The 118,834-nt window shown below is 47.2% G+C and overlaps 4 protein-coding genes across 7 annotated transcripts; 1 reads left to right on the forward strand and 3 right to left on the reverse strand.

Moving 5' to 3' along the window:
* Positions 1 to 33,591: 33,591 nt before the first annotated feature.
* On the reverse strand, positions 33,592 to 56,923 carry PDIA4 (protein disulfide isomerase family A member 4). Its single transcript, XM_030308688.1, has 10 exons — positions 56,615 to 56,923; positions 49,747 to 49,927; positions 47,537 to 47,742; positions 44,867 to 45,005; positions 42,222 to 42,427; positions 41,933 to 42,091; positions 39,755 to 39,906; positions 36,271 to 36,427; positions 35,571 to 35,804; positions 33,592 to 34,812 (listed from the first exon to the last, which is right to left on the reverse strand). The coding sequence occupies exons 1-10, from the start codon at positions 56,700 to 56,702 to the stop codon at positions 34,397 to 34,399; spliced, it is 1,938 nt and encodes a 645-aa protein (XP_030164548.1). The 5' UTR covers positions 56,703 to 56,923; the 3' UTR covers positions 33,592 to 34,396.
* Positions 53,436 to 53,923, forward strand: LOC115509335 (60S ribosomal protein L17-like). Its single transcript, XM_032592474.1, has one exon. It carries the CDS (start codon positions 53,448 to 53,450, stop codon positions 53,886 to 53,888), a length of 441 nt encoding a protein of 146 aa, XP_032448365.1. The 5' UTR covers positions 53,436 to 53,447; the 3' UTR covers positions 53,889 to 53,923.
* Positions 56,924 to 57,458: 535 nt separating the features above from the next.
* Positions 57,459 to 92,908, reverse strand: ZNF786 (zinc finger protein 786). 3 transcript variants are annotated; one of them, XR_003967304.1, is made up of 6 exons: positions 92,823 to 92,908; positions 84,839 to 84,965; positions 81,130 to 81,282; positions 77,364 to 79,679; positions 74,734 to 74,815; positions 57,459 to 57,703 (listed from the first exon to the last, which is right to left on the reverse strand). XR_003967304.1 is itself a non-coding variant. In XM_030308685.1 (4 exons), the coding sequence occupies exons 1-4, from the start codon at positions 92,838 to 92,840 to the stop codon at positions 77,614 to 77,616; spliced, it is 2,364 nt and encodes a 787-aa protein (XP_030164545.1). In that variant the 5' UTR covers positions 92,841 to 92,908; the 3' UTR covers positions 76,905 to 77,613. The 3 variants fall into 3 exon arrangements, 1 of the variants encoding a protein (XP_030164545.1); XR_003967303.1 differs by lacking the exon at positions 57,459 to 57,703 and adding an exon at positions 73,971 to 74,361; XM_030308685.1 differs by lacking the exons at positions 57,459 to 57,703; positions 74,734 to 74,815 and having other exon boundaries at positions 76,905 to 79,679.
* Positions 92,909 to 102,779: 9,871 nt separating this feature from the next.
* Positions 102,780 to 115,164, reverse strand: ZNF425 (zinc finger protein 425). 2 transcript variants are annotated; one of them, XM_030308690.2, is made up of 4 exons: positions 115,067 to 115,164; positions 113,571 to 113,697; positions 110,000 to 110,155; positions 102,780 to 107,365 (listed from the first exon to the last, which is right to left on the reverse strand). In XM_030308690.2, the coding sequence occupies exons 1-4, from the start codon at positions 115,082 to 115,084 to the stop codon at positions 105,411 to 105,413; spliced, it is 2,256 nt and encodes a 751-aa protein (XP_030164550.1). In that variant the 5' UTR covers positions 115,085 to 115,164; the 3' UTR covers positions 102,780 to 105,410. The 2 variants fall into 2 exon arrangements, with proteins under 2 accessions (XP_030164550.1, XP_030164552.1); XM_030308692.2 differs by lacking the exon at positions 113,571 to 113,697 and having other exon boundaries at positions 115,067 to 115,121.
* Between the last annotated feature and the right edge of the window lie 3,670 nt (positions 115,165 to 118,834).

The raw sequence follows: 118,834 nt of genomic DNA on the forward strand, positions 1-118,834 counted from the left end.
AAACAGACACCACGAGGAAATAAAACTGCTACCATCAATTATGAATATAGACCCCCAAATCCTCAACAAAATAATGGCTAACTAAATCCAACAGCGCATCAAAAGGATTACATCCATGGCCAAGAGGCATTTGTCTTAGGAATGCAAGGTGGTTCAACCCAAGAAAATGAGTCAATGAAATAAACCACATTCATAGAACAAAGAGGAAAAATCCACAACGATCATCTCAAGATGCAAAAAAGGAAACCATGGGACAAAACGCAAGACACCCTTTCATGATAAAAACACTCAGCAAACTAGGACTGAAGAGGAACTTCTTTAACCCGATTAAAGGACATTTATGGGGCGCCTGGGTGGCTCAGTCGGTTAAGCATCTGACTTCGGCTCAGGTCATGATCTCGAGGTTCCCGAGATGGAGCCCCGCATCGGGCTCTGCGCTGACAGCTCAGAGCCTGGAACCTGCTTCAGATTCTGTGTCTCCCTCTCTCTCTGCCCCTCCCCTGCTCATGCTCTGTCTCTCTCTCTCTCCATCAAAAATAAATACACATTTAAAAAAAATTGTTTTAAAGACATTTATGAAAAATCCACAACTAACATCGTGATCATTGGTGAAAAACCGAAAGCTTTTCTCTTAAGATCAGGAACAAGGATATCTATATTCACTACAGCTATTTAACACTGTACTAGAAGTCCTAGTTAGAGCAATGAGTCAAGAAAATTTCCCTGTCTTGGCTACTGTGAATAGAAGCGTATGTTTTCCCCAAACAAGGCAGAAGGCAGAGGCCTAGGATTCCACTGGGTTCATTACCAACCACAGCCTAGTTCAGTGGCCCTAAGTTGTCCCTCTGATTTTTCTATCAAATTATAAGACAGTTCCATAGTTTATGCTAATTGAGGGGTTAATTCCAAAGCGGAGAACTTTCTTCCTACTGCCCTCCTTCCAGGAGTTTAGAAGATCCCTCACTGTTACCCTTATGTACCTCTGACGTCCTTAACTCAAGAACTCAAGGTGAAAGTTGGAAGATATTAGCGTCGATGTCCCCGGCACGGTGAATTTCTGGCTTGATGAGGATACCTGTTCCCAGCCAGGACCCCACAGTGTGCGTTACACTCTGTGCCTCTGGTTGAAACTCTGACTCAATCCCTTCCTTGAGGTATCTTGGTCTCTCAATCGCAAGGGATAAATCGCTTTACAAGGAAGTAGCTAAATGTTGGTCAACTTTGAGTGGACCTGTTTGGTTTTTTTAACTAAACAAATTTTTTTAATGTTTATGCATTTCTGAGAGAGAGAGAGAAAGCAGGGGGAGGGGCCGAGAGAGGGAGACAGAGACTCTGAAGTGAGCTTCCTACTGACAGCAGAGCCCGACGCGGGGCTCGAACTCACGAACCGTGAGATCATGACCTGAGCCAAGGTCAGGTGGTTAATGGACTGAGCCACCCAGGTGCCCCTGTTTGTGTTTAATAAAAAGATGAGCTTTTTACTTTGGACTTACAGAATTATTGAGAAGATAATACAGAGAGTTTCCAGATACCCTGCACCCAGGTTTCTCTTATCATTAGCAGCTTGCAGAAGTAAGGTACCTTGGTCACAATTAGTAAGCCAATGTTGGTACTTTATTTTTGGGGGGCACTTTATTATTAAGTAGGGCGATACTGGATTCACATTTCCTGCTTTCCCCTAGTGTCCATTTGCTGTCCCGGGATCTCCCCCAGGATACCACATTGCATTTAGTAGTCAGGTCTAGACTTCTCTTGGCTGTAACAGTTTCTCCGGGTTTTCATGTTTTTGATGACTTTGACAGTTGTGAGGATTGCTGTTCAGGAAGTTCGTAGAATGTCCCTTAGTTGGGATTTCTCTGATGTTTTCCCTCATGATTAGATCCGGGTTATGGGTTTTAGGGAGGAAGGCCTCAGACATGAAGTACTGTTGTCATCACTTTGCATCAAGGTTACCTACTATCACTATGCCTTATCACTGCTGATACAACCTTGATCACGTGGTTGAGGGTTTGCAAGGTTTCTCCACTGGAAAATTGCTCTTTTTTTCTCTCCCTTGCCATACTATCCTCCGTGGTGGAAAGTTGACTGAGCCAGTGTTTTAATGTCATCAACATTTCGTCTTTACATTCTCCTGGTGGCCTGACTTCCCTTGATCGTAACAACACCCACGTCTGTGTGTGCGCGTGCACACACACACACACACACACACTTCGTACGTTAGCCGCCACAGACACCTTTTCCAGACGGCTCTTTCCCTTCCTTGTGCATAGTTCGTTTTCGAGTCTTGCCAGTGAGTCTGAACTGTACTTTGTAGGGTTTTGTTTTTAATTTTTTTTAATTTAAATCTAAGTTAGTTAACATACGGTGTAACAATGAGTTCAGGAATAGAATTCAGTGGTTCATCACTTACATATAACACCCAGTCCTCATCCCCAAAAGTGGCCTCCTTCACGCCCATCACCCAACACTCCTCCGGCAACTCTCAGTTGGTTGTCCGTACTTAAGAGTCTCTTATGGTTTGTCTCCCTCTCTTTTTATCTTATTTTTCCTTCCCTTCCCTTACATTAATCTGTTTTGTTTCTCAAATTCCACATAGGAGTGAAATCATGTGTTTGTCTTTCCCTGACTTATTTTGCTTAGCAGAACACATTCTAGTTCCATCCGTGTTGTTGCAAATGGCGAGATTTCATTCTTTTTGATCCTTAATATTCCACTGTATATATATACCACATCTTCTTTATCCATTCATCAATCAGTGGACATTTCGGCTCTTTCCGTACTTTGGTTATGGTTGATAGCGCTGCTATAAACATTGGGGTTCATGTGCCCTTTTGAGTCAGCATTTTTACATCCTTTGCATAAATGCCTAGCAGTGCAATTGCTGGCTCGTAGGGTAGTTCTATCTTTCGTTCTCTGAGGAACCTCCATCCTGTTTTCCAGAGCGGCTGCACCAGTTTGCATTCCCACCAGCAGTGCAGAAGGGTTCCTCTTTCTCCGCATCCTCGCCAACATCTGTTGTTGCCTGAGTTGATTTTAGCTATTCTGACAGGTGTGAGGTGGTATCCCATTGTGGTTTTGATTTGAATTTTCCTGATAATGAGTGATATTGAGCATTTTTTCATGTGTCTGTTAGCCATCTGGATGTCTTCTTTGGAAAAGTGTCTGTTCGTGTCATTGCCTTTTTCTTCACTGGATTATTTGATTTTTGGGTATCGAGCTTGATAAGTTCTTTATAGATTTTGGATACTAACCCTTTTCTGATATGTCATTTGCAAATAACTTTCCTCATGGCGTCAGTTTCCTTTTAGTTTTGCTGATTGCTTCCTTTGCTGTGCAGAAGCTTTTCATCTTGAGGAGGTCCCAATAGTTCATTTTCGCTTTTCTTTCCCTTGCCTCTGGAGACATGTCAGGTAAGAGGTTGCTGCGACCAAGGACAAAGACGTCGTTGCCTGTTTTCTCCCCTAGGATTTTGATGGCTTCCTGTCTTACGTTTAGGTCTTTTAATCCATTTTGAGTTTATGTTTGTGTCTGGTGTGAGAAAGTGGTCCAGGTTCGTTCTTCTGCATGTCGCTGTCCAGTTTTCCCAGCACCACTTGCTGAAGAGACTGTCTTTTTTCCATTGGATACTCTTTCCTGCTTTGTCAAAGATTAGTTGGCCATACATTTGTGGTTCCATTTCTGGGTTCTCTGTTCTGTTCCTTTGATCTATGTGTTTGTTTTTGTGCCGGTACCATACTGTCTTGATGATTACAGCTTTGTAATACAGCTCAAGGTCCAGAATTGTGATACCTCCAGCTTTGGTTTTCTTTTTCAAGATTGCTCTGTCTATTTGGGGTCTTTTCTGGTTCCATACAAATTTTTAGGGTTGTTTGTTCAAGCTCTGCGAAGAATGCTGGTGTTATTCTGATAGGGATTGCATTGATTATGTAGATTGCTTTGGGTAGTATTGGCATTTTAACAATATTTGTTCTTCCTATCCATGAGCATGGAATGTTTTTCCATTTTCTGGTGCCTTGTCCAATTTCTTTCACAAGCTTTCTATAGTTTTCAGTGTATAGATTTTTCACCTCTTTGGTTGGGTTTATGCCTAGGTATTTAATGGCTTTTGGTGCAGTTATAAAGATCAATTCCTTGATTTCTCTTTCTGCTGCTTCATTATTGCTGTATAGAAATGCAACCAATTTCTGTACATTGAGTTTATATCCTGTGACTTTGCTCAATTCGTGTATCAGTTCTAGCAGTTTTTTGGTGGAGTCTTTTGGGTTTTCCACATAGTATCGTGTCATCTGCAAAGAGCAGAAGTTTGAGTTCCTTCTTGCCAATTTGGATGCCTTTTGTTTCTTTGTGTTGTCTGCTGAGGCTAGGACTTCCAACACTGTGTTGAATAACAGTGGCGAGAGTGGACATCCCTGTCGTGTTCCTGACTGTAGGGGGAAAGCTCTCAGTTTTTCCCCATTGAGGATGATATTAGCAGTGGGTCTTTCGTATGTGGCCTTTATGATATCGAGGTATGATCCTTCTATCCTTACTTTCTTGAGGGTTTTCATCAAGAAAGGATGCTGTATTTTGTCAAATGTTTTTTCTGCATCTGTTGAGAGGATCATATGGGTCTTATCCTTTCTACTATTAATGTGATATATCATGTTGATTGATTTGCAGATATTGAACCAACCCTGCATCCCAGGTATAAATCCCACTTGAACGTGGTGAATAATTCTTTCAGTGTATTGTTGGATCCGGTTGGCTAGTATCTTATTGAGAATTTTTGCATCCATGTTCATCAGGGAAATTGGTCTGTAGTTCTCCTTTTTAGTGGGATCTTTGTCTGGTTTTGGAATCAAGGTAATGCTAGGCTCATAGAATGAGTTTGAAAATTTTCCTTCCATTTCTATTTTTTGGAACAGCCTCAAGAAAATAGGTGTTCACTCTTCCTTAAATGTTTGGTAGAATTCCCCTGGAAAGCCATCAGGCCCTGGACTCTTGTTTTTTGGGAGATTTTTGATTACTGGTTCAATTTCTTTACTGGGTATGGCTCTGTTCAAATTTTCTATTTCTTCCTGTTTCAGTCTTGGTGGTTTATATGTTTCTAGGAATTTGCCCATTTCTTCCAGATGGCCTCATTTGTTGGCATAGAATTGTTCCTAATATTCTCTTATTATTGTTCGCATTTCTGCAGTGTTGGTTGTGATCTCTCCTCTTTCACTCTTGATTTGATTTATTTGGGTCCTTTCCTTCTTCCTTCTGATCAATCTAGCTAGGGGGTTATCAATTTTGTTCATTCTTTCAAAGAACCAGCTCCTGGTTTCATTGATCTATCCTACTGGGTTTCTCTTTTTTATTTCAATATCATTGACTTCGGCTCTGATCTTTATTACTTCCCTTCTTCTGCTGGTTTTGGGCTGAACTGTACTTTGGATATTCTCACGAAGCAAGAGCTTGGCAAGCGGGTGTCATTAGAGCAAGGAGACAGTTTCTGTGACCTGCAGTGATGAGGCTGTTGGTTGTGGAGAAGCCTTGTTTGTTTGTTTAATGCTGTCAGCTGTGACACGTGTGACAGCTAATCACCACATCACTCATCTGCCATGTAATTAGCATCTCCGTTAAAACATCAGCGCCCGCTAGCAAGTATCATTAAGTTTAAATTGGATCCCTGGGCAATGTTCTAATTACAATATTGGAATTTTTAGAATGAACTCATAGCAAGATTAATTTCCTACAGTAATTAGTGATTTTCTCCAATCGGACAGAAACATGCACCGTGTATTTTTTTACAGTGGATTTAAAAATTTTTTTTTAATGTTTATTTATTTTTGAGAGACAGACAGACAGACAGACAGAGTGCAAGTACGGGAGGGGCAGAGAGAGAGGGAGACACAGAATCGGAAGCAGGTTCCAGGCTCTGAGGGGTCAGCACAGAACCGGATGTGGGGCTTGAACTCAAGAACTGTGAGATCATGACCTGAGCTGAAGTCGGACGGTTAACCGACTGAGCCACCCAGGCGCCCCTACAATGTATTTTTTGAAGTAAATGTTGATTTCATCCTTGTAACACTAAGGTGGGTTTATGTGTCTGATTCATTCAAGTAATTACATTTCACTTCTTATTAAAATACATTATGTATATAATATATATTATATATGTAACATTACCTCATATGTAAATATTATATGTTTATATATGTAGAAGTATGTTTGAATGTTTACATATGTATAGACAGATATACTATAGAGAATATGGAATGTATTAGTCTGTGTCACATCATATATATTCTATATTCTATTGTATGTTATATTATATACAATCTATTGTTATATCCTATATTCTGTATTCTGTTGTTATTGTTGCTGTTTTTAGTGAGCTCTTCGCCCAACGTGGGGCTCAAACTCGTGACCCCATGATCAAGAGTCACATGCTCTACTGACTGAGCCAGCCAGGCACCCTCTATATTCTTATGAGAATATATATGCATGTTTATAAAATATTGTGGTTGAAAATGGGGAATGTGGTGAAAGTGGGGGATGGCAAGATGCCATTTCAGAGCGAGGTTAATTACACCATGCAAAGTAACAAAGGCACATAGAGGACAAAAGCAGTTGGGATACAGGGACGTTGTGTTTTAACTAAATAGAAAATAGGGGCGCCTGGGTGGTTCAGTCAGTTAAGCGACCGACCCTTGACTTTGGCTCGGAGCACGATCTCACAGCTTGTAAGGCCGAGCCCCACATCCGGCTCCGCGCTGACAGCATGGAGCCTGCTTGGGAGTCTCTGTCTCCCTCCCCCTCTCTCTTCCTCTCTCTCAAAAATAAATAAACAAACATTAAAAAGAAAAAGAAAGAAAATATCCTCCCCGGTATTGACCCTATGATTTTTCAGGCTCCTGCCGAGCAGCCACAGGACGCGCTAGCCCTGGCAAACAGGGACGGCCAAGTGACAATGTGAACTTTCAGCCCCTACCCCAAGGCACCTTGCCCACTGCCACTGTGTTTCCCCAGGCTGCACACTGCACAACTCCAGAGAGCACCATTCATTCAGGGTCTGTAGCATGGCCATCCTGAGAGGCTCCTGGAGCTCTACCACGTGACTCTGGGTCTCCCACAAATTATGTATGCGGCAGAGAGGTTTCCTGAACACTTGTCCCACTTTTCTCTTTCTTTTTTTAAAACCCATAGTGCTCCTCGGATGCTAGTCTTTAATGATTCACTCATCTTGTATCTAATCCATTTGGATCCACCATCAACACCTGGGAAGGGCAGTCTGACCCTTTTTCACGTTTTGATTCTTTCGCACCATGTCTGTTTTCAGTCGCTCGACAGATAGGTATCAGTATTTCAGTCTGTGCCTCCCGGCGGGCTTTCCTTCTCTTATTTTGAAGAGCAGGCACGGAGAATCTTTTATTTCTTGCAATCCCACGCCCCACCGTGGTAAAAAGCGTATCAAAACCGGCTGAAATAGAGAACCGCTTAAACTCGTATTGGAAACGTGTATGTAGATGTTCACGGCAGACTTAGTCGTAATATTCCAACTCACATGTCCATCAGCTGCTGGGTGCACAATCAAAATGGGGTATATCCATACAGCAACACCTTATCCTGCCATGAAAAGAATGGATTACTGCTACACCACGGCAGAACCTTGAACACATCATGCTAAGTGTAAGAAGGCAGACACAAAAGGCCACATGTTGTATGATTCCATGCGTACAAATGTTCAGAACAGGCAAGTCTATAGGGACGGGGGGTCAGTGGTTGCCAGGGATGGGGGTAGGAGGTTGGGAGTGACTGTCAGGGGATATGGGGTTTCTTTTCGGGGTAAAGAAAATGTTCTAAAATTGGATAGGAGTGATGCTTGTGAGTATACTAAAAACCACCGAAGTATACACTTTAAAAGGATGGGTTTTACGGTGTATATGTCAACAAAGCTATAAAAAGTTTTTTTAGGGGCGCCTGGGTGGCGCAGTCGGTTAAGCGTCCGACTTCAGCCAGGTCACGATCTCGCGGTCCGTGAGTTCGAGCCCCGCGTCGGGCTCTGGGCTGATGGCTCGGAGCCTGGAGCCTGCTTCGGATTCTGTGTCTCCCTCTCTCTCTGCCCCTCCCCCGTTCATGCTCTGTCTCTCTCTGTCCCCAAAAAATAAATAAAAACGTTGAAAAAAAAATTTAAAAAAAAATTTTTTTTAAATCGTATCAGAATCACAGAACTTTAGAGATGCATTTTAGCGGTCTTCAGACATATTCCTCCTTTTACATAGGAGGAAAAGAAGGCTCAAAGCAGTTGCTTGCTTGTCTGCAGTCACAATAGTCTGTTAATGGCACCACTATGATTCAATTGTGAGGGGGAAGGTGTTTTTGTGGGGGTACACATCCCATGTATGGAGTTGTTGATGTACCGGGGGGATGGTTCTTATACCTGGCTCCTTTCTGATCTTCTCTCCAGTGAGGAGCCCATCTCCCTGGTTAGGGATGAATGTAATGCCTTCAGCTCACGCATTTTATAATGAATAAACAATGGGGCGCCTGGGTGGCTCAGTCGGTTCAGCCTCCGACTTCGGCTCAGGTCATGATCAAGCGGTTCGTGAGTTCGAGCCCCGCGTCGGGCTCTGTGCTGACAGCTCTGAGCCTGGAACCTGCTTCGGATTCTGTTGTCTCCCTCTCCTGCTGCCCCTCCCCTGCTCACGCTCTGACTCTCTCTGTCTTTCAATAATAAATAAACATTAAAAAAATTATAAACAATCAGAAGCACAAAACTGCATTGAATTAATCAATACAATGAACATTGTAAGGATACTTTCAGGGGCACCTGAGTGACTGGCTCAGTCAGTTAAGCGTCCAACTTCATCTCAGGTCATGATCTCATGGTTCATGGATTTCAACGTCCAACTTCATCTCAGGTCATGATCTCATGGTTCATGGATTTCAACGTCCAACTTCATCTCAGGTCATGATCTCATGGTTCATGAGTTCAAGCCCCATGGCTCAGAGCCTTCTTGGGACTCTTTCTCTCCCTCCCTCTGCCTCTCCCCTGCTCACTCTCTCTCTTTCTCTCAAAATAAATAAACATTAAAAATTTTTTTTTTAATGAAGAATACTTTTATCCCATTCTTAGGCCAGAAAGGACAAAATTACAGAAAAAGGGGAGACTGAAGAAGAGAAATGACACAAGAAAGAACCCCAGAGACAAGGGCCGAGACCCGGGTCTCCTCCTCTCTACTCCACCTTCCCCTTCTCCTGGCGCTGAAGGAACAATGGCTCAGAATCCCCTACGCAGACCCTCCAGTCTCCCCAGCACCCCGGGAGGCCTGGCCCAAGACCACCTTGACCAAACGCCACTCCCAGGCCCCAGCGCCAGGACCTATACCTTTGGTGATTTCTCTCCTGCTGCTGGGAACAGACACTGCTCAGCTGGAACACCAGGGAAGTCACTGGGCCATTAACGCTGGAAAGTGAGATTTATTGAGGGGATTCTCTTCCAGACAAAATGGCACTGACTTTGTTAACCTTGGACGAGACATTCCCCAAGGTCTCCCCAGCTCTAAAATTCCTTTCATCCAGGATCTTAAGACTAGAAAGAAGGAGTAGATCAACACCTCAGGGCAGAGCACTTGCTGTGGGTCAGATAAAACTTGGAGGCTCCCTCAGGGCTGCTGGAGCCACACGGGAGACAGAACAGCCTCGTGCATGCGCCACTGTTGGTCCCGCTCAGGAATGCAAACCACTGTCTCCTCAGAATTGCAACTTATGGGCAACCGGACGGCTTAATTGCTTAAGCTGCTGACTCTCGGTCCCAGCTCCGGCCCTGATCTCATGGTTTGGGAGTTTGAGCCCCCTGTGGGGCTTTGCGCTGGCAGCATGGGGCCTACTTGGGATTCTCTCCCTCTCTCTCTCTCTCTCTCTCTCTCTCTGTCCCTCCCCGCTTACTCTCTCTCTCCAAAAAATAAATAAACTTTAAAAATTATTAAAAGGGATTGCAACTTACTATGACAAAGTTATTAGGCAACCATTGTGGGGCCTTTCGAGGGAGTGGATTTTATTTTTTTTATTATTTTTTAATTTTTTTTAAAGTTTGTTTATTTTTGAGACAGAGAGAGACAGAGCATGAACGGGGTAGGGGCAGAGAGAGAGGGAGACACAGAATCGGAAACAGGCTCCAGGCTCTGAGCCATCAGCCCAGAGCCCGACGCGGGGCTCGAACTCACGGACCGCGAGATCGTGACCTGAGCTGAAGTCAGACGCTTGACGGACTGAGCCACCCAGGCGCCCCTTGTTGTATTTTTTGAAATTGTGTATAATATATATTACTTAAAATTGACCATCTTAACCATTTTTAAGCGTACAGCTGGGTCGCCTCAAGTATTCTCATCCTGTCGTGCTAGCCACCTTTGGAACTCTTCATCTGGCGAAGCGGCAACTCTGCTCCCATTATACAGCGCCTTCCCGATTCCCTCCCCCAGCCCTTTGCAGTCAACATTCTACTGTCTGTCTTTCTGTCTGTCTGACCAGTCTAGGTGCCTCACATCAGCGGGATCATACAGTATTTGTCCTTTTGTGACTGGCTCATTTCACTCAGCATAATGTCCTCGGAGTTCAACCACGTTGTAACAGGCATCAGAACGCCCTTCCTTTTTAAGGCTGAAGAAGATTCCATTGTATATAGATGTGCCCCATTTTGTTGACCCGTGCATCTGTTGATGGACACATGGGCGTTTCCACCCTGGCTGCTGGGATTAATATCTATGTTCAGAGCAGCGTTATTCACAACAGCCAAAAGTGGAAATCCCCGAGCGCCACCAACCGATGAATGGATAAACAAAATGTGGTCTGTGGGAACAACGGAGTAGTATTCAGCCTCAAAAACAAGAGGCGCCTGGGTGGCTCAGTCGACTGGTTGAGCGACTGACTCTCGGTTTCAGCTCAGGTCATGATCTCGAGGTTCGTGAGTTCGAGCCCCGCGCTGACAGTGCAGAGCCTGCTTGGGATTCTCCCTCTCCCTCTCTCTCTCTCTGCCCCTCCCCTGTGTGCACGTGCGCGCTCTCTCTCTCAAAGTAAATACATAAACTTAAAGAAAAATAAATGTTAGGAAGAGAAGAGAAATTCTGACCCATGCAAGAACATGGATGGACCTGGAGGATGTTAAGTTAAGCCAGGCACAAAAAGGACAGAGAGTGAAGGATTCCATTTACGTGAGATCCTTACCAATAGATTCACAGAGACAGAGAGAAGAGAGTTGCTAGGGGCGGGTAAGTGGGGAGTTGTTCAACGGATACAGAGTTCCAGGTTTACCGGATGAAAAACGTTCTGGAGATAAATGGTGGTGATGGTCACACAACACTGTGCACGTATTTAATGCTACTGAGCTGCACAAAGATGGTTAAATGGTGGATGTTATATCACGTGTATTTTCCTGCAATAGAAAAGAAGGTGAAGGTGGGGAGCAAATGGTGAGGTTGCGCGTGCCTGTGGGAACTGCCCCGAAAGACAATGATCCACTCGTGCAACAGGTTACAATTGCTGGGCCCATGGGCCCAGCAGCAATTAGAAAGACAAGGGACAGGGGCTCCTGGGTGGCTCAGTCGGTTGAGCGTCCGACTTCGGCCCAGGTCATGATCTCGCGGTCCTTGGGTTCGAGCCCCGCGTCGGGCTCTGTGCTGATGGCTCAGAGCCTGGAGCCTGTTTTGGATTCTGTGTCTCCCTCTCTCTCTGACCCTCCCCTGTTCATGCTCTGTCTCTCTCTGTCTCAAAAATAAATAAACATGAAAGAAAGAAAGAAAGAAAGAAAGAAAGAAAGAAAGAAAGAAAGAAAGAAAGAAAGAAAGACAAGGGACCTGGGTGGAGTAGACTATTCCTTGCAAGCCACACTATTCCTACCATCGGCTTGGCTTGGAGTTGTAACAGTGTGCGTTGTAAAACACCTGTGCCTATCAGAGAAAAGTTAAAACACTCCTTTGAAACAGTATATTCATTTCAACATCCAATGAGAATGTTACCTGTTCTCTAAGGAGAATAAAATATCCCACATTAGAATACCAATGTAAGTACCACTGTGGAAGTGTCGGCTTAGCCCTGGTCTCCAGACACAGATTAGTTATTTATGCACATTTCCCTCATCTCACTAGAGGGGCAGGCCCTGTTGGAATGTGTGTGCGTACCTACAAGGAAGGAGCCTGAAAGATTACCAATGCTTCAAGGCCTGGGCTCCATGTACAGTTGTTCAGGGTGTACCCTGAGCAAGCGTACCACATATACATGGAAAGCACTCCCACTGCATATATCTTCACTGTTTTGCAGTATATTAATTTTTTTAAGAGAGAGAGTGATCAGGGAAGAGGGGCAGAGAGAGAGAGGGAGACAGAGAAAGAGAGAATCTCAAGCAGGCTCAGTGCTCAGCACAGAGCCCGATGCAGGGCTCTGAGATCATGACCCAAGTCAAAATCAAGTGTCAGATGCTTAACCGACCGAGCCACCCAGGCACCCCAAAATATTAAAATTTTTATTATAATTGCATTGACTCCAATGATGGGTAATATATATATATATATATATATATATATATATATTTTTTTTTTTTTTTTTTTTTTTTTACAATGTTGCAGCAATAATATTAAAGTGGGTTTTTTTGGTTTTTTTTTTTCAACGTTTATTTATTTTTTGGGACAGAGAGAGACAGAGCATGAACGGGGGAGGGGCAGAGAGAGAGGGAGACACAGAATCGGAAACATGCTCCAGGCTCTGAGCCATCAGCCCAGAGCCTGACGCGGGGCTCGAACTCCCGGACCGCGAGATCGTGACCTGGTTGAAGTCGGACGCTTAACCGACTGCGCCACCCAGGCGCCCCAAAGTGGGTTTTTTTTTAACAAAATTATTGTATCACATTTACTAAAAGATGGAAGAAGTCTTGTTCTAACAGGATTGATATCGATCATTCCACTTGGAATTCCACAGGAAAAAGCTCGACGAGAGAAAAATCTTGTTCATGTCTCCCTGAAGTAGTCTATGCTTCCAAAAAAGGAGCTCTTTTTCTGCCCTGATTGGCGATTGCTTTCAAATTAAACAAATCCTCTCTTGGCCCTAGCTAGTACGTGCCTGATTTGACACTTTGCATTGTGGTTCTTCTCTTCAGCTCTTTCTTTCCCGTGTCAGACCTGTATTGCTGAATTCCCAAATAATACCTACAAGTGCTTCCATTGCGTGATAACATGTATATATTTACCTCCATTATCCAAAGTCAAATATCATCTAGGCAGAAATTAGAAATTACTTCGTACCGGTTTACTATTTTATATTATAAGCATTGTTTATTTGTTGTTGAGGGATTTCATCAGTACAAAAACTCAGTGCTCAAACGTAATGCAAGTAAGCGTAAAAACTGCCATTTCCTTCTTACAAAAGTAGGGCCTGTATACAAGACTCCTGTGTAGCAAATTATTGTATCCTGGTGATTTTCAGCTTTTATAGTGATTTCAAATTGATATTTCTATTAGTTTGTCTTTACTATTTTGACATTTTTTTAATGTTGATTTATTTTAAAATTTTTTTGTTTTTTTTTTTAACGTTTATTTATTTTTGAGACAGAGAGAGACAGAGCATGAACGGGGGAGGGGCAGAGAGAGAGGGAGACACAGAATCTGAAACAGGCTCCAGGCTCCGAGCTGTCAGCACAGAGCCCGACGCAGGGCTCGAACTCACAGACCGTGAGATCATGACCTGAGCCGAAGTCGGACGCTTAACCGACCAAGCCACCCAGGCGCCCCAATGTTGATTTATTTTAGAGAGAGAGAGACAGAGTGTGAGTTGGGGAAGAGCATGGAGAGAGGGGGACACAGAATCCGAAGCAGGCTCCAGGCTCTGTCCGAGATGTCAGCACAGAGCCCGACGCAAGGCTCGAACTCACAAACTGTGAGATCATGACCTGAGCCGAAGTCGGACGTTTAACCGACTGTGCCACCCAGGTGCCCCAATATTTTGACATTTATACATGGTTTATACATTACATGGAAAGATTTTTTAAATTAATTTCTTAATTTATTTATTTATTTTGAGAGAGAGAGAGAGAGAGTGCAAGTGAGGGAGGGGCAGAGAGCGAGGCTGAGAGAGAATCCCAAGCAGGTTCCGTGCCATCGGCACAGAGGCCAAGTTGGGGTTCAGTCCCAAGAACTCCGAGAACGTGACCTGAGCTGAAATCAGGAGTCCAACATCCAATGGACCCAGCCACCCAGGTGCTCCCACATGGAATGATTTTATATTTTTGCTGGTGTTATCATTGGCATATACATGACATTGATTAAAATTCACCTTTTACCACTTACATCGCTAGCCTTGCTAATGGCAAATCCACCTTCGCTCCTGGAAGGGGTGAGGAGGGCACATAAAACACAGGTTATTGACGATGAGTGTGGAAAGAAACGCCCAACCTTCTCCCCCACCCCCCACCCACGTGAGCTCTGGCCGATTCAGGAGCCAACTCCGTGCAGCCAGCCCAGAGGAGGGAAATAAGTCCCCCAACGTGAGGAACGAGGATGTGGGCGTCTCTCTGGGAGATATGGAGGAAAGTCAGGGGACCAGCATTCTGGGAAGAGGTAGAGATGTGAAGAGCTTTGTGGCTTTCAGGGAAATGCTGGGGCCTGACAGCAGAAAGGGAACAAGATAAAGTGTCCCACGAGCAGCCACCTACAGACGGGAGTCAGCCTGTCAGGGCCCGGGAGGCTGTGAACAGAATCCTCTAGACCCAATGCCCAGATTGAAAAACAACAGAAGCAGCAGCTTGTCCTTGGGTCTGAGGATCTAAGGAGAGCATGCACCGGGAGGGGGATGCGCCGGGGTGGGGGGCACACTGCAGACAGGCACGGGCAGCCACACACTGTCCGAGGGGACCGAGAAACTAGAAGGTGGCCTGCTTTTATTTATTGATTGATTGATTGATTGATTTAGAGAGGGGCGGGGAGAGACAGAGAAAGAGGGAGAGAGAGAATCCCAAGCAGGCTCACAGCTGCCAGCACAGAGCCAGATGTGGGGCTCGATTCCATGCACCCCGAGATCCTGCCCTGGGTGGAAATCAGGAGTTGGATGCTTAACCGACTGAGTCACCCAGGTGCCCCCGGCCTGCTTTTTATTATCACCACGTGCTGGTAATTTTAAACAATGCCAGAGACAAAGTGCTCCTTGCCCCAAATCTATCGCTCATCCAAGTTCTAAAACATTGTTGCAGTTACTTTTGAATTTAGTATCTATAAGATTGGAATTAGCACATGTTTAAATGTTTTTATTTATTTATTTATTTTTTCAACGTTTTTATTTATTTTTGGGACAGAGACAGAGCATGAACGGGGGAGGGGCAGAGAGAGAGGGAGACACAGAATCGGAAATAGGCTCCAGGCTCCGAGCCATCAGCCCAGAGCCTGACGCGGGGCTCGAACTCACAGACCGTGAGATCGTGACCTGGCTGAAGTAGGACGCTTAACCGACTGCGCCACCCAGGCGCCCCTGTTTTTATTTATTTTTGAGAGAAAGAGAGAGACTGAGCCCAAGCAGGGGAGGGGCAGAGAGAGAAGGGGAGGCAGAATTTGAAGCAGGCTCCAGACTCTGAGCTGTCAGTACAGAGCCCCACGCAGGGCTCGAACTCACAAACTGGGAGATCATGACCTCAGCTGAAATCGGAAGCTTAGTTGATTGAGCCACCCAGGCACCCCTCGAATGAGAACATTTTTAAATGTTTCCTTTAATACACATCATATTCCAGGGCACCTGGGTGGCTCATTCGGTTAAGCATCTGATTTCGGCTCAGGTCATGATCTCACAGTTTGTAAGTTCGAACCCCACTTTGGGTGAGCTTGAGCCCTCTTCGGGTGAGCAGGAGCCCTGCTTCAAGTAAAAACACAAACACAAGCCCTGCTTTGGGTGAGCCCCACTTCTCTTTCTCTCTCTGCCACTCGCTCACCTGTGCCCTGTCAATCTCTAAAAACAAAACAAAACAAAAACAAAAAACCACACTATGTTCTACATGGGAGTTAATTTGGAGACGTCTCAGGCATAGAGGCAACCAACACACATGGACTGAGCTCAAGCATTTGTTTGAGGAAGGAGTTCCTCTGGTTCCCCACACTATTTAAGGTAAATCACTAGCTCACATCTATGAACCACTTCATTCAACAGCAAGGATTCACATTCTTCTCAAGCTCACATGGGACATTCACCAAGATAGACCACATTCTGGGTCATAAAATACACCCTAACAAATTTAAAAGACTAGAAATCATAAACCGTTTGCTCCAGACCACAATAGAATTAAATTACAAACCAGAAACAGAAAGATAGCTGGGAAATCCTAAAATGCTTAGTAATTGGCACACTTATAAGTAACCCATGAGTCAAAGAAGAAAGCTCAAGAAAAATTTTTAAATATTTGAACTAAATGAGGATGAAAATACAATTTGTCAAAATTTTTGAGATGCAGTGAAAGTAGAGAGATATTTATAGCATTGAATGAATGTATATTGCAAAGAAGAAAGATATAAAATCAATTATCTAAGCTTCCACCTTAAGAAACTAAAAAAAAAAAAAAAAAGAGCAAATTAAATCCAAAGTCAGCAGAAGAAAAGAAATAATAAAAATTAAAGCAGAAATCAATGAAATTGTACATAAGAAATCAATAGAGAAAGAACAAAAACAAAAACAAAAGCTGGTTCTTTGAAAAGATCATTAAAATCACTAAACTTCAGCCAGGCTAAGAAAAAAGAATATCTAAGTTACTAACATCAGAAATAAAATAGGGACATCACTACAGATCCTATAGACATTCAAAGGATGAGAAGCAAATATTGTGAACAACTCTATTCCCACAAATTTGATAACCTAGATGAAACAGACCAATTCCTTCAAAGCCACATACATCTGCTAAAACTCATACAAGAAGAAGTAGACAGTCTGGGTAAGCCTATGAAAAGACATGGAGAAAACTTAAAGGCATATTACAAAGTGAAAAAAGTCGATCTGAAAAGCTACATATTATATGATTCCAACGGTATGACATTCTGGAAAAGGCAAAACTATGGAGACAGTAAAGGGATCAGTGGTTGCCAAGAGTTGGGGCAAGAGAAGGATGAGAAGGCAGAGCACAGAGGATTTTTGTAAACCTACTCTGTATGATACTGTGATGGTAGATACCCATGCACACTTAGTGCACAACACTAAGAGTGAATCCTATTGTAAACTGTGCACTTTGGGTGATCAGGATATATCAGTTTGTCCATTGTAACAAACATACCAACCAGGCTGGTTCAGGATATAGATAATGTGGGAGGCAGTGGGTGTGTTGGGGCAGGGAGTACATGGGAAATCTCTGTATAGTCTACTGGATTTTGTTGTAATCCTAAAACTGCCCTAAAAATGAACCCTATTACCAACAACAACATCAAAAAAATTGTAGGACAACGATTGTTCGGACAAGAAACCGAACTTGAGTTACTTGATTTCTATCACTGTCTGTCATCACTTGGGATTTTTATTTGTTAAAGTTTAATTTAAAATTAAATTAATTTAGAGGAATTTTAAAGTTTAATTTTAAAATAAGTAGATTTAAGTTGGTTTTTAAATTAAAATTAATTTTTTTTATTTAAAATTTAAAACACTGTTTTCAACAAGGAAGCTCAGAGGGAATTGCAAGATGTGATTTTTTTTTTTTTTGGTAGTAAGAGCAAATTTTAATTCATACATGAAATAATTTACTGAATGTAAAGAAAATCTTTAAACTGTAAATTTCTTCCTTTTCAAATTGTTGGTGGCTTGTTTTAAAACGAACATAGGAAACAGAGATTACTCCTAATGATTGCGGGGAGTATGACTGAAAATAACTGGGGTACAGACGAAAGTTCCAAATGGCCCCGTCCGGGGTCAGGCAGTGGTCCCAGCGGCTCCACCTAAGGACGAAAACTGCCGCCGAGCAGCGCGGTGCCCCTGTCCGGCTGCGCGCCCGGGTTGGGCGGAAGGTGCTGCGTCCCCGCAGGACCCGGGACGGGGGACGCGCGCGCTTGGGCAGGACCGCGCAGCCCGGGCGGGGTGGGGCAGGACGCTGGGGCAGGTCCTGAGGGAAACCCGGGAAGGTGCCCCCCTCCCCGACTTCGGCCTGCGGTTACCGTGAGCCTCGTTTCTGCATCGCTGCTTCCTAAAACTGACTTCTACTGATACGTTGTCTCAGCCTCCTTGCGTGTCCCCTTCTGTTTCCACAGGGGACCCCCAGAGGGCTGACAACACCCAGTTCTCCTAGAAACAAAACCTCTCGAGAGCACTGCCACGGAGACCGGCGGGTAGAGAGCAGGCGAGGCCCCCAGGACCGATGGTGGAGATCAGGTCCCGGCGTTTGGGCTCCTGGCTGGGGGCACACGGCCGCCGAGCATCCATGCACCTGTGTCCGTCCTGGCAGGGGCCGTCCCCAAAGGTGGAAGCGACCCGCGCTCAGGTGCTGTCTCAACAGGCGTCCTGCCTAGGAAGACGCCCTGATGAGACAGATTCAGGTTTAAAGAAAATTGGGTGATTTCAGCGCACTGAACAGAACCGCCAGGACGCACCTTTTGGATTCTGGTGGATGTGGCTGCCGCTCGTTTGCATGCACATCACCCACAATGCTCTGAGCAGCGTTGCCTGGAACTCCTTTAATTCCATTGAAAAGGCAAAGGCTTTTTCCATGACAAAGTTGCTTAATGTTTTTGTCTTTAAAATATATGGTTTATATTCGAAGTGTATAGTTATGCGTTTAAAAGCAAACCTTACTACAATCACCGTAACTGTAGAGAAGATGGAACTCTGGAGACTTATATAAGGGGCAGTGCAACGCCGTGTCCTGGCTGGTCCGAGTGCAGTGGTGTTTACAATTAATTGATCACAGCCAGTTACAGATTTCTTTGTTCCTTCTCCACTCCCACTGCTTCACTTGACTAGCCTTTTGCTGCAGGGGCGGGGAGAAAAGGAAAGATATAAATTTTTTTCCCCTGTAGGCCAGCCGGGTACTAGGTCCTGCTTGATGGTTTATTAAACACACCAGAAAACGCATCGTGCATGCCAAGGACCTGCCAGCAGAGATGACTACTGGACAGCAGCATATTGAGCGATTATCGTCTGCCTGGATCATGCTGGAAAGGAAGGTCCTCTTGTCTCCTGATTGTTTCTTGAGAACAGGGAGAACCAAAGGTTTAGGTGACCTGGGGAATAAACTGTGCCTCATGCACCTCCTTATCCCCAGTGTCAGGTGTGCAGGAGAGAGGGCAGGAAAGCAAGGGGCAGCATCGTGCCCTGGAAAGAACACAAGCAAGTTGCAAAGTAATGTGCATAGAATGCTTCTATGTCACTCTATAAAGCAAAACAATGAACATATCTGTGCGCGAGTTTGTCTGTGTTCACAGAAAACACGGAGAAAGAAGACAAAGGAAATCCGAAGGCTGTTATGCCATGGCAGAAATGAGGCTTTACTCTGTGCTGAGTCCTGGATAAACTGTTTATGCACCCTTATGCATTCCTCAGTCTCTGTGGTTCACGGTATTAGCTCTAAGCCTTGGGTCCACCAAGCTTTGCTTTTCTAGTAAAACAGAGAGGTTTTGGTATTGAAAAAAAAATCCCCTTTCTCTTCAAATGCCAGGTTTTTGCAAATCAAGATGATTTTGGCTTCAAACTACAGTGTATGCAATAATAGCAGGATATACCTTGCAATATTTGGGATATACTTACACTAAAAAATGATTTGTTATCTAAGTATCTTGTATTTTATCTGGCAACCCTATCTTAGTCACATGAGTCTTAGGAAAGAAGTAACCCCAAACTCTTTTCTTTCTAGGGTTATTACTCTGGGCTGGCCCCATTGCTGCATTGGCCATTCATTATTGCTTTGCAGGTATTATTATCTGGTTAGGAACCCTCTAGAGATGAGATACATATATCATCAAGACTGATGGGGGGGGGGTGCCTGGGTGACCCAGTCAGTTGAGACTCTGACTCTTGGATTGCGCTCATGATGTCACTGTCATGATCCTACAGTTCATGAGTTTGAGCCCCGCGTGGGACTCTGCGAAGGTAGTGAGGATTCTCTGTCTCCCTCTCTCTCTGCCCCTTCCCTGCTCACACTCTCTCTGTGTCTCAAAAATAAATAAACAAAAAAAAAAAAAAAAAAAAAAAAAAAAGACTGATGGGATTGTGCAGTCCCCTAACCTGTGGAACGAGATTTTCCTAGGGTCAGAGAAATTGACTCTGTTCTCGAGTTTCTTAGTTTCCATGTTCACACTTATTCCACCACCAATTACTTAACATCCCCTGAACTCGGTCTTATTTTATTATCTAACTATCTTTGAATTTTTTTTTTTTAACGTTTATTCATCTTTGAGAGAGGATGATCTGGCAAGGGGCAGAGAGAGGGAGACACAGAATCTGAAGCACGCTCCAGGCTCTGAGCTGTCAGCAGAGCCCGATGCGGGGCTCGAAGCCACGAACCACAAGATCATGACCTGAGCCCCTGAGCTAACCAGGGGCACCTACCTATCTTTGTATTCTAATGCAATGTTTCCATTGATTGGGACACCACAGCAATTGGTTTCATGGTGTTGTTGCCATCGTTTCTTTGTCAGTTTTTCATTGTGGGGTAGCAGAGAGATTTCTTGGAAAAGAAAGGTAATTCTGGCCCCTGCAAGTGGTGAGCTCTGTGGTTGGCCTTGAGCTACTCACATGTTCTCTCAGAACCTCAGTTGCTTCATTTGTGAAATGGTAATGTCTGCCATACTAACCTAACTGGGTTGTAAAGAATATTGTGAAATAACGATACGAAATAAACGATACGAAATATTTTGCACCTTATAAAATACAATGCAAACATAGGGGTTTTCTTTAGCAAATACAGACCATTGGCTGTGGCCAATAGACTGTTGTTCTCTTGTAGTACCACTTATTATCATTATTCTTCAGATATGACAGTCCTGTGTTCATTGCTGGTGTATGATCAGAGCATCATCAATTGGCTTGAACGATCCATTGTAAGTAAGGTGGTTCTCCTAAGTGTATATCCATTACCGAGGAAGCAATGAGGTGTACAGGGAAGGGTGTGGGATCTAGATTGAGAACACCCACTGGGAGCCCTTGGTCTCTCTAAGCCCTAGGGTGCTGCTCTTAACCTGGCCTTACCTCCCAGTGGAGTCACCTTGAGACTACACAAGACCGTACTCACGGAAGCGCTAGGGAAATCCAATGTCCTCTCAAGATACCTTGGATTGCCTCTACCTATGAGGACAAACCAAATCGTTTCCTTTATAGGATACACATTTGTGGCCGTCACACAGTACTATGCCTGGTTTCTGTTGCTGTTAGGAATTACACTACCATCCGGTAAAGGTGAAAGGCGGATCAGTGTTATGACTCCTACAGTCAGATGAGGGGGCAGCTGAATGGCTTTCTGAAGGTCACACAAGAACGCAGGGGCAGAACCACGATGAGAAAGTGGCTCTGAGGCCCCACCTGGATGTCCCACAGTATACCCTTCTCCACCTTCTTCTGTTTTCAGACTCTTGGGCTTGGTTTTCCTTCTTCCAAAATGTTTTCTCCTTGAAAATGTTCACATCTTTGTCTTCAAAACTTTGCAGGATTGTCAACTCTGAAATGTCTCCAATTCTCCAATGTTGTCTATTAAGTGTTGTATCATCAAATATTAGTCTCACATTCTATTGATATTCAAAACATTTTATAATCCTTACATATCTTCAAAGATGTTTCCTTTGGGTTGGTTTTGTGGGGTTTTGTTTTTGTTTTTCTTTTTTTTTGCAAATGACATAAAGAATATAGAAATTAAATACATAAGGGGCACCTGGGTGGCTCAGCTGGTTAAGTGTCTGCCTTTGACTCAGGTCATGGTTCATGAGTTCAAGCCCCACCTCAGTCTTCTCAGCACAGAGGCCACTTGAGATCCTCCCTCCGTCTCTTTCTCCCCCTCCCCTGTTCTCTCTCTTCCAAAATCAATAATTAAACTTAAAAAAAAAAAGAAATTATATAAATTAAACAAAACTCCATTCCATTAAAAGGTCGGGGAGGGTCGCCTGGGTGGCTCAGCGGGTCAAGCCTCAGACTCTTGATTTTGGCTCCGGTCATGATCTCAAGGTTCCTGGGATCGAGCGCCATATTCCACTCTGCACTGACAGCACAGAGCCTGCTTGGGATTCTCTCTCTCCCACCCTCTCCCCCCACCTCTAAATAAATAAACATTTTTTTTTTTAAGTGGGAAAAATAAAAGCCTTATTCACCCCACCCCCATTTCCTTTCCTTGATCCCTTAGCATACATACTATATTTATCATCTCTATTTTATTTTGGGGGGTAGGCAGGTGGTCCGTGTTGGCTTCCCTAAGTTCATCATTAGCTCCTGAAGGTTGAGGTAATGGATTATATTTTAAAACGCGTGTGTTGCTGTTGTTATTTGGTTTTTTCTTTTGTTTTGTTCGTTTTTTTTTTTTGTTTGTTTGTTTGTTTTTGTATTCCCAGCTCTTATCTCAATGATACAAACATGGTAGGACTACTTGGTAGTGTTGATTTGAAAATTTTTTAAGTAGAAACAAAGACACCTTTAAAAAAAAAAAAAAAAAAGACTAGTCAAGTGCAGTAGTGAGAAGGGGGGAAAGAGTAGAACAAGGAGTTCGATCTGTAACTGACTGTGAACAATCAATTGAGATAACTCACTACCTTCGGACCAGCCAACAGGCCTGGTTTCCGCTTCCAGTATTTAAAGCCCAAGTATGTATTCATTTTTAGCTTGTGGTGACACTTCAGTTACTGTTTATAAACAACTATATTCACAGGACACAACTGTACGCATCCTCTAAGAACTCCTCAGTGCATCCATTTGCCAGGAGATACCGCAAATGTATTTAACAACCGGAATCAGAAGCACTGCTGAGCATCCTGGGAAAGAGAATGCAAAATTAGCATCTCGCCACTAGGGCGTCTCTTTTCAAGTCCTGTTTGTCTGGAGTGGATCCAGGCGCAGCGTCTGGGCGAGCTGCCCAATCAGCGCTGACCTCCTTTGTTTACCGCGTGTGACCAGGGGGACCTGTGAGGTCCGGAGGCGACTCCGAGGCGGAGCACACGAAGTCCTGTGCTTCCCTGCCTCTGTGACCCCAGCAGAGCTCCGCACCCTGGAAGAGGCCGCCCTTCCATCTTGGCAGAGTCTGCTCCCTTCGGAAGGGCAGAGATGCCTCCCCCGTCTGCCCAAGATCGCCGTCCTCCTCCTTAAACCCCGACTGATGGAAAACAGAAACCACTACAGGAACGGGAGGAGGAGGCATCTGAAACACCCCCAAACCTTGGATGCTGCTTAGGACTTCAGAATTCAAAAGGCAGAAGCCAAGATGACCAGGGGAAGCAAGCGGAACAGATTTCGGTAAAAGTGGCAGAGAGGCAAACCTCAGAAAGACCCAGAGTTCGCCCTCAGGGCAAAGAACAGCGAGAGGACAGTAGGGATGAACCTGGAGAAACAAGGATGGGAATATTCTGGAACAGGACGTAGAGGCCCCCAGAGCTCACAGCTCCGTTTTGCTCCCTAGGAAGGGCCGACCCAACTACAAGAGAGCAGACCGGAGGGGGTGGGGGGTGGGGGGAACAGGGCGGGCAGGAAGCTGCCCCTCCCCCCCTTGGCCAGAGAAAACGTGCCCCTGGGTACCCCAAGCTGATGCGAAAGGAGAGTCGCTATCTGATTCCTTTTGGTGCCAAGCACAATGCCTGGCAGGTAGTAGGCGCTCAGTAAACGTGTTGAGTGAATACGTGAGATTAAGGAAAATGAACAACCCCGGAAAACTAGACATAGGGAAATGTCTCCGTTTTCGGGAGGAGAAAAGTGAGAGTAAGAGTTTCATAAATTACCTTCTCTAAACTGCTGTCGCTTTCTAGCAACATTCTGGTATGGATTATGAAGGAGGTGGATATGACAGCGGGAGCCAGCTTGAAATTAACAAGGGAAAAAAAACCAAACACCAAACAGAACAGTTACTTTCTGTTTTTTCAGTGTCACTGGTGTTTGCCTCGGTTGATTACATCCCTTCTTCTGCCTGTGTGTGGGTTGGGTCCAGTGGGCTGGAAGTGATTCAACAACCTCGATCAGAGGCTGCTGAGGGGGACTGATGCCATCCTGGGAGAGGGGCCATGGTGTTTGTTGTTCGTTGGCCAGACCCGGTCTGAGCTGAAGATGGCCCTAGGTTGATGGCACGATAGGTGATATGTTGTGAGAATCCAGAAGGCACTAGAGATTTACAGCTTGGGCTCATCTCACCTCACCTGGGTCCTAGATTTCACTATCCACTAGCTGTGCGTCTTGGGACAAGTTGTTTCCCCAGCTTGAGCCTCAGTTTCTCACCTAAAGTGGGCATGATCAGAGTATCCATTTTGTAGCAGGTTGGGGGGACTAAATGTGAGGCCATGTAGAGAGTTGTTCAGCCTGGCTCATTAAAGAGCCCTATAAGGAAGTTAGCTCTTGGGGCACCTGGGTGGCTCAGTCTATCAAGTGCCCGGCTCTTGACTTCAGCTCAGTTCATGTTCCCATCCCTCACTGGACTCTGTGCTGACAGTGCCGAGCCTGCTCGGGATTCTCCCTCTCCTCTTTCTCTGCCCTTGCCCCACTTGCTGCCCCAGGGGTGGCAGGCTGGGTCTAGAGCAGTAAGTGTAATACGATTCCAAGCCCAGCCTGGTCCCCAACACCCACCAACCTCCCTGCTCGCCCTCTCTCAAAATAAATAAATAAACTTAAAAAAAATATTTTTTTTTCTTTAAAGTTAGCCCTCAAGGTTCAGAAACTTTTTCCCTGGCTCAACAGACACAGACTAACAAGAAACTAACAGATACAAACTAACAATATAATTGATACAAATCAACAAGGGGAGCTGAAGTTCCCCTTTTCAGTTAAGAATTTTTTTTTTAATCTGAGCAGATGCCACATAAGAGACTCTCACAGAGTAAAAATACAAATACCAGCTTAGTTACACAGAAGTTGGCTGTCGTCGTCCCTCTGAGATGCACTCCGGTCAGGTGGCGCCCAGAGCCCAGGGGACAGTTTTTAAAAAGACAGCGGGCAAACCAGAGTGTCCTCAGGGGAAGGTGACTGACGTAATGGTAATTTCCACTTCCTCCCACTCTGACTTCACAAAAATGCTTTCAACTTAACGGCTCAAGGAGCCCCACGTGAGTTACCACACCACCCAGCAATTCCGCGCTTAGGTAGGGACCCCAAAGGCTTGCGAGCAGGCGCTCAAACAAATCCACGCACACGCGTGTTCACAGCAGCATTTCTCACCGTAGCCCAAACCCGGAAATGCTCTGGAGTGTCCCGCAAAGCGTGAACGGGTCACCCAAAGGTGCTCTGTGCCTACAATGGAAAATCATTCGGCCGTGAGAAGGGATGAAATACTGCTACGTGCAGCCACATGGATGAACCTTGAACATGCCATTGCTACGTGGAAGGAGCCACGCGCACAAGGTCACCCTAGTGGATGATTCCAGCTGGGAGCTGTCCAGCATCAGTGACTCCACAGAGACAGAGGGCAGACCGGTGGTTGGTAGGGGTGATTGCCTAAAGGGCACCGGGTTCCCTTTGCAGGTGATTAACACCCATTAGAACTAGATGGAGGTGGGCTGCACAGCGCTGGGACTGGACCAAATGCCACTGATATGTACAATTAAGATGGTGAATTTTATGTTCTGCGAATTCTTTTTAATATAATTTATTGTCCAGTTGGCCTTCCATGCAACCCCCAGTGCTCATCCCAACAAGTGCCCTCCCCAATGCCCATCACCCATTTTCCCTCTCCCCACCCCCTGAAGTCTTTTTTTGTTTGTTTTTCTTTTTTTTCAATATATGAAATTTATTGTCAAATTGGTTTCCATGCAACACACAGTGCTCATCCCAACAAGTGCCCTCCTCAATGCCCATCACCCATTTTCACTCTCCCCACCCCCTGAAGTCTTTTTTTGTTTGTTTGTTTTTTCTTTTTTTTCAATATATGAAATTTATTGTCAAATTGGTTTCCATACAACACCCAGTGCTCATCCCAAAAGGTGCCCTCCTCAATACCCATCACCCACCCTCCCCTCCCTCCCACCCCCCATCAACCCTCAGTTTGTTCTCAGTTGCTTGGTTGTTTTGAGCGTGAGCAAGACGGGGAGGGGCAGAGAGAGAGGGAGAGAGACAGAATCCCCGAGCAGGCTCTGTGCTCACAGCGCAGAGCCTGACTCGGGGCTCGATCTCACCATGAGATCATGACCTGAGCCGAAACCAAGAGCCAGACGGACCACCCAGGAACCCTTGTCCTGTGAGTTCTACCTCAAGTTCTAAAAATATTTTCAACTAATCACACCCATTACATTTGGTCCTCATGACAATCCGTGAAGGCGTAGGATTGGTGGTGTTTTTTCTAGTCGTATGGCTGAGACAAATGAGGCTGGGAGTAGTCTGGGGGTTCCCCATTAGTAACCAGCTGGGTGGTGGCAGGCTGGGTCCGGAGCAGTGAGTGTAATACAATTCCAGGCCCAGCCTGGTCCCCAGCACCCACCAACCTCCCTGCTTCTCTGTCGACAGGTGCCTGCCTCCCACCCTGCCTGCTGGCCCAGAGCCCTCCCCTGGAGGGCCACACATCCTGTGGCCAGACAGCCCCGCAGAAGGGGACTGTGGGGCCGTCTGTCAGGTCTGTCCTCCCTTGACCCTTCACCTTGTGGCCTGGTCAGCCCCACAGGATGAGAAACACTGTACAGTCAGGGCAGGCCCCTCCTTCCTTCGCAGGAGGCCCCATCCGTGGGCTGGACCAGGGAGGGCCCCCGCCTGTAGGGGCAGGTCCGTGTGGGTGACACAGAGATGCATCTCAATGTTATCTTACTTTTTTAGATGGCCAGCTGCCCTTGGCTGCCTCCTATGTTACTTTCCTGGACTGCAAGGGAGTGAGGGAACAACAACAAAACTGGAAGGAATGACAGTTAAAATACTCTATGAGAAACTGGTGTAGACAGAAGTCTTTTTCTTACGACCCACCGGCATCCACCGGGAGTGCTGGCTGGAAATCAAACGTCTCTCCTCTTAAGCCCCGTCCTGCCTTGGAAACGTGAAGATAAAGCCAACAGCAACAACAAAATGAGATAAAGAGACACCCCCCGCGGGGCTTCCCTGGCCCCATGGGGGTCCGTCTGACTTTGGCACCCAGTTGACAGACCCTTTCGGGCCCAGTGGAGTGGCCCCCTGGGACAGGGCCCTGCATAGTCACACCAGGGATACTGGCTGTTTCCCTGGCTTGGGGGTTATAACAAAGCACCACAGGCTGGGGGAGGCTTAGACAACAAGGCACATACTTCTCACCGTTCTGGAAGCCAGAAGTCCAAGATCAAGGTGCCCATGGGTTCCGTTCTCTGAGAGGACTCTCTTCCTGGCTTGTCAACGGGCCACCTTCCCCCTGGGTCCCCACACGAGGGAGACAGAAGGCTGTCTTTTCCTCTTCTTGTGAGGACACCGATCCCATCATGGGGGCCCCCACCCCCGTGACCTCATCTCAACCTACATGCCTTCCAGAGTCCCAACTGCCCAAATGCCATCCCACTGGGGACTAGGGCTTCAACGTACAGATGTCAGGGGGACACAAATGTTGGGTCCACGGCCCCGGTTCCTGCTGGGCTTTGCTTTTTCTCAACGCATCACTGCATGGGCTGCAGTGGTCCCAGCAGTGAGGATGGACCCAACTGGCCACTCCCCACCGAGGCTCCCGGGGTGCAGTTCACAGTAGGTCCTGGAGCCCCGTGTCCCGGCAGTCGTGGCGTCATGGACGCAAACCTGGGGGCCCCTGTTCCCCAAGAATCTGTGTCCATGGCTTAGCAGGTTTCCTCTTAATCCTTCAAAGATAAAGGGCCCGCCTCCACCCCTCTCCCCACAGTCCCACACAGGTGCTGCCGCCTGCCAATGCGGGGACACTGGTGGGCGTGGGGACAGGAACCTTCAGTAGCTCTGGGGGGCTTTCTGGTGTCCCCCAGGCCCCCATATACCCATTCCATCCGAGGTATCATTTCCTAACTCACAGGGGAGTTAAAAGCCTAAAAAAAAAAAAAAATCCCTCCTGACTCCTCTGGAATTTCAATGGACCGCCTCCTCCCTACGGCCCCCACTCCAGAATTTTCTCCTCAGGTTTCATCCTGAGGCCCTCTCCTTGGTCCCCACATCCGTCTTCCTTAGAAACAGAGCCTCAAAGGGCCGGAGAGAAGGGCCCCCTCGCAGGTGCCAGTCTACATGACTGGATCCCTCCCTCCCCCAGTGGAGAGGCTCAGGGGACGCTGCCCTCACCCCAGCCCAGCCCAGCCTGTGCCACGTTGCCCTTCCTTGGGAACATTTTCTCAAAGCACTTCTAGGGGCGCCTTGGTGGCTCAGTCAGTTATGATCTCACAGTTGATGAGTTCAAGCCCCACACTGGGCCCTGTGCTGACAGCTCAGAGAGCCTGGAGGCTACTTTGGATTCCGTCTCCCTCTCTCTCTACCCCTCCCTGCATCAAAAATAAATACACATTAAAACAAAACATCTAGGCGCTTCTGAAGAGCCAGGTCACCTCCCTCCGCCCCCCTCGGTGACCACTGTGTATTGTAAACAGACCCCTTCTAAAAACAACATGGCTCCCTCTCCACTCCTTTGGTTTAAAACACAGAAGAGGGGAGCTGGGAAGAAAGGGCCAAGGGACACTTCAGTCTGTGACCTAAGTGACAAGGGCAGGGCCGTGTGAAGAGGCTGGGCGTCTGGCCGCCACAAGGTCATCGCCTCAGGAGCCTGGGCTGGTGGCAGCACAGGGGACAACAGAGTCTGCGCCCCGTGCCAATTCAGCAATGAGGGAGAGTCTTGGAACCCCAGGACGTTGAAACAGAAAATACGGACGGTAGCTTCGTAGTTTGTAGTCTGGGGTATTTGGAAGGGCCCTGGGCCACCTCCGTGACTCGAGCAAGCCTATTTCTTCTCCGGGCCTCAGTTTCCTAAACAGGAGGGAACTTCTAGGCATCAAGCCTTCGCCAGAAACAGCAGATGCTGGTGGGCTTGGAGCCCGGCTGGCTCAGCCCCCAGGGAACTGCTGCTGCTTCCGAGGCCCAAACTAGCTTTGGGGTGAGCAAAGGGCAGTGGTAAGAAACATGGCTTAGTGGGTGTCCCTGTCGGGGGTGCTCCCATGGGGTCAGAGAAATAATGGGAAGAGGCTGACCACGCGCTGCACCCAGGTGACCCTGGAAATGGGGCGCGTCTGCCTGGCCAGGCGGCCGTCCCGTGTTCCAGTGTCGTTCAAGCACAGGCCACGGCCGGTGCCATGTAGCCAGCAATCCACCAGAACAACCCAAACCCAGCCCAAATTCCAGCACCAGACTGCAATCTCCAGCTTTTCCGAAGGAAACCGATTCTTAAAGCCTTTTTGCACTCCGTGCATCCTCTGTGATTGTAAAAGTCAGGAAGAACAAAGAGGGGTTTTGGTGAGGTCTGCGGTTTCTAACAGAATCCAGCTCTCAGAAGCCTTTTCTTTGGCCCACATAGTACCGTTACGACAGTGAATTAGATCCAACATTTTAAAACTGGGCGATTTCACATTAAAATCCTGGCTTTTCTTTTTAAAGCACCTGAACAGCCACAGCAGGCCCGGATTCCCCCAGGCCACGAGTACCCCCTCCAAGTGGGACACAATCTCAAGTGTGCCCTGGTCCCCACCACTCCCTAGTGCCCACCCGCCCCTTTGTGCAGTTGACCTGCCTGTCCCGCCCCTTGAACACTGGTTTTCGACCTCTGACCTTGAAGGTCCCTCAAGTCTCCAGCCAACGTGTTACCTGTGATTTCCAGGTAGGGTACTCTCGTAGCAGGCAGGGAGAGGGAGAGTTCAGGATTCCTACATACTCGTGACTGAGGCTTCAGTTTTTAATCCAACCTGAGCTGAGCTCACAGAAGAAAAGCCAGAAAGAATACAGAGCGTTCCCTTCCCACAAGATTCCTTCTGCAGGCAACAGCCATCACTTTCGAAAAGGCCCCCGTCTCCATTTTTACTAACAAGTGGTCCTTTGTCCTCCTCTCTGCCACAGGATCCCCATAATCTAAGGTGCGTTGGGACACACTGAACTGGACAACTCTGGGGCTGGGCCAAGTGCACAGGGAGCCGTGGTAGCCAAGGGGGAGGAGGGGACAGTGGGGCCCTGCCCGGCCCTCGAGCCTGGTCAACCCAGGGATCTGGTTCTCCAGTAATTCATTCCAACAGCGTTCGTTACCGTGTGCTTGGCCCTGCCCCCCCCTCCCCCGCAGCTCACGTTAGCTTTCCCAAGCCCCGTGCTAGGCCCAGCGAGCCCCCCGTCACGTGGGAACTGGATGGCTTTAAAGGAAAGCCACCTTTCCTTTCCGAGGTGCCAGAGGATGCACTTTAAATACCTGGGGTTCGGGGAGCCTAGGTGAGCGTCTGACTTCGGCTCAGGTCACCATCTCACGGTCTGTGAGTTCGAGCCCCGCGTCGGGCTCTGTGCTGACGGCTCGGAGCCTGGAGCCTGCTTCGGATTCTGGGTCTCCCTCTCTCTCTGCCCCTCCTCCCGGCTCACGTTCTGTCTCTCTCTCGCTCTCTCAAAAATAAACATTAGAAAAGCAATAATAAATAAATACCTGAGATTCACGGTCCTAGGAATCAAGGAACTACAGTAATGTGCCCTCTCGGGTGAAATCTCCCTTGGCTTCGGCCGATAGGTCTTGGGAACACCTGAGTGAGAACACCTGTATGTAACTAGCTGTTGTGTGTGCTGTGATGGGCTCAGGGGTGGGCTTGTCCCGGCCCACACCCTTCACCCCAGGGCCCGTCCACGGTGACACAGGAAGAGGGGAGGGAGGGAGAGACATCGGTGCTTCCTCAGGGCCAGGGACACTGACACGGGGTGGGGGGGGGTCACCGCGCAGCTCTGGGGACCTGTGTGGTTTGTGCTATAGAAGCCAGGTGAAGCCCATTCTTCTCTCGGAGTCCCTGGAACGCTCAGGCCTTACAGGCTCTGTGAGTTTCTTCAACAAGATCTCCATTTAAGCTTTTTATTTTTTTGTAAGTTCTGATATTGTCAAATTACTAACAGAATTCAACTTTGTTAATTTTTTTTTTAACATTTATTTTTGAGAGACAGAGCGTGAGCGGGGGAGGGACAGCGAGAGAGGGAGACACAGAATCCGAAGCAGGTTCCGGACTCAGAGCTGTCGGCACAGAGCCCAACGCGGGGCTCGAAGTCGCGGACCGCGAGATCATGACCTGAGCTGAAGTCGGACGCTCAACCGACTGAGCCACCCAGGCACCCCTAACAGAATTCAACTTTCATGGAGCATTTATTAATCTTCTTTAGAAATGTTCTTTCAACACATGTGGGGAAATGCTGGGGCCTTAACTAGTTCTGAGTTCTAGTTCCAACTGGCCAATTTACTGACCCTATGGCTTTGGGCAAATTACATTTTTTTTAAGTGTTTATTTTTGAGATAGAGCACGCATACACGCACGCACAAACAGGGGGAGAGGCAGAGAGAGGGAGACAAGAGAATTGGAAGCAGGCTCCGGGCTGTCAGCATAGAGCCTGACACGGGCCCGACTCTGGGCTCAATCCCACGAAGCAGGAGATCACGACCTGAGCCGAAATCAAGAGTTGGATGTTTAACTGACTTGAGCCACCCCAGCGCCCCTGGGCAAATTATTTAATCTCTCTGACCTCCACTTCCTTCAGTATGTGATGGAGGTCATAACACCTGTCCTGTCTTCATTTCAGGGGTGAAATGCGATTGTATTTCGCAACTTCTGAAAACTGATACTAGGCCCCAATCCTGCTGGATCTGATTCAGTAGGCCAGCACTGGGGTCCACAAAGAATCTGCATTTTATACATACAAACAGACCCAAACCCTCCATTTGTGGTCTATCTTATCCGCACAACGCACGGTCAGGGGCCCCTTCCTGGCCCATCACAACGGGCTGGAGAGACAAAAAGACAAGCACTTCCCACATAGATGGGAAAGGCCTCAGATTTAGCATTTCAGAGCTCTGCAGAGCTTTGCTCTGGTGTCTGATGTTCTGTTCACCAACTTCCTCTTTTATGTACCGGGAATCCCATCGTTCGGTTGGCACACGCTGGGTTAGAGACAATCACTGACAAGAGGGGTGTGCCTTTGTCAACGAGAACTCCAAGCCTGGGACTCAGCGATGGACCTACCCGCGACGAACCCCTGCCAGGGACGAGCTGAGCCAGCACACGTCCTGCACGGGGTCCCTACAGGCACGCTGCAGAGGCTGGGGCTTCCTGTTACGCAAGGAGTTAGGTAACTTGCCCACAGTCACACGGCTAAGGAGCAGTCAGCTTGGATTAAGGCTTTGGGAACAGCACACGCCGGACCCCGGATCCTAGCAGGCACACGGCCAACGGCTCGAATCTTCAGCCTTCCGGAAGTGGTGCTGTTTTCTACACTCAGCTCCCTCCAGGTTTCCACGTACCTCCTGGAGAGGCCGAGACCGCGAACATCGAACATTCCTCAAACTTGTACACGCGACACAAACAACAGGTTCAACTGATCCCTTGTCCCGTTTCCGCCGAGTGGAGGCTGCAGGGAAAAGCCAGCGGGTGACGGGCACAAGAGACAAGCCCAGAGCAGGCACCGTGCGGAGTCAAACAGACCAAACGTCAAGAGCCATTTTTGAGACACGCGGGCACACGAGACCGTGCGCTGGGTACGGGATGAAATCATTCACTTTGGTGGCTGTGGCGGCGACAGAGAAAAGAAGGGGGACGGACAGATGAAGATGCGGCAAAACCCTGGTGACCTGTTCCACGTGGGTGATGAGCAAATACACACGGCCTGTGTGTACCGACCACACCGAAGCCCCAGGAAAAGAACCACTCAGTTCTCCCGGCGGTGCCGGAGGGGTTTGCCTCTTCAAGCCCCACACCCACCTCCGCTCCGGAATCTTCTGGCATCCAGCCCAAGGGGAGGCCCGCTCCTTGTCCCAGTGGGAGAGGACACACAGGTGGGCCTAGACCTACTGCACTGGCCACTCGGAGAACTTGCCACAGCAGCACCACCCTCCGGTGCCTGGGCCACTTGGCTGGAAAGAGGTCGTCTGGAAAGGCCCGCCCAGGCGGCCCCGCCCCAAGACCTAAGACCTGCTTCCTGGCCCCCAGCCGGCTCCCGCCACAATCACACGTCACTGCTGAAAGCTGCCGCTGGCTCCAGAACTGTCCTCCTCCTCGCTTCCGTGTTAGTCACGTCAGGAGCAGGGGAGTGTCAGGGGAGGGGAGGTGGAGGCGAATGGAACCGCTGCAACGAGGCTCCCATCACGCACGAATCCCCCAGACCCCCATGTCGGGGCCGCACCACGCCCTCCTCCCGGGCCCCTGAAGTGCTAGGGACAGTCTCCTCAGCCTCCACCCCTGCCGTCCACACAACCGGGAGCTAGATCGCCGATGCCCCCCCCACCTCCGCCAGGACACCCCACTCCCCGAATGCTCGGGGGGTCTGTGGCAACAGGCACCTGCAGGACGGCCAGCCCTCCCCATCCTCAGCTCAACCCAGGCTCCAGGACGAGCGGACATTCTCTGACACGGTGACGGGTAATTTTCAGTAATTGCTTTATTCCATCATGACTGCCTACCCTATCTTTTCCATCACCCGTGCTCTAGGCCACCTCTCCTCCGGCAGTACTGACGCCGAGAGGTGGGGCCGGCCTAACCAGGTGGGCGGGCGGCCTCCGTCCCCCCGACCCCGAGGCGGAGCCCTGGAAGCTGACTCCCAGGGTCTAGGGGACCCGGAGACCTCCTCGCCCCACAGTCCTGGGCGTGAAAGCAGAAGGCACGATGACGCCCAGTCCCGCAGAGACGGGGGCGGCTGACATCTCGGCACGGGGCTTGGTGACAGTTGTTGGTGCCGTACGGGAAGAAATGAAAACGAAAGCACACGGACTGTCAGATCTTCAACTAGTAATTCCTCAGACAAGGGTAAAATAAAAGGCAAAAAAAAACAAAAAACAAAACAAAAAAAAATTGTGATTTGGCAAACTGTTTTCTTAAATTTTAAATTAAAAGAAAAAAACATTCACACAGAAGAGATTCAACTTATCTGCTTTGAAGAAATATATTAAAGAAAATGGAAGGTTAAAAAAAAAAATCAAACCCCAAATAATGGTAAAAATAGACGTATCCTCTGTAAAAATCTGGGCTAATCTACTGAGTCATTCATATCTATTCAGTATTCAGAGCATGAGGTGAAACACCAGAGTATAAAAAAATTAAAAACCAAAAAGAGATACTGCCCTCGCACTAACCCGCCAGCCGCACGGCTCGCTGGGGCTCTGGCCACCGGCCGCTGGTGGCTACAGTGTGTGGTCCCTCCCGCCCGCCACAGACCTCACTCGAGGCCTTCAAAGCTCCTCCCTGGTCCTGCTCAGTTTTGTGGCGTGTTCTTCTACAAACTTGCTCAAATGTTCCAGATCTCGGTTTCCATCCTCAAACTTTATCGGGTTCTTTTTGTCCCCGCTGGGGGCAAAGTAGATGGTCGGGAACCCCTCGACTTTGTAGCGGTTGTTGGGGATGTCGTTGGCGGTGGCGTCCATCTTGGCGATGACCAGATTCTTGTGGCCCTTGTACTTCTTGCCGAGGGCGGTATACTCGGGCTCCAGCTGCTTGCAGTGCCCGCACCAGGGCGCGTAGAATTCGATGAGGACGTCCTTCTTGGGGTCCATCACGATGGAGTCAAACGTCTTCCCCACCACGACCTTGACAGGTCCCTTGTTGTTCTTGGGCACCGGCTGGGACTTGACAACCGGCTTTAGTTTTCCTGCCCGGGAAAGCAAGCAGGGGAGCGCGTGAGTGCTGCAAAGGCCCTGGGCTCTGGCGGCCCTCACAGGACCAGGTGGCGAGGCCAGCCCGAGTGCAGGACGGGCGAATCCAATGTGCCAGGCCAGGTGGAGCCCGCCTCCGCTAGCGGGCCCCTTAGCTCCCTAGCCTCCTCACCCCTTCTACTCTCCCAGTTCCTGTAAGGGCCAGAGAGCCTGTCGATGGTCACACCCCAGGCCCGATGGGACGCTGGGCCCCGTCCGGCGAGGAGGTCACAGGAGGGGGGCCACCTGGTACGAAGGGGCTCCGGGAAGAGCTGGCAGCCGGGGCGGGGAAGGCCTGCAGGTACCAGCACAGGGAACGTTGGCAGAGGGCGGAACGAGGTCCACAGAGGACTCCGCCCCACGCCAGAAAACTGGGCCGAGGTGCTCACCCAGATCAACAGAGATACCCTGATGCCTCAGAGCAAGTTTTCCACGTGTACAAAACTTACTTCTAGGTCCAAAAGCCTGCTTTACACATTAAACGTTTTTAAAATAGGGCTTCTCAAAATTTCCCAGATACCAGCCTTTTGTTACAAAAAAGAAAAGCAAGCGAGCATGGGGCCTGTCTGTGTCCGTTCTCCCACCCCCCAGGTACAGGAGAGCACACGCAGGGCCAGGCTCACCAGAAGGGAGTCGGGGGATGCAGTGTTGGAGCACCAGGTAACCACCCCTCCCGCCCCCAGGCTCCATGGGGAAGCTCGAGGCCAAGGCTCACCTTTTTTGAAAGCTCTGACGAACTCACGGAGGGTGTCAGAGTCAAACTCGTCGGGCTCCATGGCGAACTTCCGCCCGCCCTCGTCCAGGATGGCTGCGTTGACGTCCTCGCCGCTCTCGCTGAGCCCCAGGTCCTTCACCTCCGTGGCAAAGTCATCCTCATCAGCCACGGCGAAGGTGTACTCGGGGAAGTCCTTGGCCACCTCCAGGACCTTGTTCCGCCAAAACTGAGTGGCTGAAATGGGACGGAGCACTGTGAGCTGAGCCGTAGAGATCAAGTTTAAGATTCTGTGGCTCAGACTCTCTGACCAGGCTCAAGCCTCACTTGGAGAGATAAGCATTTCTGAAAAGCGTCCTCCCTGAGCAGGTGGACCTTGCTCAAAAGCCCAATGAGCCCAAGTGGCCTGTGTCCAGTGACATAAACCAACCCCTGCCTGCCTGAGGATCAGGGGCTGGTCTAGTCCCAGCTCTGCCGCCCCATCTCTAAGAGATCTCTGGACTCCATACTAAGCTCCCCTCGTACTAAAAAAGGAAGGAAGAAGGACAGCTCTATGTAGCAAGGAAGGAAAATTGCCTTGGAACCACAAATACAAAATACACCCTTGCGAACCCGCAAGGTCTTAGGCGCAGGATTCCTAAGTGCGAGAGCCAAGAGCCCCCACCAAGAGCCTCCCTCCGCTGGACAGGCCCTGGGGTCTCACCAGCTCTGTAATCAAAGCTGAAGTCCACGCTGTAGTAGACGACCACCAGGGGGCGCCGCGTGTACCGCTTGGCGTCATTGGAGGTCTTGCGATGGCCCACCAGGGGCAAGGTGTGCTTCAACACGTGGTCCCTGATGGCTGACCCCTCGGTGGTGCTCTGCAAAAAAAAAAAAAAAAAAGGGGGGGGGCAGGTGAGGAGCAGTTTCACGGAGGCGGGCTCATCTCACCCCACCTTCCGCTGCCACTGTTAGGGAATAACAGCTCCTAAGGGACGAAGGGACGGGCATGGGAGAGGAGTCACCTGAAGGGGAGCTGCTGGGGGAGCACACCCAATAAGACCCTGGTGTCTTTCAGGGCCCCTTTCCTCCACTGACCCCTAAGTGAGCTTCTCAGGCTACGGCAGACACCATGTCACCTTTCCTCTGGGTCTGGGCTCGCCATCGGTGTCAATTAGAAACAGCTGCAGGGGGCACCTGGGTGGCTCAGCCGGTGAAGCATCTGACTGCGGCTCAGGTCATGATCTCAGGGTTCGTGGGTGTGAGCCCTGCGTCAGGCTCAATGCTGATCGCGCGAATCTGCTAGGAATTCTCTCCCTCTCTCTCTGCCCCTCCCCAACTCACGCTTTCTCTCTCTCTCTCTCTCTCTCTCTCTCTCTCTCTCTCAAAATAAACAAATAAAACTTATTAAAAATTTTTTTTTTAAAGAAAGGAAAAGAAACTGCTGCGGGAAGGCGGGCTTCCAGACAACGGCTGTTCCCACGGTTGAACAGAGTGGAACGATCTACCTTCCCCTCATGTGACCTTCACTACAGCCCCACCGGGGGCATTTTACAGAGGTGAAGGGAGGGAGGCCCAGGGGCACACACCTGCCGAGCAGCTATGCTGGGCTTCGAATCCTACCTTGAGAAACAACACCCATGACTACCGGTTACACCAGAGCCCGGCCAAGCTCTCAGGGAAACGCGGAGCCAGACAGAGCTGCGCGGCCGGAGGCTGCTGCACCTGAGGCCACCCCTCCTGAGACAGGGCCAGGAGGCGGGGTGTGCGGGGCTCAGCTGTCTGGTACCAGGCACCTGTCCTTGGACAGGCTCAACAACAGTGGCTCTTAAAGCTGGTTCACGAGGCTTCCCCAGTGTTTTCCAGATGAGATGGACCCGACTGACAATTTATGCAGCACCTGTGACCAGCTGGGCACAGCGGCAGTGGCTTGGGGACATGGAACTCAGGCGACTGCCCCAAGGGACGCACAGGGCCCCCTGACTCATGGTAAGACAGTCTCTGAGTCAGAACCTCCAGACACCAGCCTCACAAACACATTACAGAGGAAGGAACTGAGGCACGGCCAGGCTGAGTTGCTCACCCAGGTCACACAGGTGGAAGTGGTTGGGGAACACCACACTCTTGGCTCTGGGCCCCAGTCCTGTCAGGATGGGACAGTCAGGGAGGTGGCCCTGTGTAGCACTAAAGGATGGCAGGAATTGCCAGGTGGGAGGGGGAAGGCGCTCCAGGGGAGGAAACAGCAGGAACCCAGCAGGGTACAAAGTCCCAGGGGAGGGGAGGGAGCAGGGGGAAAGTGCTGGAAAAGCGCGCAAAGAGGATGGCAGGTCAGGACAGCCGCTGGACTGAACATCACCTGGAAGGTGACCTCAAGAGTAAAGCAGAGTGGCCCCAGGGTACACGTGCTCTACAGCTGGGCATGTGCCACCCACAGGCCTGAGCCCGAACTCAAGGGCAGAGCCGGCCTCACATCCTGCAAACAAACAGCTACTTTCTTCTGGCAATGCATCTTGTGCTGACTTTACCCTGGCTTCACCGTACCTGTCCTGCCTTGGTCTTTCCTTTGCCCAGATTTCCAAATCCACCTTTTACAAAATCGCATTTCACTGTGTCGTGTAAATTTTTACAAAGCAGTCTTAAATAATTCTGGCAACAAAGGTGGCATGTAAGCAATGCCAATCTATTTATTTGTTTTAAAGTTTATTCATTTGTTCTGAGAGCAAGCAAGCAGGGGAGGAGCTAAAAGAGAAGGAGAGAGAGAATCCCAAGCAGGCTCCGCGCTGTCAGCACGGAGCCCGATGCGGGGCTCGAACTCACGAACCGTGAGATCATGACCTGAGCCGAAATCAAGAATCGGGACACTTAACCGACTGAGCCACCTAAGTGCCCCATCACCGATCCATTTAAGGTAAAGAGTAAAAGGCAGCGATGCGTATAACAAACTAGACCAAGTGGCCCTTAACCTTTTGGGGGTTAAGGACCCCTTCAAGCTGTCTATGGAAAGCTGCAGACCCCTTTCCCGGGAACATGCACACCACCTGGAACGGTGCCTGATTGCTGGGGTCGCCTGAAGAGGAGGAGGAAGGGACAGGAGAGGGAGCAGCCCCCATACGCCCAGGGGAAGAGAGGGGCCCTGAGCCTGAGCAGATGAGCAGATGTGGCCACGAGTGAGACTCTAAGGAGGAGCCATGGTGTTCACGACCCAGGGAATCAGAAAGATTCAAGGTGGCCTCTCCAAGGCCCCACATGCTCCCTGTTCACAAAAATGGATCAGAAGGTACGAGGCTGCTCCCTGCGGTGCTCACCCTGCCTGGGCCGCCACATCCTCCAGGCCCCAGGAGAGCCCTGGCGGGGGAATGGGGGCACTTGCAGCTTTCCCTCAGCCTGTTCCTAACCGGTGGTGGCAGTCTGGGCCATAGCTCACTGCTCTGCAGCCCAGTCTATCCAAGGAGAGCTCTGGGAGCCTTGGCGTCGACGGTTCTTCCGAATCTGAAGATCCGCTCACATAAGCGCCGGGCACCCGTGAAGCATTCCGGACACGGCGCTGGATCCAGGCTCACCCCGGGCCAGGAACCCCTCACGCCCTTCTCAAGGGAGTGTGTCACACGGTTTCGGAAGAGGGGGGCTGGGTAGGCCAGCGGAAAGAAAAGCAAGGCCAACCCCATGTGCCGCACTCCATGGCTCCATCCGGTGGAGAGAGGCCTGCATCGCTGTGTACCCTCAGGGCCTCGCCTGCCCTTCGGCTAAGGGGGCCTAGGTCAGAGACAGGAGCACGTCCTGGCCCAGAGCAACGCTGGACATGCAGGCCAGGCCCGCAGTGGCTGGGCGCCCAGGGAAGCTGGCGCTGGGCTGCAGGAGCATGAAGAGAGGGAGCAATGCTGGCAGGGGTGTGAGGCCCCCAGGCCCCCCAATAAACCACCGACCACCCTGCTGCCTGCGCTCACGTCTTCAGCCTCCCAGGAAGCTGCACCTTTACCATGGCGGTTGGGAAACGGGGGCCTGGAAAGGCTCCAGGCTCAGAACCCCAGCGTTGGCTCAACCAGCAGCCTGAGGCCGATCAGAAGCCTGGGTGTACAACACAGTGATCGGTTCCACATGCCTGAAACTAGTATTATGTTGTAGGCTAACTGGAATTTAAATAAATACTTAAAAAAAAAAAAAAAAAAAAGGCAGCCTGGGGCTGCGGTGGCCGCTGAGCCCTCACGCACCTGGATCTCCATCACGTAGCTCCTGGGCTCGAATTTGGACTGGAATTTCTCAGGCTGCATTACAACCAACTTCCCAGAGGAGACTTTCAAGAACTTTGCTATTTCAGTGCTGAAAGTGTGGTGGAATTTGTAATCTTCTCTTAGGTTGTTGGCTGAGGAAGTAACAGAATGGTAAGTACACAGTTTATTAAACTGCCTGACAGATCTAGGCTTAACTCATGACTCTTAAAGCTGTTGCCCTGCAAAGACCATGATTCCCACCGTGAATTCTGTGTGGACGATACCTAGAGTATGAACACTTGAAGTTTGGATTTTAAAACTTGGTACAGGTGTATTGCCTTAGAGCCTCTATATCAGAATTGGCTTAAAAAAAAAAAGATAACCGTTCACGGAACAGCTCAGAGCTAACTGGTCAGGAGCTACTGTCTCCAATGCTGAGAAACACATTAAACCCCCAGACAGTCCGTGTGAACAGGGGAGCGTCACACTCTGTTATACCCACAAAGCGGCTTTTCACACGCAGCCCCTGCGAGTGGGCTGGCCTCTCCCCCTTGTACTGGTGGCTGTCCCGTTTGCAGGCTGCAGGCCTTTTGCTATACACACTTTCACTTAAAGATCTTGTCAGACTCTCAACATGAAACCCCCCAGCCTGAGAATACTCCAGAACGAGGGTTGGCAAACCTTCCGGAAAGGACCAGACAAGATCTTTGGCTCTGTAGGCCATACTCTCCTAAGCACTCAACTTTGCACTGCAGTGAGAGAGCAGTTAAACAGCATGTAATAAAGCGTGGCCGTGGCCCTGAAAGACTAAGGAGACCAGGCAGGGGCCAGATCTGGCCCGCAGGCCAGTTTCTCCATCCGTGCCCTGAATCCCCCGGGGGGGAACGCACGTCACTTCTCCACGCTGTCCTCACGGAGGCATCCAGACCCATCCTGAGCGGAGTCTGTGGTCCAAGCACTGGGTAAGACCTCCAATGGGTCCCCCCATCCTGGAGGGCGACTGGTTATAGGAAACATACGTTCTGGGGAGGTGGGGGACGGCTTTCAAAATCAGCCAGACTTAGATTCAAATTCTAATTCTGAGACCTGCTCATTACGTGACTTTAGGCCTCCCCGGGCCTCAGCCCCTCCTCAACAGAAACACGGAAGTCTACCCTGTAACCCCTGGGTAGGCTGGGGCTTCCCTCGGCGTGTTTCTTCCTGGCTAGTTCCCAGCAGGTGACACGGTTACTTCATTAGTTAAGACTGATGAAGCACCTTGGCTCCCGCGTTGGACACGGAAATGGGATTTACCTCTACTGTCGGTTTTACTACGTGCATCTGCACTTGATGGACACACGATCGTTCTCGTGCAGCACAGAAATTAGCGCTAAGTGGCAACCGGTGCATTGAAAAGTTGCAGCCGCTACACTAAAGCAGAAAACCAAGCCGTGTTTGGAGTGAGTGGGGTACTAGGGCATCAGAAAGGACGCAATAAGGCCGGAGGGCATCCTCAGGGCTGCTGAAAGAAAACATCTTCCACTCCTGACCCAGAGTCATCCAGGAGGGCAAGTACGCCTGCCACCAGGCAGGAGCCTGACAGTGGGTCTCAGGATGGGGCGAGTGCGACGTGCCCCACAGAATACCACCGTTGACCGCTGTTCACCTCTCAACGCTAACACTGGACCTTAGCATTACCAGGCACGTTTGCTAGGTGCTTTGTCCACATCAGCTCAATTAACGTAACAACCTCTGATGTAGAAAACACCAAGTCGCCACCTGTGGTCCTTATGCTAATAATGGCAGAGCCAGGATTCGAACCCAGGCCAGAGTCAGAAACCCTCACTTTCTGGTCAAGACCCTGCCCTTGCAGAGGGACTGGGAAGGGGTGCCTGGAGAGACAGGGAGACAACGAACGTGGATGAACGTGACCGTGGCCCTGCTCCTCCTCAGAGCCCAGGGAGACGGCACACTCAGTACACGATCCTATCACCCGTGTGTATTCAAGGCAACAGGGACTGACCTCTAACCCCAACCCCAGAAAGGCAAGTCTGTTCCCACAGATGCTATTGCAATCCTTCATCAAGCTAGCCCCTCAAGTGACGCCCCAGGAGCTTCACACAAGAGCAGCAGACCCCCCGACAACCTCAGACGGCCTGGGCACGTTCGCTTCATCCAGCCCAGAGCGCCACTACTTACCGGCTTCCTGGTACTGCTGGTAGGCCGGGTCACTCTCCGCTGTAAAGACCCCGATGATGATGACATCGTCCCCGTCCTTCAGGAACTCCTGCACCTGCTTCAGAGCCACGATTGCCTTGGAGGGCGGCCCCGACTGCTCGATCATGTAGTCCACGATCCCTGGGAGCCGAGCACACGCCTGAGGAGGGGCGAGGGGCTCCGAGGCGCTCCACCCACCGCTCTCCCCGCCCCCCTACGTCCCCCAGGATGCCCCCCTCCCCGCTGAGGGAACACCAGGAGGCAAGCCTACCGTATTTTTCCCGTGGGCCGTTGTAATCAAAGGGTTTTCCCTTGCGGAAGATTTTCAGGGTGGGATAGCTAGAGACGTCGAACCTCTTGGCCAGGTCTGTTTCGGCAGTGGCGTCGACCTTGGCCAGGGGGATCGGGGGGGAACGCTGGCTCAGCTCCTTGGCCGCCTTCTCGTACTCGGGGGCCAGTTTCTTGCAGTGTCCACACCTGTAAGAAGCGGCCGTTGTCAGGAGCCTGTTCCAGCACGAACACAGCCTCCCATCCAAGCGAGACACAGAGGCCCGGCCCTCGAGCAGCTCCGTTAGACCCTGCAAACCTCTGAACATCTCCTCGGGGAGGGTGTGGAGCCGGGCCACTCCAGAGGCCAGCGTGACATCACAGGTGCCACTCACACAGGGTGCACACAACACACACACACACAAACGGGGGGGGGGGCGGGTAAGACATGGGAAAGGCGAAGAAAAACAACGATTTTTCTCCATTGCAGTCGGGACAGGGAAGGACACAGGTCAGGGATGGCTTCATATAGGAGGTGACAGTTGATCTGGGACGAGAGAGACAGGTAGGAAGCGGACGTGAGTTGCTCAAAGGTGGGTGAGGGGAGGGCAGACCGAAATAACCACATAACAAAAGCACAAGGAGGAACGGTAACCAACCCTCGCGGACGCCGCCCAGCAGGGCAGCAGAGGGTGGGCCTGAGGACTCCGTACCAAGAACCGACGGCTCACACGGGGGCAAAGACCTTGCAAGTCACGGGCTCCGCGTAGTGAGCTGAACAAAGCACTGCCTTGTCAGCGTCCCCGGGACGCCTCGGGGCTGCACCCTACAGCAAGTGAACTGTCTGCAGCTACAAGGGGAACTGTTCTCCGTGGGGTCAGAAACCAGGTGAACCTGCTCTCTGAGCATTTACTGAGCCTGTGAAGTCAACGGGCAGCTGAGCCCAGCCCCCAGCAACTAGAACTTAGGATCCGTAACCCGGCGTGGGACGTAACCTCACAGCCGTCTCTCCTCCAGCACCGGCACCACCTCCCAGGTCCCCTTTGTGCCGAAAACCTCACAAGAGGGGCCACGGCCGCTCTGCTCTCCATGTGCTCCAGGCCTTCCTTCCTCCTCCCACCACCGTCTTCTCTCCGCACGTGCACACCCCGTGAGACCAAGTGCAGTGACTTCTGCTGCAGAATCCAGAGCCTGGGGTCACTGTCGTCTGCCCCACGGTCACATTCCCGACTCTGGTCTACACCGCACACCCTGACAAAAAGCAAGCCTGCTCCAGAACCAGAACTGCTAGCTGCCCTGTGATGAATGCGCCAAGGTGAACTGCGAAGGCTGACCATCCTCCTGGACCCCTGGCCTCGACGCTCACACCTCCCTTGAAGATGGTCCACTTTGCTCTGCTCTGTCTTCTCCGGCTGCTCACACCTCCGCGCTCTCCTCAGGAAGCACAAGAACCACATACAGCACCTCCACCAGCCACTCTCCGACTGCCTTTCTTTCTGGCATCTTCTTTCCCACGTCCGGGTCCCCTCCCCTGAATGATCCGTGCCCCCGCATTCTGATCCTTTCTGCTCTCCTCATGAGTTCTGTCATCGCCTACAATCTGGGGGCCAGAACTGGCCACGTCACCTGCATATGCTGGGGTCACGCAGGCCACACCCCTCCTCAACTCTAAGGGACTGGCCCACTTCCTCTGCAGAGCTGGGGATTCCAGTTCTCTGACAGGGAGCGGGCTTCGATCCCAACCCACGTGCTAGGGCCACAGCCCCCAGACAAGAGCTCCTCAGGCACCCCCGGCCAGGTTCTGCTGTTTCTCTCCTACAAAAGCTGAAGCCCTGAGGCCGGGGGGTTGGGCAGGGGGCGCGGTGGCATCGAGAGGCCAGGGTTGTGATGGACGGAAGGGCGAATGGAGAAGGCAGAAGGCAGGAGGGCCGTGGGACCCTGGAGGCTCCGACTGGAGAAGGGGACACATCTGGAGCATGAAGCGAGGCTGAGGGTCATCTTCGAAGATCTGTTCCAGAACAAACAGCCACGAGTGGAGACGAAGACAGATAAAACCATGGTTCGAACCCCTCAGGAGGCAGCGAGGCGGGAAGAGGCAGCCCGAGGCCACCAGCTGCCACCACCCTACCCACCGTGGTGGCAGCTCCGCTCGGTCCTCCTCATCACAGCTGGACGAACTTCCGTGAACAGCATTTCCACACCTGCTACAGCCGTGTCCCCTCACACTGCCCCCCAGAGCCACGGCCGTCCCAGCGCCTTCGTGCGTGTTTCCTCAGGGACACGCCCTCGGCACATCGCTGGGCAGGGCAGGCGTGTGATGACAGATGGACCCAGCAGGAGCAGGCCTGGCGCATGAGGGAACATGGACCGCCTCGCGGCCCCACACACGGGCTCCACTCTCCTCTGTGCTACAGGCCTGTGTCTACCTCGTCCTGTCATCTGGGAGAAGACCACCGCTCTCTGGAGGACTCAGCAGTCAGTTCAGCTTTCACGCACGGCCGGGCGGAGCGGGGAGGGCCGTGGCAGGACCCCGTTCTGCTTCACACGCAGGCGTCTGTCTCTGACGCCCTCTACCCAGGGGCTATGGGGGAACCGAACGCGGGACGGGGCTCATCGTACCCGAGTAACATGGGACAGACGGCATCTTACCAGGGGGCATAGAACTCCACCAGAATGATGTCTGCATCGTTCACCACTTCATCGAAGTTATCCTTGGTCAGCACAAGCGTGACTTCTGGTGGGGGCGTCCAGTTGGGCTGGGAGATCTCTTTGACCTTGGCCACAATTTCTGAAAGAAACCACACAAGACTGAGCACGGGCAGACCTCACCGCAGAGGCAGGCGGGGAGGCGCCGACAGACAAGTGGCAGGGCCTCGAGGAGAACGGGAAACGTCTGATTTCCCCAAATCCACCGGCAGCTCTCGCCAGCGCCGCTCCGCAGTTTGAGGCCACAGTTCAGGGTCGAAGGTCCACGGTTTCCACCAAACCCCCTCCTGCCCTTTTTCCATCCGCTGGTGACTTCTCCGACAGCCCAACGCCAGCTGGCGAGTGAGACCCTGTTCTTGCCCCACTGTGGTGCTCACCGCAGGCCAACAGAGGGGGTCTCCCAATGTCTGACCACACGTGCCTCGGAGTAGCCTCGAGGGCGTCCCCTTCTCGGGTACAAAGCCACGTGCGTTTCGTCATGTTACATCTGGCACGCGTCGACACGTCCGCAAAAATCAAGGAAAAGGAGGAGGAGCAGCCCCTCCCCCTGCTGCCCGGGCCGCGTCGGCGTCACCTCGGAAGGCGTTACAGACAGGCCCGGTCGTGGCCCTGCTCCCCAGAGATGGAGTCAGCGACGTGAGCGGGACACGGAACGGACTCTCACGAGGCACCTTCCAAGTGGCTCTTAGGAGCAGTGCGGGCACACTTTACATTCCTCTTTTTTTCTTTTGCTCTGCACTCACCAAGGCGCCGGATCTGAGAGCCACTCCCGCAAAGCAGGAGCCTTCAGACAGAAGTAAGCGCAGGAGCAGACGCACGGCATGTCCACGGCATGAACCCCCGCGCCACCACCGTCGGGGAGGCCCATGTACTAAAACGCACTTGGAGGCCACACTGCTCTCAAGATTCCAAACTGGCCACACCGCTAGGGGTCAAATGTTGGGACCAGATGTCCACATATATGAGCCTGTTTAAGTTTTTCCTTTATCTATTTTGAGACAGTAAACGTGTGGGCGTGCGCATGGGGCGGGGCGGAGAGCAGAGGGAGGGAAAGAAAATCCCAAGCAGGCCCCACGCTGTCAGCAGAGCCCAACTCGGGGCTCAAACTCACAAACCAGGAGATCATGACCTGAGCTGAAACCAAGAGTCAGACGCTTAACCAACTGAGCCACCCAGGTGCCCCAAGCCTGTTTACTTTTAAACGAGAAGTACACGGCTTTCAGCCTGTCCTTCCATGAAGTTCCTCTATGTGCTGACATGGGTAAGATGTTATTTGTTAGATAAGACATGAATGTGCACATGATATGCTGACAAGTGTGTGAAAATCACACACACACACACACACACACACACACACACACACACACGTTCTTACGGGTACACAGGAGAAACGTGTTACACTAGCCACCTTCCTGGAAGGGAGCCAGATAGCCAGGCTCAGGGTGGAAAGACTATCCCTGATCTACCTCCTTGAATTCTGAACCACGCAAACGTATTTCTGGTAAGTTCTCAGACAGATACAACGTGAAAGTAAGTACTGATGGATGTGAGGTCTTCTTCGTGCACCTACGATGGGCTCCAGTGCTTAGAGGATCACAGGACTGACCCTCACACCAGCTCAAAGAGAATTCAGATCAGACCCAAGTGACCTCCCGTTCCTCGGACGAGGAACCTGAGGCCTGGCAAGGAGAAGACACTTGTCCGGGACCGGTGCTATGTCACGACTGTAAGACCCAAACCTTAGTCAGTGCCACACCACACCAGGAAAGGAAAACGTAACATAATTTTTTTTTTCTAGTGATTAAGAGATATGGTGAAGAGGGGCACCTGGGTGGCTCGGTTGGTTAGTTCTCCAACTTCCGCTCAGGTCATGATCTTGCAGTTTGTGAGTTCGAGCCCTGCATCAGGTTCTGTGCTGATAGCTTCGAGCCTGGAGCCTGGAGCCTGGAGCCTGCTTTGGATTCTGTGTCTCCCCCTCTATCTGCCCCTCTCCCCTGCTCACGCTCTGACACCCTCTCTCTCTCAGAAATAAACAACCGTTAAAAAAAAAAAAAAAGATACGGTGAAGATACCACAACTCAATTTGTTCGTTCGTTAAAAAAAGAATTTAGCTTGTGCCTAATGTCAGTCAGGCAGGGATCCCTCGGGTTTGGTTTTGGAAGAACCACCTGGCTCCCAGTGCCTGTAGTTCCTAATATGGGGTTCTGGACCCACAGCCTCAGTAAGCCCGGGGAGCCTATAAGGAATGCACATCATCGCGCCTGACCTGAAGCGCAGTGAACTGGAAGGCTGGGGATGGGGCTCAGCACGGGCTGCGGGAGCCCACCAGCTGAGTCGGACGGGAGCTCTACAGCACCGCCGAGAACCTGGCCTCGGGCAGCAAGTGACACACGGCCTCCAGGTCTGGAGTTTCATGGTCTGAAACGGGAAGAGACCCCTGCCACCCTAGGACAAGTTTATTTTGATCTCAGTTACCTGGAACATTCCAGCAGGGACCGCTCCCAGCCCACACAACTGGTCTTCCTCTCTATTACCCAAACTCCCCCTCTCTCAGCTTTCCTGTGGGAAGACAGTCCCGGCCTCACCTCCCCCTGCAGCTCAGGCTCCACTCACCTTCCTGGGTCCGGGAGCCCTCGTAGTCCACAGCCTGCCCCTTCTTAAGGACCTTGATGGTGGGGTAGCCGCTCACGCCAAACCTGCCGGCCAGCGCCGACTCCGAGGTCGCGTCAATCTTGGCCACAGGAATGGGAGGGTCGTTCTCCTTCAAGGCATTGGCGATTTTTTCATATTCTGGAGCAAACTGCTTGCAATGTCCACACCTGAGAAAGAGATTTAGGGAAGGAGAAGCAGGTTAGCTGTACCCACGGAGACTTATACCCAGCAATGCACACAAACGCCGGGGCACCGGGACCAGAATGATCGCAGTCAAGAGAGACAGACACAAGGTAACACAACGAGGAAGCCACGGCGGCTGGAGTCGGACAGACGTAGGCCAGAGTTCCCGCTCCGGGCTGGACACACACTCCCAACACCTCCAAACCCCAGTGCTTTCACCTGTAAGCTTCTCAAAGTCCATCAAGGGACCTCTTGTGAGGGGTCTATGAGGTTAAAAACTCTTTACCAGGGGCGCCTGGGTGGCTCAGTCGGTTAAGCATCCGACTTCAGCTCAGGTCATGATCTCACGGTCCGTGAGTTCGAGCCCTGCATCGGGCTCTGTGCTGACGGCTCGGAGCCTGGAGTCTGCTTCGGATTCTGTGTCTCTCTCTCTCTCTGCCCCTCCCCTGTTCATGCTCTGTCTCTGTCTCTGTCTCAAAAATACATAAAAACATTAAAAAAAAAAAAAAAAAAAAACTCTTTACCAAACACCCTTCTGGTTGTCTTCGTGCATTCCCTCAGAGTACACGGTGGAGTTTTCCAGAGGCTACATGACAGATCACAACGTCCGCATAGTGATGTTAACACGTAAGGGTTATCATTAAAGATTAATTAGTATTGAAATTTCTCTGTTTTAATGTTCAATATGGTACATACTGATTGCCATAATGCACACAGAAAGCTGTCTGGAGGGCACCTGGCTGGCTCAGTCAGTGGAGCGTGTGACTCTTGATCTTGAGGTTAGGAGTTCAAGCCCCATGTTGGACACAGGGCCTTTAAAAAAATAAATTAGCTTTCTGTGCCGCTAGCATTCTTGCAGCCATGGTGAATGTTCCTAAAACCCGCCGGACTTTCCGCAAGACGTGTGGCAAGCGCCAACCCCACAAAGTGACACGGTACAAGAAGGCAAAGATTCTCCTTACACCCGGGGAAAGCGACATTATGACAGGAAGCAGAGTGGCTATGGTGGGCACACACAGCTGATTTTCCAGAAAAAAGTCTAAAACTACAAAGAGGATTGTGCTGAGGCCTGAATGTGTTGAGCCCAAATGCAGATCTAAGAGAATGCCAGCTATTAAGAGACACAAGCATTTTGAACTGGGAGGAGATAAGAGAAAGGGCCAAGTGACCCAGTTCTAAGCTGCTTCTTTTGTTACGTTATGAAGACAACAAAATCCTGAGGTTACGTTCACTTCAAAAAAATAATAACAATTAATTAACTCCTTAAAAAGCTATTTGGAGTCACAAGCAAAAAGTGAGAAGTGGTGATCTATTATTGCTGTTAGTAATAATATGACCTCACGAACCTGTTGTAAGGACTACTTAGTTACCTTGTACGGAACACCTCTCACTTGAACATCAAACGTGGGACCAACCACGTGAGTATATCTTAACTATCTTGTCTCAAAAGTGAACCAAGGAGGGCAGAGGAAAGAGGACGACAAGAAGGAACAGAGGCCAGCAGGAGAGGGGAGGAGGAAGGGACACAGAGCTGTAACACTGCACACAGTGTGGGGTGTGGGGGGAGAGGCAGGACAGAACGAGTGGGGCCCGGGGACTGTGTGCCCTTCCACACCGGAAACCACCGTGGGCCAGGCTTGCACTCGGGCAGCACGTGGTGGGAGCAGGGAGGTGGGGTGGCCTTGACACAGGTCAGGGTAGAATCTCTAACAAGGGACGTGTCTGTCGCCAACGCAGGTCTCCGTGGCGGCACAGCTTGTTAAACATGCCCACGCCCCGGCTGTGGCTATCAGAGGTCACGTTCACATTCTGAACTGCTAAGGACCGCGTTCCACGAGGGCCGGCTCCCTGGACGCGGGGTCCCTGGCGTTCCTGCACCCGGACACTCCCACCCTGCCGGGGTCTGGATGCCCGTGAGGCACCAAGCATGACAGCCCAGAGGAAGCCCTCGTCCAGGCTGGCGGAGCAAGGAGGAGGAGGGTCCTTACCATGGAGCATAGAACTCCAGCAGCACCGTGTCTTTGTCAGCCACAAAGTTATCAAAGTTTGCGTCGTTCAGGATCAGGACCCCATTTTCTTCCTTCACTTCCAAGTCGTCTTCCTCCTCGTCGTCGTCGTCGTCCTCCTCCTCCTCTTCATCCTCAATGGCATCTTCCTTATTAGAAGAATCTGAGCAGAAAATACCCACAATGTTGGGAGCCTGGGGACTCTCCTCCTTAAAAACTTTCCTAGGACCCCAAGCCCTCAAAGTGTGGCATGAGTCCTGAGTGGCCCCCGAGGACCACCACGAGCCGGGGTGGTGACATCAGGCCTCCCCCACCCCAGAAATTCAGGGTAGAACCTGTAACAAGGGACGTGTCTGTCGCCAACGCGGGTCTCCGCGGCGGCACAGCTTGTTACACGTGCCCACGCCCCGGCCGTGGCTATCAGAGGACACGTTCACATTCTGAACTGCTGAGGACCGCGTTCCACGGAATTCCGCTCCCAGTCTGTACACTGGGGAGCCACTTAGGATTTCACTTCAAGGGAGGTCCCGGTTAAAGGGTTTGAAAACCACAGGTCTAGAATTTAAAGCCTCAACGCCCCAGCGGGGCTTGAGGGCAGGACGAGGCGCCTGTGCAGACGCAGCCCCGCAGCCCTGCAGCCTAGCTCCACGTGCCCCCTGCCCAGCCTGGGGGAACCCTCACCGTCAGCGCCTCCCCCTGCACTGGGATCTGATCCGCTCCTCAGCACCACCCCTCTGCGGGCTTTCCAGGCCTCGCCCCTGTAGCAAAGCTCCTTTATCCACATCCCACGCTTTACTTTTTAGGGCACCTCATCCTCTGGTTACCCCATGTTTGTGCTCCAGGGCAAGGCCAACTTTCAACATCTTCTTCCTCACTGACTACGCTTCCCACAAGTAGGGCCTCACTCAATCTCCCGTTAACAAACAGGTGCCGGGCCCCCCCAGACAGCACCACGCTTTTCGCTCTGGAGGATGGACTACTGACCAATTCCAGTTCTCTAACTAACCCCAGTGATCTACAGGGTGGGAGCTCTCCCATGAAGAATTGTGAAGATTTACAGGGTCAACATGCATCAAAAATACACAACAAACCACACCTTCATGGGATGCCTTGCCCGGAAGCAAAGCTCTCTTCCCAGAACACGAGAATCTGGGAGTTTAGCTCACTACCCAGGGATACAGGAATCTTCCACCAAACTACACGTACAGGGCACCATGAGCTGTTGTTAACCAGGATCCCCGGCTGCTGTCGCATCGGCAGACAGAGGTGCAGCAAGTACCAGAACGGCAGCAACCCCGGAGCCAGGTCATGGCCAGGGGCCCGTTCTTCCTTCCGGAGGGGCTCCCTGGGAGACAGAGCAGCCCCGGCGGTTCTGTGTTTGGGGCTGAGGGTGAAGTCAGCCTCGGGATTCTGGAACCTCCAGGACTCGTCCCGGCTCAGCCCTGCCCCTGACTAGTCCAGAGCTGGCTCCACGGCTGCCGGGACGAGCCAGGGGATGGGTCCGGGTGGCCTGGCAGCTTTGCCCGTTTCCGTGAAAATCTACCAATCGGCAAACTAATTATAAAAAACCCTCAACCCTCAACCGCGTCCCTTCACGCATCCTGCTGCTTTTTCCTGGCTTCCATGTCTCTCTCCAGCTTACGGTGTAAGATTTCCTCCTTTGTGGGGGGAGGAAGAATGGCCTCTAAAATCCCAAAAGAAAAGCCACCGATTTGACAAGTACGAACCGAGCAGACTCTCCTTTCCTGGGACTGGTGCCCCCCAACCCTGCCCCCAGGGCCATCGCCGTCTGACGTGTGCTCTTTCCCTGGCCTCCCTCCTCCGCAGCAGGAGCTGCAGAGGATGGTCCTGCAGAGGCCCCGGGCCCCCAGCACCGTCACCAGGCTTCCTGGATGTGGAGGAAGGCAGGACCTGGGGGAAGACAAAGCGGGCTCGGGCCCCGTCTCCACCTCTTAGGCTGGCGGCCTAAACCGAATCCCCTCCCCTGGTCACTGGCAGGCAACACCATACACCCAGGTCTTCTGTCAATCTGAGAACCTAAGGCTCTTGGGAACCTGAGTTTAAAACCGGCTGGCGAGGGCTCCCCCAGGTTCTTCTGGAAATACCGCCCACCCCAAGCCCGCAAGGCAAGAACTCAGTACTGAGCTTTCCTGTTATGGCCTGTGGGACAGCAGCTCCGTTGGCTCTCCAGAAGGTCAATCTGCCCACCCTTCGCTTTATAAAGTCCTACCCACGATGACCTGTGTAACGGCTGCGCACTTGAGGGCTTGACGCGGGAATGTTCTGCAGGTTCTCTGCTCCAAGTCGGGGCTACGAGGCACCCCACGCCCTGCCTCCAGAGGCTCGCGTGGGCCGGACAGCCTGCTGACAGCAGTGAGGAAGGGCCTGTGGGCCATGCAGACCCATGCTCACTGCCTGAATGCCCTGCACATTCGAGAATCAGATTAACTTGCAAGCAAATGGAAAAGACTGGAGGCCGGCTGGAAAGAAAGCACCGGGAAACTTAATCTGCGCTTTAAGCTAGGAAATACATCGGGGGAGGAGGAAGCACTTGGCGATCCGCTCAGAGCATGGAGATAAGGTGAATTTTACAAAAAGAAAAAACAAAGATGCCTTCTCACCTACGCTCAGCCTGATCGGGTCTGTGAGCACAACTAGTGAGTTTCAGGGCTCTCTTGATTAAGTGGGTGTCCCTGAGCTACCACGGGACAGAGTTCCTTAAGAGTGAACTCATTTCGGGGTGCCTGCTAGCTGAGTCAATTAAGCATCTGACTTTTGGTTTCGGCTCAGGTCACGATCTCACTGTTCATGAGTTCGAGCCCCGAACTGGAATCCTTGCAGAATCCACGCTGACAGTGTGTAGCCTGCTTGGGATTCTCTCTCTCTCTCTGCCCCTCCCCTGCTCATGCTCACTCACATGCTCTCTCTCAAAATAAATAAACTTAAAAAAAAAAAAATCTTAAAGTGAACTCATTTCTTGATACTTGAAAAAAAAAGTGTTTTTTGGTTTAAATGACAACAAACAAAACGACAGGGCATTCCCTACGTAATTAAAGACTCTCAAATGCATGAAGTCATGCCCCTACCTTTCCATCCCTTCCCAGCTTGCAGATAACCCCAGGACTGGACCCACTACAATCTGAGCAGGCAATGGCTCTATATTCCTACGTACTAGGAACCCACCCACTGCTGCAAGTAAAACACCCCACATTTAAAAAAAATTTTTTTTAATATTTATATTTGAGAGAGAGAGAGGGAGACACATACACACACACAGAGCGTGAGGACAGGAGGGGTAGAGAGAGAGGGAGACACCAATCCGAAGCAGGCTCCAGGCTCTGAGCTGTCAGCACAGAGCATTATATGGGGCTCAAACCCACGAACCGTGAGATCGGGACCTGAGCTGAAGTTGGATGCTTAACTGACTGAGCCACCCAGGCGCCCCAAAAATATCCCATATTTTAATGGGCAGGCCGTTTTTTCACTGGGCTTCACTTTTAAGACTGGGACATTCTAGGATAGAAAATACATCCACCTCTTTGCGTAAGTGGCCTCAGATGATCTCTGAAATGGTTCACTACTCACTTGACCCGGAAAACCCGACAAAGTCATGCAAATCAAGAGGTTCAAATCTTCGTGTTCACTTTAAGAATACACGGGAAACTGCCCAGGCCATCAAGGGCATGCATATCCGAAAAGCCACCAAGCATGTGAAACATGTCACTTTGCAGAAGCAATGTGTGCCATTCCCACACTACAATGGTGGGGTTGGTAGGTGTGCCCAGGCCAAACAGTGGGGCTGGACACAGGGTCGGTGGCCCAAGAAGAGTGTTGAATTTCTACTGCACATGCTTAAAAAGGCAGAGACTAATGCTGAACTTAAGGGTTTAGATGTAGATTGTCTGGTCATTGAGCACATCCAGGTGAACAGAGCCCCCAAGATGTGGCAAAGAACTTACAGGGCTCATGGTCAGACTGACCCATACCTGAGCTCTCCCTGCCACATTGAGATGAGCCCCACGGAAAAAGAGCAGACTGCTCCTACACCAGGAGAGGAAGTTGCACAGAAGAAAAAGATATCCCAGAAGAAACAGAAGAAACAAAAACTTATGGCCCGGGAGTAAATTCTGCACAAAGCACAGGCAAATAAAAGTCAAGTCAGAAAAAAAAAAAAAAAAAAAAAATCCAAAGCCTTCCAGAATCTTCTGGATGGATGCCATTCTCTTTAGCATGAGGCCAATGAAGCCCCTCACACCACCTCCACAATGCTCAGCCTACATGGTAAGACCACTGCAGAAGTGGGGGCCCCTCCTCCAGCCAGGCCTCTACCATCCCTGCCCACTCTCCAAGGTTTATCTGATGACAACACCGGAGCCTTGCCCAGCCTGGACACAGGCAACTCCTTTCAAGATGTCCTCATTCTACCTCCTCAGCTGCTCACTCTTCAATCCCCACCAGAGAAGTGCCTAGAACAGGTGGATAAACTACCATCAGGTAAAAACCATGAAGTTTGCATTAAACAAGGAAAAAAAGAAATTTGTTATCAGACAGATCATTAGAGGTGATATTTATTAGGTGCCAAGCACTATGCTGAGCCTTTTAAACACATTCTCTCACCCCTGGAGGGAAACATTACATGCACTTTACAAATAAAGAAACGAAGGCACACAGAGTATTAGTCACGTGCCCAAGGATCACAAAACTACTCAGTGGATGGAGAATCGTGACCACTCAACTGCTCTGGTGTACTGTCACAGCAGATTTTCTTTGCAATACGCCGAAAGTTTTAGGCGGAATCAGGTGGTAATTACTTCTCAGGAATGAAGAGAGAGGGGCTGAGCAGTTCTTTAGCACTGCACCCAAGTGAATTTCCACTTCACTTTTAAATCTAAACCAATCCCAGATAAAAAAGACAACCACCTGCATCAAAGTATTCTCCTTCACTATTTTTAGCTGGATGTAAAGATGTGAAAAGTACCATTGATTTCTAATCTGAGACACAGAAAGTCCCACAACCTAAGGCTTATACCACCCGAGCTTAAGTTCTATTTGGTAGCCATATTCTCGGGATGGGGGAGGGGGAGGAGTGTCTTCTGGATCCCAGACACCACTGTGCTGTCTGAATCTAACATGTAAGAGGCAAAACAAAATCAAAACCTAAAGACTGGGAACATCTAGGGTGGAGGGAAATGTGGCGCCAAAATAAATCCGCAGGACAAGTTACCTATGAAAGTGAAGGGGCAGGGAACCCCTCCCTCAGGGATGGGAGAGGGTCAAGGTAGGGACTAGAAGCCCCTCCCCAACACACCCCCACCTCAAAAGCACATGCCCTGCAAGACCCACCATGACCATGACAACTCCAGAGATTCCTGGGATCACCCCAGGGGCAACTGCTTCCCAGGGCCTTCATGGGATTAGTGACCTGTCACCCAAATGATACACTTGCTGGTCCTAATAACCCTTGGGGTCCACCCAAGTCTGCCACTCTCTCAGGCCTCTTGAGAACTGCCCCCAAAAGAGTCACTGGATCAAAATCAAGACAAAATTATTTTGCTTTTTAGCTGCGTTCCAAAAGCTACTCTCCATCCTCACTAGTCCTCAAACTTTGAGGTGCCTCCCAAAGTTTAATGTGCATATGAAATCAATGAAGAAGTTTAAAATGCAGATTCCAGGGCACACCCCTGCAATCTGCTTTGGTATATTTTGGGTTTCTGTATTTAAATAAGCATCAGATGATTTGAATAAAGGTCCCAAGACACACCGTTATCTGGTTCCTTTCGGCAGGTGCTTTTTCCACCAAGTGCCGAATTTTACTTCCTTTTCTGTTTTGCCGAAGGCTTGAATCAGTGACCCACACAGAAGTTACTCAATCTGTTTGAAAGGGTATAAAGTTCACACACTTCCCCCTACGCACTACTATTAGAAAAGGGGGGTTATTTATACTGGAACAAACTGGCTAGGAAAAAAAAAAAAAAGAAAAAAAGGTCATCAGGAGAAAGGCCAGAGAGGAAGAAAGTTAAGACCAGGAATGGGATGCCTGTTCTCTAGGAACAGTATTCTTTTCTTGACTACTACTGCTTTCTAATTATGGACGTTTTCTCATACCATTTGTTTGCAGCGAGCTGGTTTCAAAGAAAAATGTGGCAACGATGGCTAGTAGCTGTCCAATGTTCGTACTAGAGCGGGGGCTCTATGGGCCATGGCCACGCTCATCCTATACTCCCAGAAGCCTGCTCGGTGACTGGCACATAGTAGGTGTTGAATAAACAGGCGCAGAGAAAATGGAACCTCTGGTTTCTAACAAATGCAAACCAAGCCGTCCCTTTCTCCCTCAAACCAAAACCCAGGTGCTATTTCTTCCCAAATCTACAAACCGCATTTTTAAAAAGTAAGATACCTGCGGCCCGCCGCTGCCCGGGAGAGCTCCCACTCTCGCCCCTTCGCCAAGACCTGTTTTGCAAACAGTGGCTCCCTCTGCCTTCCCGCTCCCTGGGCGTGCTCGCCTGGAAATTTTAACCAGCACCCTTGCCAAGAGCGAGCAGTCAATCTGAACACGAGTAAAAACGGATTAGAATCTGGGTGAAGGAGCCAGTTGCAGAAAAGGCACCTGATACCCTCTCCGCGTCCCAAACCTGGTAGGCAGGGGCTTGCTAAGAGGCCTCCGCCGCCGTCCTCTCCCGGGATCTCCTAAGCGATCCCGCCCACCGCTACTGCCCTCAAACTCCAGCAAGTTGCCGCCAGTAGCGGAGGGGCTCCGCACGGAACCCACCGGTCCAGGGTCGCACCCACCCCGGATCTCACCCGTGGGCCCCTGCGGCCCATCAGGCGCGGCCCACCGCTGGCCGCTCACCTTCGTCCGGCCCCCCGGCGCTCGCCACCGCCAGCAGCTGCGCCAGCGCCAGGAGCAGCACCAGCAGGCAGGCTTTCCGGGGCCTCATCGTGGCAGTGCGCAGCGCGGCCTCCCCACACCTTCGGTCCCCGGGCACTCCCGGACCTAGGGCCCTCGCCTCGCGAGCGAAACCGGAGGGAAAGCGAGAAACCCCCCCAGGAAGTCCTCGCCGGCGCTCGGCTGGGGGCGGGGAACCCACCGCCCGGCCAATCCCAAGCGGACTGGAGGCACGGGCCGCGTGCGCCTCGCTGCGCGTCGATGCACCGCGGCGCCGCCCTCCTCTCCGGCCCTCCTCCCCGTCCTCCTCCGCGCGCCCCGCGGCTCGCGCGTTTAAAGCTCCGAGCCCTAACGTGAGGTGCCCCCTTCTGATTGGCTGCGCTGCAGCCACCAATCAGCGGCTGCCACTCGGTTTGCCGGGAGCGCACAGGCTGAGAGAGGGAGTGAGGGAGAACAAAGGCGGCGGGCCAGGGCCAGGGGGGCGGGGCCGGGCTGCGCATTGGGGCGCGATTGGCCGTCGGCGCGCTGGGCGGGGTGGAACCTGGGAATGTGGGGCGGGGCGGGGCTCCGGGTCCCTCAGCGGAGCTTGGCAGGAAGAACACGTGTCCTTAGAGGAGCTCCAGGGAGAAGGGCAGTTCTTGAAACCAGCCCGATAAGAGGAGGGTTGAGGTCGAAGCAGCAGAGGGGACTGAGCCAGTTCTGTTAATGGGAAAAGAAGGGAAAGTGGCTCTTGAGTCTGCTCTTTGTTCGTGGGCTTCTCAGTTTTTGTGTGTGTGTATGAGCAAATAAAAGTTTGCATTTTTCCCCCCTGGGTTAAAACATATATTGAGCTGGGGAGCGGGGATGAATATGCAGTAAAGGTAATCCAGACCTAAGAGTTCTGGAAGCTGCTCTCCACGGTTTCATCTGTGAACAAACCATCAGTTGCTTGTCCAAACTTTGTCTCATGTTGTTTATTGCTCTTGTGATTTTCAGCAAAGGTGCAATACCAGGTAGGCAATCTAGTGGCTTACATATACCTCTAAATATGGTCCAAGTTTTCCCTCTTGACAACTGAAAAGAAGAAAATTAGGTTAAAATAATTTTTGTAAAAAAAACATAATAATTTTTGTATGCCAGACCTGTGGTTTGAGATTTCTTCCACATGTGAGGATTAGTATGCCTAAAGAATTAAAGAAGACAAATTGGGGAGGGGAGGGGACTGTAGTCCAGGAGAATTTTTCTGTGTGTACAGATTACGTTAGGAAGAAAGAAAGCTGGCTACTTACAGGCTTTATCATTTAGACAATTTTAATTTAAAAATCTTTATTGAATTCCTATCAATCTGATGGTTCTCTCAATTTTGTAGGGCAGAAAGACATTCTGCAACTAAGTATACACTCAGTGACTTATTAGAATGCTATTAGTGTAGAATATTGAATAATTCAATATCATTTTATTTTTATGTATTTATTTTTTAATTCCAGTATATTTAACAGTGTTGTATTAGGTGTATAATATAGTAAATCAACAATTCTATACACTACATGATTCTCATCAACTAGAGCCCACCCAGAATTTTTGTCTTTCATGGCAATTTTCTACAGATCTATATTTTAAAGAAGTTTTTTCAATGTTTATTTTTGAGAGAGAGAGAGACAGAACATGAGTGGGGAGGGGGGAGAGAGAGAGAGAGAGAGAGAGAGAGAGAGAGAGAGAGAGATATGGAGACACAGAATCCGAAGCAGGCTCCAGGCTCTGAGCTGTCAGCACAGAGCCCAGTGCAGGGCTCGAACTCACAAACTGCGAGATCATGACCTGAGCTGAAGTCCGATGCTCAACCAACTGAGCTACCCAGGCACCCCTGTATAGATCCATATTAAACTGAGAGGAAAGAGAGCTCCATGTGCCTGGATGTGGGACAAATACAACCAATTTCACTAAGAATCTCTATTGACACAGGTATGAAAGGAAACGTTTCAAAATGCAGTATGAATATCTGTGTGTGTGTGTGTGTGTGTGTGTGTGTGTAGTCAGTATCACATTACTTGTGAAACTAAACACATTCCTTTTTTAAATGTTTACTTATTTTTGAGACAGAGAGAGACAAAGCACGAGTGGAGGAGAAGGAGAGAGAGAGAGACAGAGACACAGAATCTGAAGCAGGCCAGACTCTGAGCTGTCAGCACAGAACGAGATGCGAGGCTCAAACTCACAAACCGAGATATCATGACCTGAGCCAAAGTCGGATGCTTAACTGACTGAGACACACAGGGGCCCCTAAATACATTCTGTTTTAAAGCATTTATAGTATAGGGGTGCCTGGGTGGCTCAGTGGGTTAAGCGTCCATGTCTTAATCTCAGTGTTGGGAGTTCAAGCCCCACACTGGGGAATTCATTTCCACAAATACCTGCTTATTCAGTCAGATATTGTAACCAGAGATACACCTGTGTGTAATTTCCTATCCTACATTTTAAACTTAATATTACATTATAATCATTTTTCCCATACTGTTATCTTGTCTTCCTGGAGAACTGTGCTTTCTCTTGAAGGGTCTGCCTTTAACTAAGAAGATGAGAGATGGAGAAGAGGTCCTGGGCCCACACTCAGGATGCTGTTAGTTGCCTGAGAATACCCACCATACTCCTTCAATTCATTCTGTGCATCGTTAGGACACTGTACTTAGATTCTATCATTACATTTTAGGGTATAACGATATTTCAGCAGCTGCGGATGAGACTGCTTTTGATAGGTTTCAAAATAGGGAAACATTCACACATGCAGGTGTGGCCAACCATTGAAAGTAAGGCCAAGTTGACATTTTTTGGCAGGAGGTTGTCTGTGACAAGACATTCTTTCCAAGTTTACAGAAAGAGGTAACTGGCACAGTTATTTCTTGGTTAAGCCAATGGTCTTGGCCACTATTTCTCATTGTTCTAAGGTGAAGGAATTCTTAAGATGGTTTAAGAGTCAAACTAAGATTATTCCCTTAGTATTTAAATTTTGCTGTCACCAAATGCTAGAAGGTTCCAGGCATTTGGTAGCTGTTACTAAAAAGACATTACTGGTATTTGTGGAAATTAAACAGTAAGAGTTAGGGGCGCCTGGGTGGCTCAGTCAGTTGGGCATCTGACTTTGGCTCAGGTCATGATCTTGCGGTCTGTGAGTTCAGGCCCTGCGTCGGGCTCTGTGCTGACAGCTTGGAGCCTGGAACCTGCTTCGGATTCGGATTCTGTCTCCATCTCTCTCTGCCCCTCCCCCACTCTCACTGTGTCTCTCTCTCTCTCTCAAAAATAAAATAAAAACATAATAAGCAAATAAACAAACAGGAAGGGTTAAATTAAAGATATAATAAGTTTATATTACAGACAAAAACTACTGTATTTGTTGTGATAGGGTAGGAGTAGAGGCTCTGGAGTTATATTACATGGTCTTAAGGTTAGACCCGACCACTTTATTCACTCATTCAATATTTATTAAGTACCTACTATGTGCCAAGTAGTTATCAGTGTGCAATCTTCCATTTGCTTTGTAATATTTTATGCTATTTTAAAGTACATTTTATTTTTTTATTTTTTTTAATGCTTATTTATTTTTGTGAGAGAGAGACAGAGCATGAGTAGGGGAGGGGCAGAGAGAGGAGACACAGAATCTGAAGCAGGCTCCAGGCTCCGAGCTGTCAGAACAGAGCCTGATGCCGGGCTCAAACCCACTAACCGTGAGATCATAACCTGAGCTGAAGTTGGACACTTAACTGACTGAGCCACTCAGGTGCCCCCAAAGTACATTTTAAAAATTTCAAATTCCTACTGTTCATTGCAAATATATGGGGGTACAATCGATTTTTTGTATTGACCTTGAATAATGAAGCCTTACTAACCTCACGATAGTTTTGGTAGCTTTGTTGTAGATTCCATTGGATTTTCTACATAAATCATATCCTCTGCGAATAAAGACAGTTTACTTCTTTTTCATTATAGATGCCTCTCATTTCTTTGCCTTTCCTTATTCCACTGGCCAGAACCTCCAGTACAATGTTGGAAAGAAGTAGTAAGAGTGAATATCCTTGTCTTGTTCCCGATTTTAGGGAAATAATTCAGCCTTTCCCATTATATAGGATGTTAGCTATAGATTTTTAGTAGATGCCCTTTATCAGGTTGAGGAAGTTCCCTTCTGATTCCTAGTTTTCTGGAAGTTTTTTGTTTTTTAATTAGGAATGGTTTTTCTTCTTTAGTCTTTTCATATAGATTTTTATATTGATTTTCTTTTTTTATGTTTATTTTTGAGAGAGAGAGAGAGAGAAAGTGCAAGTGGGGAGGGGCAGAGAGAGGGGGACACAGAGGATCCAAAATGGGCTCTGCACTGACAGCAGAGAGCCCGATGCTGTGCTCGAATTCATGAACCACAAGATCATTACCTGAGCCAAAGTCTGATGCTTAACCAACTGAGCCACCCCGGTGCCCCAATATAGTGATGGATTTTCAAAAATTAAACCAACCTTGCATTCCTGAGACAAACTGCACTTGGTCATGATGTATTATCATTTTTACATATTGTTGGATTTCATTTGCTAAAATTTTATTGAATTTATACATCTGCGTAAAAGGGATATTTTTGATGTCACATAACGTTGGCCTCATAGAATGAATTGGGAAGTGTTTGCTCTCAGTTTTTTGGAGGAGTTTTGATATATTTTTCTTTCTTAAATGTTTGATAAAATTCTCTAGTGAAGTTTTCTTTGTGGGAAAGATTGTAAGCATAAATTCAATTCCTTAATAGACATAGGGCTATTCAGGTTTTCTATTTCTTCTTGGGTGAGCTTTGATAGTTAATGGGAATTTCCCCATTTGACATAAGTTATCAGATTTATTGGCATAAAGTTCATAATATTCTTTTCTTATATGTTAAGTAACTATAGAATCTGTAGTGAGGTCACCTCTCAGTGCTATGTTGATAATTTTTGTCTTCTCTCTTTTTTTATTAGTCTGGCTAGAGATTTATAAATTTTATTGGGCTTCTCAAAGAATCAGTTTTTGGTTGCATCAATTTTTCTTTTCTGTTCCACTGATTTCAGCTCTAATATTTATTTCTTTTCTTCAGCTTACTTCAGGTTTCATTTACCTTTTTTTTTCCCTCCAGTTTCTTAAGGTGGAAGCTAAGGTCATGGCTTGGTGGCCTTTCTTCTTTTCTAATATAGGCATTTTGTGCTACAAACTTCCCTCTAATTATAGCTTTAGACCATGAATCAGGCAGGTGGTAATGATGGATATAGGAGAGCCTACACAAGGAATTAGAACACAAAGGATGGGAAACATAACACAACTTGGATGCATAGTGAGAGGCATTCCATGTAAGGGGAGCCCATGCAAAGAACTGGAACGTGGAGAATTTGGAGAAAAGCAGGTTATTTAGTATAGCTGAGATATAGCCACAGGAGGTACGGCAAGGGATGAAGCTGAAGAAGACAGAGCCAGATAATAAAAGGCTTTGGGGGCACCTGGGTGGCTCAGTCAGTTAGGCACCTGACTGGTTTTGGCTCAGGTCATGATCTCACAGTTTCGTGGGTTAGAGCCCCATGTCTAGCTCTGCACTGACAGTGCAGAGCCTGCTTGGGATTCTGTGTCTCTCATTCTCTCTCTGCCCTTCCCTATTCGTGCTGTCTCTGTTTCTCTCAAAATAAATAAAGAAACTGTAAAAAAAAAAAAAAAAAAAAAAAAAAAGGCCCTGGCCTGATGGCAATGAAGAGTAAAGAATTTTAAGCAGGGGAATAGCATGATAATGTTTGCATTTTATAAAGATACTCCAGTGATCATGTGGAAGTAGAGAAGCACACAGAGTCAGAAACACCAGATAGAAGGTGGTCTTGGGGCGCCTGGGTGGCTCAGTCGGTTAAGCATCCGACTCTTGTATCAGCTTCGTTGATGATCTCACAGTTCATGATTTCAAGCCCCATGTCAGGCTCTGAAGTGCCAGTGCTGAGCCTGCTTGAGATTCTCTCTCCCTCTCTCTCTGCCCCTCATGCATGCACGCGTGCTCTCTCTCTCCTCTCTCAAAATAAATAAACTTCCTTTGGGAATGAGATTAGTGTCCTTATAAAAGAGATCCCAGACCCTAACCTCGAGGCCCCAGTGACAGACTGACATCTAGGGATCAGGAAGCGGTCCTCACCAGATGTGGAATCTGCTGATGCCTTGGTCTGGGACTTGTAGCCTCTGAACTGTGAGAAATAAGCTTCTGTTTTTCATAATCCACCCAGTCTGTGGAATCCTGTGATGGTAGCCCGAATGGACCGAGACAGGACACGATTCACATTGTATTCCCTGTCGGTTGTGATCCAGCATTTACATTCACTTAGATTCCAGTGTTAACAGTACTTCCTCAGTTGTGTACAGAGTGGCCCTGAGGTTTCTTTATGATGTCTTTACAAATGTTCAAGAAGAGGAGATGATAAGCCATGACCTAATCACCTCTCAAAGGCTCCGCTTCCTAATACCATCACATTGGCCATTAGGATTTAACGTATGAAATGGTGGGAGAGGGTGGACGGGGACACAGACATTCAGTCAATAACATACTCCCTTGAGTTGGGCAGTCCATGGCCCTGTCTTTGCTGAAGCACAGTAGAAAAAGCAAAGCTCCCTGTGAAAGGAACTGATTTTGCAGTCTTGCCATCTAGTGCTCAAACCTAATACACACTCTGTAGATGGTATTTTGACATAATCTCTAAGGAATTCTGTTGAAAAAAATAAGTCTATGGCAGTAGACTTGATACATTAAATTGACCCACTCAGGGATTTTGTCCATCACCTTGTTCTCACTGCTCTGGTGAGATGTCCAGTTGAGCTAACAAGCTACTGATAGGCAATAAAGAAAAGCCACGGGGGGGGCGGTGGGGGGTGGTGGTGCCCGGCTTTGGCTTAGGTCATGATCTTACAGTCTGTGGGTTCCAGCCCCGCATCGGGCTCTGTGCTGATGGCTCAGAGCCTGGAGCCTGCTTCAGATTCATTGTCTCCCTCTCTATCTCTGTCCCTCCCCTATTTACACTCTGTCTCTCTTTCTCTCTCTCTCAAAAATAAATAAACATTTAAAACATTAAAAAAAGAAAGAAAGAAAAAGAAAACCCATTGGAACATACAGTCATTTCCAATGAGGGAAGTCTTTGGCCACTGGTGAATGAGAAAGTTAATTTCATAAGTCTTATGTTCACTGATATTTTAATATGGAATGATTTACTGTGGCTTTAAAAAAAAAAAAAACACAGAAGCTTGTACATCTGAAACTAATGTAACATTGTGTGTCAACTATACTTTAATGAAAGAAAAGGAGAACTTGGGTGGCTCATTTGGTTAAGCGGCCAACTCTTGGTTTAGCCTCAGGTCATGATCTCATGGTTTGTTCATTCAGGCCCCACGCACTGGGCTCTGTGCTGACAGCACAGAGCCCTGAGTGGGATTCTCTCTCTCCTTCTGTCTTTGTCCCTCCCCTGCTCATGCACTCTCTCAAAATAAATTACACTTTATAAATAAATAAATAAAATAAAACTTCTCACACAAAAACATTATGGTGATTTAAGTCCTAGAGATAGTTCACTTACATGATTTTAAGCAGCATAGAATAGTTGGTAATTTGTAAAAATCAGCATCATGTTTTGATCTTCTAAAAAAAGCTGCAGTTGCATTTAGGTGAATTACATTAAATTGCTATAAATGCTGATCTCATTGCCATTGTATGAAAAGCTCTAAAGAGAAACATATTCTGTAGGCTTTAATTTCATGAATGAGCTATGGCTTCTCCATTTGGTTAATCAAAATATTCTGAAATTGCTTGGAGGCATTTGGATAAGCCATATTATATCTGTTGTATAACTATGTAGGGATCATAAAACAATAAGCTCTCTTCCATTTTCACAGCACTTGGATGTATCCATGAAAGTAACTTTTTTGTAAACAAAATGAGATTTAAATTCTAAGTTGGATATCTATGTCTTGTACATAAGGAAATTATTATCAGCCAATGTAAAGCTGAAACATTTCAATGAACAGATTAAGGTTATCAAACATCTGTTATTAAATTAATAATGTTTTAAAGGAGTATCTGGGTGACTCAGTCAGTTGAGCGTCCTACTTCTGCTCAGGTCATTATCTGGCAGTCCGTGAGTTCGAGCCCAGTGTCAGGCTCTGTGCTGACAGCTCAGAGCCTGGAGCCTCCTTTGGATTCTGTGTCTCCCTCTCTCTCTCTGCCCCTCCCCCGCTTGCACTCTGTCTCTGTCTCTCTTAAAAATAAACACTAAAAAAAAAATAATAATGTTCCATAAAGCATAACACAATGGGACAACCTACATACTTCAAAAAGCTTTGTGGGGTACCTGGGTGGCTCAGTCGGTTCAGCGTCCGATTTCGGCTCAGGTCATGATCTCATGGTTTGTGAGTTCAAGGCCCATGTCCGGCTCTGTGCTGACAGCTCAGAGCATGTAGCCTGCTTTGGATTCGGTGTCTCCCTCTCTCCTTGCCCCTCCCCTACTCACACTCTGTCTCTGTCTCTCAAAAATAAATAAGACATTAAAAAAATGTTAAAAAGCTTTATTATAACTTGAGAGAGAAAAGTTCGGTTTTTGTTTTGTACAGTTTGTATTTTTTAATGATTTTTTGCCAATGGCCCTGAAACACCAGCAATACACAGAGAGTATTTTAAGCTGCTACCTTTTGATCCAGGTTGCTGTAGGTTTTGTGCACAGGGTGTCTGGGTAGAATCCCTGCGCATGCAACTCTGGAGATGAATCTATGCATATGCTCATAGGCTTAAGCAACCTGAGTGGTTGCTCGGCCAGTCTTTGCACAGAACTCTTCCCTTGCCTTTGAATTCCGACTTTGAAAATCTGTGTCCTATGGACGATGGCTATCTGACCTTCTCCAAAGCATCTTGTGGAGGAGAAAGTGACTTCTCCTCTCTAGCACCTAAGTAAATCACAGCCTTTCCTGTACAGCAATAAGGATTCAGCTTCTTGAACTTCAGGGAGGTTGTTAATTTCGTCCCCAGATTATTATTGGCATTGACCCTGAATACATGATATACCAAGGTATATGGCAATCAAAATAAGGATGCCAGGACTTGGGCAGATTCCCCATAAAGAACAGAGAGGAAATGGACCCAGATGCCTCAGATCCTCTCAACTATGTTACGGTCACATTTTCAGCTTATGACTGGTGTCAAAGAGAGACTTTGGGATAAGGCTCATTCTATAAAAGCAGAAACTTATATTTATTTTTAAAGAATGGCTTCCCAGGCCTTTATCCCCCCTCCCCAAGTTTATTTATTTATCTGGGGGGCAGAGATGACGTCTTGGTCACCTCTTAGGGTTTTTGTCCTGTTTTTGATATCAGCTTTATAAATCAAACAGTGAATAAACCAACATCTCTTATTCCTTTCTAGAAGAGCAATGAGCCCTCTTTTCTAGTTCAGTCACTTCCATTCCCCGACCCCCCCATACCAAGAAGACTAAGAGAAGGGATTTGTATAATCTCAGTACAGCGTCTCAAATGCCAGTGCGATTGCCCCAAAACAGCCACGCTCTGATCTCTTCAAATCCACAAGCTCACCAGCATGGGAGTTAACTGTCTTTTCTGTCTCCTTTCCCCTGGATCCCCAAAGAGCAAGTGGCTCTTGCCCATTTCAGTCTGGGGTATCGCGACTGGTTTGGGACTATCACCGTCTGAAGAGAGGTCACCGAGAGGTGGATTAGTTTCCTCCAACTTTACGTCCAAAAGCACATTCAGTGGTGCTAGAATTCCCATGTTTCACGAAAGGCACAAGATAACCGGGCGAGAGGAAATACAAACAAAAACCTAACCCCCTGACGACCCTGTGGTGCCGGGAAGGGAAAATAAAACGGTCAGCACTCCAAGGATGTAACCTTTACTTGGATTGGAGGCGCCGGTTTTGGTACACCTGTCACGTGACGAAAAAGCCCGGGGTGGTAACATTTTGTGGTAGCAGGGGAGATACTACCCCAGGAGAAACGCTGGCAGGCATGCGCAGATGGTAGCCTCTAACCCAAGTATTAGGACTGTTGTGTTCAGAACAGGCCGTTCCAACCGTTCTCTAAGAGGCTGGACAACACGGTGCCAGGAAGGAGCGGAGGAAATGACTGGCTGCAGCTTAGGCAGCTGATGCCAGGAGACAGCGCGGTCGGGGCGGGGTCGGAGGAGGGGCGGGGGCGGGGGCGGGGCCGGGGCCGGCGGGGGCGGGGCCGGCGGGAGAGCGCCCGGGTCTGAAGTTGAGTCTTACACTGCCTCCTTCCAGGGACCGGAATCTGCCTTCTTTCACAGACCACACGTGGACCGCTTTGTCGAAAATGCGCATTCCTTTCCTCCCTGGCTCTGTTAGCCCGTCCAGGCTGCGCTTCTATCAGCTTCTAGTCTACTCGGGCAGCAGCCACCCACTCAGAAACAGCTGAGATGACTGTTTCTCCAGGACCGCTTCCCTGGTCCCTCCAGGTTGGGTCAAGTGACCTTCCTGTGTGTTACCCTCACACTGCCGGTTTCCCTCTAGCCTGGCGCTTTTTCCACTTCACTATATCTGCCCGTTTACTCCTCTTTCTGCCCACTAGACTGTGAGTCTCCCGAGGGCAGGACAGTACCTGGCCATCTCGGTGCTGGGCAAACGCACAGGACTGCTTTTCTTTCTGGTGCTGCCCTTTGACTGGGTGTGATTTCCAAACCTCAGCCATGGCTGTCACACTTGGCCGTTGATGTTTATGATCTCAGCGAACTACTCCTAATACTATAGCATTAGGTCACATTTATTTAAACGATTCCCAAATCCATAACTCTATAGACTCCTTTTTGGGGTTAATTTCAGTCATATATCCTCTTGCATATTACATGATCTCCTTTTGATCTTTTCTGCTTCTACACCGATTCGTTTTGTCAACTAAACCCTTTCGGTGAACTGTGTCGCCACCTTTTCCTTTCCTTCCTCTTTCTCTTCTCTTCCTTTCCTGAACAATTCAGTTCCAAAATCATTAAGTGGAGCCATTTAATGGTGTGGTGGGCATCCACACCAGCGGTGGATTCAAGCGTGGGGGGAGGTCAGTCCAGAGCTCAGTGTCACACCCACAGTGGGGCAAGGAGGGCATCTGCTAAGGGCAGGGAGTGGCAGTGGCCAGGTGAGATGGCTTACATACAAGGGGGTCGGCCAGATACATAACCATATGAAGGATAGTGGGAGCAAGGCTTCTCATTGTTGGAGACAGAGTTACAAATATGGGAAGGGACAAACTTGAATGGACCCTGTGGTGTTGGATTGAAATCGGCAGTATTGCTGGGGAGTCATTTTTAAAAAAGAGAAAGGGAAGTGTGTAAACGTAAACATGTTTGTGTTGTGTGTATGTACGTCCTCACTCTAGGCACTGAGAGGGCCCCAGAGTAACAGCGAACGCTGCTGGTGGCAGATCTCGGCTTCTGATCCACCGCCCACTAAAAGGAACCAGGGGTCCCTGTTGAAATGTCAGCTCCAGCACTAGGACAGGGAAAAATGGAAGATGAGCCTGGAATAACTGTGCCAGAGAACAAAGGAAGTTGCTCAGGAATGATGGGAACGTGTCAAAAAGACACACAAAGAAGCCTGTGTAGGGGCCCCCTTGTGGGCCAAACTTGGGAAAATTGGAGCATTAAAATAAATACTGACAGAAAGGAATTATAAACCACTGGATAAAATAAAAGAACCTATGGGGCCACAGAGATAGAAAATTTATACCTTAATCAAGGGAGAATTCGATGAGGAATGGGATATTTACATGGCTTCAAATACATCCCCACGAAATCACCACATAGTTAATAATCACAGAGAAGAAAACAAGCAACTTCACAGTGGAGAAGTCTGGCAGACACGACCTGGGTCAACTGATTAAGGTGAACATCATCAGGAACAGAACAAATTGAAATCCTGTGCTACCCAACAAGATGTGATGAGAACACAGCATCGCTTCTTGTCCATCCCTCTGAAGGGAAATAACCTGAACTTAACCCTGAAGACTCATCAGGCACACTCAAACTGCGGGACATTCTACAAAGCAACTGTCCCGCATTCTTGAAAGGTATGAAGGTCCTGACGGCCTGAAGCTGTCTCTTTTTTTCTAGAAACGTACCGAGGGCTGAAACAAGCAAGCTGCAACACCTGAATGTTTTTTTCTACCTGCCAAGTCCACAGTGCTACATGCTAGTATGTACACGGTCGGAGCCCCAAGATTCAACAGGTGACAGTTACTATTAATGAAGACTGTCAACTTCTCAGACCAAAACACTCATTGCTTTTCTCCATTCTAACTTTCTCTAAGCAGCCAATTCCAGACTTTAGTCTCTATTACTTGCAACCCCCCCCCTTTCTGTTAGCTATCTCTATGTCTTTATTTTTTTTAATGTTTTATTTATTTGTTTGTTTGTTTGTTTATTTTTTGAGAAAGAGAGAGACAGAGTGTGAGTAGGGGAGTAGCAGAGAGAGAGAGGGAGATACAGAATCTAAGCAGGCCATAGACTCTGAGCTGTCAGTGCCGATCCTGACGCGGGGCTCAAACTCATGAACCAGAGACTGTGACCTAAGCCGAAGTCTGACGCTTACCGGACGGAGCCATCCAGGTGCCCCAATTAGGATTCTTTATTTTGTAAAAGAAAACTCAACCCGAAACATTTTAAACAAGAAGTAAATGTTTCTGGTTCACATAACTGAGGAGCCAGGGGTAGTATAAGTTCAGGCACAGTTTACGCCAGGGCTCAAATGACGTTAACAGGAAGAGGTTTCCCTGTCTCTCAGTTCTGCTTCCATGTGTTGGCTGAGCAGTTCTTAGGGCCACATCATTCCTCGTTCTGATCCAGCAGGAAGGAGGGTGTTTTCCCCCCATGTAAGTCACTCTCAAAGAATAAAGGAGTTAATGACATGGTTTGCAAATAGTAAAATTGCGGGAGGTTTTCTCTTCTCCCTGCCTGAACATTCTAAGAGAATGGAGAAACGGAATGATTTTCCCATACAGTTACACTCTTTCACTCCTATGTGGAAGACTTTCTGAATCGCTGCTGAGTCTTCAACAGGAAGTGGCTTCAAAATAAATATATGTGACTTCAAAAGTCATTGGATGGGTAGGTCAGGAAATCCTACTGATAAAGAAGGTTGCCATCTCATGAAAGCCTGGCCAGTCAGCAAACATAAAGAAGGAATGAATTGCTGAGACTTGCCTAGTCTTTGATTTCATGAATTACTCTCAGTTTTTCAACAAAGCCCCATCATGCCTAGAAAGATCAGTCTCATAGATACTCTTCATAACATGCGTGAAGGGTTCCTTCGGATGCTCATCCAGATCTTCCTCCTGTGCTCAGAAACAGACGACTACATCATCAAAGGACCCTGCCGCCTGGCCCCACAAACACACTTGCCTTTGTCGCAGGATGGCTCCACACCTGTCCTCATCAGAAATATTTAGACACCTTCTACCTTTGTCTCAGATAAGGAGTTCGTGGATCTTGAGAAGCCACGCTTTTCAATATGTACGACAGGCACGGCTTGCAACGATTTTGCTGGTCCTTTTTCTGCAAGTTAACCTATACTCCACCCAAACCAGATTTGCCCGCTGGCAGAGGTAGAATATTGAATACATAGGTTCTTGTTTTAGAAGAAGGATCTGTGTGTCGTGGGGCGACTCGTAAAGCAGTCATTGGAAATGCCACAGACACTCATTTGTAACAGGAGAAACGCAGCTTGAAATGAGTAGTTTGAATCAATTAAATGAACATTTGAGCACATACCACAGGACACAGTCATGTCAACGTGGTAGTGCGTGATGAAGTATGCACAGAACTGCCTTCAACATTTTCTGTGATTCAAACACTCATGCGTTTATGAGAAAGAAATACAGAAAGTTACATCTGCAGAGGTTTCTACATTTGGTACTGTGTTGCTCCACTAAAATGAAATTTAAACTGGGGCGCCTGGGTGGCGCAGTCGGTTAAGCGTCCGACTTCAGCCGGGTCACGATCTCGCGGTCCGTGAGTTCGAGCCCCGCGTCGGGCTCTGGGCTGATGGCTCAGAGCCTGGAGCCTGTTTCCGATTCTGTGTCTCCCTCTCTCTCTGCCCCTCCCCCGTTCATGCTCTGTCTCTCTCTGTCCCAAAAATAAATAAACGTTGAAAAAATAAAATGAAATTTAAACTGAACACTGATTATTTGGCCCAAGAACACATTACAAGTGTCAGAACACCAATTATCTTTAGCAGCATAAAATCAGATAGTCACTTTACCTAGAAGAAAGTGACAAAGGGGAACAAGGAAAATGTCTGAAAGCTGGATATGTCTGATAACCTGGAAAATGTGGAACAGAAGCTAATTAGGCAGTCACAACCCAAGAGAAGCAATATTGTGAATTTTATTAATATTTGTTAAAGGAAACAAGTCCTGGGGCGCCTGGGTGGCTCAGTCGGTTAAGCGGCCGACTTCGGCTCAGGTCATGATCTCGCGGTCCGTGAGTTCGAGCCCCGCGTCGGGCTCTGTGCTGACAGCTCAGAGCCTGGAGCCTGTTTCGGATTCTGTGTCTCCCTCTCTCTGACCCTCCCCCGTTCATGCTCTGTCTCTCCCTGTCTCAAAAATAAATAAACGTTAAAAAAAAAAATTTTTTTTTTTAATTAAAAAAAAAAAAGGAAACAAGTCCTAATAGGTATTTGTTGAAGGGAAGGAAGGAAGGAAGGAAGGAAGGAAGGAAGGAAGGCAGGCAGGCATAGAACTGGAACTCAGGAAACCAAAGTCGTATTATCTGTCACGTGGAGGAAGTCACTTCAATCTCTGTAACTCACTTTACTTACCCATAAAATGAGTGAGTTAGATTACAATCACTAAGGATTCTATTTTTAATACTTTTTTTTCTTTCTTTTTTGCATTAGTGAAAAAGGCAGTAAGAAATTAATTGCCATGTTTCTTGGGAAACATTGTTTCAAATTAGGCTAAGTATCGGAAATTGAGTTACTGTCACCCCTGGAGGGGTCTTTGAAAACCTTGAAACTAAAATAAGACTTAGGACCATCATTACCATTTTCTTAAGAACTACTAGAGTGATGGTCCCTATCACTGCAATTTAGAGTTGTACTATCTATCATTCGTCCCCCCGTCCCCCTGTAGGGCTTTCCTTTTCTCAGCCATCATTTCCTCTGTTCTTTCTCCTATTTTGCACCTCACCAACACGCAAACTCAGCTTCAGGGAAACTAGAACTCTCAGCCCAGGGCTGACTGTAGACTCAGTAGCTATGTGTAGGGCTCTACGTTCATTAATTCATTGATCGATTCAACAAGCGTTCGGAGAGCGCCCACTGGGGCCATACACTGGATGGGTAAGAAGAGAAAAAAATCAGTCTCTGCTTCAAGGAACTCAGTTCAGGGCTGAGCGCACGGATTTGTCTGCAAGGCCCTCTCCGGATCCCACAACACAAGCTCAGGTTGGAGGGCTGGGCCAGGGCTGCAGATTCCACCGTCCGACTTTCTCGGAGGGCGCCTCCTACTGGCCGGAACAGCACCAGCAGGCCACCCTGGGACCGAGGGCCAACCTCTCTGCCCCGCCGAGATGTCACGGCTCACACCTGATGCTGCACCTAAAGCAACTGCATGATCCAACACCCCAGGCTGGTTCCAGCCGGAGTCTCGCTTCCGTCCGCACCAACTGCCCCTTCCTGATGCCCAGTCACTGCGGCAGCCCCCATCCCCACCCACCCCACACACTGCCACCAGGAAGTCTGGGCGGTCGACCTCTGGGGGCGGCGCCTGCCCCGGCGGCGGCCGTCGCCCTGGAGATACGCCGGGAAATGTTGCCTTTCCTGCGCCTGAATTCGGCCCCCACAGTGCCGCCTGCGGGCAGGAGGAGCAGATTGCTCTGGGAGCGTCGGCAGCTCTGTGCATCCTTTAACATCCGGATCTCCCCTGCTCTCCGGACTGGGAGAACTGGAATTGCACTCCACAGCTCTGACCCTTCCTCCTTTGGAGGCTACACAAGGTTAGATCCAAGATTGACCGGCATGTAAGTCATGGAATTGGACCGTGCATAACGTTCCTCTTTCTGCCTCAATTTTTCCTGACCCAAATTGCCCCTCTTCAAAATGAAATTGTGAGTCATTGCAACCCTCCACCCACCTCTCCGCCACTCACTTACTCACCAGGGTGGTTTTCACCGTTCCGTCGTTTCAGGAAAGGTCTGGACTGCCTTGGGCTCAGAACAAGTCCTTTAGCTTCTATGAGGAGCTTGGGGGTGGGCGGAGGTGATATGGGAGGCAAACTGAGGAAGGTACTCTAACGATGAGTAAAGGCTAGTTAGGCTAGTTAGTAATGTTCGTTATGTAGATTTCTCTGGTGCTGTCTCCAGGCCGCTAGAGTCTAACGTTGTCTCTGGATTAACTTTTTTTTTTTTTTCAACGTTTATTTATTTTTGGGACAGAGAGAGACAGAGCATGAACGGGGGAGAGTCAGAGAGAGGGAGACACAGAATCTGAAACAGGCTCCAGGCTCCGAGCCATCAGCCCAGAGCCCGACGCGGGGCTCGAACTCACGGACCGCGAGATCGTCGGACGCTTAACCGACTGCGCCACCCAGGCGCCCCAAACTTTTGTCCTTCCTGATAAGAAGGCATCGGTAGAAACCAATGGGCGATTTCCGAGGCACAGCTTTGGAAATTGACGTCCTGCTTTTAGGCAAATGGGGGGAAGGCAGGAAACTTGTATCTGCTTCCTTTCCATTGCTTTCCTTATGCCAAAGTGGCATATTTGGGGGTGGCATATTCTACTACTATTCAATGGTCAGATGACCCAGCTAGCACTCGCCAGCAGGAGTGTTTGTAAGTTAAGGATGTAATGTGGAGGCTGTTATTTTTTATTTATTTTGAGAGAGAGAGAGAGAGTCAGGGAGGGGCAGAGAGAAAGGAAGACAGAGGATCCAAAGAGGGCTCTATGCTGACAGCAGCAAGGCCAATGTGGGGCTCTAATTCATGAACCATGAGATCATGGCCTGAGCCAAAGTCAGACGCTCAACGTACTGGGCCACCCAGATGCTCCGTTCCATTTCATTTTAAAACTTCTGATGACAGGGGCACCTGGGTGGCTCAGTCAGTTAAGCATCCAACTTCGGCTCAGGTCATGATCTCACAGCTCATGAGTCCAAGCCTCACATTGGGGCTCTGAGCTCCCAGTTCAGAGCCTGGAGCCTGCTTCGGATTCTGTGTCTCCCTCTCTCTCTGCCCCTCCTCGCTCATGCTCTGTCTCTTTCTCAAAAACAAATAAACATTAAAAAAATTTTTTTTAACGTTAAAAAAAATTTCTGATAAACTGTCCTTTATTTTGTCAATTATACCTAAAAGTTTCTGGATCTGTAGTTATTTAATCACTCCAAACTGCCCTTGTTAAGTTGATGAAAACCTCCCCCACAAACTTGCTTGGTAAAGAGTAAGGCAGTGAATTACATTCAGTCTGAAACATGTTTGTGTTTTATCCCTAATCATTTTGTTCTTATAATCATAAAGGGTTTCCATTAATTCTCTGCTTTTCTTCCCTATTAAAAAAAAAATACCTTTCATTACTCTTTTGGTCTCTTCCAGATGCTAATAATCTCCTTAGGCCTGTGTGATTTTGTCCTCAGTAGTTGGTGTTTTTTTTTTTTTTTTCTGTTCTCTTTCTTTGTAATCTTCTTTCGTATTTTGAAAACGTTTTCCCCTCTCTTCTGCAACAAATTAATTGGTTTAGTAACTGTACTGGTTTTTTTACTTTAAGCACTTGGTATTTCTCATGCACAGAATATGAATTTCCTGAATTTCCAATTAAGTGTGGTGGAAGGATCCCTGCCCTCGTACCTGGGGACCCACAGAGTCCCAACCCAGCCACTAACTATGGGTGAGACATTTACTATACCTTTGGTTTCCTCCTCTGTAACATTAGAGATTGGAATAAAAAACCTTCCGGCTCCTTATAATGCTAAAATTTGGAATTTAGAATTATAAATTATTCTATATATTTATTATATTCCTTATATATTTATCTCTATATAAAGTCTAAAAAGAATTGAAAGGAGTACTTGGGTTTAGTTGGATCTTACCTTTCTTCTTGACTTTCTCCAAGGCGCCTCTAGTTTTTAACAATATTTTGAACCCTCTGGATCTTTTACCATCTGTGAAATCCTGCAAGGAACAGGCAATAAGTGAGAACAGCAAACTAGAGGCTCCGGCCTTCGGTCTCCCATGAAACCTCTGCTGGGTTCCTGATCACATCCTGCTGGCAGGGTCCCCACCACGGGCATCCACCTTCTCTGCTTACATGGAGTCTAGCTCCACACGTCGAGGTTGGCTACTCTGTGAACACAACAGACACCGCCGTGGCTCTGAGTGATTGTAAACCTGCCTAAATGATGTAATCTTTTAACGTTGTCAGTGACCTTTGCTGGTGTCCCACCACTTGAGGAAAGAGGGTACTCTTAAACCACATAAGAATTTATTCTGACTTAAAGGTCTGTTTTCTTTGCCCCATAAAACCTAAGACCTCTTTTCCTTGGATCCTCACGCTTTAAAAAAAAATTTTTTTTTAATTGACTTATTTATCCTGAGAGAGACAGAGACAGCTTGAGTGGGGGAGGAGTAGAGCGAGAGGGAGTGAGCATCCCAAGCAGGCTCTGCACCGTCAGCGCAGAGCCCAACACAGGACTCAAACCCACGGAACAGTGAACCCATGACCTGAGTCGAAACCAAGACGCCAATGCTCAACTGACTACACCACCCAGGCTCCCCGGATTCTCATCCTTCTTAATGGACATAGGGCTGCTTTGCTGGAGCCAAAAGGGCTTTTCAGTAATGTTTTCCAAAATGAATCCTGCAGAACTCTATGTCCCCAAGGTCACAGTAAATGTTTTTGAAAAAGAAAGAATCCCGAGGTCAAATATATTCACAATTTAAGAATATACTATACATTAGGTATTCCTAATAGACTGCATGTGTGTGTGGTGGGGTGGAGGGAACGGAGGAAAACTATTTTTACCTCAATTGGCCATGTGGTGCTTTTCTCTCTTTTTAAAAGTACACCTTTGGAGGGGTGCCTGGGCGGCTCAGTTGGTTAAGTGCCCGACTTCGGCTCAAGTCATGATTTCACAGTTCGTGGGTTCAAGCCCCATGTTGGGCTCTGTGCTGATAGTTCAGAGCCTGGAGCCTGCTTTGGATTCTGTGTCTCCCTCTCTCTCTGCTCTTCCCCCACTCATGCTCTTTCTGTCTCTCAAAAATAAACAATTAAAAAAAAAAAAAAAGTATACCTCTGGAGCCAGTGTTCCAGAGCACATCATCTGTGAAACATTGTTTTAATAGTATGTGTTTGTTATAGGTTAGTTGCAGTCTCATTTTCTGTCATCCCTCCAAATTTCAGGTCAGCCTTTCTTTACACGAAACATGAACCCTCTGAAAGTCAGGAGTTCTTTGTCTGGAGTGCAATTCTGTCCCTAATGTACAAACATTCTGTGCTCCTGCCGTCTTCACCTCATGTAACAAGTGGGGTAATCTCCTGGACTTCTGTTTACTTTTAACATTTGCTTTCAAACTCCACACTAAATTGTTGTTGCCTGTACTGCTGCATGACAAAGCTGTCTAGCTTTATTTATTTTTTTCCTGAAGATTTTAAGTAATCTCCACACCCAGTGTGGGGCTAGAACTCACAACCCCGAGATAGGTCGCATGCTCTGCTCACTGAGCCAGCCTGGTGCCCCTTGGCTTTATTTTGTCTTTACTCAGATTTAGTCACTGCTTAGATAGGCACTCTTGGTAATCTCCTTCACTGTCTTGGCTGCGAACAGCTTCTCTGTTCTGCAACTCCTAAACCTGTATCTCCTGTCCCAATCCATCTCTCATCTAAATTCTAGCCCTATACATCTTAGCATCCTCGCTTTAAAAAAAAAAAAAAAAATTTTGTTTTAATGTTCATTTGTTTTTGAGAGAAACAGAGTGCGAGCAGGGGAGGGGCAGACAGAGAATCTGAAGCAGGCTCCAGGCTCCGAGCTGTCAGCACAGGGCCGGATGCGGGACTCGAACTCACGAACTGTGAGATCATGACCTGAGCTGGCGCTTAACCAACTAAGCCACCCAGGCTCCCCTTAGTACCCTTGCTTTTACATTTCTTCAACTCAGATTACCAAACTTTGATGAAATTATCAGTTTTCTTTAGGGGTAACTATATACATCACCACCACGAAACATACCGTGAAGCCTCAGCATTCACGTAAACAGACCAGGATTCAGAGAACTTGTTTTATTGCTCACAGTTTCAAAATAAATGAATCAAAACCAAATTCAACATTGTATCAGGGCTGCAACAAAATTCACACATACCTGAACCCCCACTTTAGAATCCTACTGTGGAAAAGGAGAACAGTGGACATTTAATAGCCACCTCATCTCCTCAACTTTGGGAACAGTACTGGAAGGATTTCCTTTTGTCTTAATTCAAGCTGGGATTTCAGAGCTAGCTGAACATTTGGGGGGAAATTACCACTTAAGATGGTAAGAAGAACAGATATCTCTTTTATCAATGGATAGGAAATAGAACTGGTGATGTTTTAAATGTTTATTTTAGAGAGAGAAAGAGAGCGCCCGCGCCTGAGCGGGAGAAGGACAGAGACAGAGGGTAAGAGAGAATCCCAAGCAGGATCGGGCTGGCAGCATGGATCCAGATCTGGGGCTCGAACCCACCAACCTGAGATCATGACCTGAGCCGAAATCAGGAGTCGGATGCTCAAGTGACTGGGCCACCCAGGTGCCCCTTCCTGGTGATGTTTTAGCCGAGAAAATCCTTTGTGGCTTCTCATACTCCTAACTTGGTTCCATTCTTGGTCAAAAAAGGGCCCCTGTTCCTAAAATCTGTCTCCCGGCGGGTTTCGCTATGGCTGCCGTGGATTCCCAGGGAACGTCAAGCCTGCCGAAGGCTCTGGACGCCCTTCCCGGCCTCAACTCCAGTCAGCCTCGATCATCGCGAACAGCTGGCTGAGCCTCTTCTTGACGTCAGGCTCGCTGGGGGCACTGCAGGATTTGGCGTGCACGCGGATGTGTTCGGCAAGTTTGGACTTGTAGATGAAGCCCTTGCCACAGTCGCCGCAGGCGAACGGCCTCTCGGGTCTGTGTATGCGCTGGTGCCTCAGCATGTGTCCCTTCTCCCGGAAGTTCTTATCACACTCGGGACAGTGGAAGGGCCTCTCGCCTGTGTGCAGGCCTTGGTGGCTGAGCAGCTGCGCCTTCAGGCGGAAACTCTTGTCGCACGTGGGGCACTGGAAGGGCTTCTCCCCCGTGTGCGTCCGGACGTGTTCGATGAGCTTGGACTGCTTGGCGAAGCCTTTGCCGCACTCGCAAGAGAAGGGCATCTGCCCGCCGTGCAGCAGCTGGTGGGCCTTCATGTCGGCCTTGACGCGGTAGCTCTTGCCGCACTCGGGGCACTGGAAGGGTCTCTCGCCCGTGTGCAGGCGCTGGTGACTAAGCAGCTGCCCCTTGAGGCGGAAACTCCGGTCGCAGCTGGAGCAGCGGAAGGGCCTCTCGCCGCTGTGCACGCGGAAGTGCTCGGCGAGCTTGGACTGCCGGGTGAAGCCCTTGCCGCACTCCCCGCACGAGAAGGGCCTCTCCTTGCTGTGGGTGCGCTGGTGGGCCTTCAGGATGCCCTTGAGGCGGAAGCTCTTGCCGCACTCGGGGCACCGGAAGGGCCTCTCCCCGCTGTGCACTCGCAGGTGCTCCCGGAGCTTGCAGCGGTGCGCGAAGCCCCTGCCGCACTCGCCGCAGGAGAACGGCCTCTCCCCGCCGTGCCGGAGCCGGTGTGCTCTCAGCATGCTCTGGAGGCGGAAGCTCAGCCCGCACTCCGGGCACTGGAAGGGCTTCTCGTCCGTGTGCAGGCGCCGGTGCCGCAGCAGCTGTCCCCTCTGGCGGAAGCTCCGGCCGCAGTCGGCGCACCCGAAGGGCCTCTCCCCGCTGTGCACTCGGACGTGCTCCGTGAGCTTACACCGCTTGGCGAAGCCCTTGCCGCACTTGGCGCAGGAGAAGGGTCTGCCGCCGCCGTGCGCGAGGCGGTGGACCTCCAGCGAGCCACCCGGGCGGAAGCTGTCGCCGCGCTCCTGGCACCGGAAGGGCCGCTCTCCCGCGTGCACCCGTTTGTGGCTGGCGAGCTGGGACCCGGCAGCGAAGCGTTCGCCACCCTCGGGGCAAGACCACGGCCTCTCCCCGGCGGGGCGGTGCCGGACAGTCTCCGCGGCCCCCGGCCACGGGCCTGGCTTCCCTCCCGAGCGCAAGCTGGCCCGCCGTGCCTTCCCTGGGAGGGCCAGGTCGCCTTCGCCACGGGAGACCAGCCTCCCCCTGCTGGGCTGGCCCTGGGGAGCCGCCAGGCTGTTCTTCGGGAGAGAGTTCCGGTCGCACCTGGGGCACTGGGAAGGCCTCTCCCCCCTGCGCCGGAGGCGGTGGCCGAGAAGGCTCTGCTTGCGCGGGCCGCACCGTTTACATCCAGGGCCCTGCTGGGGGCTCGTCCCCGCGGATACAGCCAGATGCCTGAGCAAATACCGCTTCCGGTGGAAGCTCCGCCCGCAGTCGTGGCACCGGAAATGCCTCCGACCCTGAGGGATGCTGCGCTGCTGCTGTGGATCGGCTTGTTTGCTGAATTTCTTCCAGGGCCTACACGGCTGGTCGCTCAAGTGGCTCTGGTGCTTCTCTAAGTGATTCTTCTTCCAAAAGCTTTCCTCACTGACAGCGCTTGGGTGCTGGGTGCCCTCCCAGGAGGGGACCTCCTGAAAGGCAGGGGGAGCCAGAGTTCTGGGACTTGGGATTCCTTCTCTCCGGGTAGGTTCCCTGCAGCTGGGGACTACTGGAATTGGAGCCCATGCGACATGTCTGTGTGGATTCACGAGAGCGATCCTCCCGTCAGGCCTGAAGGAAGCATCTGCCCTTCCTCCTAGTGAGGGTTCAGAGGGGCACTGGCCCTGTAGGAGATCTACTTGGAACCCGCATTTAGCTTCTCCTGAATTCACAGCTTGTTGACTTCCTGAAATGGAAAACAAAACTTCAGTCCGTATTCCTGTCATGACTAAAGGCTTATATCACCAGGAAAGGGAGCAGTAACAGTGACCTCTGGGAACCCAGCTCCCACGGAGCTCCACAACCAAGGACATTTCAGTATGGTTCCATTTAATGACCAGGAAGGAGTTTGGTGAGAGTCTGCTAAAATTAAACCGAAAAAAACGTTTCTTAAAAGAGGAAAATCTAGGAGCGCTTGTCTGGCTCAGTCGGAATAGCATGCCACTCTTGATCTCAGCGTCATCAGTTCGAGCCTCATGTTGGGTATAGAGATTACATAAATAAACTTAAAAAAAAAAAAAGGAAAATATAGGTCTTAATAGGGCCTATGCTCTGAAATGAGACCGTCTGGGTTCAAATCCCACCTTTCCGCTGTCTAGCCTCTGTCAAGTGAATCTCTCTTGGCTTTGGTTCCTTCTCCCGTAGAAACAGGGAAACAACAGGACATTTGACTGTCAGGATTATTGAGTTCCTGCAGTTACAGTGTTGAACACGTGCCTGGCATACTGCACACCCCATGTGCTCACCGCCATGACTACAGGACCATCCAACTTGTGCCGTTTTGATGTGGAGGCATTTCTGGAGTCAGGATGATGACGGTGTCACTATTAGACCCTAACATCACGGTCCCATGTCACCCAGGGGATGTCCCTCAGGCCAGGCAGCAGGGCTTGGGCTCTGTTCCCCACTCCTCGCCCCTATTCCCACCAACCTTTTAAAAAGGTTTCTTGGAAGAATTGATAACAGATGGTAAAAAGTGAAAGAATTTGTGAAGCAAAACTCCTTTACTGTCCAGAAAGCAGCAGCAACAAACTAAGCAAACTAAACAAATTTCGGGGAATGATGCTCCCGTTGGCTTTCTCATTCCGTATTTTAATGCTGCCTTTTAAGAATCCAAAAATTTCAGACTCTCCTATGATAACAAGAAACAACAGAGGAGAGCTAAGTTTTAGGCATTCAAGTAGAGACAACAGTTCCCAGATAGGAAGGAAGCAATTTTGGTCACTAAGATTTAGATAACCAGTTTCGCTACCACCCCGCCCCACACCAGCCCTGCCTACTAACAATAGTGCCTACTTACTGAGCTCTTACTGTGTGCCATGTATCATTTTAACACTTTATGTATACTAACCTACTTAAACCTATAATGTAGGTGCTTTTATTATCTTCATTTCATAGGCCAGGAAATTGAAATATCGAGAGGTTGAATAACTTGCCCAAGGCGACCCGGAAAAGCAAGATCCAGACTCAGAGTCCAGGACCCATACTCCTAACCACTGTGCTTTACTGCCTTTTTCTAGAATATGCCAGACATCAAGCCTCAGCCTAGCCAAACAGGAAGACATGATCAGAGAACTGGAACAAAGATATCTGAATGTGATGTCCTCAGGAAAGGGCCCTAATTTCTTAATACTCACGCCAAAACAGATGTCCCTCAATAACTGGATCAAAATGCAGATCAGCTGAAGAGCAAATTATGTTTCCTGATTTCTGTGATTCTCCCCAGTTCTTGAAGAACTCTTTCCCCTGTTCAATCCGTGATATTAGTTCTGGTTTGGGAAGTCCATCATCTGTACAAAGAAGTTAGACAGGGTAGTTTGGTTTCTTTGAGCACTAAATTTAAAGCATGCGGAGTTGTTTTTAAATTTTTTAAATGTATTCCTGGGATAATATATGAGAAGAGATGTCAAAAAATAGATTATAGGTTTGCACAAAGAGGAGTAAAACTGCCCACACATCCTAAAAGTTCTTCCTAATCTTTCTGGACCTGTTAAATCAGTTATACTGTTTAAATCCTGTCTTGGTCCCCATATGTCTAGCAATATGTATTTAGCCATGGGTTTTTTGTTTTTTTTTTAGCCATGGGTTTCATAAAACTCACTAGTAGGGTGCTCTGAGAATGGTGGGACAGCTCTGGAGACAGCTGGACAGATATCACGAGAAGAGGGGGAGATGGAAAAATAACTCGAATGCCTGTCCTAGGCAATTTCAAAGTAGGTAGCTCTAGCTAAAATATTCTCAGAAGTTCTCTGGTGACGGTGCTAATCATGACTCCAAACATGGTGGAGTTCTGCTAGAAGAAAAAGGGTTGTAAGCAATGAAATAAACAGATGAAAATAGTTACAAGATTCTTTAATATATGACCCCCATTTCCCAAAAGAAATGTTTAATTTATTTATTTTCAAGTAAAATTTTCTTTCAATAAAATATATTTAACAGAATCTAAAGTATGCTTCATAGGTTGCTAAAGGGAGATCAGTGTATGGTTCAAATAAGAGAAAGAGGGTACGCTGGGCAATGCCTGCCTCAGGAAGAAAATGTCAAACTGGTGTAGTACATGTGGAGACAGATCACTGTTCTAGATTCCTCCTTGTCCTCTGAAATCTGACTTCAATCCCAAAAGAATTCTAAGACTTCTTTCATGAGAAAAGGAATCCCTATCTTTTGTTTAAATCCATATACCTATTCTCAGTCTTCACCTGTTGAAATCCCAGCATCTTTTAAAATAAAAGTATTTTTCCAAAAGTAAAGCCTGGGTGGCTCAGTCAGTTAAGTGTCCAACGTTGGCTCAGGTCATGATCTCACAGTTTGTGAGTTCAAGCTCCACATCAGGCTTTGAGCTGATGGTGCAGAGCCTGCTTGGTATTCTCTCTCCCTTTCTCTTTGCCCCTCCCAAGCTTGTGCTTGCTCTCTCTCTCTCTCTGTCTCTCTGAGTGAATAAACTTAAAAATTAAAAAATAAATAAAAAAAACAAAACCAAGAAAACAATTCAATTTATAATAACACAAAAAAGAATAAAACATTTAGGAATAAATTTAATAAAAGAAATCCAAGACTTATACAATAAAAACTATAAAATATTGTTCAAAGAGATTTTGTCATAAATGAATAGGAAAATATCCCATGTTCATGAAAAGGAAGTCTTGATATTGTTAAAATGACAATATTCCCCGAATCCAATCTGCCTTGTTTTTTGACAAACTGATCCTAAAAGTAATGGTAATCAAAAAGACAAACATATATACATCAATGAAACAGTATTGAGAATCCACATATAAAACTCTACATTTATGGTAAACTGATTTTCCAAAAGGGTGCCAAGAGAACTCAATGGGGAAAGACTTTTCAACAAATGGTATTGGGACAACTGGATATCCATATGCAAAAGAAGTTGGATCCCTACTTCACAAAAATTAACTCAAAAGGGATCAAAGACCTAAATGTAAACAATGAAACTTTAAACCTCTCAGAAGAAAACATAGGAGTGAATCTGTGTGACTTTGGATTAAGCAATGGTTTCTTAGATATGACACCAAAAGCTCAAGCAACACAAGAAAAAGAAGTTGGGCTTCATGAAAATTGACAACTTTTGTGCTTTAAAGGATAGTATCAAGAAACTGAACAGGGGCACCTGGGTGGCTCAGTCGGTTAAGCATCCAACTTCGGCTCAGGTCGTGATCTCAGTCTGTGAGAAGAGATGTCAAAAAACAGCACCAAGCCAGCTTAGGATCCTGTCCTTCCCCTCTCTCTGCCCCTCCCCCACTCATATTTTCTCTCTCTCCTCTCTCTCTCTAACCCCCCCCCCAAAATTTAAAAAATAAAGAAAGTGGACAACCACAGAATGGGAGAAAATTATCTGCAAATTATGTATCTGATAAGGGTCCAGTATCCAAAACAAATAGGGAATTTGTTTTTAATAGGCTTTGAATGCAACACAGGGCTTGAACTCATGACCCTGAGATCAAGACCTGAGATGAGATCAAGAGTCAGATGCTTAACAGACTGAGCCACCAGGCGCCCTACAAATGGAGAACTCTTAAACTCAACAATGAAAAGACAAAGAAATAAATTTAAAAATGAGCAAAGTATTTGAACAGACATTTCTCCTAAGAAGGTATACAAATGAAAAGATGCTCAACATGATTAGCTGTTAAGGAAATTCAAATCAAAACCACAACAATATACCACTTCACATCCATTTCATCCTGATGTTTGGAACATTCTTTCTGGGTAGAACAGGATGGATGATAATAAGATTATCTTTCTTTCTCTATAGATTGAATTACTTTAATTGGTTCTTCAGTAAAAATAAAAATATGTAATATCTTAGATTATATGTTTTAGAAACAACACTCTCTATGTAAAGCCTAGAAAACTTAATTATGGTAAAAGAATAGAATATAAAGTATTAGAAACCTTATGATATAAAGAAGTGGTATGGCTGTTAGGAGCTGGCAGAAGAGGTGACAGGAAGTACAGGAGAACTAATCACCTTATCTTCATACACTGAAGTAATCGAGATGTAATATGAAGTTCACAGAACATGATCTAGAAGTTTATTATTTAAGTTATAAAGTTAGCCCATAGAGGCCTGAAAAAAAAAAACACCTCAAAATTCGGGGGAAAGGGAAAAAAGGAGACAGAAGATCCTGTGAGTTAATCCCTCATTTTTCATAGTAATGAGTTAATGCTGTCTAGACGTGATAAATCAAGAAACTGAGATACAAGCATGATAGTAAGATTGGAGGAAACCACAGTAAGAACTAAAACAGAAAAGGTTAAACGTGGTTGCCTTGGGAAATGAACTGAGTGCAGGAGTGAGGATGAAGCAGAGACTTTATCATTCGACACTTCTCTGAACAGACTGATTCTTAAAAATCACATTTGATAAATTAAAAAAAAAGAAAACATATGAAGACCAAGTAAGGAAAAAGACTAAAAAGAACACATTACTATAACCAAGCAGAGACAGCTCCTGTTAAACATCTCAGGGTATAGCCTTACAAAATCTCACTGCAGGGAAATATTATAGCTTTTCTGAGTTATACAGACCCCACTGTAAAAGCTGACAAGTAGGGACGCTACCCATATTAAAGATAATATGGGTACATTATGGATAGGAGCTAGGAGTGCTCCAATATAGAAATCATGGCACCCTATGACTGTGTAGCGACTAAAAGTCCCGAGTCCTGGTGTATTTAACATATGACTCTAGGGTAAAACAAAAATACCTTTCTGAGTTAATTTCTGAGAAATCTGGCCACCTAACAAACAGGAAATTCAAGTGGCCAAGACTTCTTTCAGGCCCATTTCCAGGATCTACCCACAAAATCAAGCACTTCTTACCTAGAGAAACAAGAATCTCATAATTGGTTCTCATTACATGTTTGTAAAGCTCCTTCTGCCATGCCTCCAGATTCTGCCATTCTTGTTCAGAGAAATAAATGGCAACATCTTCAAAAGTCAGAGGTAACTGAAATTACAGACATAATACATACATCGTCATTATTGCTTCAAAATGATTTCAGCTCCTTCTCATCAATGTACTTATTTTCTTTCTTAAGTAAACTCTACCCTCAACGTGGAGCTCCAACTCACAACCCTGAGACAAAAATCACCTGCTTTACCCACCGGCCAACCAGGTGCCCCTCCTTGTCATCAATTTAAAAGACTTTTTTAGAGGATCCTGTTCTTGTGTATTCAGCAGCTTCCTCCTTGAGAACTGCTCCTCCCCCTACTCCAACCATGTGGTTCTGTTAACCACCATACCTTCCGTGGTTCTTTATGGTTGTTCAAACTACATATGCATTTGTATAGGATATTTTTCTTCTTTTAAAAACAAAAGAGGGAATAAAGCACTGTGTAACTTCATTCACTTAATATGTCAGGTGTTTTTCCAGGTCAGTGTGTATAGGCAAAACCAGGTTTTTGCAAACTGCATTATATTCCATTGCATGGGCACACATACCCCATGAATGGGACATATAGTTTCCATTTCCTTTATAAATTACAAACAATGCTCTGATATGCTTCCTGATATACTAGTGCTTTTACCACTGTAAGATAAAGCCTAAAAAGGAGAACTACTCAATCAAAAGGTATAAAAATGTTCAGTTTAATAAATACCACTAGACTGCCTTCCAAAAAAAATCCAGCACTTTTGCCCTTTTGCTAATGAGACTTATTTCTTTGCACCTTCATCAGCACAGCATGTTTTTAAACCTTTATTTTTTTTTTTTTGCCAGTGCAATGGGTAAAAAATTTCATTGTTTTAATTTGCATTCATTTGTGAGGCTTAACATCCTTTTCATACTTTTCAGGTGTGGAGGATGTTCCAGTATCTTTGTACATGTCTGTTCACATCCTTTGCTCAACATTCTCGTGGACTCCTATAATTTGAATGAACTTCTTTATATCAGGGTGAATCATCCTTTGATTGACTAGCAAACATTTTCTCCCCCAGTCGTTTGTATTTTGATTTTATCTTCTGCCAAATAGAGCATTTTGAGTCTTTAATTTGATCTGTCAGTCCTTTCCATGGTTTCCAGGTTTGTTTTTAAAATTTTTAAAGGTTTGTTTTGAGAGAGAGAGACATGAGACTGAGCCACCCAGGTGCCCCCATAGTTTCCAGCTTTTTAAGTGTCCCCCACACCAAAAAGTTATACAAATATTCTACTAATATTTTTTGCCCTTAGATTTGCAATTTAATTCTATAGATGAGGGGCACCCGGGTGGCTCAGTCAGTTGAGCTTCTGGCTCTTGATTTTGGCTCAGGTCATGATCTCACAGTTTGCAAGATGGAGCCCTACATCAGGCTCAGTGCTGACAGTGGGCAGCCTGCTTGGGATTCTCTCTCCCTCTCTCTCTGCCCCTCCCCTGCTCACATAATCTCTTTCTCTCTCAAAGTAAGTTAATATTTTTAGTAAAAATCAAAGAAAATTCTACAGATGAGATTGGCATCTTTAATAGATACATATGGAGAGCCAATCACACACCAATAAGTATACTATCCTTTCTCCTTAGATTGGAATGCCAACCTTTAATCTTTGCATGTATTAGATTTTCATAAATATGTGAATCTATATATTCTCTTACACTTTCTATATGTGTCTGATTACAGTACCTATGCAATATTGTAATAATGGGATGGTAAGTCTTACCCTCTCCTCACATTCTTTTCAAAGTTACTGCTGTGAATTCGTAGATATGTATCCTTCCTTATAAACTCCAAAATTATTTAGTCCAACAACAACAAAAAAAGTGCATTGGAATTCCAGTCTGGACTGCATTAACTGTATATATGTATTTAGGAAAGATTGATCTCATCTAGAAACATGTTCTACATTCATTTGGTCCAGCTTGCTATCCTTCATAAACTTAATTATTTTCTTCATAAATGTTCTGAGTCTTTTTTATTAACTTTATTTCTGGTATTCTGTGGTCTTTCCAGCAATTGTAAATGAGACCACCCCTTTTGGGGTGCCATTTCAAATTATTATTAATAGTTTTTTAAAAAGTTACTGATTTTTGTCAACTTACTGTGTATCCAATTAATGTGCCATATTATTTATCAATCCTATTAAGTTTATGGTGGGATACAATAAAAATTCTCAAATAAAGATAATTTCTCCATCTTCTACACTGCTTTTCTCTTATATTATTATAGTTTTCAGGAGAACCTCTTTTGTGGCTTTAGGGTTTAGTATCTTGATTTGGAAGACTTTTCCTATTCTAAAATTATAAAATATTCTCTTAAATTCTTCTTAACATTCTTATAACTTTTATTAGACTTAGACCGTTTTCCATCTGGAACTTATTTATGTGTAACATAACAGGAAGGAATATAATTCTTTTTCCAAGTGGATTTTCAGTTATCACAAAACTTACTCAACAGTCTATTCTTTCACCATTGATTTGGGATTGTTTTTCATTAATTAGGCTTCCATTTATACTTGGCATTTATACTCCATTTATACTTCCATTTATCCTTTTTTGCTCCAATACTGCAGTATAATTCTTATAGTTTTATCAGATACTTTGCTTTTTTTGTTAAATTTTTTTTTAACCTTTATTTATTTTTGAGACAGAGAGAGACAGAGCATGAACAGGGGAGGGTCAGAGAGAGGGAGACACAGAATCTGAAACAGGCTCCAGGCTCCGAGCTGTCAGCACAGAGCCCGACACGGGGCTTGAACTCACGGACCGTCAGATCATGACCTGAGCCAAGTCGGACGCTTAACCGACTGAGCCAACCAGACGCCCCTAAATATTTTGCTTTTTAAGGGGGCATGGCCATCCACCACTAACCTCCATCATTTCCCATAGGAAAACGTCTTGGCTTTTCTTGTCTGTTTTCTCTTCTACATAAATAGTAAAGATATTTTGTCAAATTTATACAAATTCTCATGGGATTCTGATACGAATATGCTTAATATATTAATTTGGGGAGAAATGGACCTCTAAAATATGGGTTCTTTCCACGCAGAAACATCTCTCTCATTTTTCTAGACATTTTATGTGCTTTAGTAAAATTAGTTTTCTTCATGTAGATTTTACATAATTCTCAACAGGTTCATTTCTAGGGATGGTAGAGTTTTTGTTGCTACCATGTTTTGGTTTTTTTTTCCCCCCACTAAAATTTCTAATTATGAAAGGTTGGGAAGCTAATTTTTGTGTTTATTCTGGAAATGAATTCCCTTGTTGGCTAACACTTTAGTTGACTGCCTTGGAGTGTCTATGTTGAGAACGAGATCTGCAAATTAACATTTCTTTTAACCATTTAAGCCTATCATTTCTTCTTTTTCTTATTGTATTGGCTGGAATGATGTTGAATAAGAGTGGTGATGGCATGCATCTGTCTAAGGTTTATAACTAGAAGCATGTAAATTACATATTTGTTAAAGTAATTTACATTAAATGCACATTCTTTTATGGTTTCCTTTTCTCTCTTTTTCAAATTATATTTAAGATTTTTTTTTCTTTTTAGGTAATCTCTACACCCAACGTGGGGCTTGAGCCACAACCCTGAGATCAAGAATCACATGCCCTACTGACTGAGCCAGCCAGGAGCCCCTATTGCTTTCTTTTTTAAGTTTTTTTTAAAATTTATCTATTTTGAGAGAGAGAGAGAGAATGCAAGCAGGGAAGGGGCAGAGGGAGGGAGAATCCCAAATAGCTCCCCACTGTCAGCACAGAGCCTGACGTGGGGCTGGAACTCACAGAACTGCGAGATCATGACCTGAGGTGAAACCAAGAGTCAGAGACTCAACCAACTGGGCCACCAAGGCGCCCCCTATTGTCTTCTTTACATCAGTTTTAACTCCCAATATTTTGCCATATGTGTTTACTTCCTATGGGTATTAAAGTACAGTTTGTTTCAACTTTTATTTTTATTCATCTTTTCGTTATATGGAATATGAAGCTTAGATTTACGTTTTTAAAAAAATGTAATAATTCCTTTACATTTATATCAGAAATTCATTAAGTTTAATGAAACAGTCATTTCTGCTATGTTTTTAAAATGTGAATTTGTCCTAACATGATTGATATTGGGTGCTGGGTGGCTCAGTAGGCTGGGCGTTTGACTTCAGCTCAGGTCATGATCTCACAGCTCGTGAGTCGAGCCCCAAGTCAGGCTCTGTGCTGACAGCACGGAGCCTGGAGCCTGCTTCAGATTCTGTCTGTTGTCTCTGTCTCTGTCTCTCTGCCCCTCCCCTGCTCATGCTTTCTCTCTCAAAAATAAACATTAAAAAAAAATTGAAACAGAAATAATTTGTCACAAAATTTTACACTTGCTTATATGCAAGTTTGTCAGTGAGAAACTCTAGGTCAGTTCCACATGAGGACAATTTTACACCCCAGAGGACGTTTGGCAATGTCTGGGGACGCTTTTGTCAGGACTGGGCAAGCTGCTACTTGCATGCAGTGGAAACTGGTAAACATCCCACAGAGCACGAGACAGCCCCCTACAACACAAATTAGCCAGTTACAGAATGTCAGCAGTGGCGAGGGGAAGGAACCGTGCCAGGCAGCCACAGAGAGATGAGAAGGAATATACAAAACACGCCCGCACACACCCTTCGAGAAGAATCTGCCAGCTTCCTCAGATTACCCTGTTTTATGAGCCCAACCTCTCCAAACCTGGTGTTGAAACTTTCCGTCTGATTTCGGATAATGTTCCTTCCACCTCACTGCCCCTTCTTACACCCACTTCCATAAGCAAATTTCAGGTAGTTTTTAAGCTAGTTTATTTTGTTAATAATTTAACATGCATAAAAGTGTGTTTTTACTAGGTTCCTATCTTTTCAACATGTCACTGACAAACTTTTTGAATGTTGTGTATCTAAACACCATTCCTCCAGTAAACTATGGTTTTTACTACATGATTTTGCATTGCACTGTGATTTTTAGAAATGCATGTAATGTGTTATAGCAGAAATGAATGCATGTTTTTGTTTAAAATATACTTATTCTCCTCTGATTAAATTCCTTACTTTAAAAATGTTTTCGGGGCGCCTGGGTGGCTCGGTTGGTTAAGCATCCGACTTTGGCTCAGGTCAGTCCGTGAGTTCGAGCCCCGCGTCGGGCTCTGTGCTCACCGCTCAGAGCCTGGAGCCTGTTTCAGATTCTGTGTCTCCCTCTCTCTCTGCCCCTCCCTGTTCATGCTCTGTCTCTCTCTGTCTCAAAAATAAATAAACGTTTAAAAAAAAAAAATGTTTTCAAGAAATGCTCAAAAAGCCTTCATTATTACTTTAATTTTCAGAAGTTAAAGATTCAGAAAATTAGAACATTATAACAAGTATCCTGGGTTGTTATCAGTATACTACTGATTTAAGAATTCAACATTTTTCTTCAGACTTCCTTTTAATGAAATAGAATATGACAGATGAAACTCAAGTCTTCTTTAGTCCCTCTTCAATATTTTTTAAATCTTTCTAAAATTTATTAAAGTTTATTTATTTTGAGAGAGAGGGAGGGAGGGAGGGAGGGAGGAAGGGAGGGAATGTGTGAGTGGGGGAGGGGTAGAGAGGGAAAGAGAATCTCAAGCAGGTTCCCAACTGTCAGTGCAGAGCCCAACATGGGGCTCAGTCTTCCAAACCATGAGATCATGACCTGAGCTGTAATCAAGAGTCAGCTGCTTAACCGACTGAGACACCCAGGTGTCCTATTGTTTTTTTAAAATGTTTATTTATTTTGAGAGAGAGGGCATGGGCACTGGGAAGGGGCACAGAGAAAATTCCAAGCAGGCTCCATGCTGTCAGCACAGAGCCCGACTTGGGGCTCGATCTCACAAACCGTGAGATCATGACCCAAGCCAAAATCAAGAGCTGTAAGCTCAACAAACCAAGCCACCCAGGTGCCTCTTCAATATATCTTACACTCAGTCCTATTCTCTCTTCCAAGAAGCGAACATTATGTGCATGTAGTAACTTTTCAATTCATGTTTTTAATTTTTAAATACACATAAGTATCTATAAATAAGTATTACTTTAATTTTTATGCACAAATGCTTTATTATACTGCAGCTTGGATTTTTCATTCAACATTTTGAGATCTGTCCATATTGATATATACAGAATTGATTTAATTTTGTGTCGTGTTCTATTATCTGAATATGTCACAATTTTTAATCCATTCTTTTATCCACTGACCATTTGTTTTCAGTTTTCTGAACTGACTGTTCAGATCTTTTACCTATATTTTTTACTGGGTGACTTATGCTTTCATTTCTAGGATTTCTTTTTTTTTTAGGTTTACTTATTTTGAGAGAGAGAGGGGCAGCACAAATAGGGGAGGGACAGAGAGAGGAGAGGGAGATTCCCAAGCAGGCTCCACGTCATCAGCGCAGAGCCTGATGCAGGGCTCGATCCCACAAACTGAGATCATGACCTGAGCCAAAACCAAGAGTCAGATGCTCAGCTGACTGAGCCACCCAGGTGCTCATTTCTACAATTTCTTTCTATAACTTGTATATTGATTAATTGTTGACTAAATTAGGTTACAAATACTTTCTCCTTGTGTATGTCTTCTCTGTTATTTTTTTTATTTTTTAAAGTTTATTTATTTGGGGGGGGGGGGGAGAGAACGAGCATGGAAGGGCAGAGGATCCAAAGCAGGTTCTGTGTTGACAGCAGAGAGCCCTACACAGGGCTCAAACTCACAAACCATGAGATCATGACCTGAGCTGAAGTCGGAGGCTTAACCGACTGAGCCACCCAGGCGCCCCTAAAAAAATTTTTTTAAACAAAAAATAAAATCTGTTTACATTCACAAAAATCTTACTGCCATTTTGATAAAACTGCGGTAAATTTACATATTAACTTGGGAGAAAAGTATCATCTTTACTGTATTTAGTCTTTCCATCTACGGGCCTCGCTATCTCCCATTTATTTATAATTTCTCCATAAAAGTGTTGCATATCTTTTGAATATTTATTCCTAGGAATTATGCTTTCTTAGCTGAGACTATTAACGCTACTTTGAAATAACCTCATGAATTCATTTAGTGATCAGAAAAAATGCTCGGGGCGCCTGGGTGACTCCGTTGGTTAAGCGACCGACTTTGGCTCAGGTCATGATCTCTGTTTGTGAGTTCAAGCCCCGCGTAGGGCTCTGTGCTGACAGCTCAGAGCCTGGAGCCTACTTCAGATTCTATGTCTCTCCCTCTCTCCACCCCTCCCCTGCTCACGTTCTGTGTCTCTGTTTCTTAATAAACATTAAAAAAAATTAAAAAAAAAGAAAAAATGCTCAATATGAAAGTTTGTAAGGTATTAAAAAAAACCATAATAAGTGGTCATTCCTTCTAAACCTCGATTGCAACAAAACATTAAACAAATACTGTGTATTCTGCTTAGATTTTTACATCCTATTCTATTCCTTCCGACCTGTCTTCCTTCCTTCTTACACTCAAACGTTAGCAGGTGAATTATCGTATTCAAGCCGCTGCCAGCCATCATTTCAATCACTCAGAGTCTTAAATTTTTTAAACACTTGTTCTGAATTCAGTAACTGCCATGTAAAACTGGCTGAGCTGTGATACCCACAAGGGAACCAGACCCATTTCTCTCCTTTCCCTTGTCAGCCCCCGCCACGCCCGGGCGCCCCCGGCCAGGCAGGGCCCGCTGCTGAGTGGGCCTGGTCCATGCTCGGCTTGTTCGGGAGTGCGGCCACCGGCTCCGTCCACGGTCCGGACCTTACACCCGGACAGACGCAGCTCCACCCGTCCTCCGCTGCCACCCCGCGAGGACCCCGGATGGAGGCCCGCCACGCCGGAGCCTGAAGACCCGCCCCGAGCCCCGAAACTGGGCGTCCGCGCACGGAGCCTTTCTTACCGGAGCCGGCTCGGCCATGGCCCTTCACGGTCCCTCCCGGCCCGCGGCCCCGCGGGGATGCTAAATTCCCGGGCGGCCCCGCGGCACCTCCTCGGGCGCGCAGCCTCCAGCTCCGCCCAGCCCCGCAGGCCCAGCCCCCGCGCGGTGCACGCTGGGACTCGCGCCCGGCCCGGCCCCACAGCGCCCCCTGCGGCCGGGAGGAGCCAGCGCCGTCCCCGGGTCCTGGCTCCGGGTCTGGGTCTCCAAGCGAGGAAGACAGACCGAGAGGCACTGAACGGAGCTGGAGAGAGGAAGACGGAGAGGCGGACGTGCGGCTTCAGCTGCAAGTGGGGAGAAGGCTCGCTCTTCACTGAGCCCCGGACGGAGAGGGGGCGCGGGGCTGGTTCCTCCCCGAAGCGGACCCCAGGCGAGGGGAGGATCATCTGTGAGGCCATCCGGGGAATGAAGCGAGGGAGGTGAGCCGGCCCAGGGGGTCAACGAGCAGGTCCCTGTCATGGGCAATGGGGAGTCCGTCCGGCGATTCTAAGAGTGTGCAATACCCCCCTACCCGCATCAGAATCCTCCCACCAGGGACCAGGAGGCTGGGAATTCATCTTCAGGGAGTCAGGCAGACACATGGCATCGCTGACCCCGTGGACTTAAATTAGGACGTGACTTACAGTCTATAAAATCCAAGAAATGGTCTTATAACCTAAATGTGAAATGGATCTTCAGTTTACTTCGTCTTTCACTCTTAAGTACCCAGTGTGATTGAAGTGCTGGGATATATGTCATTGCTTCCCCCCTACCTTAAAGGTTTTCTTTATTTATTTATTTTTTATTTTTTTTTAATTTTTTTTTCAACGTTTATTTATTTTTGGAACAGAGAGAGACAGAGCATGAACGGGGCAGGGGCAGAGAGAGAGGGAGACACAGAATCAGAAACAGGCTCCAGGCTCTGAGCATCAGCCCAGAGCCCGACGCGGGGCTCGAACTCACGGACCGCGAGATCGTGACCTGGCTGAAGTCGGACGCTTAACCGACTGCGCCACCCAGGCGCCCCTTAAAGGTTTTCTTTAAAAAAAAAAAATTGGGGGGCGCCTGGATGGCTCGGTCGGTTGAGCGTCCAACTTCGGCTCAGGTCATGATCTCGCGGTCTGTGAGTTCGAGCGGCGCGTCGGGCTCTGTGCTGACAGCTCGGAGCCTGGAGCCTGTTTCAGATTCTGTGTCTCCCTCTCTCTCTGCCCCTCCCCCGCTCATGCTCCGTGTCTCTCTCTCTCTCTCTCCCCCCGTCAAAAAAAAAAATAAACATTAAAAAAATTTTTTTAAATAAAAAAATAAATTTAAAAAAATTTGAAATTTAACAACAATAAAGCAAATTTAAAAGAAGTAGGCAGCTCTTTCTGCCCGTGGGTCGGTCCGGTGCTTTAGTAAAACCACATTTTTACACTGAAGACAGACATCTCAACAATTATTTCTTGGCCATTGGCTCTGAACCCTGACACTTCAAACCACATCATTTGGCATCCTAATGATTCTGAGGCTTAGTCCAAACTTGGACGCCATTCGAAATACTGTTTATATTACCAAGACTTTGGCTGGAATGTCATTTGAGAGCCATGCATAGACTCAGCTAGATGGCCATAGCTTTATTTTTTTTTTTTTTTTTTTTTTTTTTTTTTTTTTTTTTTTTTTTTTTTTTTTTTTTTTTTTTTTTGGGACAGAGAGAGACAGAGCATGAACAGGGGAGGGGCAGAGAGAGAGGGAGACACAGAATCGGAAACAGGCTCCAGGCTCTGAGCCATCAGCCCAGAGCCTGACACGGGGCTCGAACTCACGGACCGCGAGATCGTGACCTGGCTGAAGTCGGACGCTTAACCGACTGCGCCACCCAGGCGCCCCAAGATGGCCATAGCTTTAAGGAACTAAGGTTGACTTGTCGAAGAATGAAGCCAATAGAGCCCCTTGGAACTATTGACCTTGACGTTTTGGGGTGATGGTGGGGCGGGGCGGTCCAGAGCCAACAACCGAGAAAAAAAATCCTTGAAAATGTCTTTGGTGCAAAAAAGGTGATTTTATTAAAGCGTGGGGACAGGACCCATGGGCAGGAAGAGCTGCACTGGGTTCCTGACAGGTAACTCATTATATACCCTCAGGTTGGGAGGGAGTTAGGGGTAGAGTAAGTCTCGAAGGTATTTTGGAAGCAAGGTTTCCAGGACCTTGAGGGACTACCTGTTGCTAGGGAAACATTTATTACCATTTAAGAAAACCTCAGTCATGAGACCCTTCAGATGTATATGGGGGGTGAGGGGCATAAGCTTGGAGTAAGATTGCCAGTATATATCTCGGGGCGGTTGAAATGAAGCAGAATTACAGGATCCTCGAGGTTGAGGTAATGTTACGCTAAGATTCTCTTTTGCCTGTAGCAAAGTGTCATCATCTAGGCAGCTGAGCTCCTTACAGGGAGGTCACTGCCTGTTTCAGGGACTTACCTATGGGCTGTAAGGCAGTAAGGGAATTTAATTTTTCATTTGCCTTAGTTTCCCACATTAAGCATGGCAAGCACGTAAACCTCTTTCCTTTGTTCTTGGGTAGGCAGGAGTGTCCGAGGAATATCACACATATTCCACCTGGGGGGGGGGGGTGCTGTTAGCCTGTACTTTGCCTTCAGCTTGCCCCACGCTCCCTCATCAGCCTGGTACCTTGCTTAGAGTTTCCAGCAGCCTTACCAGGAGTCTGGTATGTCAGCTGACACGGCTTCTTATTCCTGTGAACCTGTGGAAACCTCAAATTGCTCTTCAAACGACAATGAAGGACTTTGAGGAAAGTTCTGATTAACTATCAGAGTGATGTGGGAAACAAAGGCAGAAGGAGATAGCAGATAACATTGAATTTCCTTATGGCCTGCAGCCCATTGACAAATACTTGAGGCCAGCAGAGTATATAACTTTCCTGCAGGAACTCCCTACTGTCTTAATGTAAATGGTTTGCCAGAGGGGAAAACCGCCTTAGCTTGATAATAGCTAGGCCTCCAGGATCCAGTGTCTTTAGCATATGAAAATCCTTTGGGAAACTTCCTCTAGCTTTTACCTCCCCCAACTCCCAAGTGTATTATCAGTCACTCCATGGGGCCTGTCCCCATGCTTTAATAAAATCAGTTTTGCAAAATGAATAAATAAATAAGTGTAAAATTTGTTTATAATTCTGGCACTCCAATGTAAATGGTCTATTTTTTTAAATGTTTTTATTTTTGAGAGAGATGGAGTGAGCGGGGGAGGGGCAGAGAGAGAGGGGGACTGAGGATCCGGAGCCGGCTCTGTGCTGATTGCAGCAAGCCCAGTGTGGGGCTCAGACTCACCAACCGGGAGATCATAACTTGAGCTGAAATCGGACACTCAACCAACCGAGCCACCCGGGTGCCCCAAGATTTTCACATAAACTTCCAGTCTCTGCCCGCAGACATGTACTTATTATATGGTTCTGAGACATGCGTCACTTTGTTTCTTTTGTTTTTCATTTACCACATCAGAGTTTTCCATGTTTCTCATAATCTTACAGTTCTACTCTTAAATGGATGTAATGCAAGGCAATGCATTAATCTGCACGGACTGGGCACGTTAAAGACAGAAATTAACTCTCTCACAGTTCTGGAAGCCCAAAGTCTGATATTAAGGTATCAGCGGAGTTGGTTTCCTCTGAAGACTCTCCTTGGTTTGCAGATGGATGCCTTCTTCCTGTGTCCTCCCAAGGATGTTCCTCTCTCTGGGTGTTCTGTATCCCAATCTCTTCTTATCAGAATACCAATCTTATTGGTCTAGGGCCCACCCATAATGACCTCATTTTACCTTACTTACCTCTTTCAAGGCCCTGTGTCTAAATATAATACTGTTCTGGGCACCTGGGTGGTTCAGTCCCTTAAGGATCTGACTGTGGCTCAGGTCATGATCTCATGGTTCTCGAGTTCAAGCCCTGCATCGGGTTGTTGGGTTCTGTGTTGACAGCTCAGAGGCTGGAGCCTGCTTTGGATTCTGTGTGTCCCTTTCTCTGTGCCCCTCCCCCGCCATCTCAAATAAATAAATATTTATATACATATTTATATAACATACATACATACATACATACATACATACATAAAGTCCTGTTTTGACATACTGGGGGTTAGGACTTCCAACATATGAATTTTTGGAGAATACCAGTACATAGTAGGTAGGGTAGTGTAAAATATTCAGGGGCCATTAAAAAAAAATGTGGCCATAAATAATGCTCCTTGAATATTTCCATGCGTATAATCTTAAAACACAAAAAGTACAAAGTGCAAAGGACAGACAAATACATGAAATTAGATTAAGATTTAAAACTTTTTTTTCGGGGCGCCTGGGTGGCGCAGTCGGTTAAGCATCCGACTTCAGCCAGGTCACGATCTCGCGGTCCGTGAGCTCGAGCCCCGCGTCAGGCTCTAGGCTGATGGCTCAGAGCCTGGAGCCTGTTTCCGATTCTGTGCCTGCCTCTCTCTCTGCCCCTCCCCCGTTCATGCTCTGTCTCTCTCTGTCCCCAAAAAATAAATAAACGTTGAAAAAAAAAATAAAACTTTTTTTTCAAGAAAAAAATAAAATAAAAAATAAAACTTTTTTTTCCCCATCAAAAACCACAATAGCCTAACCAAAACTAAGTCAGACTGGGGAAAGATATTTGCAGTAAGGAACAACATCTAGAGAATATAAATAACTTCTAAAAATCAAAAGACTACTCAGGAGGATAATGTGCAAAATTATGAATAGTGAATTCAGGAAAGGGGGAAACATGAATAGGCACAAAATACACAAAGGCGTTCTCTCTTACTGTTAGTCAGGAAAATGGCAGTATCTGCTTTTGAAGATGCGCCCATCCTACATCCAGCAAGTCTTAACCTTGGCACTGTTTTTGCACATTTACATAGGAGCTACATTCAAGAATCTCCATAGCAGCATTGTTTTAAGAGCAAAAACAGGAGAACAATTTAAGTGTCTATCACCCAGAGGATGGATCTCTTGTGGGTTTTTTCCCCCATACCCTGAAAAGTAGCAGCAAAAACTATTGAGCTACAGCTGAAAAGAGCATACGTGAATGACATTAACATAAGGATGACTGAAAAGGCACGTTGTAGGTTACGTACAATATGGTAGCCCTTACAGAAACTTTAGGACATATAAAACAGTACTATATATTATTTAGAAGTAACACGTATGTAGGCAAAGTATGCTGACATGTACAGGAATAAATACCCAGTTTGGGATAGTAGCCATCGCTGGGAGCTGGGATGGGGAAGGGGTGGGCAGGAGAGGATGGAAACCAAGGTTACACAGGTGCTCCATCAGTATAGATGGTCCCTGATTTGTGATGGTACCACTTACGATTTCTCAGTTTTACAATGGTACGAAAGCAATACGCATTCCATAGAAACTACGCTTTCCATTTTGATCTTTTCCTGGGCTTGCGATTTGTTGGAGGATCCTCTCTCATGATGCTGGGTAGATGCAGCTTGCAGTCAGCCACACCGTCACAAGGGGCACAAAACTGATGTGCTTACAACCATCACCCACACACCCGTTGTTTGTCACTTTCACTACAGTATTCATACATTACACGAGCTATGCAACACTTCATTATAAAATAAACTTTGTATTCACGGATTTTGCCCAACTGTAGGCTAATGTAAGTGCTTTTAGCACATGCAAGGTAGGCTGGGCTAAGCTATGATGCTCATTAGGTTAGGTGTTTTAAACAGTATTTTCAGCATGCAATGGTTTTATCAGGTTGCAATCCCATTTTAAGTCACAGGTCTGTACTGCAAATGACTTATTCAAGAGGAGCCAACTGCTCACAGGTGAACATTCTTTTCACCTTCTGAATATCTTTAACACTATAAGGAACATTTAAATAAATGAATCAAGCCATCAGAGTATTTGCCATCTCCAGGGGAGGGACACAGGCTTGTAAAGAACAATGTGAAAATAATATCCAATACTATTAGCAAAGTACAAAGTGCTGTGGGAGCATCAGACAAGGGATTAGCTGGCTATCTCCAGAGGTAGAGTTCATTGAGAACTCCTAGCTTTTTGACTATGCAACTAATTCTTTCACAAAATTTTAAAAAATATTTATGTACACACACACACACATACACACACACACACACACACACGATTCATGTCTAAACTTCATCTCACAAATTTGGTACATAGAACCTAGAATGTTTAGTTCTAATATTGCATTGTGATTTCCTCTTTAACCAGAGTTCTTTAGTGTATTTTTAAAGTTTCCAAGCCTAGGAAGTTTTGTTTGTTGTTTAAAGTTTTCTTTTTTATTTCTAAGTTAATATTTCATGGTAGAAGTTGGATCACAATGAAATGAACTTTAAAAAATATGTGGAGACTTCATTGTGCCCTATTACATAGTTAATGTTTGTAAATGCTCTCTGTTTAAAACTGATGTTATTTCTGGGGTGCCTGGCTGGCTCAGTCGGTTAAGCGTCCGACTTCGGCTCAGGTCACGATCTCGCGATTCGTGAGTTTGAGCCCCATGTCAGGCTTTGTGCTGACAGCTCAGAGCCTGGAGCCTGCTTTGGCTTCTGTGTCTCCCTCTCTCTCTGCCCCTTCCCCAACTCACACTCTGTCTCTCTGTCTCAAAAAGAAATAAACGTTGTTAAAAAAAAAAAACAAAAACAACTGAGGTTATTTCTCATACAGGGTTTTCTGTTGGGTAAAACTTATAAATTTTTTGCTGTTCACATCAAATTATTAATGCTTATTATTGTCTGCTAGATGAATACATTTACGAAAGGTGTGCTAACTACTCAACTAAAATATGGTATATTTATTTTGGTCATTTGGGTAACTTTTGCTTTTCATAGCACAAGCCTACATTGTTAGGTGTTTACAAGTTCGTGATTCTTAACTCTTCTTAGTTGATTCTTTTTATGGATTTTGCTATAAATTCTAACTTGTTCTCCTGTATAGTTTATTTCACTAGGCTTCATTTGACAAATCTTTTTCCATGACTTTATTTTCATTGTTTAGTGTTTGTAGTCCTGTCTCTTGTAAACTGTATAGTATGAACTTTTAAAATATCTGACAGTCTTCTGATTGTGTACTTAATTCACTATTTTATTATTTTCATCATTTTCTTTTTCTGCCTTCAGATGGATTGGTACTTTTTCTTTTTTTCTTTCTTTCTTTTAATGTTTTATTTATTTTTGAGAGAGAGCACAAGCGGGGGAGGGACAGAGGATCTGAAGCAGGCTCCGCACTGACAGCAGTGAGCCTGATGCGGGGCTCAAACACACAAACCGCAAGATCGTGACCTAAGCCAAAGTTGGGAGGCTCAACTGACTGAGGAACCCAGGCGCCCCTGAATTGGTACTTTACTATATTCCTTTTTTCTTCAGCTGTTTTAGAAATTATATATAACATCTTAGTGATTGCTGTTGATTTTTTAACCGTTTTATTGAGGTACAATTGACACACTATAAACTGTATATATTTAAACCTTACAATTTGGTAAGTTTTGACAGATGTATAAGATGGTGAAACCATCCTCAAAATCAAGATAATAAACAGACCACAGACCCATAATCCCCCCAAATTCTCCATGCCCTTATGTTTTTCTCCTTATTCTTGATGCTAGTTTTACCATCATTGCTAGGTGTGGATTTTTACCATCCTCTCATGTAATGGAAGTGCACTTTTCCTTTTTTTTTTAAATGTCTATTTATTTAATTTTTTTAATGCTTATTTATTTTTGAGAGAGAGACAGAGTGTGAGTGGGGGAGGAGCAGAGAGAGAGAGGGAGACACAGAATCTGAAATAGGCTCCAGGCTCTGAGCTGTCAGCGCAGAGCCCGATGCGGGGCTCGAACTCGTGAACCGTGAGATCATGACCTGAGCTGAAGTCGGACGCTTACCGACTGAGCCACCCAGACGCCCCATATTTATTTTTGAGAGAGACAGAGTGCGAATGGGGGAGGGGCAGAGAGAGGGAGACACAGAATCCAAAGCAGGCTCCAGGCTCTGAGCTATCAGCACAGAGCCTGACATGGGATTTGAACCCACAAACCACGAGATCATGACCTGAGCCGAAGTCGGATGCTCACCCGACTGAGCCACCCAGGCACCCCATTAAATGTTTATTTTTGAGAGCACAAGCTGGGGAGAGGTAGGGAGAGGGGGACAGAGGAGGCTCTGTGCTGACAGGAGCGAGCCCAATGTAAGGCTGGAACTCATGAACCCCGAGATCATGACCTGAGCTGAAGTCAGATGCTCAACAGGCTGAGCCACCCAGGTGCCTGGTAGTGCACTTTTCATTTGAAGATTTTGGAAACCTCTCAGCCATTTTCAAGTATTGCTTCTCAGCCACTCCCTTTATTTTTTCCTTCTGGAATTGTTAGGTATATATCAGAATCTCTCAATCGATTCTCTATGGATCTTCACTGCTTTCATACTTTTATTATTTGTATTTACCTATCTACTTCATTCTGGGTAAATTCCTAAAGCTTATTTATTCTATTCGAGATTTTCGTTCAATCAGTAACTTCACTTTCTCATTTCCAAGGTCTTTTTTCATATCCACCTGTTTATCACTTCTGCTTATTTTTTATTTCCTAGTATTTTAAAATGTTATAATTCGTTTATATTTTGGTGAATCAAGTGCACTGGTTTTAAGGTATCTTCCAGGTATCTCTATTTAAATGTATACGGAGTGAATTCATCTTCTGATTTTGTTTTGTTGGCTCACTTAAACTTACATGTCTTTATGGGTTTTGGAATTACGGATTGCAGGATCATCGTGAATGGGGAGGGGTAGGGTTTGTGTCTGTGTGAGAATGAATGCACCTCCAACCGTTCTTGTTTAGCTGTCCTGCGACTGCGTCTGCCCGATTCCCTGGGGCCCTCAGGTCCATAATCAAGTCCTATGTAGTTCAGTGCTCCCCCACCCCGCCCTGTTAGTGGGTACATCACAGATCCAGGCATTAAGCCAGAGAGTGGCTTGATCTGGGTGTGAAAATGCAAAAACAAGACTAAACCCCTGCCCTGGCTGGAGTGCAGTCTCTGAGGGAAGCAGGCAGGTTACAGTTGAACACTAAGAGTGCTATTAGAGAAAGGGTGCCATGGCATTGTGACATACCTAAAATGCTGCTGGTGTGGAAACTGAAGGTGGAATGTGCAGGAGTCGGGAAGATGAGGGAGTGGTCATGAGGATATGACGCACTTGGGAAAGACCAGAGTCGTTCGGTGAGAGTGAGGTTCATATTGTGAATAGGTAACAAGATTAAGCTGAAAAGGCAGGTCTGGGTCAGCTCAAAGGTTTCTTTCTGATGTCACGTTAGGGAGTTTATGTTTGTAATAAAATTGGAAGCTTATAAAAAAATATTTTTTGAGAATAACATTAGAGTTGGATATTAGGGAAATCAACCTGTTATAAGGGTAATGAATGCACTGCAGGAGAAAGCAGGAAAATCTGCCCATAAAAACACTAAATTTTTTTTAAAGTTGGCTTTGGGAGGAGGCAGCTGGGTGGCTCAGTCCGTTAAGCGTCAGACTCTTGATTTCAGCTCAGGTCATGATCTCATGGTTTGTGAGTTTGAGCCCCACATCAGGCTCTGCGCTGACAGCATGGAGCCTGCGTGGGATTCTCTCTCTCTCCCTCTCTGTTCTTCCCCCGCTTGTGTTCTCTCTAAAAGAAATAAACAAACTTAAACAATAATTTTTTTAAAAGTTGGCTTCAGGGGCGCCTGGGTGGCGCAGTCGGTTAAGCGTCCGACTTCAGCCAGGTCACGATCTCGCGGTCCGCGAGTTCGAGCCCCGCGTCGGGCTCTGGGCTGATGGCTCAGAGCCTGGAGCCTGTTTCCGATTCTGTGTCTCCCTCTCTCTCTGCCCCTCCCCCGTTCATGCTCTGTCTCTCTCTGTCCCAAAAATAAATAAACGTTGAAAAAAAAAAATTTAAAAGTTGGCTTCAGTCAGTGGTGATGGTAGAGATAAAGAAGGGCATTTGTTTGGGAGGAATTTAGGAAACAGATTGGGTGGAGGAAAACCTAGGATCATTATCAGATTTACAGCTTTGGGATTAGTTAGTATAATTTTAGAGGTGGGAAATACAAGAATGTAAGGAAGAGTGCAGAGTGAGGGTTGATATGGATACAGTCTTTTTTTTTTTTTTTAATTTTTTAAATGTTTACTTATTTTTTGAGAGAGAGAGAATGTGAGTGAGGGGCAGAGAGGGAGGGAGATACAGAATCCAAAGCAGGCTCCAGGTTCCACGCTGTCAGCACAGAGCCCAAGGTGGGGCTCGAACTCGCGAACCATGAGATCACGACCTGACCCGATGACGGATGCTTAACCGACTGAGCCACCTAGGCGCCCCTGGATGCAAAGTCTTATCTTGGGCATTTTGTGTTTGAGATGCCTGTGGAAATCAGAAATACTCAGGGGGAAGGTGAACTAGGGAGACGGATGTACAGATTTGAAAGTCATCAGCACCTAGGAGATAAGACATTACTGCACAAGTGGTGGCTCAGGAGAGGAACCGATGACAAACACGCACAGCTAGCAGTGGCTGGTGGTGGTGGTGGTGGTGGCAGCGGCAGAGGAGGAAGTACTTCCTCCCCATTCTTGGTATTTCTTTCCATTTAGGAACACACAGCATTCTTAATCTCCGCGCCTCCTTATTCGCTTTGCTCAGGTCTACTAGTTAAGGTTAAATAAGGCCATACGATTGGGGCCCTAATTCAATAGGGCTGGTATCCTTCTAACAAAAAGAAGAAACACTGGCAATCCCCCACTCCCACCCTGTGCACAGAGGAAAAAAACAACATAAGGACACAGGAAGCCAGCTCTCACCAGACACCAATCCTGCTGGCCCCTTGGTCTTGGACTTCTATCCTTTAGATCTGTAAGAAAACAAATTTCTGTGCCTTAAGCCCCCCAGTCTGCGGTGTTTTGTTATGGCAGCCTGACCTAACACACACATAACGTAAGAAACTTTTATCCCAAGGAGCTTGATTACAAAATGGAGGAGAGAAAGGCTTAAAGGAAAAGGTCTAACCTGAATTTCACAGCAGGATGACTAGAATGCTTTCAAAGAGTTTTCCTTCCTCCAGTCTCTCCACTCACTAGAACAAATGTTCTGGAGCTTTTCCAACAAGTTCACTTGAACAGACTGTCACTCAGTAGGTGTGGGAAGGGTCCCTGGGGCCTGCGTTTCCACACGTATCCTAGGCGAAGGCACGGCGTTGTCCTGAGGTGTGCTGGTGAAGAGGCCGCCGAGGCTGACATCCAGCCCACACGCGCCCTGGCGCAGGTTAGAGGAAGCGCATTTTTCTTTGCACAAAGACACCACTGACTCGCCAAGAGGCTTGCACCTACAGGAGTGTACCAACCAGACGTTGGTTCTCATAGAGACACTGTGACTTGTAGGGTGTCCTTGATTCCAGCTGATTCTGATTCAGGTGATCAGCAACCACCGGGTACTACAGCAGTGGGAATTTTCCATAGGCCCCAAAGATTCCCTAAGGAAGCACAGCCGTACATTTTTGTAGGAATGATGTTAAAAGACACAGTCCATGAGACAGATGAAGGTTCGCTAGAACAGGCTGGAGAATCACCTTAGAATGATCGATTGGGCCACAGAACAAAAAATGGAGTGATGTCTTGGACTGGCAATATTTTTTCCTTTGGTATTTACCCAAAAGCCCCAATATTAAGGCAAGTATGTCTCCTGGAGAATTGATGTATACTACTGAAAATGCAGAGGGGTTAGTTACATCATTGCTTTTTACCGACAATGGTGGATTTTTCGGTGATTTAAATTAAACCAGAGGGAAACAAAAATTTATGTGCACCATCGTTAACAAAGGAGATGGTAGACAACACTTATTTTTGGTAATATAGAGAAATTCCCCTGCGACACAGATGCTCTCACCATGTGAGAGAAAATGAAAATTCACTATATGAGAAAAAACTGAAAGTCTCAGTACAAATTTAAATAAGGAGGCCTGATAATAGAAAGCAGACTGAGGCGTCTGAGGGGAAACATTTCAGTCTGTAACATTTCTTCAATCGAGCTGTGGTTTCGGAATTTCTTCTATTGTTATTTCAGAGAGAGCGCGCGCGAGTGGGGGAGAGGGGCAGAGGGAAAGAGAGAGGGAATCTTAAGCAGGCTTTAAGCTCGGCGCAGAGCCCGACGCGGGGCTCGATGCCACGACCCCGGGATCATGACTTGAGCTGAAATCAACCACTCAGCCGAGCCACCCAGGTGCCCCAAGGTTTCAGAATTTAATAAAGGTATTACCGTGCTCTTGGATGACGCTGCTAAAAACTGCCGGAATGGCGGCAGAGTCGAGTGTTTCTTCCAGAACCGGCAGGCCTGGTCCACAGGAATCACAAAGGGGAGACGCCTCTTGTGCCTGGATAATTGGGGACCTTTGTCAAGGAGCTGTCACGCCCTGCCTGCTGTGCATCTGGCCAGCGTATGTGAGGCCGGTGTCCCGTGAATCCCTTATCCCCCTTCTACCGTGGATCCGACAGAGCTGCTAACGCCACCTAAGAGCTGTCACTGCTGCCTTTCTGCGTGGCTTGGCCTAGACACTGAGGGGCTTTGCCCTGGCATGTACGGCCATATGGGTGTTGAGTGCTCCCATGTACGTAAAGCTCCTTCCACACTCGTCACAAGAAAAAGGCCTCTCCCCTCTGTGATGGTGCAGGTGGGTCTTCAGACTTCTCTTCTGGAGGAAGCCTTTGCCACATTCCGGACACCCGAAGGGCTTCTCTCCACTATGCGTGTGCAAGTGGACCTTCAGGCTTCCCCGTATGCAGTAGCTCTTGTCACACTCGGGACACCGGAAGGGCTTCTCACCACTATGGACTCGAATGTGTTCGGTGAGCCTGTACCGCTGAGTGAAACTTTTGCCGCACTTAACGCAGGAGAACGGCTTTTTGTCACTGTGCTGGAGCAGGTGGCTTTTCAAATTCCCTTTGAGACGGAAGCTTTTATTGCACTCAGGACACCGGAAGGGTTTCTCTCCGCTGTGGAGTCTCTGATGTTCGGTGAGCTGAGACTGCTGGGTGTAGGTCTTCCCGCACTCGCTGCACGCAAACGGCTTCTCGCCCCTGTGTATCCGCTGGTGGAACTTCAGGGAGGCCTTCCAGAAGAAGCTCTTGTCACACTCTGGACACCGGAAGGGCTCCTCCCCACCGTGAAGCCTCCTGTGCTCGGCGAGGTGCGAGTGTCGGCTGAAGCTCCGGCTGCACTCGGGACAGGAGAACGGCTTTTCTTTGGCGTGGACCTTGAGGTGCTCCGTGAGCCTCGACTGCCGAGGGAACGTCTTTTTGCACTCATCGCAGGAGAATTCCCTCTGCCTGTTGTGGACTCTGCTATGGCGAGTGAGCTTCGAGGGCCGGGTAAACCTCTTGCCACACTCCCCGCAGGAGAACGGCTTCTCTTCGCTGTGTAGACGCTGGTGGGCCTTCATGGCGTTCTTCCAAGAGAAGCTCCTGTCACACTCGGGACACTGGAAGGGCTTCTTCCCACTGTGCTGAAATAGATGGGCTTTGAGGCTTCTCTTCAGGCGGAAGCTCTTCTCACACTCGGGACACTGGAAGGGCTTCTCTCCCGTATGAACTCTGATATGTTCAGTGAGTTTCGTCTTGTGCGTGAACTTCCGACCACATTCGTCGCAAGAAAACGGCTTCTCTCCACCGTGGATCCTCTGGTGGGCCTTCACGGCAGCCTTTCGGGAAAAGCTTCTGCCACACTCCGGGCAACGGAAAGGCTTCTTCCCATTGTGTCGGCAAACGTGGGCCTTCAAACTTCTCCGCAGGCGGAAGCTTCTGTCACACTCTGGACACCGGAAAGGCTTCTCCCCAGTGTGCACCCTGACGTGCTCCGTGAGCTTGCACCGCGAGACGAAACCCTTGCCGCACCGCTCACAGGAAAATGGTCTCTCCCTTTTGTGCAAACCCAGATGCTTCTTCAGAGTGGCTCTAAACTGGAAGGTCTGGTCACACTGGGGGCATGGGAGGGGGCGCTGGCCCATGTGAACAACCTGGTGAATGATCAGGCTGCACTTCAGATAGTAGCTCTTCTCGCACTTGCCACACTGGAAACGCTTCTTCTTACACAGGACCGGCCGGTTCCACCGGAGTTCAGAGCTCCCTCTGGATTCATTTTTGTGCTGTGGATATTTACAGAGCTGGCTCTTGGCGTGGTTTCTTTTGTGCTTTACCAAGTCTCTCTTTACCTGGAAGACCTTCCTACAGACAAAACAGGAATAAAATCTTGGCCCCGGTGGAATTTCCAAGTGACCTGGGGTACCTACCCGCGTAGGCCATGGATCGTTCTTATCCCGATTAGAGGATATGCTGTCAAGGTTTTCATGTGGAATCCCTATTTCTTGGAGACTTGGGTGCCGTAAGGTGGCTCTTTGATTTGGTAAGATCTTTCTTTCCTCCCCTGGGAAGGTAGCACACGAACCCTGCTTTTGGAGGCCATTTGAACGGCATTCCTCCTCTTCTGCCCCAAGATTTCCTTGGTCACCTGGAGAGAAAAAAAGAAGACCCACCCTTACCAATGACGTGTCTGTGCTACGATGGGGTCAAGAATGGTCTTCACGTCACTACCAGCACGGGAAAAGGAATCCCATTGATCTTGATGACCTTGTGTATCTGCTTGCCACAGGCCAAGTATATCTAACTGTGACGTGCAAATTCTTCCATCAAGTGTTAAGAAATGGCTGCGTGTGGAAAAAAAATTGCAGGCAAATACATCTTGTGAACCAATGGATTATCCTCAGAGAATAAGCAGAAGTTGAAAGAAAATAAAAATGAGCTAGTCTGAGAATATGACCATTCTATTCTAGTTCCTTAAATCTGTGAAGTAAATCACGTGATACTGAAGTATAAAGGCTTTGGGTCATATTCTTGCCCCTTCTACCACAGATTTCAGGAAAAGCTTTCTGGAAGAAATGCTAATAAAAAATATCTTTCTTGGCACCTGGGTGGCTCAGTCAGTTAAGTGTCCAACTTCAGACCAGGTCATGATCTCACAGTTCACGAGTTCGAGTCCCACATTGGGTTCTCTGCTGTGAGTGCAGAACCCACTTCAGATCCTCTGTCCCCCTCTCTCTGCCCCTCCCCCACTTGTGCTCCCTCTCTCAGAAATAAACATAAAAAAAAAAAAAGAAAGTATCTTTCTTAAGAATGCCAAAATGACAATTTACTAAATTTCACAAAGAACGCTATGGAAATAATGCCCTTTTCCAAGGAACTTTGCATTGTAAGAAAGATATTAATAGACGCATAGTCACTGCTGTTCCCAGAGCAAAAACCATGATGACAGGAAATGGGGAGCTGAGCTCGCACCGTATTCTCACCCGCAAAAACTGGAGCGGTCAATTCCAGATGCTGGCCTGAGCTGATGTATTTCAGAACCGCTTTTTCTCCTGCCTGCTGAACTGGGTCCTAGGCCTCTCCTTTTTTAAACTCTCTTAACACAGGAGGAAACCTCACCTGTCAGGAAGGGTGGGCCTGCCCCCAGAGAACTCTGATTATGCTCTGTGGTCACTGTTAACAACAACAGGATGATGTCATTTACTAAGTTAGCACTCCATAGCTAACGCCTAGGTCATGGCAAAAGCGTACTTACCTGTCTCCTTGAACTCTATTTCTTATCACTTACTATTTATTCCAGGCAGAGGAGCAGTTGTGATTATTGGGTACCACCTGGCACGAAGGAACATTCGTTTTTAGGGACAGCCACCAAAGTTGGCTTTGGTACTCAAAAACCTTTCTGGGTCCTCCCTTTCTAAAGGATGAAGTCAAACTTCCTCCTTGGGATTTCTGGCCCCAGCTAATCTGACATCATGTCATGTTTCCCCTTCTCCACCTCCCATACGCTCCCAAGAATCACATTCAGCTATACGTTTTCTAAACACAGTGGGCTTGTTCCCACCTTTGAGACAGCTCATGTATAACCCCTGCTGATCTTCTCTAACCAAATCCGTCCATTCTTTGCTATTTAAATCCTAATTCCTTTAGAAGGCCTCCTGGGAAACTGCTGTCTCTACTCCACTCACTCTCCTCTAAATCCCTATACAACTCCTACTACCACTGCCACTTACTATTTTATTAAATTGTACACAGTCCCATTATATAGATGACTAGTCCAACAGTTCAATATGATCAACTAACTTAACTGCCATCCCAGGTGAGCACGAAGACCAAATCCTCCAGCGGAACATATATATGGGTATATGTATGTGTCTCCTTCCCACCCCCAGCCTGAGTAATAACTAACACAGTCCTATGAACATGGTAGGGACTCAATGCTTGTTAGATAAATGAAATAATAGACATTGGCAATGAAATGAAGTCTTTGGGAATTCTTTTTTTGTTTTGATGGAGCAAATCCCTTCTTCTTAAGGGGAGTCCTATGACTTCCAGGGACTTAGATCTCCATTTAATAAAACATTAGCACAGTCTAAAAAATAACATATTCCCTTAAGCATTTAAAGTATTTCCAATGTTTTTCTTGTGATACAAGGAATTCAAAAAGGAATCCTTCTGGGGCAGCTGGGTGGCTCAGTTGCTTGAGCGTCCAACTTCGGCTCAGGTCATGATCTCACAGCTCATGAGTTCGAGCCCCGCGTCGAGCCCTGTGCTGAGAGCTCAGAGCCTGAAGCCTGCTTCTGTGTCTCCCTCTCTCTCTGCCCCTCCCCCACTGCATTCTGTCTCTGTCTCTCTCAAAAATAAACATTAAAAAAAAATTTTTTTTTAAAAAGGAATCTTTCAACAGGATTTTAGAACTCAAGTTCTAAAAATCTGTACAATAAAAAAATAGTATGTTATACCAAATTGGACGGTTTTCCATTTCTCTATACTCAAATGGACACAGTGGTGTCATGGGGAAGATGGCTGTTCCTCAGGACTTGACAAATGGGTCCTCAACTTGTTCTTTTACAGGGAATTCTTCTTTCCAGGGTCATAATTTTTTTTTTTTTTAACAAAACATACACAATTTCCCTCCTTATAAAAGTAATACGTTCTTGTATTTGCTTCCCACTTGAGGGAAAAAAGAACACTCTCCATCAAAACAATGCTTATTCACAACGTCCAGCTGACTATCCACAAAGATAAAAGAAATCAGTCATGACCCTAAATCCATCATACTCACCAAAATACAGCAACTTTCCAGTCTTCTGCGTGCCGCACTGCTCATCAGCAGAAGGGCTAAGTGTCATTCTTTTCTCCAAGGGTCCCTGGTCTCTGATTAACAGCGTTCTCCCTTGTTCCATCCAAGTGATCAAATCCGGCTTGGAAAAAACACCACCTGCAAAGAGAGTCCACATAGACTCAATCTGGATTTATCTGAGTTCTTCACTGAACATGATTATCAGAGTTGACTTTGGTTCCTGAAGACAGGACATCAAAGTTAAGTTAAAAAAAATTGAAACCCGGGGCGCCTGGGTGGTTCAGTCAGTTAAGCGTCTGACTTCGGCTCAGGTCATGATCTCACAGTTTGTGGGTTCGAGTCCTGCATCGGGCTCTGTGCTGACAGCTGAGAGCCTGGAGCCTGCTTCATATTCTGTGTCTCCTTCTCTTTCTGCCCCTCTCCTACTCGCACTCTGCCTCTCTCTCTCTCTCTCTCTCAAAAATAAATAAGCGATAAAAAAAAAAAATTGAAACCCTTGAAATTACATGAATGACAATAAAATATAGCCTAACCAAGACTGCTTAGCTTAAATGTTCTCTGCAATGTTTCACAAAACTAAAGGAAATGGGGAAGTTAAGGACAATGATTTTTACTTTTATTTTAAAATTTTTTTTTTTTTCAACGTTTATTTATTTTTGGGACAGAGAGAAACAGAGCATGAACGGGGGAGGGGCAGAGAGAGAGGGAGACACAGAATCGGAAACAGGCTCCAGGCTCTGAGCCATCAGCCCAGAGCCCGACGCGGGGCTCGAACTCACGGACCGCGAGATCGTGACCTGGCTGAAGTCGGACGCTTAACCGACTGCGCCACCCAGGCGCCCCTTTACTTTTATTTTAATGGTTACTTATTCTTTTTTTTTTTTTTTTTTTCAATGTTTATTTATTTTTGGGACAGAGAGAGACAGAGCATGAACGGGGGAGGGGCAGAGTGAGAGGGAGACACAGAATCGGAAACAGGCTCCAGGCTCCGAGCCATCATCCCGGAGCCTGACGCGGGGCTCGAACTCACGGACTGCGAGATCGTGACCTGGCTGAAGTCGGACGCTTAACCGACTGTGCCACCCAGGCGCCCCAATGGTTACTTATTCTTGAGAGAGAGAGGGAGAGACAGAGCCCAAATGGGGTAGGGGCAGAGAGAGAGAGGGAGACACAGAATCCAAAGCAGGCTCTAGGCTCTGAGCTGTCAGCACAGAGCCCGATGTGGGGCTTGAACCCACAAACTGTAAGATCATGACCTGAACCGAAGTCAGACCCTTAACCAACTGAGCCACCCAGGTGCCCCTGGACAATGATTTTTAAAAGGCCAACAGACCCAGGCAGAAAGTCTTAAAAAATGATCATTATGAGAACAATGTGAGTGCAATAAAAAGCAAAATCACAGGAGGTCAAGAAGGGAGCCTGATCACTAAACGCTTCTGACTAGACTCCCCATATTCAAGGAGACTAACTACTGAGGTGCAGTGAAGGAACCAGGAAGTTGTTAAAAGATGGCAATGATGAAGGGAGAGAGAGTAATGTGTCTAATGACATAAGCATGAAGGGAAGAAGGACAGCTCTAAAGTAAAGGAATGATTTTAGGAGATCCAATGGATGCCCTGTAGTAGTGTCACCTACCGCTGAGACCTTGGATCAAGCATTGGCAGCACCTGAAGGGCTTGTGACAAATGTGGACTCCTGGGCCTGAGGCTGGACCTGCTAAATCCTAATCTCTGGGGCTAATATCTAGATGCCCGTCCAGAAAATCATTTGTAAATAATGCCCTTCGGGTTTTAAAAAGTGGGAAAATCAGACTGGATTTTCCAAGCACAAGGACACTAGTTGTGATAACTCCCAACTCAACCCTGGATAAGCACGTAGCTCGAGTTTCTCCTACCTTACTGGACTGAGACTGCTCTGCTTGACCTCCAAATGTTGAGGTGTCCCGGGGCTCTGTCCTATCTACATATTCTCCCTAGATGATTCCACCTAGCCCTGAGATTTCAAACACCATCTTGGGCCACCTGGGTGGCTCAAGTCGGTTGAGCGTCCAACTTCGGCTCAGGTCATGGTCTCACGGCTGGTGGGTTCGAGCCCTGCGTGGGGCTTTGAGCTGACAGCTCAGAGCCAGAAACCTGCTTTGGATTCTGTGTCTCCCTCTCTTTCTGCTCCTCTCCCAGTCATGGTCTCTCTCAAAAATAAACATGAAAACAAATTTTTTTTAAACACCATCTATACAGTGACTCCAAATTTGTGAATCCAGCCCTGATCTTCACTTGGAATTCCACTCTTGCATACCCAATTATAAATATTTCCATATAATGTCTAATAAATATCTCACACTTAAGGTCCTTTCCCCAAGCGTTCCTGATGTCATCGAATAAAGCCATTGGCTTCAACATACTCAAGCCAAAAATCTAGGAGTTGATTCTTCTTTCACTTTTAGGCTCAACATCCAACCCACCAGCAACATCCGGGACGCTACCTCCGAAAGACATTCAGAGCCTGTCTACTTCTACCTTTATCACCACCTACCTCGTTCAGCTGCCATGAAGCCTCACCTGCACTGCTGAAGTTCTTGGCTGGTGTCTCTCCTTTCATTGCTGTGCGCTACAATTCATTCTCCCCGTGGCAACCCAAGTAATTAATTGTTCCAACAAATTTTGTCTTACTAGTCCTGTATAAATCCTCTCATCACCTTCCCTTTGTATACAGAACTAAATCGAACTCTGTACCTTGACCTAGAGGCCCCTTCCAGACTTGGCACCACAGTTCTCATCTCCTAGCCTTCTCTGCATATGTGACTAGCCTTAGTGTGGTTCCCATCACACAATGAGCTCATGCACTCCAACCCTTAAACTTCTGCACTAATCTTTCCTCTGCTTGGAATTTTCTTCCCTCTGATTTCGCACAACTGACTCATCTTGTCATCCCTATCTCAGATAGAAGAGATTATAAACCCCAAAAGAGGGAGAGAATCCTACAGGCTATATTGAAATCACCTGTTAAATTGGTAACGGTAGAAATGGTTTTAATGATGTAAGAATGAGTTAAAGCAAGTTGGATAAATGGCAAAGTATAATCTCAACTTTCTCTTCAAATCTACCCCGTATTTCTCCGGGTATACCTACGTGTCCCATCCCACCACCCCTTCTCCCTCTACCAGGGAACTTTTCCCCCAGTTCTTGCGAGGAGAGAAAACTCATCTTGTTGAGGCAACATACGTAGGCACCAAAGTATCAGTTTTAAAAAAAGGATACGCTTAAAAAAAAAAGAGAGAGAGAGAGGCAATGAGGTTATTTAGTAATTCTAACTGTGGGACAAACAAGGGAGGTTTGGGGTGAAAGAGAATTCTGAATTAATAAGACTGGGGGGGTGCAGATATCACTAGATAAAATAATGACCTGTTAAATATTCCCAGGCCATGATAGGAAGTTAAGAAGATATTCTAAGTGGAAACTGGCCACAGAATCATACTCAATAGCTAATACAGAGTGGAAAGCCTAATAGTATTAGGCTGGTTCCCCAAAAATGATTTCTTTGAAGCCAATCCTACCCAGGGAATCAAGAGTCTCATAATTGGTCTTCATCACTTGCTGATACATTTCCTTCTGCCACTTCTCCAGGATCTCCCACTCTTGATCCGAAAAATATAAGGCCACATCATCAAATGTCATTGTTACCTGGAATCACAAACAGTACATACATACATTTTCACTTTCAGGCTACCATCTTTCAATGCCCATGTCTTTAAGAGACGAGAAGAAACTATATTAAAATCTCATTCTTGGGCGCCTGGCTGGTTCAGCTGGTGGAGCATGCAACTCGTGATTTCGGGGTTGTAAATTTGAGCCCCACAAGGGTGTAGAGATTACTTAAAAATAAAATCATATAGGGGCACCTGGGTGGGCTCAGTTGGTTAAGCCTCGGACTTCAGCTCAGGTCATGATCTCGTGGTTTGTTGCTTTGAGCCCCACGTTGGGCCCTGTGCTGACAGCTCAGAGCCTGGAGCCTGCTTTGGATTGTTTCCCTCTTTCTCTGCCCCTCCCCTGCTTGTGTGTGCGCACACGCGTGCTGTCTCAAAAATGAATAAATGTTAAAAAATTTAAAAAAAGAAAATCATATACATATATATATAATTATATGTGATATATATATATCCTATCATTCTCTCTGGCTGGTGCCATGAACAATGTAATAAAGGGGTCACAGAAGTCTGTTTGACCCACATAGTGAATTAATGACCAGCAGGCCTTTGAACACATGCATCACCTAAAGGGGGATCCTTTACTTAGCAACAACCAATTATTGGTATGCAAGACTTTTAAAAACTTTTTATTTTGAAATATAGACTCAGGAAGTTGCAAAGATAGTACAGTACAGAAAGGTTCCCTGTGTCCTATACCTGATGGGGGAGGAGGTGAGAAGCGGAAGGGGAAAAAATGCATTACCTTAGTAAGATTATTATATATGAAAATCTCAGTAAGGGTAGAAGCAAAACTTGCATGAGTAGGCAGGTTATATACTTAGTTGAATTTAACAGAGTTTCCTGGATTGAGCCCAGGATATGCCTATTAAACTCTAAAACCGGTGTTGAAATTTCCCATCAACCACCCCAACTGGTTTCAAATTTTCTGTCATTTCCTAGAGGGAGCAGTCTCCAGTTCCTTTCATTCCCAGTCTTCCTTCCCCTAACTTTTTTTTCATCCGTTTATACAGATGAGCTTCTTTGAGGTTACATCCATCAGCAGAGCACAGAACGAGAACCCAAGAGAAACCAAAGAACTCCGACACACGGCGGAAAGAGCGGGTGACAAGAGGGGACGCTTGGTTAGACCCTGAATTTCTCGCAGTGACCCCTTCTCTTCCTATTCCATTGCAGAAACAACCTGAGCACCAAAACCGTCCCTTTACCCGCCGGGGGCTCCGAGCTCAGTCCAGGGTCACACACGGACAGTCCCCCGCCGCCTCACTGCCCGAATCGGGACCCCACACCAGATCGCGACAGGGACGAGTTTCGACAGGGCCCGCATCCTCCAAGGCCCCTCTTACCGGAGCCAGCTCAGCCATGGCCCTTCACGGCCCCCGCCTCTGCCCCTGCCTTCGCCGCTGCCCTGGAGACGCCGAGCGCACGGGTCACCCCCCCCCCCAGCACCGCCCACGGCGCGCGGCCTCCCGCCCCCGTCCAGCCCCGCTAGGCCCAGCCCCCGCGCGGTGCACGCTGGGACTCGCGCCCGGCCCGGCCCCACAGCGCCCCCTGCGGCCGGGAGGAGCCAGCGCCGTCCCCGGGTCCTGGCTCTGGGTCTGGGTCTCCAAGCGAGGAAGACAGACCGAGAGGCACTGAAAGGAGCTGGAGAGAGGAAGACGGAGAGGCGGACGTGGGGCTTCAGCTGCAAGTGGGGAGACGACTCCCTCTTCACTGAGCCCCGGACGGAGAGGGGGCGCGGGGCTGGTTCCTCCCCGAAGCGAACCCCAGGCGAGGGGAGGATCATCTGTGAGGCCATCCCGGGAATGAAGCGAGGGAGGTGAGCCGGCCCAGGGGGTCAACGAGCAGGTCTCTGTCATGGGCAATGGGGAGTCCGTCCTGCCAGGGATTCTGAGAGTGTGCAGCCCCCCCACCCCCCGCCCCCGCTGAGAATCCTCCCGCCAGGGGCTAGAAGGCAGGCAAGTCATCCACCAAATCCTGCTTCTTCAGTGAAACCACTTCTGCTCTACCTTGGACACACGTCGAGCCCATATTTAACAGTAGGTTTTTGTAGATACGTCTCAGGTTGAGGGCGTGCTCTGCTATTCCGAGTTTGCTGGGAATTGATATTGTGAGTGGGTGTTTTGTTTTGCCCAAAGCCTTTTCTGCATCAATTTATATTTTTATGTGGCTTTTCTCTCTTAAACAATTAATACGGTCGGTTAGATAGATTGATTTCTGAACGTTGAACCAGCCTTGCATTCCTGCCATAAACCTTACCGGGAAGACCTGTGGAGGGTTGAAATGCTACTCATCTTACAAGCCGACAAATCAGCCTGCCATAGTTTCATAGGCGTTGACAATAGACAAAATTCATGGGTCATAGGCAGCTTGAGATTTATGTTCACATCGTTCATTACCTTGTCCTCAAGTCCCATGGGAATGATATGGGGTGGCCCAGGTGGATCCTGCACACATGATGGCTTTGTGTTGCAGGTGAGGAACCCAAACCATGGCGTTCCCACTCTTAACAGTGGAGCTGTTAGCAATTTGCTCGACTACTCTGATCATCTCTCTTTTATTGTTAATAACTACACTAAATGTAGTTATTAAAGTACTTGGATTTAGATCTTTTTTATTATTAGTCTTCTGCTTTTCCTCTCTGCCTTTCATTTCTCTGTTTTCTCTTCTGGATTATTTGACTTTGTTTTAGTATTGCATTTTAATTTACTTATAATTTTCACTGTGTCTTTTTATTGTTTTTAATTAATTTATTTATTTTGAGAGAGAGAGAGAGAGAGAATCCCAAGCATGCTTCACACTATCAGCGCAGAGCCCCGTGTGGGGCTTAAACTCACAAACCGTGACATCATGACCTGATCCGAATTCCAGAGTCTGGGGTTTAACTGACTGAACCACCCAGGTGCCCCTCACTGTATCTTTTTATATTCTATTTCGTAGTTGCTTTAGGAACTCTAAAATACGCATTTAATTTTCTTTCACCGTTTTTAAAAGTTTGTGCATTTATTTTAAGAGAGACAAAGAGAGCACAAGCAGGAGAGGGGCAGAGAGAGAATCCACACGCCGTCAGAAGCAGTCTCCACACGCCGTCAATGTGCAGAGCCCAATGTGGGGCTCAGACCCATGAAACTGTGAGATCATGACCTGAGCTGAAACCACATCAGTCCCTTAACCAACTGAGTCACCCAGGCACCCCTAATTTTCTTTTACTTTGTTAAAAGAGCAGCTTTATTCGGATATAATTAGTATACCATACAATTTTCCCATTTAAAGAGTACAGTTCAATGACTTTTAGTCTATTCACAGCTTCTTCCTTTATTCTTTCTTTTTTAAATAATAGACTTTTTAAAAGTCAGTTTTAAACTCACAGAAAAATGAGTGTCAAATACAGAGTTCTCATTAGTCCCCCACCTTCCCTCAATTTCCCGTATTAAAACAAGCATGCAGGATTTTCAAGATTAAGAAAATCCAAGGAAACAGAACTGCACAATGACCTATATAAAATTCTAACTGTAGAAAATTTAAAAGTCTGATTGTCTCAGAGCTGATTGGACTGACTTGCAATGTTATCATCAATATAAGAATGTTACATGTCTCCCATCCTTTGCCAACATTGTTTTCAAGATTTTATTTTTAAGTAATCTCTGCACCCAACATGGGGCTGGAACCCACAACCTGGAAATGAAGAGTCACATGCTCTACCAACGGAGCCAGCCAGGCACCCCTGCCAACATTTTTCATTTGCTCTGACATCCATTTCATGTAATCATATTTTAATTTTGTTTTGATTTGCATTCATTTCACAAAAATTGATTGACGCTATGTTCTTTTCTAAATAGAAAAATTTATCCATGTAATTGTAGATTCACATGGGAGTATAAGAAATAATACAGAAACATCCCATGTTTTACTGGTACGCATTTGTATGTGTGCGTTTTTTTAGTTTCATGAGGCTGTAGGCTTTTCTATGCACTAATTTCTTTTTCCTCCTCTGTAAACTCTTCATTTCCTATTTGGCAATTCACTGGTGGATCCTAGAAAACGATTTTACCTATTTAAATAAATTTCATATCACATCACAGTCACATCACAAAATCCAGTGATTTTTCTCATATTTTTTTTGATTCAGTAGCTTGACTTACTAGGTTTTATAAAATGTATATATTGAGATGTATTCATTTTTGTCTTTGAATTTCTTAGAATTTCTCTCTATACAAGAATTTGTCTTTGAATTGTCTTAGACACTCTGTACATATAAGGTAGGGTAACAAATTACAGAAAGGAATTTTTTTTTCTTTGAGTAAACTCATTGGCCATGTGGAATTATTGCAGGATATGGTGTTAGATGTGGATATGGAATAATTTTTATTTGTTCTAATATCCACTTTTACCACGTGGACAGCCTTTGTCCTGTTTTAGTGAAATTCACTTTATGCCGGTAACTAGAAGTGCTCATGAGCCTTTAAAGCCAATGGAGGGGTACCTGGATGGCTCAGTCGGTTAAGCAGCCAACTTTGACTCAGGTCAGGTTCGTGAGTTCGATCCCTGCGTGGGGCTCTGTGCCGACAGCTTGGGCCTGGAGTCTGCTTTGGATTCTGTGTCTGTCTCTGTGCCCCTTCCCTACTCGCACTCTTCTCTCTCCCTCTCTCTCAAAAATAAATAAACAGTAAAAACAAAATTTTAAGCCAGTGGAGCCCCTTCTTCTTTATGAATGTCAAGGACACTCACTGACTTCCTTAGTGGTTCCTCTATTTCTCCAGCCTTCTGCCTTCTCCTGCTGCCGGTGAGCTTGGCCGGGTCAGCTCCACATCTTTACTGTTGTCATTATAGCCAAGGACTATTTCTTCTAAAGCTGCTACCAGGTCCTCAAAGTTAGGGGCATATATATTTTTTCCTGGAACGATTACAGTTTTCAGTCTAAGTAAGGTCTGTCCTCTGGGTTTACCGTGTCTTTTACTGGACACTCAAATGATATTCCCAGGGGACCGGAGAAGTGAGCACCTGAGGAACACCACCATGTGTTACACACTTGCTGTGTACATGACAGCCCAGTATCTTGATGTCTCTTCCATGTGTTCAGAAGGAAAGAAATCACAAAGAGGCACGGATGCAGC

This window comes from Lynx canadensis, chromosome A2 (assembly GCF_007474595.2).
Source record: "Lynx canadensis isolate LIC74 chromosome A2, mLynCan4.pri.v2, whole genome shotgun sequence".
Taxonomy (NCBI): Eukaryota; Metazoa; Chordata; class Mammalia; order Carnivora; family Felidae; genus Lynx; species Lynx canadensis.

Bases quoted from the DNA above. Each gene is read 5' to 3' on its own strand.
- ZNF425 (XM_030308690.2), bottom strand. The intron at 110,156-113,570 runs GTAGGATTGGCT...CTCTCTTTGCAG, and splicing joins TGAGACTCTTGATTCCCTGG to GTGGTGTTTTTTCCAAGCCG. The intron at 107,366-109,999 runs GTGAGTATGATG...TTTTCTCTCCAG, and splicing joins TGGAAAGTTGCTGTATTTTG to GTGACCAAGGAAATCTTGGG.
- LOC115509335 (XM_032592474.1), top strand. From the start codon at position 53,448: ATGCATATCCGAAAAGCCACCAAGCATGTGAAACATGTCACTTTGCAG.
- ZNF786 (XM_030308685.1), bottom strand. The intron at 81,283-84,838 runs GTAAGAAGTGCT...TTCTTTGTACAG, and splicing joins TGAGATTCTTGTTTCTCTAG to ATGATGGACTTCCCAAACCA. The intron at 79,680-81,129 runs GTGAGTATTAAG...TTTCCATTTCAG, and splicing joins TGAGGGACATCTGTTTTGGC to GAAGTCAACAAGCTGTGAAT.
- PDIA4 (XM_030308688.1), bottom strand. From the start codon at position 56,702: ATGAGGCCCCGGAAAGCCTGCCTGCTGGTGCTGCTCCTGGCGCTGGCG. The intron at 49,928-56,614 runs GTGAGCGGCCAG...TTTTCTGCTCAG, and splicing joins CGCCGGGGGGCCGGACGAAG to ATTCTTCTAATAAGGAAGAT. The intron at 47,743-49,746 runs GTAAGGACCCTC...TCTCTTTCTCAG, and splicing joins CTGGAGTTCTATGCTCCATG to GTGTGGACATTGCAAGCAGT.